General features: G+C 48.4%; 6 protein-coding genes, 2 long non-coding RNA genes and 1 other non-coding gene across 16 annotated transcripts; 4 read left to right on the top strand and 5 right to left on the bottom strand.

Moving 5' to 3' along the window:
* Positions 1-8,302: 8,302 nt before the first annotated feature.
* SIGLEC11 (sialic acid binding Ig like lectin 11) lies at positions 8,303-14,098 on the bottom strand. 2 transcript variants are annotated; one of them, XM_045531097.1, is made up of 11 exons: positions 13,996-14,098; positions 13,544-13,924; positions 13,185-13,454; positions 12,844-12,891; positions 12,431-12,694; positions 12,117-12,164; positions 11,730-11,987; positions 11,373-11,657; positions 11,063-11,159; positions 10,684-10,735; positions 8,303-9,173 (listed from the first exon to the last, which is right to left on the bottom strand). In XM_045531097.1, exons 1-11 carry the CDS (start codon positions 14,033-14,035, stop codon positions 9,015-9,017), a joined length of 1,902 nt encoding a protein of 633 aa, XP_045387053.1. In that variant the 5' UTR covers positions 14,036-14,098; the 3' UTR covers positions 8,303-9,014. The 2 variants fall into 2 exon arrangements, with proteins under 2 accessions (XP_045387053.1, XP_045387054.1); XM_045531098.1 differs by lacking the exon at positions 11,373-11,657.
* LOC123624927 lies at positions 8,625-8,833 on the bottom strand. The gene has a single exon (XR_006730285.1). It is a non-coding gene; the product is annotated as a small nucleolar RNA U3 (small nucleolar RNA).
* A 3,838-nt stretch (positions 14,099-17,936) lies between the features above and the next one.
* LOC123624206 (sialic acid-binding Ig-like lectin 13) lies at positions 17,937-20,693 on the top strand (the record flags this gene model as incomplete). Its single annotated transcript, XM_045531842.1, has 5 exons — positions 17,937-18,600; positions 18,804-19,313; positions 19,834-20,091; positions 20,164-20,448; positions 20,662-20,693. Coding segments are annotated over exons 1-5 (1,518 nt in total), but the record flags the coding sequence as incomplete, so codon positions are not given.
* A 4-nt stretch (positions 20,694-20,697) lies between these two features.
* On the top strand, positions 20,698-23,674 carry LOC123623793. The gene is made up of 3 exons (XR_006730027.1): positions 20,698-20,758; positions 21,085-21,136; positions 22,905-23,674. It is a non-coding gene; the product is annotated as an uncharacterized LOC123623793 (long non-coding RNA).
* Positions 23,675-25,090: 1,416 nt separating this feature from the next.
* On the top strand, positions 25,091-26,438 carry LOC123623792. The gene is made up of 3 exons (XR_006730026.1): positions 25,091-25,205; positions 25,625-25,707; positions 26,350-26,438. It is a non-coding gene; the product is annotated as an uncharacterized LOC123623792 (long non-coding RNA).
* Positions 26,169-64,263, bottom strand: VRK3 (VRK serine/threonine kinase 3). 4 transcript variants are annotated; one of them, XM_045531094.1, is made up of 15 exons: positions 64,093-64,263; positions 61,278-61,340; positions 58,489-58,628; positions 55,777-55,926; positions 54,238-54,432; positions 48,472-48,536; positions 46,128-46,194; positions 45,078-45,162; positions 44,704-44,809; positions 43,083-43,175; positions 40,413-40,545; positions 39,160-39,280; positions 33,092-33,150; positions 29,152-29,311; positions 26,169-26,522 (listed from the first exon to the last, which is right to left on the bottom strand). In XM_045531094.1, exons 3-14 carry the CDS (start codon positions 58,625-58,627, stop codon positions 29,163-29,165), a joined length of 1,362 nt encoding a protein of 453 aa, XP_045387050.1. In that variant the 5' UTR covers position 58,628; positions 61,278-61,340; positions 64,093-64,263; the 3' UTR covers positions 26,169-26,522; positions 29,152-29,162. The 4 variants fall into 4 exon arrangements, with proteins under 4 accessions (XP_045387050.1, XP_045387048.1, XP_045387051.1 ...); XM_045531092.1 differs by lacking the exons at positions 26,169-26,522; positions 29,152-29,311; positions 33,092-33,150 and adding an exon at positions 37,268-37,670; XM_045531095.1 differs by lacking the exons at positions 26,169-26,522; positions 29,152-29,311; positions 33,092-33,150 and adding an exon at positions 37,268-37,670 and having other exon boundaries at positions 55,777-55,830; positions 64,093-64,196.
* Positions 64,264-64,807: 544 nt separating this feature from the next.
* On the top strand, positions 64,808-81,086 carry ZNF473 (zinc finger protein 473). Of its 4 annotated transcripts, none has more exons than XM_045531090.1 (6): positions 64,808-64,909; positions 67,216-67,294; positions 68,240-68,316; positions 74,928-75,054; positions 75,582-75,671; positions 78,170-81,086. In XM_045531090.1, the coding sequence occupies exons 3-6, from the start codon at positions 68,257-68,259 to the stop codon at positions 80,554-80,556; spliced, it is 2,664 nt and encodes an 887-aa protein (XP_045387046.1). In that variant the 5' UTR covers positions 64,808-64,909; positions 67,216-67,294; positions 68,240-68,256; the 3' UTR covers positions 80,557-81,086. The 4 variants fall into 4 exon arrangements, with proteins under 4 accessions (XP_045387046.1, XP_045387045.1, XP_045387044.1 ...); XM_045531089.1 differs by having other exon boundaries at positions 68,163-68,316; XM_045531088.1 differs by having other exon boundaries at positions 68,117-68,316.
* Positions 81,087-91,463: 10,377 nt separating this feature from the next.
* On the bottom strand, positions 91,464-104,862 carry LOC123623788 (zinc finger protein 260-like). The gene is made up of 5 exons (XM_045531085.1): positions 104,808-104,862; positions 101,422-101,510; positions 100,485-100,611; positions 98,447-98,548; positions 91,464-93,841 (listed from the first exon to the last, which is right to left on the bottom strand). Exons 2-5 carry the CDS (start codon positions 101,452-101,454, stop codon positions 91,965-91,967), a joined length of 2,139 nt encoding a protein of 712 aa, XP_045387041.1. The 5' UTR covers positions 101,455-101,510; positions 104,808-104,862; the 3' UTR covers positions 91,464-91,964.
* A 3,210-nt stretch (positions 104,863-108,072) lies between these two features.
* On the bottom strand, positions 108,073-121,420 carry IZUMO2 (IZUMO family member 2). The gene is made up of 7 exons (XM_045531087.1): positions 121,189-121,420; positions 120,960-121,034; positions 113,936-114,022; positions 113,689-113,709; positions 112,610-112,690; positions 109,729-109,855; positions 108,073-108,115 (listed from the first exon to the last, which is right to left on the bottom strand). Exons 1-7 carry the CDS (start codon positions 121,418-121,420, stop codon positions 108,073-108,075), a joined length of 666 nt encoding a protein of 221 aa, XP_045387043.1.
* Positions 121,421-122,235: the final 815 nt, after the last annotated feature.

Raw genomic sequence — 122,235 nt, 5'->3', positions numbered from 1 at the left:
AGTCACCATCACAACCACTTTGTTACGGGCAGCAGTTTTCCAGAGATTATGTGACCCAAGATGACATTATTGCTCTATGATGCCATCATCATTCTGACGACTGATCTGTGCTTGTGTATTGTGATTTCAAATGTTGCCATTTTAATTTCTAAAACAGTATCAAAACCCAAATTGAGTCTTAAAGATCTAATTGGCTTTTATTAGCGCTTCATGAACTGGCAGCACCCAGTCTACCAGACAGGAGCTCTGCAGGGCCGGGCAGACAGTCTGTTTTTGTAAGGCAGCTTGAAGTGGAACAAGGTAACAGCATAGTGCAAAAAGCGAATTAGTTAACATCAGGTTACTCCAGGCTAGTTTCGTTGTATGAGTTAAAGCAGAGCAGACATCCCTATCATCCTGGCTCAGGCTGAGTGGGCCTTTTGACTGGTTGCTGCGAATCTCCTGGGTTTTTTTTTTGGAAAACTGGCCTGTTTGGGGAATTGGCTGTCATCTCTCTCCTGATCTTTTGAAAGGTCAGCTCTTACAAGTAAACAGCTTAGATTTTGGTTTCGTGGCGTGGAAGCAGAACACGAGTGACTCCATTTGGGGTTGCCGTTGGGGTCTAGTGCAGGAGCTCAGTGGCTCCTGCATACATTCTATTTAACAACAGTAAATATTAGTAGATACAACCCATGAAATCAAAAGTTCTTTCGGGTCCCTGATAATGTGTTTAATAGTGTAAAGGGATCCTGAGACCAAAAAAAAAAAAAAAAGTCTGAGAACTGCTGTGTGAGTGTTTATTTCCATTTAATCTCAAGGCTTGAGATTTTGGGCCACCCAGGAGTTGTGAGTTTGGGCTGAAACTGTCCTGACAGCTTCTCAGGGGCAGATTTTCTCCTCCACCCAGCAGCAAAGCATCTTTACTTGGGAGCTTTGTGCACCTGGGCAACAATGACCACGAAGAAACCCTCCCACGCTTTTGAATCCTGGAGTTGGCTGACTGTAAAGACCACCCTCTCCAGTGACTTAGACAAGACCGGAGAGGATGAACCCTTTGTTTACCTAAGGCGAGGCCAGACGTAGACTCTCAAATTCCCTCATAAATGATTAGCCAAACTGCTTTGTGTCCATTGATCAACTGGAACAAAATGCTTGTTTAATCAAATTCAGGTTAAGTTGCTCTCCTCCCCCAACCAGGCCCATGAATTTTAGCCCATCCTCAGCTTCTGGCAGAATACAGCCCCTCCTTAAACACCTCACCTGACAGGGATAAAATATTCCCAGCTGGGTGTGGTGGCTCATGCCTGTAATCCCAGCATTTTGGGAGGCTGAAGAGAAAGGATCGCTTGAGGCCACGAGTTCGACACCAGTCTCTACAAAAAAGAGAAAAATTCCTGAGTCTACTAACCTATCAATTCTTTCCTCTCACTTCCGCCCATCTGGTTCCTTCTAGCTTTGTTTACTCCTTTCTATAAAGAAAAACTCCTTTTGCCTAACTCTGGTCTCATTCACAAATCTTCCGCTTCTCCCTGTTGCCAAAGTCACCCCTTCATTGCCACAGTCCTTGTAATAATCCTTTCGAGTAAAGTCTCTCTTACCAAGCTTGAATTTTTTTTATTGAGGTGAAATTCACATAATAGAAGACGAACCATTTTGCAGTGAACAACTTAGTGGCCTTTAGCACATTCACAATGTTGAGCAACCACTGCCTCTATCTGGTTCCGAATCACTTCCCTCACTCCAGAATAACACCCTATGCTCTCAGTGCTTAATGCAGTCACCTCCCATTCCTCCCTTCTCTGTTTATTTGTGTTTATTTGCCACTTGCAATTCCTCAGAAGTGGGGAAGAGGGTTTAATTCTTGTTCGCCCTTGATGGTGTAGACTTTGGGGTCTGCAGTGGGTTGAATGGTGCCCCTCCAAAAGATCTGCCCATGTTCTAACCCCCAGAACCTGTGCACATGACCTTATTTGGAAAAAGGCACACGTGGGCTCTAAATACAATGACAGATTTTCTTATAAGAGAGACACAGAGCAAAGACACAGGGAAGAAGGCCATATGGATGTCACCAGCGTAAACGTTCTTGCTAATGTCACAGAAAAGAATTTCAGGGTGCTCATACAACCGAGCAACTGTGTGGGGACCCCAAGCGGTTGCTGTTTTTGTTTGTTGATGTCATAGAAGGCTGGGCGGTCAGTGTTCATTCTGTTCTTAGTCATAGTTCCCCTGTTTTTCCCACAAGGGGGCGGAGCGAAACCACAATGTTATTATGATTGTCATACAATGGGCGAAAGGTCACTTTGCACCTGTGCAACGCTGGGAAATCAATAGCTCTTTTCTTCTCCTTGGGTCTGTTCGTTCCAGGGCTGTCTGTTCGAGCCAGGTGACTCACTCTCCCATTCCTCCTCTAACTGACCACCTGCTCTTATGTGGACACGCAGACACACCGGAGTGAGGCAGCCACACACCAAGGAATGCCTGAAGCCACCAGGGGCTGGAAGAAGAAAGGCGGGAGGGCATCACACAGGGTTGGAATGTGTGGGCCAGCTGCACTGAATCTCCTGCTCCATGGCCTCACGATGAACCTCTAAGCATGACCACGTGTTGGGTTTCCCAGGGCCAACTGAGCATACTGGGGAGGATAGTGTCCCCTCCAAATTATGTCCTTTCCAGAACCTTGGAATGTGACTTTATCTGGAAATGTGATTGCTGCAGATGTAATTGGTTAATTAGGATGAGGTCAGACTGCAGTAGGGTGGGCCTTTAATCCCATAAGACTGGTGATCTTATAAGAAGAGAAGAGACACAAGTACAGACGACACTCAAGAAGACCATCATGTGATGGCAGAGGCAGGGGTTGAGGTGGTGCATCTACAGCCGAGGACTTCCGGCAACCACCGGAAGCTGGAAGAGGCCAGGAAGGATCCGCCCCCAGAGCCTTTGGAGAGAGCAGGGTCCTGAGGACACCTTGATTTCAGACTTCCGGCCTCCAGAACTGGGAGAGAATAAAACTCTGTTGTTTTAAGTGAGGAGATCTGTGGTAATTTGTTGTGGCAGCCCTAGGGAACAAATACAGCATCCCAGTTTATAGTGAAGAGGGTCTTTTCTGGCTTTTACTTTATCTTTTTATTTATTTAATTTAATTTATTTTTTTTTTTTTGAGACAGTCTCACTCTATTGCCCGGGCTAGAGTGCCGTGGTGTCAGCCTAGCTCGCAGCAACCTCAAACTCCTGGGCTTAAGCGATCCTACTGCCTCAGCCTCCTGAGTAGCTGGGACTACAGGCATGCGCCACCATGCCCGGCTAATTTTTTCTATATATATTTTTAACTGTCCATACAAAAGGGAAGGGAGGAGCCTCATCGTGCAAAATGAGTCGGAGGCTGGGGTCAGTCACTCCTGGGTCTTTTACAACAGGTGACCACATAATATATTCATAATTATGAGCACAATTCTCCTGCTCGTAAATACTTTATTGTGTTTACAGAAATAATGACACAAATCCTTAATGTGGTGCCCAAGATGTGTATGGTCGCTCTCAGTGTTAGCCCATGAGGCTAGTTTCAAATGCCTAGCATGTGCGTGGGTGTGCACGCACACGCACACACACACACAAATGGATAGCTTCACCCCACATCAACACACAGGTACAAAACATGCCCTCAGAGCCACAGACATGCACACCCACTGGCAGATACACATACAAAGACACATAGACATGCAAGCAGATGGACACTTTCAGACACACATAGATCGATACATGCACACACGTGCATGCACACAGATACACAAACTTACGCATACAAATTTGGGTGTTTCCATTTTGAGCACTGTGATAGACTCTTCACCCTCCTACTTCTCCTGGGAAGGCTGAGCCTCTGTGTCTGTGCAACTAGACCTGGTTTCAGCCACTATCGGTCAATGCCGTGTGGTCCTGGGACCTTGGGATCCTACCAGTGGTTGACCTCCCACCCCCATTGTTTCTTGCCATCTTTTGGAAAAATAATGAACACCTTACTTGACTTTAAAGGAGGGCACTTTGGGGGGCCTGCTTTGCATTTTGCAGAAATAAAAACCTGACTCAGACCAAGACTAGGAAGAGTGACCGAGTCAGAGACAGAGGCCCGAGAGTCCCCTCCCTGTAGACGCTGCCCTGAGGCTCCTTCCTGGGCTGCTCTCCGTGGAGTCCTGGCTGGGCCATGGGTGATTGTGTCCTTGTGGTACAACCTGGAACCATTTACTGAAAAGTGACAAATCACCTCATGTTTGAGAACCAAGTGTTTGGGAAGTAGAGTGAGGACTTGGTGAAAGATGAGGAGGAACTGATGCTTTCTCTCTGTGGTTTTGGGGTACATCATCCCATTTCCCTTTTTTTATGATAAACTCAGCAGTTTTCTTGGTCAGCAACTTTCCATCTTAGACAAGATCAAGGCCTGTTGGGCGGGACACTGTGTAGCCACCAGGGCGCACGCCCCACTGAGACCGCTGGGCTCCCGTGGAGAGAATCAACAGACCCAGGCAGCTGGGCAATGTCTTCCTCACTTAGAGAAACAGTGGCATCCTGTACCGTAGACTGAGGAGGAGAACGGGCTGTTTTGGGGATCCCCAGACCATCCTGAGATTTGATGATTCATTAGAAGGACTCACAGAGCTCAGAAAAGCTATAGATTCATGGTATTGGGTTATTATGGCAGAAGATTACAGACTAAACCAACAAAGGACTGTTGCTGCTGCCACTGACAGCGACCCCACGGCCCCTGGGCCAGGAGCAGGGCTGCAGCGCACTTGCACATGCCCCAAGGACAGGCTCTCTCTGCCAACAGCTGTTGCTGCCACCACCTAAGGCATGCTGCCCCAGGGTGGGGGGGAACGCTGCATCCTGCCCACCATAGCCTGCACCTGTGTACACCACCACAGGGCCTGAGGACAGGGCTGCCCAGCCTTGTACCACCCCCCTCCAACGCCCAGGCATGCTGTCCAGGTGCCTGGGGATTGCCACATTCACCAGTACTGGCCTCTGTATATTCCTCCTGGGGGCCCCAGGATGGGCCAACCCACCCTGCCATCACCACCATGACTGGCACATGCCCACATTCATTACCTGGGGACCTGGGGACTGGCCCACCAAGGCTGTCTCAGCCACTGCTAACACCAGTGTGTGCTGCTTGGGAAGGTGAGGGTTGTCTTGCCACTGCTACTGCCATCACCCATGCCATGCATGCTGCCTAGGGAATCGAGGACCTGCCCACCAATCCAGCCAACTATTGCCACTGCTGGCACCCAACCAAGCCACCTGGAGGCCCAAGAATCAGCCCTCCTGGACCTGCTAACACCAGTGCCTGCTTACACCACATGGACCCAAGGACAGGTATGCTTGGCCTGCTTCTGCCACCACTGGGGCCCAAGGATTGACACACATGGCAACCCTATCCCTAGCAAAGCCTCACCATAGTCTCTACTAACAACTGCAGCCTAAGCCACTGAGGAAATAACAGACACCACTGATGTTGTTTAAAACTGAAGAAATCGTATGGGGACTACACTACTGCATGCACCCAGAACCAAAGCTAAAGAGCCATACCCAACTAACGCCATAGATACATCTTCAGGAAAAAGTCTTCCTCTATGAAAGCCAATCCAAAAAATTAGAAGTGACTATAATACCAGATGCACAGATATCAACAGAAGGACACAAGAAACTTGAAAAAGCAAGGAAATATGACATCCAAAGGAACACAATAATTCCTAAATAACAGATTCCAATGAAAAAGAAATTTATGACATACCAGAAAAAGAATTCAAAATGTTGGTATTAAAGATGCTCAGAGGGATACACGAGAACCCAGAAAAAATACAAACAAATCAAAAAGTAACTCAGGATATGAGTGAAAAATTCACCAAAAAGGTAGATAGCATAACAATGAACCAAACAGAAATCCTGTAACTGAACAATTCAATGAAATAAAAAATACCTTCAAGAGCTTCAACAATAGACTAGATCAAGTAGAAGAAAGAATTTCAGACTCTGAAAGCAGGTCTTTTGAAATGACCTAGTCAGACCAAAATTAATTAATTAATTAATTAATTAATAAAATAAAAAACAAATAAAATTAAAAATTTTAAAAAATTAAAAAGTGAGCAGAGCAGAGCATGGGGCATATGCTTATAGCCCCTGCTACTTGGGAGGCTGAGGTGGGAGGATCACCTGAGCCCAGGAGTTTGAGGTCAGCCTTGGTAACATAACGAGACCCATCTGTAAACAAACAAACAAACAGAATGAACAAAGCCTATGTGACATATGGGACACCATAAAGTGACCAAATAGTTGCATTTTGGGCGTTCCAGAAGGTGAAGAGAAGGAGAAAAGCATAGGAAACCTATTTAATGAAATAATAGTTGAAAAATTCCCAAGTCTAGCAAGAGATTTAGACATTCTGTAAGCTCAGAATTCCAAAATAGGTATAACCCCAAAAGGTCTTCTCTATGGAACATTATAGTCAAACTGTCAAAAGTCAAAAACAAAGAGAATTCTAAAAAAACAGTAAAAAAAAAAAAAAAAAAGCATCTAGTCACATATAAAGGAGCCCTTATCTGACTAAGGGTGAATTTCTCAGCTGAAACCTTACAGATCAGGAAAGAATGACATGATATATTCAAAGCACTGAAAGGAAAAAACCCCTGCTACCAGCAAAGTTATATTTGCTTACTGAAGGACAAATAGAGTTTTTCCCAGACAAGCAAGACCTGAGGGAATTCATTACCACTATACCAACCCTGTAAGAAATGTGGAAGGGAGTCCTACACCTAGAAGAAAAAGGATGATATCTACCAACTCGAAAACACATGAAAGTATAAAACTCATTGGTAGAGCAAACACACAAATGAGGAAGAGAAACGACACAAATATTACCACTACAGAAAACCACCAAGTACAATGATGAACAGAAGATAAAGAAGAAAGGAGTATAAGATATATAAAATAACCAGAAAACAATTAAGGAAGTGACAGGAATAAGTCCTCACATATCAATAATAATCTTGAATGTAAATGGATAAAATTTTCCACTTAAACGATATAGACTGGCTGAATGGATAAAAAACCATGACCCAACTATATGCTGCCTAACAGAAATTCACTTCACCTATAAGGACACATGTAGACTGAAAGTAAAAGGATAGAAAAAGACATTTCATGTAAACAGAAACCAAAAGCAACCAGTAGCTATACTTGTATCAGGTAAAACAAACTTTAAGTCAAAAACAGTAAAATGAGACAAAGAAGGTCATTATAGAATGACAAAAGGATCGATTCAGCAAGAGAAGACACCAATCTAAATGCTCATATGTTGTGCACCCAACACTAGAGCACTCAGATATATAAAGCAAATATTATTAGCTCTAAATGGAGAGATAGGTTCCAACAACAATAGTTGGGGACTTCAACACTCTAGTCTTAGCATTCAACAGATCATCTAGACAGAAAATTAACAAAGAAACATGAGATTTAAACTGCACGTTAGACCAAGTGAACCTAACCGGTGTTTATAGAACATTTTATCCTACAGCTGCAGAATATACATTCTTATCACCAATCCATACAACATACTCCAGGATAGACCGTAGATTAGGCTACAAAACAAGTCTCAACAAATTTTTGAAAATCAAAATCATGTCAAGTATCTTCTCAGACCACAGTCGAATGAGGAAGAGGAGGAGGAGGAAGAGGAAGGATTCGTCTTGCTGTCTCAGGGGTTGCACAGGCAGAAGAAAATCTGTGTATAAGTGGATCCACCCAGGTCAAACCTGTGCTGGTTAAGTACCAACTGTATACACCCACACCCCCACGCAAACATACATACATACATACATACAATGGAATATTATCCAGCCAGAGAAAGAAAGAACTGTCATTTGCAACAACGTGAATGAACCTTGAGGACATTATGCTAAGTTAAATATGTCACACAGAGAAAGACAAACACTGTATGATCTCACTTATATGTGAACTGTAAGAAAGTCAAACTCATAGAAACAGAGGGCAGAATAAGAACGATGGTTGCCAAAGGCTAGGGGAAGAGGAATATGGGGAGGTGTTAGTCGAAGGGTAGAAACTTCCGGTTATATGATCAGTAAGTTCTGGGGGTCTGCTGTCCAGCACAATGACGAGAGTTAGCAGTATCGTACTGCACGCTGGAAATCTGTCAAGAGAGTCGATGGTTAGTGATCTCGCACACACACAAGTGATCACTATGGAGATGGTGGAATGGGATGGCCGGCTAGTTCGTGGTCATCATTTAACAACGTATACATATAGCAACACATCGTAAGGGTCACAGTAACGATATTCAATTTTTATTTGCCAATTATACCTCCAAAAGTCTGGAAAAAATACCTGTAGAGTGGAGGGGAAGGAAGCATGCAGAGCAGAGGCGGGCTGTTCTGGGAAGAGGTGTAGGGTGAGGCGCTCTCTGCAGACGCCTGTGCGGATGCCTTATGTTACTCATCTCCTTTCTGCCCCACCAGAGCCCTGTGGATTAGGCTCATTGTGTCCAATTGCAGAGGAGAACACTGAGAGGTAAAATAACTTGCTCAAACTCAGAAACTCAGGCTCTTTTTTTTTTTTTTTTTTCAAATGTGAAGATGGGAATCACTCAGGCTGCGTCCTCTCCCTGTTTCTCTCGCGAAGGGGAAGGATCATCCCTGCTACACAGCAGTGGCTACAAGGTCACATCAAGAGCCAGCTTCTCACTCCAGAGCACACTGTGCCTCCTCCTCCTGGTGTCTGGTGCTCTACGCATTTAGAGAAGCTTCTCCAGTAACAAACTAGAGAGGGGGGTCCCTGACAGTATAGTCTTCAAACTCAGGCTTTCAACTGGGCCTGGGGCTGAACTATGAGCCCAGTTCTGCCCTCAGCACACCAGTGAGACTCCCCTAGGCTACTAGGTCTCCTGTTTGCACGGAGAACTGTGATTCAGGATCTGTCCCTGACATCTCCCTCCCCCGAGAAGCCCTTGCTTTATTGGAGGTCGCAGGTTGTCACTTGTGGATCTTGATCTCTGAGTACTCAGTGAAGCTAGTGGCCTCCTGGTCCTGAGCCTCCCGGGGCCGCAGCCGACAGAAGCTGAGGGAGGCGTAATGGAGCTCCTCCTCTTCCTCTGAGGTGGGAATGGCCGCAGGAGGCTCCTGCCTGTCACCCTAAATGGAGGGGAGAAAAGGGGGTTCAAATTAGGATGATGGTGCCTGGGGGACAGCAAGGAAGAGCCACAGGTGGACCCAGAAACCAAGCATTGAGAATCTCATCTATGCATTCCATAAATGCTGGCTGGGCCCTCATTCGTTCGTTCATTCATTCATACATTCATTCAGCAAATACTTGGCAGTAACAACATCTGGCCCTTGGCAAATGATTGCCGGTCTCATAAAATCCTCACAGCAATCCACTGGGGAGACACTATTATCCCATTTACCAGGTGGAGAAACTGAGGCACAGTAAATGCCCCCAACCACACATCTAATTAGTGGTCAGGCCAATACTCGTGGCCAGGTCTGACTCCAGTGCCTGCCGCCGTATGGAGCAGCTCCCCTGTGCCAGCCCCTGAACATTCAGGAAAACTGAGCAGACACCAACCTGCCCTCATGCAGCTTGCAGAGTGGAGGGAGAAGTAGACAGTAAGGAATAGTCAATGAAGTTACTATCTAATTGCAAATTGTGATAGGATGCACAGGAGTGGGGTAGTGTGAGAAGGACAGGAGTTTGCTCAGACCTGGGCTGCCTTCAGGGACCGCAGGGGGTCAGTTATTCAAATACAGTTTTGAAATTGAGCTGTGCGCCCAAGAAAGAAAGCATAACTGTGCAGTAAAGGAGTTACTTTGCCCAAACAAAGGTTACTTAGAGAATCTCTAACTAAAGAAAGCCCTTGGAATATCAGCCTGACGGAAATATCTTTGTTCACCTGGGAACAACAGCCAGGCCAGATAGTCTATGGCCAGGTGGCCTCAGTTTGACTCTCGAGGGTCTGGAGACTGAGCAATTGTCAGCCACACAGTGCCCCACGCCTACGTGACCAACCCTCAGTAAATACCCGGACACCAAGGCGCAGGTGAGCTCCCCAGTTAGCTACGCTTTATGAGTGCTGCCACACATCGTGGCTGGCAGAATTCAGTGCTGTCCGTGTGACCCCACTGGGAGAGGACGACCAGAAGCTACAGGTGTGCTCTCTCTAGACCCTGCCCCATGGACCTCTTCCCGTCACTGATTGTCATCTCTGTCGGTCCGTGGTATAAACTATACGCTATCCCCATGACTATGACAGCTTCCGCTGAGTGCTGTCGTCCTCCTGAATCATCAAATCTGAGGGTGGGTCTTGGAGAGCCTGAGCTTTGTGGTGGACAATAATTATTTTGGGAGGACCTCTCTGCTGTCCTGCGTTGAGGAGGGACAGCAAGGAGGGGCAAGGGGGTCAGGGGTCTGAAGAGAAGAGAGGGACGGGGTAGGAAGGGTCCACTGGAGCTTAGCACGGTGGCAGACATGGGGAACAGTGGGGAAGGGTGGCCTCTAGGTCACAGGACTGGGGGCTGCATTGATGGGGACCCACGGGACACAGCCTATTTGGGGCATGATGATCCTCTAAGTCACCAACTGGAATGTGGCCTCCCTGGGATGTAGACAGATGGGACCCTGGTGGACAGAGGGCTCCTCACTCACCTGGGAGACGGGACCCGGGGCGGAGGGTGCTTCCTTCCTGCAGGTCTTCACCCTGAGGGAGGGGGACAGGACATTTCAGTACTCGCTGGCTCAGAGGCTGCGGGGACTGCTGTCCTCCTGCTCAAAAGCGCTAGAAGGCTGCCAAGGCCGTGGAAGTGAAGACACATCTAACCAGGTGACTTCCACGATGGGAACAGGTGACCGTCCCGGGTGGTGGGATCAGAGGTGGGAACAGACCCCTGCTCTGATCCTCTGGCCCAAGCCCCAGTTCTCCCGACCCCTGCCCTGGCCAGGTTCCTGCAGCCAGGACTGTGTGGGACTTGAGGACCCGCAGCCCTCCCCCTCCCTGCACTGCCCGCCCTCCAGCGACCACACTCACCTGAGGAAGGCCAGGCAGCAGCAGAGAGAGAGCAGGGCAGCGACACCAGCCCCCACCACGGCCCCCAGCGCGAATCCTCCCCGGGGCTCTGGCTTCCCTGCAGACCAGGGGTGCAGGGTGATGCCCCTCCGAGCCCCGGGACCCTCGTGTCCCCTCCCCCCACTGAGCTCTGGGGTTCTCCCTCCCCCAGCAGCCCCAGAGCAGGGCCTCTGCCCCACTGTGTCCCACCAGGCCGCCCACCCCACCCCGAGCTCCAGCAGCCCGGGCCACGCTCCTCCCTCCTGGGGCCTCAGCCCCAAGGGGCCCTGACCTGGCAGCAGCAGGACGGTGCCGCTCCGGGTCCCGTGGACATTGTGGGCCTCGCAGCTGAGCCTGAGGCCAGAGCTGAGCTCCCCTCGGAGGCTCAGGGAGCTGTTGGCCCAGGGCCCCGCTGAGCTGGGGGTGGCAGTGAAGGAGCCATGGCTGCCATTCCCCTCCTGCAGCCCCTCCCCGAGCCGCCAGCGCAGGGAGGGGGCCGGCTGGGCTCGGGAGCAGCAGCTGCAGCGCAGCCCCTCGGCCTCCCAGGAGCAGAAGGGGCCCAGCAGCTGCGGGGGGTCTGTGGGGACAGAGGAGAGGACTCACCAGGGGCCCCATTCCCGGGACCCAGGCGTCCCCCTTCCCCACTCACAGTGCACAGAGAGGCTGAGAGAGACGTGCTGGGAGCCCAGGGGGTGCTGGGCCTGGCAGGTGAATTCTCCTTCATGCTCCATTTGGACCCGTGGCAGCTCTAGGACCCCAGGGTCTGAGGGCTGGGACGGGCTCAGGGTCTGGCTCCCCCGGGCCCAGCTCAGAGTAGCTGGGGGGTTGCTGAGGGTGACACAGACCAGGCGCAGGCTTTGGCCCTCCAGGACCAGGAGGGATGTGTCATTCCCAAGTGTTTCCAGGACTTGAAAAGGGAAGAGGCAGAATGGATGCCCTGCTGAGCGCACAGGGACCCTCCTGCGTGGGGACTCCCAGACACCGGGCCGCCCATTTGGCTCTGAGAGGCCCTGGTCCCTCTGTCCCCCTTTCCTACCTGTCCTGTTTGCTTGGGAAACCACCACTGTCAGGTTCTCTGGAGGATCTGCATGGACACAGGGTACCACTCTAGACAGGCCAGGGGCTTCCCTTGGGGCAAAGGGAAGGTCCCTGGGGACAGAGGTGGGGGATGGGGTAGGATTGGGGGGGCTGAGTCACCCGTGGAGTCTCAGACACCAAGTGCCCAAGGGTGAGAAGGCCTGGTCCCCTAGGCCTGGGTTCCCAGCCCCCTCAGAGCTCTGGGGTCCTGACTGGACCCTGCCCCCTCCCCCTCTCCGTCCAGGACACCAGGCCCCTGCTGGTCACACTCACACTGCACAGAGAGCTCCAGGCTGCGGTTCTGGGAGCCAAGCCTGTTCTCCGCCAGGCAGGTGTAGCGCCCTGAGTCCCCAGCCCTCACCCCGGGCAGCTCCAGGCCCAGGGGTCTGGGGTCCCATGGATGGGACCAAGACAGGACTCTGTCCCCCAGGACCCAGCTCAGCATGGCAGGGGGCTGGCTGTCAGCAGCACAGAGGAGCCGCAGGAACTGGCCTTTCTGGATTTGCACATGTGGGACGGTGCCCTGGGGCTGCAGGGCTGGAGACAGAGAAAGAGACAGACAGAGACAGAGAGATAGAGAGGACACGAGGGCTGCAGGGTGCAGCACGTCCCCTCAACCTCACCCCCAAAGCCTTTTCACCCCGGAAGAGGACTGGCCCAGCCCCAGCCCGGAGGGACCTCAGTACCTGGCCCATTGTCCTGGGAAATGCTGACAGCCAGGTCTCTGGGGGCGTCTGCAACAAGGTTGTGAGGGGGCTTCAGGGAGGGATGTTTTGTTCCCCAAAAGTGCTAATAACTCCCTCAGGGCAAAGAAAGTGTGACTATCCTGGTGAAGAGAAGTGACAAGCCAACGCCAGAGCACACGCCACTCCCATCCCCGTCCCGGGGCTGAGGCCGCATCCTGGGCCCCGCGGCTTCCTCTCCGTGGACCCTCCCGAGCTCGGAGCCGCTCGCTGCCCCGCGGGGCTCCTCCGCCTCCCCATCCACCGGGCCTGTTCCCCCCCGCACAGTCCCGCGCCACACTCACGGGCCACGCTGAGTCGGACGGTCTTCCGTGGACCCACGTCCCTTCCAGAGAAGGTCACTCTGCAGGTGAGGTTGGTGTTGTGGTCCTTGAGTCTGGGCGTGAGGCGGAAGTGGGAGGTGGTGGGTCTTTGGGAGGACAGGGCAGGCCCCGTCCAGGAGAAAGAAGGGGCTGGACACTCCTCGAAGGTCCAGTTAAACACACAGATGACTGTCACCGGCTGCCTGGGCTCCAGGGTCTCCGGGATGTAAACATCTGGCTTCTGAGTCAGGGCTGGGGCAGAGAGGGGGTCCTAGTGCCCTGAGAGCCCTCCGTGCTCAACCCCTTACCTGTCCCTGGGGGGTTCCCACCCCTTTCCATACCTGTCACTTTCAGAGAGAACGCGTTCCTGAAATTATATTTTACTTGGCTTCCTCTCTCCACCCGAAAGAAGTATTTTCCTGCGTCTCCCCGCTGGGCATCTCTGATCACCAGGGAGCAGCTCTGGTTCTGGGGGTTCCCGAGGAGCTGGAAGCGGCCCTGAGTCGACGTTTGCACATCTCGGTTCGGGTTGTTTGTGGCCACTGGAGCAGCAGTCTTTGAGTCGGCCTTTTCTTTGAACCAGTAGCCATAAGCTGGGGTAGAGTCTGTCCAACCATCCCGGGGGTAGGAGAGGGTGCAGGGCACGAAGACACACAGGCCGTTCTGCACAGAAACTGACTCCTGCACTTGAAGGTCGTAACCTGGATCCTTCTTCACAGAGCCTGGGGGGAGACAGAGGCTGAGCTGCTGTCCCAGACCCCCACCTGGGACCCCCGGCCCCTGACCCACTCACCCGCCCCCAGCACAGGCAGCAGCAGGGACAGAAGCAGCATCTCCAATTCCGAGGGGCTGGGCCTGCCCGGGGACCTCTGGCTTCTGGTTGTGCCTGTCTGGGAAGGAAGCTCCTACAGGGGGTCTGGGGGAGGGGCAGTGGCCACTCACAGAAGAGGAACCTCAGGAGCCGCCAATGTGCTCAAAGGTCCCTTCTGCCAACTTCTCCTTTCAGAGAGAAAAGCAGCAGGACAGGGACCGTGAGGACCTGCCCCAAACCAGGGAGGCCACCCTGGCTCAGTGTTATGGGCAGGAGCCCGAGCAGGGTACCCTCGGGGGACAGTGGGGAGCCATGGCCCAGGTGAGGTGATGCAGGCTCCGATTCATTCATTCATTCGTTTGTTCTCCAGGCCAACATCTACTCCATGCAGGGGTGAGGGCATGGAGAACATGAGCAGCCAACTGCTGCCCCCAGGGGCATCACCCTCGAGTGCCTCCAAACCCAGGGACCCCCCAGGCTCCCCAAAGGCAGTGAGTTGCCCTGCTTGCCTTGGGGCATCTCCAAGGCCCACAGGAGCTTTCCAGCTCCATGGTGAGAAGCGGGGCTGTTGTACGAGACCTGGCGCTCAGAAGGGTTTTGGGTTTAATGCTCTGAGGCTGCCATCTTGAAATTCTCAAGGATTTTGTCTTTGAATTGGGTTTTGTAAGTGAGGTCTACGGGGATCATGGAACCCACACTGGGGGGGGTGTGGACCTTGGATCAAACAATCTCGCCTTGTCACCTGCCTGTCTCTTCTATCCCCCAGACAGGTTCTTGGCCCCAGCCCACCCCCATTCCCCCTCCTGGGCACTGAGAGGGTCTGGGTTGGTCTGAGTCAAAGGGAAGGGGCCCTGGGCACCTTGAGTGTCTGCACTACCTAACTGCCAGTGTCCCGAAGGCTCAGGGACTGGATATTAACTAGCAAATAAAAAACACCATGGACAAAATGGAGTCTGTCCATACAATAGGATCATATTCTGCCATGGAAAGCAATGAAGCACTGAGACCTGCTACCACATAGGTGGGCCTGGAAACGTTACACTAAGTGACAAAAGCCAGACAATATTGCAGGATGCTTTCACACGAAATGTCTAGAGGAGGCAAATTTATAGAGACAGGAAGTAGATCAGTGGTTGCTCGGGCAGGAAGATCTGCGGGGAGGGGAGAATGGGAAGTGACTGTTTAATGGGTGTACGGTTTCCAGAAAAGTTCTGGAGCTGGAGGGAGGTGATGGTTGCACAACAATGTGAATGTACTCAGTGCCAACGAATTGTATGCTTTAAAATGGTTAAAACGATAAATTTTATTTTATGTATCTTTTACTGCAATTTTTTCATTTTCTTTTTAATTGACAAAAATCGTATATAACTATGGAGTACATTTTGATGTTTTGATATAGGTATACATTGTAGAATGATTAAGTCAAGCTAATTAACATATCTACCACTTCACATACTTATCATATTTTTGTGGTGAGAATATTTAAAATCTATTCTTTTAGGAATTTTGAAATATATAATACATTATTATTAACTGTCATGACCATGCTGTGTATTAGAGGTCAAAAACTAGCTGGGCATGGTGCCACAGGCCTGTAATCCCAGGGAATAGGGAGGTTGAGGCAGGAGGGTCACTTGAGACCAGAAGCTGGAGACCAGCCTGGGCAACCTAGCCACACCCTGTCTCTTAAAAATAATTAGCTGGGCATGGTGCTGCATGCTATTTTTAGTAGAGACGGGGTCTCGCTCTTGCTCAGGCTGGCCTCGAGCTCCTGAGCTCAAGTGAGCCTCCTGGTTTGGTCTCCGAGAGTGCTGGGATTACAGGCTTGAGCCACCAAGCCTGGCCAACATGAACTTTTTTAGATTCCACATATAAGTGAGAATCTGCAATGTTTGTCTTTCTGTGCATGGCTTGTTTCACTTAATATAATGACCTCCAGTTCTGTCCATGTTGCTGCAAATGACAGTATTTCATTCTCTTTTATGGCCAAATAGTATTCCATTGTGTATATATACCACATTTTCTTTAGCCATTCATCCATTGATGAACACTTATGCTGATTCCGTATCTTGGCTATCATGAATCGTGCTGTACCAAACATGGGGGTGCAGGTATCCTTTTGATACACTGATTTCCTTTCTTTTGGATAAATACCCAGTAGTGGGATTGCAGGATATCAACATGAAACCAATTTGTTGAACCATATTTATTGCAGGATATGAACATGAAATCAATTTATTAATAACAAATATTAATGCAAGACCTGTATTTGAAAAATATAAAACATGGCTGAGACAAATGAAGACCTAAATAATATATATGTGTGTGTGTGTGTGTGTGTATATATGTCTATTTCGGACATATTGTACATATGTATATACAGTGTTCATGGAGGGGAAGACAATATTCTTAAGATACCAGTTTTCTCCAAATTGATCCATAAATTCAGTGCAATTCCAAACAAATTTTCAGGCAGAGCTTTTGTAGAAATTTGCAAGTTGATTCTAAAATGTATATGGAAAATTAAAGAACTAGAATGTCCTAACAATTGTGAAAATTGCCACTCAATCCATTTAGGGAGACTCCCTGAATTCCGTGTCCGGTCTCCTAGGATCCCCACCACTTCCTCCACAGTCCTGACACAGCAGGGACATGTTCTCCACATCCGGGGGCAGGAGCGGTTTCCCAACAGAGCCCGATGGCTCCCAGTGGTGGGTCACTCCCCGCTGGAAGTCCTCATTCCATGTCCCTGAGCAAAAACTCCCAGCAGAGGTGTCTGTGTGAGCAAAATCCCAGAGCCAGGGCAGAGTGATAGGTACTGGGACAGGGAGGAGAAGAAGGGCCAGGCACGGGGCAGGTGTCTAGAGATCAGTCTCAGAGGCTGGGGGCAGCTGTGGCCAATGGGACACTGGTCCCTTCTCTCACCTCCCGCAGCCCCAGTGCTCAGAAGGTCCCAGCACCTCTGCTGAGTGCCCACCTGTTCCAGGCGCTGCACTGGGTGGTCTGCGCCATCCCCCCTACTCCTCTCCCCCCCACCCTGGGGGTCCTGGCCACAGCCCTCTCCCATGGCTTCCCCAGGACTCGAATTCAGCCTGGGGGGAGCAGCCCCAGCCCCTGCCTGTGCAGCCCCCATCACAGGTTCCTCCCGGGGACCCGGCCAGCTCCCTGCAGGACAGTGAAGGCAGCAGCCGGGTCTGTCACATTCACCTCCTTCTCTCTTCCCCCCAGAGAGAGGACCCCTCCCTATGTGTCTGGAGGAAGGAATGACACAGTAAGTGAACGAAAGGTGGCCTCCCGCTACTTACAAGAAACAGAGCTAACACGTAAGGTTTCAGAAAGGTTAAATTAAAGATGACAAATGATACACTATGCAACAGTCAACAAAAGACAGTTGGTGCCCCTTACTGAATATCAGACGAATGAGTCTCAAGGCAAAGTGCTTTACCGCCGGTGAAGAAAGGGAACTTCATATAGGTCAAAGGTTTAACCATCAGAATAAGATAAAAGTTCTGAATATGTGTGCATCTACTCATGGAGCTTTAAAACACACAAAACACCACTATTCACAGAGTTACAGCTCGTGTCGTGAGAGGCTCCAGGTGCCGGGAGACCTAATGTTTCCCCAGATGGACGGTGGCTCCGTGAGGACGGCACCCGGGTCTGCTGTGCTGACCTCGATGTGCAGAGAGGGGACGGCGACACGTGGTTGCTGAGGGGGGAGGAGAGGCTGCTGCTCACCCCTCCTGGGCCACCACCGTCGCCATGTCCCTGAGCCCCAGCCCTGACCCCCACGAACATCTACAGTCAGAGACTCAGGGGTCTGGCCAGATGGGACTCGTGATCTTTTCAGAAAATGTCCCCTGACGAGAAGGGCGTTTACATGGAGGCAGGAGATGTGTTCGGCCCCACATGCAGTGGGAACTTGGGTGACTCTTGCCCTCTTTGGACACAGGGTCCCCAGGAGTAGATGTGGGTGGTGACAGTTGATCTCCAAGGACTGCCTGGGTGTGAAGTTCCTCCTCTGAGGAGGTCACGGTTCTGACCTCGCCCCCGTCTTCCTGTGGGGCCTCCTCCAAGTCCTGAGCTCTCAGTTCCCCAGAGAAGAACCCCGAGGAGCAGCCTTTCCCCGGCGGGCCCTGGCACCCGCACCCGACATGCTGCTGCTGCTGCTGGCCCTGCTCTGGGGGAGGGCGGGGGTGGAGGGACGGGGAGGGCACGGGGAAGGTTACACGCTGCAAATGCCGAGTGTGGTGACGGTGCAGGAGGGCCTGTGTGTCCATGTGCCCTGCTCCTTCTCCTACCCCCGGGACGGCTGGACCGACTCTGACCCAGTTCATGGCTACTGGTTCCGGGAAGGGGCCCAATCACACCAGGAGGCTCTAGTGGCCACAAATGACCCAGCTAGGAAAGTGCGGGAGGAGACCCAGGGCCGATTCCTCCTCCTCGGGGATCCCAGGAGGAGCAACTGCTCCCTGAGCATCAGAGACGCCAGGAGGAGGGACAATGGGTCCTACAGTTTTTGGGTGGGCAGAGGAAGACAGGAGAAATGGAGTCGCACATCTCCCCGCCTCTCTGTACACGTGACAGGTAAGGCTCGGGCTCCAGGGTTGCCCACAGGGGGCGGTGGTGGGGGCCGCAGGGCAGGGCTGGACTGGGACCCCCGTCCTGGGAAGGGCTGGGGGTGAAGCCCGTGGGGCTCAGGGGAGGAGCTGGACCAGAGCCTGAGCTCCTCTCAGGACCACACCTCGGACCCTCCCTCCTGACCCTGCGTGTCCCCCTCTTCTCCCCAGCCCTGACCCACATGCCTGACATCTTCCTCCCGGGTTCCCTGGAGTGTGGCCACCCCACGAACCTGACCTGCTCTGTGCCCTGGGCCTGTGAGCAGGGGACGCCCCCAATTTTCTCCTGGATGTCATCTGCCCCCACCTCCCTGGGCACCAGGACCACCCGCTCCTCGGTGCTCACTCTCACCCCACAGCCCCAGGACCACGGCACCAGCCTCACCTGCCGGGTGACCCTGCCTGGGGCCAGTGTGACCACGTCGACGACTGTCCATCTCAACGTGTCCTGTGAGAGCCGGGCGGGGACACCCGGGGCCCTGAGGGTGCAGGTCGTGGCGGGGAACAGGGCAGGGCCAGGCCAGGGGTCAAAGGTGGGACCTGGTAGCCAAGCAGGAAAGGCCCCTGTCGCGTCTCCATGGCTCCTGGGGGGAAGGCCAGGGATGTCCGGGCTGCCACATCTTTCTGTCCCAGATGCTCCACAGAACGTGACCGTCACCATCTTCCAAGGAAACTGCACAGGTAGGAATGAGCCTGTCCTGTCCCTCCCAGGGCTGGGGTGGAAGCGGGGTCTCTGCTGGGACAGGCCCGAGCTGGGTCTCAGCGCTCCGGCTGACCGGCCAGAGTGGGGTGCATGCGGGAAGCGGGTCTGAGGTCAGACTGGGGACAGCTGAGGGAAGGGCCCCGCCAACTTCCTCACCCTGAACTTCATCTTTTACTCCCCCGCGGCTTCTGTGGCCAAACCCAAGGGCAGCTGCCACAGCCCTCTCCTCACCTGCTCTCTGACATCCACCTTTGTCCGCTGTCGCTGGAGCTTCCTCAGTCCACGAAGGGCATTTGTTTGCCACATCGCTGTCCCCAGCCCTCTGTCCTCCGTCTGCGGGCAGCCCGGGCAGCGCTAGGGAAGTGGTCTGGGCTCCGCAAGGCCTGACGCCCCGACTCTGCTAGGCTCCTCCTCAGAGCCAGTGTGGCACCCCCGGAGGAGAGGGACAGCAGCCCCTGGCCCCCAACCCCATCTCTGTCTCTGTACCCCTCCCCAAAGCCCTCCAGATCCTGCAAAACACCTCGTCCCTCCCCGTCCTGGAGGGCCAGGCTCTGCGACTGCTCTGTGCTGCTGACAGCAACCCCCCTGCTCACCTGAGCTGGTTCCAGGGGACCCCAGCCCTGAACGCCACCCCCGTCTCCAATACTGGGATCCTGGAGCTGCCCCGAGGGGTGCCTGCAGGAGGAGTAGAATTCACCTGCCAGGCCCAGCACCCCCTGGGCTCCCGGCACGTCTCTCTCAGCCTCTCTGTGCACTGTGAGTGGGGAAGGGGGACGCCTGGATCCCGGGAATGGGGCCCCTGGTGAGTCCTCTCCTCTGTCCCCACAGACCCCCCGCAGCTGCTGGGCCCCTTCTGCTCCTGGGAGGCCGAGGGGCTGCGCTGCAGCTGCTGCTCCCGAGCCCAGCCGGCCCCCTCCCTGCGCTGGCGGCTCGGGGAGGGGCTGCAGGAGGGGAATGGCAGCCATGGCTCCTTCAGGGCCACCCTCAGCTCAGCGGGGCCCTGGGCCAACAGCTCCCTGAGCCTCCGAGGGGGGCTCAGCTCCAGCCTCAGGCTCAGCTGCGAGGCCCACAATGTCCACGGGACCCGGAGCGGCACCGTCCTGCTGCTGCCAGGTCAGGGCCCCTTGGGGCTGAGGCCCCAGGAGGGAGGAGCGTGGCCCGGGCTGCTGGAGCTCGGGGTGGGGTGGGCGGCCTGGTGGGACACAGTGGGGCAGAGGCCCTGCACTGGGGCTGCTGGGGGAGGGAGAACCCCAGAGCTCAGTGGGGGGAGGGGGCACGAGGGTCCCGGGGCTCGGAGGGGCATCACCCTGCGCCCCTGGTCTGCAGGGAAGCCAGAGCCCCGAGGAAGATTCGCGCTGGGGACCGTGGTGGGGGCTGGTGTCGCTGCCCTGCTCTCTCTCTGCTGCTGCCTGGCCTTCCTCAGGTGAGTGTGGTCGCTGGAGGGCGGGCAGTGCAGGGAGGGGGAGGGCTGCGGGTCCTCAAGTCCCACACAGTCCTGGCTGCAGGAACCTGGCCAGGGCAGGGTCGGGAGAACTGGGGCTTGGGCCAGAGGATCAGAGCAGGGGTCTGTTCCCACCTCTGATCCCACCACCCAGGACGGTCACCTGTTCCCATCGTGGAAGTCACCTGGTTAGATGTGTCCTCACTTCCACGGCCTTGGCAGCCTTCTAGCGCTTTTGAGCAGGAGGACAGCAGTCCCCGCAGCCTCTGAGCCAGCGAGTACTGAAATGTCCTGTCCCCCTCCCTCAGGGTGAAGACCTGCAGGAAGGAAGCACCTTCCGCCCCGGGTCCCGTCTCCCAGGTGAGTGAGGAGCCCTTGGTCCACCAGGGCCCCATCCGGTTCCCTCCCCAAGATGGTCAAGGCCACGTTCTTCTGGGTGACTGAGAGAATCATTGTGCTCCAAAGAATCTGTCTCTCCTGGGTCCCCATCAATGCAGCCCCTAGTCCCATGACCTGGGGGCTCCCCTCCCCACTGGTCCCCATCTCCACCACCATGCTCAGCTCCAGTGGCCCCTTCCTAGCCCCTCCCTCATTTCTCTGCGGATCCCTGACCTCCCCCTTCCCTCTCCTTCCTGCCTGTCTTCCTCCACACGGGATACCAGAGAGATCTCCCCAAAATAATTATTGTCTACTAGAAAGCTCGCGGGTCCCCAAGACCACTCTCACTTATTATACCAACTACAAGTTGGGCGGTCCGCATGAGCACTCTCGGGTTGGATAATTCTCTAGAAGGACTCAGAGAACTCACTGAAAGCTGTTACAGTCATGGTGACAGTTTATTTTAAGCAATAGGGTCTTGCCTTGTTGGCCAGGCTGAGGTGCAGTGGTACAATCACTGCAGCTCACTGCAGCCTTGAACTGGTGGGCTCAAGCGGTCCTCCTGCCTCAGCGAATAGCTGGGACCACAAACGTGGCCCCCACGCCTGGCCCTGATAGTTTATACAGCGAATGGATTCAGATGAAAATCAGTGACAGGAAGAGGCTCATGGGGCAGAGTCTAGGACAGACCAAGCCCGGAGCTTCCCGTTGTCCTCTCCTAGTGGAGTAACTCAGACGGTGCTTACTTCTCTCAGCAACTTTGTGTGACAACACGCATGAAGTATTGCCAGAGAAGCTCACCTGAGCCTCAGTGTTCAGGGTTTGTTAGGTCAGACACACAGGCAGGGAGCACCTGTGTGACTGACCTCAGCTCCTCAGTCTCCAGCCACCCAGAGTCAAAGTGATGCCACATGGTCCACAGCTCCCGCTGTAAGTCACACTGCTGGCATAGACTGTGTGGCATGGCCTGTGGCTCCCAGGTGAACGAAGATACTTCTACCAGGCTGAAGGATATTGCAAGGGCTCAAGTTAGAGAGTCCCTCCCAGGAGCTGGGCACAAAGGGTCAGACCTTGCTTTGGGCAAGCTAAATCCCTCACTGCACTGTGTCCTCTGTGTGATGGGCTCATAGTTCAATTTGTCAATTGTGTTTGAATAACAGATCCTCTGCAGTCCCTGAGGACAGCCCAGGTCTGAGCAAACTCCTGTCCTTCTCACACCAGCCCACTCCTGTGCATCCTATCACAATTTGCAATTAGATAGTAACTTCATTGACTATTCCTGTCTACTTCTCCCTCCACTCTGCAAGCTGCATGAGGGCAGGTTTGGTGTCTGCTCAGTTTTCCTGAATGTTCAGGGGCTGGCACAGGGGAGCTGCTCCATACGGCGGCAGGCACTGGAGTCAGACCTGGCCACGAGTCTTGGCCTGACCACTAATTAGATGTGCGGTTGGGGGTATTTACTTTGCTTCAGTTTCTCCACCTGGTAAATGGGATAATAGTGTCTCCCCAGTGGATTGCTGTGAGGATTTTATGAGACCGGCAATCAATTGCCAAGGGCCAGGCGTTGTTACTGCCAAGTATTTGCTGAATCAATGTATGAATGAATGAACGAATGAGGGCCCAGCCAGCGTTTATGGAATGCATAGATGAGATTCTCAATGCTTGGTTTCTGGGTTCACCTGTGGCTCTTCCTTGCTGTCCCCCAGGCACCATCATCCTAATCTGACTCCTTTTTCTCCCCTCCATTTAGGGTGACAGGCAGGAGCCACCCGGAGCCATCCCCACCTCGGGGGAGGAGCGGGAGCTCCATTACGCCTCCCTCAGCTTCCGTGGGCTGAGGCCCCGGGAGGCTCAGGACCAGGAGGCCACCAGTTTCATCGAGTACTCAGAGATCAAGATCCACAAGTGACAACCTGCGACCTCCAATAAAGCAAGGGCTTCTCTGGGGAGGGAGATGTCAGGGGCAGTTCCTGAGTCACAGTTCTCCATGCAAACAGGAGACCTAGTAGCCTAGGGGAGTCTCACTGGTGTGCTGAGGGCAGAACTGGGCTCATAGTTCAGCCCCACCCCCGATCAAGAGCCTGAGTGTGAGCAAGTGGCTGTATGCCTCAGTTTCCCGCTCTGCAATGGGACACAATAAGCCTAATTCACCGGGCTCTGGTGGGGCAGGAAGGAGATGAGTAACAGAAAGCTTCCAACACAGGCGCGACTGCAGAGAGCGCCTCACCTGGTCACACCCCCTCCCAGAACAGCCCACTAGGTATAAAAGTCTGACCATGAGGCCCAAATGGGGACCCTCTGCAGGGCAGTCCTGGCTTCAGAGCTCCCCCACGCTCCACTCTGCCTCTGCCCCAGCCCACAGGGGCTGGTCCCTGGGCGTGACCCCAGGGTCATGTTGGTCCCTCACAAACACCCTGCTGCTAGTGTGTCTCCCCGGGAACCCAACCTGTGTCTTTTACCACACACACGCACACAAATCATTCACTGCTTACCTGAAATAAATTATAAATATCTAAATTACACAGGTCTTTGTTTAATTATATTTTCCTGAGGATTTGCTTCCCCTTAACAGTTTCTTCTTTTTGCAGGATTCCTAGTAGGAAGAGATTACAAGATTCCTTGCAGTGGCAGTCTGTGTTCCGTTCACACTCTACTGTGGTTTTTGCGCTGGTCCCATCTGACGTATTTCGTCTGTTTTTCCACGGGACATTCCTTAGTGAGAAAACGCAAGCGACGTGAGCATTCACAGTGGGGAGACTGCACAGGAACCGCACAGAGTGGAGGATGTTGGTCACGTGCTCTGCACGTCTCACTTGCTCTGAGACACAGAAGTCCAGCTGTCATGGCAGAACTGGCTTTTCCAGCCCTCAGGATTAGGTTCCATCTCTTGATCAACGACTTTTGAAAATGGTGTCCACTGACTGGCACTGTTGTCAACCGTTGTCCCTCTTTTCAACACTGCCCGGCTCCTGCTGCTACAGTGTCTACTAACGTCTACATAAAAGAATCCAATTTGCCAAGGGATAAAATATTTTCAAAAGACAGTCATGGCAAATGCTGCAATAATTATGCCCTTTGAGAAATCAAGAATTTCTTTTCCTGTTCTAAGTAATGTCCCTTGCCTTGACACTTGGAGATACATTTTTCATTAATTCTTTAACACATTTAACAAGTTCTTGTAAGCAAAGGTGCTCTTAACACTGTTTTTTGTTCTTGAAATTTGCATAATCCTGCTAAACATATTGGAAACTATGAAAAAGAAATAGAATGGGTTTCTCTCTATGGATAACTTTTTTAATATCTCACTGGTAGACAAACTATGGATTATTTTAAAAGTCAAGAATTTTGAGGCCGGGCGCGGTGGCTCACGCCTGTAATCCTAGCTCTGGGAGGCTGAGGCGGGTGGATCGCTCGAGGTCAAGAGTTCGAGACCAGCCTGAGCGAGACCCCATCTCTACTAAAAATAGAAATAAACTATCTGGACAACTAAAAGTATATATAGAAAAAATTAGCCGGGCATGGTGGCGCATGCCTGTAGTCCCAGTTACTTGGGAGGCTGAAGCAGTAGGATCGCTTAAGCCCAGGAGTTTGAGGTTGCTGTGAGCTAGGCTGACGCCACGGCACTCACTCTAGCCCGGGCAACAAAGTGAGACTCTGTCTCAAAAAAAAATAAAAAAAGAATTTTGAGGGCCTTTTCTTCAGAATTAAAGTATAATTTCGGTGATTCACATAAATAAACTGAGGATTCTCTCATTTTCATTTGTCAAAGAGAGTCAGTGGGGTCTTGAAGGCGAGGGAATTAAGAATACTGAAGGGCAACAGAGCCTAAAAACCCTTTAATCGCTCAGTTCAAACAGGCACATGCTACAACACCCGACTCATTTTCCTATTTTTAGTAGAGACAGGGTCTCGCTCTTACTCAGGCTGGTCTCGAACTCCTGACCTCAAGTGATCCTCCTGCCTCAGCCTCCCAGAGTGCTTGGATTACTGGCGTGAGCCACCACGCCCAGCCGGTTTCTGCTTTTGTTCTCTTGGAGCTCTGAGCCTCCATGTAAGTCTAAATACCCTGCTGGGGAGAGAAGTCCAACCAACCTCCCCCTTCAAGGCATTCTAGGGGGTGTGCCAGGTGGGGAAGAGGTCATCTGGACATTCCACCCCCATCTCCTAGCCGAATGCAGCCTAATGACTCCCAACACCTCGTAGAGCAGATCTACCCAGTCAAACCCAGGCCACTCACAGGATCATGAGAAATAATAAATCGTTGGTTTAAGCCACCACGTTTTAGGATTTGTTATGCAGCAAATTCAAACAACCCTAGAGTAGCAATTGCTGCCCCGTCTCTGTGCCCAGGCTCTCCCCAAAGGAGCCCCCCATCCCTGTGCCCCTCCCTCTCCAGCACAGCCCCGTGTCTGTTCCTCAGAAAGTTGTCTCATTTAAATACCGTCTCCTTTTACTGGCTGTACACATTAGCAGCACAAGGACCCGGGGATGTCTTGTCCACTGGGAGCCTCCATGCAGCACCTGTCATGGAGGACCTGCACAAGACACACCTGGTGAGTGCTTGCAGAATGAAAGGAAAGATAAATGTATGGAAGAGAGGAAGGGGAAGGAAGAAGGAGCAGTAAATGAACGGACGGATGAAAGAATGGATGAATAGAGGGAGGGACGCATGGAGGAAAGGGCGGGTGGGAGAATGCGAGGATGGAGAGATCAATGGAAGGCTGGAGGAATGGGTGTGTGCACGCAGGTCTGGATAGATAAAAGAGGGGGTGGATGGATAGATGAGAGGTTGAAGGGATGGATGGGGGGACGGATGGGTGGATAGATGGGGGGATAAAAGGGTGGGTGGGCAGATACGTGGAAGAATGGTGGATGAGTGTGTGCATGAGAGTTTCAATAGATGAATGAAAGAGTGGATGCTTGGATGAAAGTCTGAAGGGACATATGAATGGGGAAAAAAGGGGCTAAACTTCCCCCTAAATAACGACTTTTGCATACACTGGACTCCCCAAGCTCCACAGAAACCATTTATTACGAAAGCACAGTGGTGCCAGTGGGAGGAGGGGTCCCCCCGTGGGGCCGGGGCAGCCTCATCTGGGAGTTGGAGTCCTCTCCGTCCATGCCCCAGGGGCTGGCTGGGGACGACAGCTGAGAGGCAGGGCCGGTTGAAAGAAGGAACTTCACATTGGCTGCAGGTAGCTGCCGGGTTCCCTGACACTCCTCAGGACTGATGAGCATCGCCTGAACAAGTGGCAGGAATGCACATTCCAGGGATTGTTCTAGAAGCTTCTCTGTGATTAAACAGCAAGCCTTGAGTCACATTGCTTCATTTTTTTTTTTTTCTATTGCAAACTGCAAACTGAAAGTTCTGGAAAATAATAAAACGGCTGTTAGTGTCTCATTCATTCAAGAAACACCCTCTATATCCTCACTATGCGCCAGGTATGGGGACGACACGGTGAACAAGAGGGACGAGGAGCCCCTGCAGGGCTTACAACGTAGAGAAGGGGGAGGAGACAGCACCAATTAAACACATGCTTCCCTCCAGACAGGAACAAGGGCTGTGCAGGGAACAGGCGACACCACAAGCAAGTGGGCGGGCAGGCGGCGAGGCGGCACCTCCCGGGATGACCTGGGAAGGAGCCAACTGCATGAACTCAGGGGCCGGGAGGAGGCGTCCACAGCCCGGATCTCCAGGTGCAAAGGTGCCAGGGTGGGGTCCAGCTCGGCCTGGTCTAGAGCTGGAGGGAGGACGGTGTGGCCGGCATGGCGTGGACGGGGGTGAGGGGAGGAAGGGAGCCCAGCCCTGCAGGCCGAGGCAAGGAGCTGCCCCAAAGCAGAGGCAAGATGACCTTCAGGTCACTCAAGAATCACTGGGCTCCTGAAATGGCATCTCGGCATTAAGTTCCTAACCAAGGGACGGATGTGCTGTGGAGTGAGCGGTCTCCGGGGAGTAAGCAGATCTGAAATGGTGGTGATCCTGGAAGGGGCTGCTAAGTTTTGAGGTTGTCCACCGTACTGGGTGGACTGGAAGGCACCTAAGACAAGGTGGCACCGGCGGGACCCCTGGACTCGCTCCATCCATAAATAGGGAGGCAGCCTCTGCCCTTTGCCACGCCAGAAACACAGAAACGACAGACACAGACGCGCCCTCACCCTCGCGGAGGTCACTGCCAGGGGGTGACTATGACAAGTGACTGCAGTTGGCCTCATCTGGAACAGGAGACCTGGAGGAGGCCACCGAAGGGAACACAAGGTGTCTGGCCTGGACAACTGGGTGGGGGGGACGAGCCATCTACTGAGCTGGAGAGGCGGGGAAGGAGGGGTGGGCGGGGAAGGCCGTGACTTCACCTTTGGAGAGTATCTGCTTAAGGCAGATACCTACTACTACCCCACTACAGAGAAAAACGCTCTAAACCTGGTTTTTTTTGGCATGCTCTGTGTGCAGGCACCGTGCCAAGTGCTTTGCATATTGTGTTATCTCATATTTTCAGCCTTGGATGTAAGGACAGGTGGTGAGAATGAAGAAGCACTTGCAATCCAAGTGCCAACAGAGGGAGACGGGCCGCCACCCAAGGAGATGCTATTCTCAACAGCGGCACTGGCCGGGCACAGTGGCTCACGCCTGTAATCCTAGCACTCTGGGAGGCCGAGGTGGGAGGATCGCTTGAGGTCAGGAGTTTGAGACCAGCCTGAGCAACAGAGAGACCCCCATCTATACTAAAAATAGAAATTATTTGGACAACTAAAAATAGATACAGAAAAAATTAGGCAGGCATGGTGGCACAGGCCTGTAGTCCATGCTACTCGGGAGGCTGAGGCAGGAGGATTGCTTAAGCCCAGGAGTTTGAGGTTGCTGTGAGCTAGGCTGACACCACGGCACTCTAGTCTGGGCAACAGAGCGAGACTCTGTCTCAAAAACAATCTTTGTTGGGGGCAGAGACGGGGGCCATGCTGGGTGTTGTAGGATGTCGAGCAGCATCTTCGGCCCTTACCATCAGATGCCAGCAGGACCCTCCCCCCAGCCATGACAACCAAAAATATCTCTAGACACTGCCAAATGTCCCTGTAGTGTGGCGACTGAGTTAGACAAAGCATTGAGCTTTGATGCCAGCCAACCCCCACAGGAGGAATGACAACTCCAGGGAGACAGGAGGGGCTTGGGGAAGCTGCTCCTTCAGGACACATCCTTGTGCCCTTGCCAAAATTTTTTTCATCCTTCCAAAAATTCCTGCCCTCTCACTCGGGGATCAAGGGGGCACAGACAGGTCCAGCCCTGACAGACAGCAATCTAGTTATCACTGCCGAGATGGGAACTCCATCCACGGACACGCACGCGCCGGCAGCCAGGCTGTGCACACGCGTGTTCACGGCAGCAGTGTTGGTAAAACAAAAACCTGGGAGACCAAGCAAACGTCCAGGCGCTGGCATGAGAAGTGTCCCCCATGCATACCATGGGGGACTGTGCAGCTGTGAACAAGACTGGGGACGTTCTGTGCCAACAAGGGAAGAGCTGCAGGAAGTTCTATGACGTGAAAGGAGCAAGGCGCGGCACAGGGCACACGGCAGCTGACTTTTGTGTGTGTGTGTGTGTGTGTGGGGACGAGGACAAGGAGAGCAGCTCAAAGGAAAGCAGAGACTACAGGTGCGTGGGTGGAAGGCCGGAGGGAGAGAGGGGTGGATGGACACAAAATGGGACAGTGGAAGGAGGTGATAGACAGACAACAACATCTTGATGCTAATTTTGAGGCCCTGAATCCAGTCGTGCCCGAAGCTTGCCCCCTTAGAATTTTCTAGCTACAACAATCAATCAACCCCCCTTTTCTTAAAGCCAAATTGAGGCGGGTTTGTGCTATCCGCCATTCCTGCGGGTTGGAAAGTTCAAGAACCTTGTGGAGAAATCCAGCGTCTAACTAGGAAGCTGGGCATATCCATTGGCGCCTAGGGCAGGCTGGGGCAAGGCAGGGGAGGGGTTAAGACTCCCGAACTCTTCCCACCTGGATTCCACCTATGGCACCATCTGGAGGTCAATGGGGTCGTAGGGTGACACTCGCAGATCCTGCAGCAGGACTTCTAGATTGTTCCTTAGCATGGCATAGGGCGGCTTCTCGTCGTACTTGAGGGCCATCACCACCTTCAGGTACTCCTGCAGGGTCTCTGTGGAGCAAAGGAAAGGCCTGAGAGGTGCCCCCCAACCCCGAGCCTGGGGGGCTAGACCGGGGGGGAGGGGGCCGCGCCTGGCAGGGGCTCCAAGGGGCATGAGTGTCTCAGCAACAGTGCCCATTTGCTCAGTGCTCTGCCCTGCACTGCCAGAGGACTTAAACTTTTTTCTTTCAATTTTTGCAAACAGCAAACATAGGCACCAGTATGACATGAACACCCAAGGACCCATCACTCAGTTTCAACAATGATCACCTCACAGCCAGTCTCGTTTCATTGAAACCTCTGCTGCTTCTCCGTCCTGCAGTTTTAAAGGAAATCCCAACTAGCAATGTCATTTACCTGTGTGTAAATGGGGCCTGAGAAACTTCTACAGTAAGGCGCCAGACAGGAAATTTTTTTGGCTTTGTGGGCCGCGTGGTCATCTCAGCTGATGTTGCACACAAGCAGCACAGACAACACCTGAGTGCGTGGGTGTGGCTGGGCGCCAGCACGCTTTACTTATGGACACTGCAGGTGGAATTTCAAGTAAGTTCCAGGCTATGAAATGTTCTTATTTTGAAAATGTCGACAGTTTAAAAATGTAAAACAATTCTTAGTTAGTTAGGGGCTGCGGCAGTTGTGAGCGCTTGCCTGGGCCCAGCAATGTGCACAGTGTTCTGCCCTGAATCCCTGGGACAACCCTGGAGGTGGGGCTGGTATTGGCCTCCTTTTATACACGGGAGCCGAGGCTCAGAGGGGGCGCATTTACCCACTGAAGGTCCCTGGGCTGGTACGTGCAACCTCCTCACCCAGGAGGGCCGCTCCAGCCCCAACACGTCCCGCCCCACCTCCAACACCCTTTGATTGGCTTAAAACGAGTGAGGTTCATCTGACCTGGAAGGGAGTGTGACTTGAGCAGCTGATCCATGATTTCAACCCTGAGGATTTAAAATAGCTCAAAAATGAGCCCTTACAGAGCCAGCGGGGACAAACGATCTGTTTCTATCTGTCCATTTCTGCCTGCAGTTTAGAGAGCAACGCAGAAGCTCTTCAGAAGGGGTACTGCAAACGACAGCAGCAATAACACCTCCCAAACAAAAACAATCTGAATATCCAGTAGCAGGGATTGGCTTTACGAATTATGCTGTAGCCAAATCGTGGATATTGCACAGCTGTCAAAAAAACCAACTGCAGTGGATTTATGTACAAGGAAGGACTCGGAAGAATAGCCTCAGGGCTAAGTGAAAAAAGCAAGAAGAGGTCGAACAAGAGTATGTAGGGTGAGCCCATTTTTGTTCTTAAAAACAAAAATAGTTTTATAAAAAACAAAATATGTGTGCATATTGATGTTTGCTCTATGTGTAGAAAAAGTACTGGCAGCAGATTGTGGAGACTGTTTGCGGAGTTGGTGGTGATAACTCCTCTCATACCTGTATGAACAACACTTTGTAATGTGACTTTGTATTACCGAAACCACCCCTCACGAAGCATTTCCCCATCCTGAGGTGGAGTCCATTTCCCCACCTCTTGAGTCTGGGCTAGGCTTGTCACTTGTTTTGACCATGTGAAGCACCCCCATCTACCCTACTGGAGGATGCATGACCCGGTGGAGCAGAGATGAGCTATCCCCGCTGAGGCCTCCTAGACCTGCCAGTGGCAAGCCACCACCCATCCCACATGGGAGAGTGAGGGGCCACTTGAACCCTCCAGCTCTAGCAGAGCCACCAGATGGCTGCATTGGCATGACTGTCCCTTGATAAGATCAGCAGAAGAACTGCCTGGCTGAACCCAGCCCAAATTGCTATCCCAAAGAATTATAAATGAATAAAATGGGGGTTGTTTTAAGCCATTATGTTTTTTAATTGACATATAATAATTGCACATATTTATGGGGTACATAGTGATGTTTCAATATAGGCAATGTATAGTGATCAGATCAGGGTAATTAGCATATCCACCATCTCAAAATACTTAACGTTTCTTTGTGTTAGGAACATTGAATACCCTCCTTCTAGCTATTTGAAAATATATATTATTGTTAACTATAGTCATCCTACAGTGCTATAGAACACTAGAACTTACTCTTCCTATCTAGCTGTAATTTTATATCCTTTAAGAAATCCCTCCGTATCCTTCCCTTCCTCCTACCCTTCCTAGCCTGTAGTAACCTCTGTTCTATTTTTCACTTCTACATGATCAACTTTTTTTTAGCTTCTGCATATGAGTGAGAACACGTGGTTTTAAATTTCCGTTCCTGGTTTATTTCACTTAACATAATGTCCTCCAGTTCCATCCATGTTGCCACTAATGACAGAATTTCACTCTTTTCTTTGGCTGAATAGTATTCCATTGTGCACATACACACCACATTTCTTTATCCATTCATCTGTTGCTGGACACTTGGGTCAATTCCATATCTTAGCTATTGTGAATAGTAGTGCAATAAACATGGGGTGTCGATATCTCGTCCATATAGTAATTTTCTTTTCTTTGGCTAAAAGCCCAGTAGTGGGATTGCTAGATCCTATGGTAGTTCTATTTGTGGTTTTCTGATGAACCGCCATACTGTTTTCCATAGTGGCTGTACTAGTTTACCTTCCCATCAGCAGCACATAAGAGTTCCCTTTTGCTATTTCTTGTCTTTCTAGTGATAGGCTTCCTACCTGGAGTGAGATGATCCCTCACTGTGGTTTTGATTTGCATTTCTCTGATGATTAGTGATGTTGAACATTTTTTCGTATATTTGTTTGGCCATTTGTATGTCTCCTTTTAAGAAATGTCTGCTCAGATCATTTTAGGCCACTATGATTTTGGGTGGTTTGCTGTGAAGCAGTAGGTAACTGACATACGTACTCACCATACTATTAACATTAACAGAGATTACTTTTGAAAGTATGATGGGGAGGGGGCTGGGAATAGACAGGAACTTTCACTTTTTATGCTTCCCATTTCAGTTTGGTTTTAATTATTTTATAAGCAAATATTATGGTGGCATTTAAACCAAAACCCAATAAAGGAAAAAAGGAGGAAAACGTTTATAACACCAAAAAGTTGGAGACAATCTAAATGTTTTTCAATGAGGAACTGGTTAAATGAATTGCGGTATATTCATACAATGGCTTGTTGTACTCACAAACAGATACACCAGTGTTTTTCAGACATTTTCAAACTGAGACCCATGTTAGAAACACATTTTACATTATGACCTGGTACCTACATGCATACATAGAAATATAAATATGTGTCATTGAAACCACCACTCACAAACATTTCCTTAGCTCCTACAAGGCACTAATTTTTTTTGTCCTTTTTAATTTTTAAAAATCTTATTCTTGACCAATTAAATTGATTTCATGACTAATGAGCTATAATCACAGTTTAAAAAATACTGACATTTGTATTTTATGTATTTTATGTATATGTATTTTATGACAGTTTAAAAAAACTGACAAAATTCTACATGTACAAACACAGGAAATTTCCAAGGTTATGTCTTTTTTATTTATTTTTTTAAGCACAAATCAAGATTACTTCTTAAATTAAAACAAAGTTGGATACTAAGTTGCATATCCACATTATGGACATGCATAATATGATTCCATTAAAATATTATGTATCTGTGGGTTTTTTGTTATTGTTTAGAGACAGGAGGTTTTTTTTTGAAGATTTATGTTTTTTGGCAATGGGTACTTATTACAAATGCAATTTGGAAAATTCAAGGAATGAAAACAAAGGAACGTAAAGAGAGGCAACCCTAAGCCACCTTGTCCCCCCCAGGGCCCTTCCTGGACATACCTGAGGGCCTGATGCAGCGACTGCACAGTCCCACCAGGGCCTCCGGGTTGTCAAGAAACCTGAAGGGACAGAAAGACACGTGAAAGGTCTTTTAGGGAAAGGAGAACAACCTTTTAAAAGAGAATGCCTAATATATATACAGTCGATTCTTGTTATTCATGGTCATTACGTTCTGCAGAGTCGCTGTGAATGCGGAATTAGCTAATCCAGAACCAGTGCTCACATTTCATCAGCTGATCAATATATAACCTTGTTTTAGGTGTGTTTCTGGTGAAAGATGTCTTATTTAATAAATACTGTTAATTTGTTAGCATTGAACTCTGTTTTAATTTAGGATCTTTAAGATGGAGAGGGCCATCTTCAATGATTAGGAGAGACAGGAGATGGAAATAAAGATTTTATTACTTACAGGTCCTGGAGGGTAGACAGCACACCCGGAACCTCCCCCCCCACACGCGCACACACACACACACGCACGCACACGTGCACACACATAGGGGTCAGAGAGTATGTTGGGGGACACCCATGGGCCAACGCCTTTACTGGAGTCCGGGATATTATCCAAACAGGTTTCCCGTGGGGAGTTTTAGTTGGTGGGTTTAAAGCACGCTGGCTTACACGCTTGAGTTCTAGGTCATGCCATGCCCGAGAGGTGGTCACTGAGGCCTATCTGCACAGTCCACGTGGGGCGTGGGGACCAGCAGGGCTGTCAAGTAGGCTGCATCAAGCTGTCCCATAGGGAGGGGGTCACCAGGAGGCAATGGTGGAAGGCAGATATCTGGATCAACCACATTGAGGAAGTGGAGATGTGGAACTGGAAACTGTGTCAGTGGTGACTAAGCCCTTCTGGTGTGAGAAAGTCCTACTTACATTCAAATGGATGCTGAGGCAGTGTGAAATGATAAGAGTTCACGGCCGACAGCGCTGTAACTCATGCCCGAACAAAGTCGATCTAACACACGTGTTATCAGTCTCCTTGTGCCCAGGAACATCAGACAGCACCTAGCACTGTGCTAGGCAGCCATTTTACACACCACAGCAACCACAAAAAGCATAAAAATAGGAAAAGTGTAGCATTAAGTAGACAGTGAAAAGGACACTTGCTTATAGAATGACAGCTGAAACCAGGAGGCAGGACGCTGCCTGGTTCCACCTTCAGCTGGGAACTTGTGTCGGGTGACTCAAATTTGTCTCTACTCTGTGTGTGTCTGCAAATGACCACAAAAGCACCGCAAGAACTGATTTTGGGATTGCAAATGCTTTTAGGGAGTAGGAGAATTCACAAATATGGAATCTGTGAATGATGAGGATCAACTGTATACACATACACACATAATACAAACACGCACACACGTCCCTCTTGGACCGCTCAGGAAAATGGGATTTTGTCCACTGCCTCTGCTCCATCCTGAGCCCCAGCCACATCATTTCTTCTCTGGCCCGGCCCACCAGGCTGGCTCTCACCACTCATCCAGTCACTGGGTGCCGTCCTTGCCCTCGTTGTCCCCCGGTCTTCCCCAGCCCCACCCTCCTGCTCCCCAACTCTCTCTACCCCATCTCCCCTGTCCCATGGCTCTGGGCCCAGCTTGGACCTCATTCTCTCTCCCTAGACCCCACCTTCCTCCCTGGCCTCCTGTGTATCCTCCATGTGGCCCCAGAGGGTCTTTCTATGTCCAGAGCTGCCCCTGCCCCTCCTGGCTCCCAGTGCCTTGAGGATAAAGATATACATGGCCACCTGGCCACCCTCTGGCTTCGTCTCCCCCACACCCTCCTCCCATCTCATGCTCTAGCCACACCAAACTACTCCTAGTCCCCAGCAGGCCAGGCATCTACTAACATCCTCCCACCTCTGCACATACTGCTCCCACTGCCTGGGGCGCCCTTGCTCACCCTGACCTCTAAGCCGTGGCACGTGGATGTCCTCCCTTCAAGACGCAGCTCAAGGGCTTGGTCTGCTAGGAAGCCTTCCCCAACCCCTCCAGCCAGGGGAAATCAATTCCTCCTGGGTCCCTGTGTACCTGTGCCTAGGTCTGCTGACGCCCTATGGCAACTGTGTGTATGAGAAGGGACAGTTCAGACCCTCTCACCTCCCAGCGACCTTCAGGTTGTGTGTGGCGAGTAAATGAGTGAGCAAGTGATGATACAAGAGTTGTGCCATCAAGAGATCGCATAAGCAATTCTGCCACCATCGCTGTCTGTCCATGGATCTCCCTGACCAGCCAGTCACAAATCTGACTCATATTTGCGCTTTGCCCAGCAAGGAGCTTTGCATGCCAGAAAGCCTTGGGGATGCAAACTGCCTCTCCTCTTCCGTTCCTTCCTTCCTTTATGAACTGGAATGTACAAAAAATGATTGAATACCTGTTGACTGAATGGAAAAAGGCCAAGCACAACAGTAAAATGTCCTGGCTGAGGACGCGTCATGGTGGCAGAAAACATGTACGTAGTAACATCGTCCCCTCAAGATCCTTTTGGTTACGGCCTCCAGTCGCCAACAGAGGCTGGGTTGGGGGCGGGGCAGGGCATCTAGGGGTACAGCCTCTAGATGTAGCCCACTCTCCCTGGAGCATTTCCGTGTGCCTGGACCTCCACAGTGTGGTCAGGAGCTGGGGGTCTGGAATTACTGTTATCCCTGCTGGTATCATTGGTCTTAAAATTATCATCATGACTTATTTACCCTGCACCACCCACACGGGCAGTGCAGACCCTTTTTGTGAAGCACATCACATTCATCCAAAGCCCCTTTAGGTGGGAGACGTGAAAAGGGTGATACAACTGTTCACAGGAGCGAGGGGAGCTGGAAGGGGAAGATTCAACCTAGAGGAGCCCCAGGGGCTGGTCTCCCTGACAGGAGTGGAGAGCAGAGGTGCCAGCTGACTCTTATCTTGGTCTCCAGCACGGGGACTGACACACGGACACCCTCAGGAAACAGGTGAATGAATGAATGGATGAATGGAGAGTGTAATTATGTGCTGTCCTGTTTGCCTAGAAATCCTGCCTCTCCCGTGCCTGCCTGGGGAGGCTCTTGTGCTCTCTACAGCCTGGGGTCAGCCATCCCAGCTGCGGGGTCACGTGCCTCCCCTCAGCTCCCCCCATGCCCCAGGCGACCTCCGCCCTCACAGGCAGCACCTGCTTCCTGTGTGTCTCCTCCCAGCCTGGGAACCCCCCCACTGGGGCCGCATCTGCCTCACCTCCGTGTCCACACAGAAGCCTAGGCTGGCTCAGGCATTCACCTCCTGGTCATTCTTTCATTCTACAGTTATTTCTTGAGCACTCACCTCCGTGTCCACACAGAGGCCTAGGCTGGCTCAGGCATTCACCTCCTGGTCATTCTTTCATTCTAGTTATTTCTTGCGCACCCACGATGCGTGCTCTCTGGTGCACAGAAGGATGGACCTTGGAAGGAGGTGTGTGTGCTGCCCTTGCTGTCCTGCCTTGGGACCGTTAGTGGGAGAGGAGTGAGCCTCTCCTTCATTTAAGCTGCAGTGGTTTGGGGTCTCCTTGTGAAAGCAGCCCGGACTGTCCCTAACTAGCCCAACAGAACAGGTAAAGGGGCACTTCACAAACTGCTGTCGCCTCAGGCTGTGTGTCCACCCTGTGCTACTCACACTGTGACTGTTTCCACCGGGCTTCATTTTGACAGGAACTCTCACTGCCATAAGCAGAAAACCAGCACCATCTGTCATGACTTGAAAACAAGTGTAAAAAAAGTTCCAGGAAAATACGGCAGGCAGTGGACTTGTGTTCTAGTGGGTTCTGCGAGGCTGGCTTCCAACGCAGAGGTTGCCTGTGGAGGCCTGAGAGCTGAAGGCCTCTCTCTGTCTCTATGAAGAGATGTGAGGAGCATGTCCGGGCTATACTGAGACATCCTCCTTGCCACTATTTAAAGCCTCATTGCCCCATGGGGGCAATTCACCTGTCATTGTGGCCAGAGACTTTCCCTGGACATCAAACCTAAAAGCGTGGTGCACACTCACACTGTGACAGTCTCCCTGGTGGACACCCAGGGGTCTGGCTCCATGGCCCCCATGGGTCTGATCTCTGGCATGCTGCGTGTTTCAGCCTTTAGCTCCTTACTGTCCGTCTCCCCCACTAGGGTGTGAGCTCCCCGAGGACAGGGATTTTTGCCTTGTCTACTCCTGTGCCCCCAGGGACTAGAACAGAGCCTGGCACATAGTAGGTGCTCAGTAAGCATTTATTGAGTGAAGGCAGGCTGTATCCAGGCACCACCAATCTGCCCGTGATAAGGCTCCCGCACTAGGGAAAACGCATCAAGGTGACAGGGGCTGTCTTTGGAGTTGAACGTCCTGGGTTTGAGCCCAAGCGCCTCCACTCAGCAGCTGTGTGACCTGGGCTGACGACCTAAGCCCTCTGTGCCTCAGATCGTAAGTGCAATGAGCTCAGGTGTTCTGAGGAGGACACAAGGAAGGACTGGGTGCAGTGCCCAATGCAGACAGAGTCACTATAAGCAGGCCAACATGGTGGGGACACATCCCTTCCTCTGAGCAGGTACAAGCAGGAGATCTGACATAGTGGGATGACGAAGGGCTCCCTGGGAGAGTGACAATTAAGCTGAAACCTGGAGGAGGATGGAATCCAGGTCACGGTACCATTTGGGCCAATCGAACACATACCCAACATCACGCAGTTTTCACGGACATTGATACATCTAAACAAATTTAGGAGAAGGACTCAGAGACAGTGAAACAGCAAGGTAGCTAAAGTTTAAAAACACAGCACTGAATGAAAGCAAGAAACAGAATGGGATTTAGAGCATAGTACCATTTATGCAAATTAAACACACACAGTACCACCAGGTATTGTCCCAAGACACCCATGTCTATACAAAACAGATTCAGAAGCAAGAGTCAGAAATAGTGAACTAAACACACGTGTAAAGTTGTGGTTAAAGTTGAAAAGAGTCAGAAACAGGTAAGATACAGAGCAGAGCATCATTTATGCAGATTGCACATAGCACCACCATGCAATTTTAAGGATACAAATACATCTAAGTGAACATATCAGTAGAACATACATTAAGTGTGTCTGAGTGGCTGTCCGTGACTGACAGAAGGAAGGCGGGGGATATAAAGGGGTAGAATAAAATAAGAAAGGCTCATGAACAAGTGACACGGCATGCTAAAAACTGGGAATTATGACGGACTCAATGCTGTTCACTGGGAAGTTCCCTCTTCCCACCCCATACACTTTCCCAGATAATCTCACCCTCTCCTGGGGCTTTAGCTGACAACTCCTGAGATATCCCTGAGGTCTGTGGTCCCCTTAGACTTCAATCCTCCAGTCCAGACGTGGATAGCCAACTGCCTCGTGGGCAGCCTATTCTGGATAACTCTTTGGCAGATCCTCCAAGCCCACACTAGATGCTGAATCCCAACCTCTGGACCTGCGGGCATTCCCTGGATCCAGCTGCCTGCTGTCCTTGGTGCTGAACCCATACCCCACGTACTTCCCTTTGTGGTCAACTGCCCACTGTCCTTGGTGCTGAATACCACCCCAGAACTTCCCCATATGTCCCCTGCCCCCTGTCCTTGGTGCTGAGTGGTAACCACAAGTGGCAAGACCTGGTGGTTTCACATGCAGAGGTAAGGGCACTGATGCTGGTGGCATGGACACTGGGTGGCTGGTGGTGCCAGACGCTGAGGCAGGGCCTGGGCCTAACCTGCTCAGGTCGCTTACGTGTTTGTGAATAAATGAATGTGTCATGATGACCTGCACACAATGAGCACTTTCTATGGGCCAGGCCCTGTGCTGAGTACTGTGAGTACTTGACTCCCCCAAAGCCCTCCAGAGCCCTGGGAGGGGGGTGCTAGTGGGACACCATCTCACAGAGGAGGATACTGCTCCCCCAACACCCATGGCGGTGGCTCCAGAGCCCACGCTCTTGCCTGCTGGAATGGACAGCGGAGCATATGCCTGAGAATCCAGAGGCCTCTGGCTCTCTCAAATGCCACCTCCCCTTCCTTCCTGCTCCCTGCTGGGTCCTGGGCTCCTGCCCTGCCTGCAGGGGTGCTGGGCCAGTGCTGGGTTCTGCTGACCCCCAGACTCACTTCTGCTTCTGCTTCATGATATCCTCAGTGTTGGGAAGGCAGTTTGTCCACGGCAGAAACCCACAGAGCCACTTCAGCATACAGTATCCCAGGGTCTGGAGGTCACTGCGGCGGGAGGGCGCTGGGGAGGGAGAGGAAGAGGTGGCAGCTCAGTCGAGATGCTCTACTCACTGACAGGCCCCTCCCTTTCCTTTTTTCTCTTACTGACTCAACCATGCACGCGTGCCCTCAGCCATCCAGCCATGTGGGCTGTCTCACCTGTTCATTCAATTTCCATTCGCTTACTCTCACTCTCTCACTCTTCACTCAACCCTCCCTTCACCTGCTCTTTCACTAGCTCACTCTCCCATCACCTTTCATTCACGCACTCAGTCAACGAGTCCTCAGCGCCCGTGTGCCAGACCCTATCTCATGTTCTGAAAACCCAGACAAGAGTTTGGTTGGGTCCCAGCCCTTGACAATCTAGGGGAGCGATGGTTACAGTGCAGGATTACCTGAGCTACAAAGGAGACAGAACAGGACATGGGGAGCCCAGAAGGATGGGTACCAAACCCAGCCTCAGTGGGGGAGGGTAAAGGAGACTATGAGGCTTTATTTTCCTCACATCTCCTAAATCACACAATTTAGACAGCTCTGTGTAAGCATTCAATACACCCCGAGTTGTTGACTGTGCTGAACTTCTGTCGCTGGATGCTGGGGGCAGAGGTGCCATCCCTGGCCTAGGGGAGCTCAGCCTGCTGGGAGGGTGTAGGCAGGCACATGGATGGCTATGATACAAAGGGATCTGAGAAAGAGGGGCTCGAGACATCTGCCCTGGGACCTCTCCCCGCTTTGTACACCTTCCATAGATAATCTCATCCTTTCCTAGGGCTTAGGCTGGTAACTCCTGAGATCCTGCACCCCCAGTGTTCATGCCACCGTGCTCCGGATGTTGAGACAACCACCTTCTCAGCAGCCCCTTCTGGATCATGCTTAGGCAACTCTCATCTCCCAAGTTTACACCAGATCCTGAACCCCAACCTCTGGAACTCAGGGTTCCCGGTGCCCAGCTTCCCTGCTGTCCTTGGTGCTGAACTGCTGCCCCATAGCTCCCTCAGTGGCCAGGATGCTGTTCCCATTCCCAATTTCTTATCATGGCACCCTTAGCACCTCTTGTGTGTCTGGCGCCTGCTGTTTGTGGTTGTGAACCCCTAGAGCTGCCCTGTATGAGAAGCTTGTCCCCATGGTACTGAACCCCTCCTCCAGCTGCATACCGCATCCCTTATGCAGGTCCATGCTAATGAACTCGAGATCCCCCTCGTGTGGGCTCCTGCTGCCTTCCATATAGGCCATGTGTTTGCCACTCGGGCAATAGCGGAAGGTGAAGCCATAGCCTGCCAGGGTCACCTGTGGACAAGGAAAAAGCCGTACAGATTGCAGGTTAGAGGTGCAGACTCTGGAGTCTGAGATTTCAATCATGCGTGCAATCTGAAACAACCCATCCATTACAGACGATATTTTTAACTTATAAAACTAAGTCATGCTCACAGTGGAAATACCAAACACTATGGAATGGTACGAAAAGAACCCAAACCAGTCATCTACGTTTCTTCCCAGTCTCCCAAACCCAGAAGTAACTGCCTAGAAATAGCCACTAGTAAAGTTTCTTACTCATCATTCCAAATCGTTTTCTTTAAATACTCAGGTAAACATATGTGGATGGGGAAAGGGCTCTTGTTTTCCACAGAGACATCACACTGTAGCTCCTGTTGGGCACCCAGCTTTTTGCACTTTAATAGTGGCTCAGGGCATTAACTCTGGAGCCAGATGGCATGGGTTCAAATGCCAGCTCAGCCTTTGGGTGGCCACCCAACCTTGGGCAAGTCATGGAAGGTCTCTGTACTCTGTACTTTGACTTCTCCATTTGTAAAATGATGAAAATAATAGTCCCCACCTCAAAGGGTTGCCATGAAGTTTAACTGAGTGCTTTGGTTTGGATGTTTCACTCCTTCACACCTCATGATGAAATCTGGTTCTCACTGTTGGAGGTGGGGCCTAATGAGAGGTGTCTGGATCGTGGGGCGAATGCCTCACCAATAGATGCATGCCCTTCGTCAAGGGTGAGTGAGTTCTCGCTCTATTAGTTCCCAGAAGAGCTGACTGTTGCAAAGATCCTGCCCCCCCCCGCCCCCTTCCTCCTCACCATGCAATTTCCGCACATGCCAGCTCCCATTCACATGGAAGCAGCCCAAGGCCCTTGCCAGATGCCCAATCTTGAACCTTCTAGCCATCACAATCATGAGCCAAAGAAATCTTTTTTTCTTTATAAATTACCCAGCCTTAGGTGTTCATTATAGTAACACAAAACAGACTGAGACCCTGAATTTAAAACAAAAAGTAAAGTTGCTCGTGCCAGATGCACAAAAGTCAACCACTTCTTTTTAATGGCTACATCTTATCCTACCATGTGGCTAGGGGACAACTCTTGGTTTTGTCTGTGTAAGACCTATATCCCCCCTTCTTCTAGTCACAGTTTGTGATGGCTGATTTTATGTGGCAACTTGACTGGGCCAGGGGGTGCCCAGACATTTGGTCAACTTCTTTTCTGGGTGTATTTATAAAGGTGTTCTGGATGAGATTAACAATTGAATTGGTAGACTGAGTAAGGCAGGCTGCTCCTCTTACTGTGGGTGGGCGTCATCCAACCAATCGAAGATATGAAGTGGGCGTCATCCAACCAATCGAAGATATGAATAGAAGGAAAAGCTGAGGAGGAGGGAACTCCTCCTGCCCGACTGCTTACCGAGCTAGGACTTTGGTCTTTTCCTGCCTTTGGACCTGAATTGAAACATCAGGTCCTCTTGGGTCTCGAGCCTGCTGGCCACACATATACACCCCCATTGGTTTCGTTTCTCTGAAGAATCCCAACTAATACACAGTTCTACCATTTTCCTCTGAGATTGTCCCTCCCCAACTCTCAGTCCATGCAGTTCAGGTAGGGTTCACCTGATCTGTTTCTAATGGGGTTGCTGAGCTTTGGGGATTTAAGCCTGATTTTCTGGTGGCAATTTTGTCACCATGAGGGAAGAGTCTGCCTGACAATGAGTAACGCAGAAGCAAGAGGAGTCCAGGGATGGAAGAGCCGGCTTCCCAGTGACTGGGATTGAGTTCCTAGATCCAGCCATGTCTGAAGACAATGAAGTCCTGAATTTTTCCATTCCATGGACTAATAAATTGCACACCCCTCTTTTTGTATGTTTGCTTAAGCCATGTTAAGTTGGGTTTCTGTAATTTGCAACTGAAACAGTAATTAAAAATTACTTTAATTAAAATACTATTTAATCAGCATCCTACTGGGACTATACATTTAAGGCGTTTCCCACTTAACTATTATAATCAATGTTGTCAGGAATATCCTGTACATATATCTTTGAACAGTCCCATGAATATATGGGTAGGATGCATTCCTAAAAGAGGAACTGATGATTCAAAAAACAGATGGATTTAAAATTGTGATTGTTATCTCCAAATTATCCTCCAAAAAAGGCTGCCCAATTCACACTTCCAACAGTGTGTGAAGAATTCCTACTTCCTTGCACCCTTACCAGCAACAGATATTATAATTTTTCCTAATTCTGCCCATTCAAAGGGTAAAAAATAGTACCTTATTTTTAACTGCAATTTTATAATTATTAGGGAGGTTGAGTATCTTTTCATATATTTAACTAACCTGTGGATTTCTTTTTCTATGAACTGCTTTTCTTATCCTTTGCCCATTTTTCTATTAAGTTCCTTATCTTTTCTTATTTATTCAAAGGAACTCTTTATATATGATGAACGACAATCCTTTGTCTGCAATAAACACTGTGAAATAAGTAGAGGTTTAGAGTCAGATGGAACCTGAGCTCAGAGAGCTTCCAGAGTGGGTAGGACCCGGCTCTTACCTGACTCAGATCCTGTGGATTCACAAAGATATTCTCGGCTGTCACATTTCCATGAACGTACTCATTCTCATGGAGGAACTCCAGGGCATCCAGCTAGGGGAAGAAGCAAGCAAGCATCTCTAACAGCAGCATGACTAACATGAAGAGGCTGTGATGCAAAGCTGGGTGAGGGAACCCCGGCTGTTAGGCCTGGGGTTGTCTGACACTGTCTGTGACTGGGGCATTAAGCCTGACGAATTCTGGGTGTAGCATTAGGAAGCCCTCCCTGATAGCACACCTTAGCACACCTCTAATCAGGCTCTCAGAGGATGCGGCAGTCAAGCTAACGTGGCTTTCCATCTACCTCTTCTATCTATCTTTTAGCTGACTGCAAACTCAGGAGAGGAAGGGTGCCCCTCTGCAAAAATGACCTAGCACCCATGTACATCAAAGAGTTCTTCTCATTTCTCCTAGAAAGCAGAAATAAATTTAGTTAAGCAATTTATATCTTTATTTCCAGCTCCAATTTTTCCACTGAGTGCTAGCCTCCTGCACTAAGCTGTCTGGTGTGAGCTACATCCTGGTTATAGCCCCAGGCCCCTCCCTGACCCCAGGGCTGAACTGTCCACCAAGTTCTGCTTGTTCTACTTCCACAAACTCTCCATCATCATGGCCTGGGACCCTCCTCAGGCCTCATCCTCTCCCATGAGGACACTCACTCAGCCTACAGTCTCTCCCCTCCAGTCCATCCCCACATGGCCCCTGAGGGTCTTTCTGCCCCAGAGCTGACCTGTCCCTTCTCTTCTCTCAATCTTCCCATGGCTCCCCAGCACTCTCAGGACAGGGTCCCAGCCCCTCAGCCTGGTGTATGAGGCCCTGTGTGACCTGGGCAATGCTGAGCTCCCCACCCCCACACCATACAGTAGACACTCTGAACATGACGACTCCAAGACTCCCCTAACATGTCACTCCCACGGTATATCTATTCCTCCAGCAATTTACACTGGGTCCTCTTATTCTCCATCACAGCAGGGGGACGTTTCTATTGAGAGTACTTGTCACAATCTGTGCAACTGTTTTATTTAACAGTGCCCTCTCCCACTAGACTGTGAGTTCCAAGACACAAAACCACATCTATGCTGCTCCCTGCTTACCCCCAACCCCTGGGACAGTGTGGCACTCAGCAGGTACCTGATAAATACTTCATGAGGATGAATGACTAAATGAATGAATGAACAAATGCCTTAAGCGCTCTCCCCCTTACAAGCCTTTGTCTCAGCTACATCCTTGGCCTGGAATATTCTTTCCTCATGTATTCCCACTCTTACTCCAACCAGCACCTTGCTGTTTCCCACTTGTCTTGGGAGTGCTGGCTTGGAAACAGCCTCTACCAGGAAGCACAACCTAAGTCTTCAGTTGGAGGCTGGGGCCCCTTCCTCCATGCCCACAGCCCCCCAAGAGCCCCCCATGGCAGTGCTCATCACCCTGGTTCTAACCTTCCGCCTGTGGCAGTTAGCGTCCAGCCCCCCCAGTGTTCAGTGAAGGGAAGTGGGGACTGGATGTCCACGAATAAACAGCCTGATAAACTAGGATCTGATGCGACCTCCTGCATGTTGGGGCTGAGCAACTTCTGGGTACATACCAGCCGGCAGGCCACCTGGAACACAGACCTCTCCGACATCACGTGCTTCGGGTTGTCATCCAGGGCTGACTGAAGGCTCCTCCCCAGGCTGGGGAACACCAAGAACCTGAAGACACGAGCATCGCAGGAGGTAGGAGATGAACAGGGGACAGGAATAGTCCACCAAGGATGGACGGTGGCAGAGGGGTTGCAAGGTCCTGGTCCCAGATGAAATTAAGGGCTCTGACTGGTTTGGTACCAGCTTGGCTCAAATATGGGGGAAGGAAGGAAGCAACTAACTGGCCAATGGCTCCAGGCTCCCAGCCATGCCCGGGAACACGAAAGGGACAAAAGGAAAGGGGCCAGTGAGCAGGGCAGCGAGTGAGGCGGCTCACCTGTATTTATCCTGGTGAACACCAAAGCCGATGCAGGTGGGGATGGCCAGTAGGGGAGTCGAGTACAGCCTCTTCCACTTGTTCACTGTAGGAGGCAGGGGCTCGAGATTAGAGCCCACCTGGCCCCAGGCCCGTGGCAACAACAGCTCACTCTCAGACCACAAGCAAAGGGTGCTCAGACCAGACCCTGGGTCTCCTTGTAGGAGATGACATCTTTGTGGGTGGGTGACAGTGGGACAGGGGTTCTGAGAGGGTGGGTGTGGGTGACCCATGAACATCAGTGATCCATGTCTGCAGGTGACTTCTGAGGAAGCATATACAAATGTAGAGTAAGTGGGAAGGCTAAGAATGACAGAGTAACTTCTAAATTCACACACAGAGCTGATGAGATCAATGACTGTCTGAACTGGCCATGATGGGGCCAGAATGTGCCCCTGTCTACGTTCCAGTGGGGTGGCAAAGAACCAACGTGTGCTGAGGCAAGTTTAACGCTGGCTGTCCGGGGAACAAGTCTTCACTGGCAGCATTTGCAATCTCTGCGGTGTAAACACCTCCCACCACGGCCAACTTCAAGCTACCAATGTGACGTGACTGAATGTGAGCCGGGAGAGACGTACAGCAGATGCCACTATGCAGTATTGTCACCACACAGGGCAATACATGTAAATAACCTCTAGAGTACAGATAATAATGTAGAAAAATAATTAGGACGTGATGAGATTTTGAATATTATTACCTTTGTTTTGAATGTAATTTATTTGATTGTAAGTTTGTGTAATTTAATTTTCAATGACAGCTGTATGTAACAACCGGCTTACAGTATTCCTGAAAATTTAATACTTGACTCTCAAGAGCTGGGAAGACTCAGGCCCAGCACATGCTGTCTTTCCTCTGATGCTCGAGGCCGGAAAGGTGACAGGCATGAGGCTGTGGGCACAGATGCGGTGCAAACCTGGGCCTTTATTCCCTACTGTTTCCACACCTACAGGGAGTCGTGATCACGCTGGCACTCCTAACTCTCTCCCCCTTGCCCACGTCCCTGTGGAATACCTTGCAGAGGCTTGGCGGCCCGCTGGAAGAAGTTCTGCTCGTTGAACAAACGCCCATCCTTGGCATCCTGGTGGGGGACAGGAAGACTGGAAGGCTGTCACACCGAACTCTCTTAGACAAGGGCCCCCAATCCCCACTGGCCGTTTGTAACCCCAGGGTAATGCCAGTGACAACCAAGTCCCTGAACTCCCCCACATCAGAACCAAATTCCTAGGGTGCTGCACGTGAACACATACCAGAGACTGCGAGCTACCTCCCAGTACCCAGGATCCTTTTCTTTCTTTTATGATAGACTCTGGAAGTTTCCCCTGGAAAGTGGCCTTCAGCTAAAAACTACATTTCCTAGCTTCCTTTGCAGTAAGGAATGGCCACATGACCAAGTCTTGGCCAACAGGGTGCGAGCAGAAGAAATGTGGGCAACTTCTAGGTTATGCCCTTAAAAGGCTGGGACAGGCTCTTCCTTTTTTCTCCTGTTCCAGTTGGCCAGAATGCAGAGGTGACAGTGGGAGTTGAAGCAGCATCTCAGGAGATGGAGGTTATGAGTTGAAGATGTTGGAGCAACAGGAGAGAAGGAAACTGGGCCCCTTGTTTACAAAACCATCACAGCAGCCCAGGACCACTGCCCCACACTTTTAAGGGAAAAAGCAACAAAATACTATCTTGCTTAAGCCATTATTAATATTGGGTCTTTTTAAAAAAATCACAGTCAAACCAAATATTTTAATTAAACACAACTAGTGCAGCTGGGTTCTTACGAGGGCAGGTCAAACAGAGCTAGGTTCAAATCTCAGCTCTGTCATTAATTCATTCTTTCTACAGAGCCTCCATTAGGGCTGAGTATCATCTGGGCATTGAGGATACAGCGGTGAACAGAGCAATGCGCACATTGGGTGCCCCTGAGCAAGTGAGTCTCCATTTCCTCATCTGTTAAACGGGAACATAGCAGCCATCCTGTATGCTTCACAGTGCTTGTCAAACTCTCAGCCCAGCGTTTGTCACACAGGCTCTCCGTCAGCAGGTGCTACTGGTCATTAGTGAGCCTGGCTCCCAGCCCCTGCCCATCCTTCTGTTGCCCTGGAGTCCTCTCTGTGACACAGGTGAAGCCACAGTGAGCTCTGGGTAACTGCGAGTTGCCGTGAGCACAGCCTCTCGGGCCCTGATCAATCCACGGGGTACATGCATGCCTGTGCCCCACTCCCCCACGGGGGCAGCTCCCTAAGGGCAGCAATCAGGTCTGACCATCTCTGCAAATGTCCCCAGCACTCAGTTCACAGGAAGCTCCAGGAAAGGTTTGGTGAACAAATGAATAAATGAATGGATGAGCACACCGGGCAATAAGCACTTGCCCTTTCAAAAACCCCATGATGGGGAGGCTCTCAATGTCCTCTGGTCGGCCCTGTGCCCCATGCTCCCTCCCTGGCAGCACGTCCCTCTACTTGATGGGACTGTGACATGGTGTCTCCCCCACCAGACTGGGAGCTCTTCCAGGGCTGGGCCTGGGGCCGGCTGACAGCCCAGCATCACCCAGCTCTGAACCCCAGGAGATGCTGACTAGGTCACACGGATGAGCAGAGAGCAAGACTTCACTTCTGCTTCCCTGGTGAGGATGGTGGTAAAAATAACAATAACAGGAACAGTGCAGACTGGTGGGGTGTTTACTGCGCCAGGCCCCCCGTGAACCCTTCTGAAAAGAGTGAGATGGGGTGTGGTAGCTACCCCGTTGAGAGGATTCAACAAAGCGGTGCTTGTGAATGGCTTGGCCTGGGCTGGGCATGTGATAGGCTCTCAACAGCAGGTGCGAGCTGTCGTCAGTGGGCCTGGCCCCAGAGCCCACACTCTGACCCACTCACGTGGCCTCTGTCCCAGAACTGAGAAAGGGCAACAGACCCGGCTGTCCTGAGTTTTCTGGGGTATGAGACAATTTGGATAAATGAAAAGAAGAAAATAAAAGTCACCCATAATCCCAGCACCCAGGGATGACGATGAGGCTGCGAACCACATGCAGAGGCAGGTAGTAGTGGGCAGGTGGCCACCCGATGTGGGTGTTAGTGGCTCCATTCCACAGATGAGGAAACCGAGCTCTTAGAGGGGAGGAGCTTGCCCACATCACATAGCCAGGAAGCACCAGAGCCAGATTCATGCAACTGAAGGTTTGAAACAGCCCTGCGTGATGAAGAACCGGGAGCCTGCCCGGGGTCTTGCTGCTCCTTGCTGGCTGGGTGGACCCTGGCCCCCAGGCTGAACTCTCCCGCTTAGGAGGGGCTCAGAAGTCAAGGATGCATTTGCCAAAGCCCCAGGCCCTTCTCTTGGCGCTGCCCCCCACCCCTCAGGGCCGGCCACTCACCAATTTGAGCGAGAACTTTTGTTTCTGGGGATCTGACCCACAGGCGAGGATGGAGGTGGGCTCAGCTGTGGAGGAACAGAACAAGCAGGCAAGGTTACAACCCGCAGGGAAGGTCAGAGTCATCGTCCTCAAACTTCCCAGCAACGAGGTTCTTCTCCCTCTTTTTTGTGCTGTCAGTACCCAGCTGTGCAGGAAGGGCTACCACAGCAGGCCTGGACCGCCCTCCGGGCGAGGTCTGGGAACTGGGTTTCAGGAGGGCTCCCAGCATTCCCTGGCTGATGAGAGGAGCTCACGGGGCCTGAACCGTTTGTGCAAAGGATGTGGTTTATGCTGAACACCTGCTTTCCTGTGGGAGCCTGGGATTTGGATACCTGGTAGGCAGAGGGGGCACTGAGCCTCTGATGAGCTTCCCTGGTGGACGATTCCCACAAATTGTCACAACTTGTGGCGGGGGAATTAAGTGCATCGTGTGCAGAGTGGCCTCATCCAACAGTGACCCATATCCAATGATGGATCAAAGGGGACACAAAGGCCCAGCCATCCTGGTCCGACGCAGAGCCATGTTGCAGGGCCACTCTTGCTCCAGACCCCTGCAGGGTCAGCTGAGGCTATCGCTGGGCTGCATCGCGGCTCCACCTCTCCCTCTGCCCCACGTGCTTCCTTTCTCCCCCCTCCACTGGCTCCTTATAAACACCCCGTGTGCTTGTCCCGCCACAGAGCCTACTTCCGGGAACCCACCGCATCTCCAGCGCTGTGCTAAGTGTGGGCTTTCCATGCATCCTCCTCATTTGACAGGTGAGAAAATGAGAGAGCTAAAGCTTAGAGAGGCCAAGAAATATCACGCCGACCTGGGTTCAAATCCCAGTTCCTCTGGCTCTCAGTTCCTCTGTGTGACTTTGGGTGAGGTGCTAAACATCTCTGGGCCTCTATTTCCAGGTCTATAAAATAGGAGTAATGAAGCCCACTCTGAGACTGGCTGCAAGCATTCAGCAGGCTGGCAGGAATAATAATAGTACCGGCTAAGTGTGCAGCCAGAGCTTGCATCACCCTTTATGCGCACGGCTTAATCAACCCACTCACAGCCCCACAGCCCAACGTAGAGCCTGGTGCATCCAGATTGCTCAACATGTGGCAGCTTTTTAAAATATCCCCATTAACACCAGAGTCCCACAGCTGGTAAGTGGCAGAGCAGACTTGGCCCAAGTCTCGCTCATTTGAAGCCCATGAACTGAACCATCATGGCCTGTCCACCCTGACTCACTCCTGTGTCCCTCCTTCCTTCCCTCTCGTTGTTCCCACCCTCCCTTAATCATCAAGGTTGGTGTCACCTAAGATGCTGAGCTAAGGGATAAGGAGGTGAGCAAGTCACCTAGAAGCCATCCTTGCCCCTTAAGAAGCTCCAGCTGGAACCAGGCTGAGACCTGGTTCTACACGTTCAAGGCCAAGGATACTCTGAGCCCAGCAGAAGAGGGAAGAGTGTGCAGGGCACGGATATCAGAGATAGAGGATCCTTTCTGGCTGTGGGAGGGAACTTGGGGGATCAACAAGAGGTGTCCTGGAGCCAGCTGGGACATCATGGCCAAGAGCCTGCTCCTCACAGGAACCCGCGTGTAACAACAGTACCTGTCTCACAGGGTTAGCATGAGGTCAGAAGACAATTTGTACATGCCTGGCGCTCGGAAGCAGGCAGGAAAAGCTGGTGATTTAAATACAGTTTTCCTGCACTGCTTTGCAGATTATAAAGAATTTTTCTCTTCCACTTTTCTAACTGACCCTCCCACTAACAGCCTGGAGAGCTAATTGGGCCATTTTCATTGCAGAAGGAACCAAGGGAAGCCAGACTGGGGCAAGGGCCCTAGCAGAGACCAGCCACAAGCCCAGGGCTCCAGACTCTGTGATCTAGGGTGACCCCTGTTCGACACAACAACCCCTTCCACACAACATGCAACATCTTGATATGCCAAATGGAGACCAGAGCATGGCAGGCAGGCAGGCAGGTGGGAGCCTCTGCTCGCGAAAGGAAGGGCAATATTGAACTTGGAGCAAGAATGCTCTTCTGGACCCATCACAACCATAACAACAGAAAGTGCTTATACAGCAGTTGCTATTTTCCCAGGCACCATTCCGCTGATTTAACTCTCCCAACAACAGCTGTGTGAGGTTGGTAGTGCTACGATCTCTCCTCTGAAGATGAGGAGACTGAGGCATAAGGTCATAATGTCATTTGAACAAGGTCAGACAACCAGCTGCCAGCAGAGGTAGGAGACCTGCCCACACAATTGGGCTCCAAGGTCCCCCCACGTTTTCCTGCCTCCCCAATCCTCGCTGGGGACTCCAAGTGACTTCTCCCTTAGAGCCTCCAAAGGAACCACTGCTTCCAGCACCTAGACCGTATACCCAGTGATCTTGGACTTCTGACCTCTGGGACTGTAAGAGAATATATATGTGTTGTGTTAAACCACGAAGTTTGTGGTAATTTGTCACAGCTGCCCCAGGAAACTAACACAAGGCCCAAACCTCCATCCACAAGGGCCTGGACCTGAACCTGAGCTTTTTTACGGGGCGACTTTCCCAGGCATGCCACGGTGAGCAGCTGCAGGGATTTATGCAACCGGCAATGGATGATGGTTCTCCCATACTGCTCCAGGGAGGCCAGGAGTATGACATTATAATCCAGTATTTGACAGACAGATAAGAGTTAACAGACGTAAAGTGCTTAGAACTTGGCGGGGCACAGAGTGGGATAAAAGTGTCCACTGCCATGGTAACAATAAAGATTCGGCTTGCTGTTGCTATTTTACTGTTACTGTTTAAACTACAGGACACTATCTCCTCTCGACTGGTGCAAACTGGCAGAAGATAAGGGCGATCTGCCCTGGGGTAATGCCGCCCGACTGCGCAGCCTCCCCAAGTGCAAGCAGGGTTGGCAGGGCCTTTGCCAGCCCCACTGTGTCTGTCCCGGCACCAGGGCCTGGCACACGGTAGTTGCTGCTTAAGGATCTGCTGAAGGAATGAGTGACTCGGGCAGGCGGGGTGCCAGGACAGGGTTTGTTATCTTTACCAAACAACCTAAGTCACAAAAGGTGAAGCCACATGGCCCAGACTTCCCTTCCTGTACTTCCCACTGCGGTTTCCGGTGAGGACAGTGTGGTTTCTTCCTTTCATGTGCTTCTGGCCCTGCGTGTCTTCCTTCCCTGCCCTCTTCCTCTCTCCCCTCCATCTCTTTCTTGCTGTTGGTTTTCATCCCTCTCCCTCTATCCTTCTCTGCCTATCATTCCTTCTCACTCTCATTCCTTCTCTCTCTCCCTTTCTTAGGAAAAGCCAGACTGCCTAGGTTCAAATCCCAGCTCTGCCATTTGCAGGCTATGTGCCCTTCGGCAAGCGGCTTCCCCTCTCTGTGCCCCAGTAGTAAGATGGTAATAAGGGTGCCTCTCTCACAACACAGCTGGGGGCATCATGTGGGTTATGACACAGAGCTCCGAATGGTGCCTGCATGGAGTGAATGCTCCCTAAGTGTTAGCTCACACCCCTCTCTTTCACGCTCCTCCTCACTCTCTCCTCTCTCCTCGACCTTTCCCTGCCTCGCCCTGCTGTCCCTCCGTGATTAACACTGCCTATCTTGGCCTGGGAAGGTCCCTTTACAGTTTTCCAAATGCTTTGCCTCCATCCTGTCATCATTTGGAGCCAACAGCCTCAGGAAACAGGCATACGGGGCATCATTTCTTACTTTTCCAGTGGGGGACATCGAGGCACACAGTGCTCGAGCTGCTTGCCTGGGCTCACTCAGCATGTCGGAGCCAAGCCAGGATTCAGCGCAGGGGCTGTCCCAACATGCTGCCTTGCCCCTCCCCAGACTCGAAGGCAGAGCTAGCCAGCGGGAGGCTCAAAATGGCCTCATGGGCCGGGCGCGGTGGCTCACGCCTGTAATCCTAGCACTCTGGGAGGCCGAGGTGGGTGGATCGCTCGAGGTCAGGAGTTTGAGACCAACCTGAGCAAGAGCGAGACCCCCATCTCTACTAAAAAATAGAAAGAAATTAACCGGACAACTAAAAATATATAGAAAAAATTAGCCGGGCATGGTGGCACATGCCTGTAGTCCCAGCTACTTGGGAGGCTGAGGCAGTAGGATTGCTTGAGCCCAGGAGTTTGAGGTTCCTGTGAGCTAGGCTGATGCCACGGCACTCATTCTAGCCTGGGCAACAGAGTGAGACTCTGTCTCAAAAAAAAAAAAAAAAAGAAACAAACAAACAAAAAAATGGCCTTATGCCTGTCCGGCCAGCCAGCACATCCAAATCAAAGGTTTCCTATCAAAACCTAGGTTTCTGGTTTTCCCTGACAACTTGAAAGATCCCTGGAGCCCAAAGCCTGGCTAGTTATTAATATCTCTGGAATCCATTTTCCTCATCTATAAAATTGGGATAATGGAAGTACTGATGTCCTAAGACTGTTAAGAGAATTCTGAGAGTTAAGAGGAAGAAAGCAAACATATGCCCATCTAAAAACAGGTACACAAATATTCACAGCAGCATTATCATAATACCCCAAACATTCAAATGCCTGTTAACTGATGAATGGAGAAGCCACATGGGGTCTACCCATACAATGGAATATTGTTCAGCTATCAGGAGTGAAGCACTGACACATGCTGCAACATGGATGGACCCTGGACACATGACGCTGAGTGAGAGAAGGTAGACACAAAAGACCACATACTATATGATTCTGTTATATGAAGTGTCCAAAATCAGCAAATCCATAGAGACAGAAAGATTAGTGATTGCTGGTGGATGGGAGGAGAGGGAAGTGCAAGTGGCTGCTTAAAGGTATTGGGTTTCTTTCTGGAGTGAAGGAAATGTTCAGGAATTAGTAGTGGTGATAGTTGCACAACACTGAATATACCAAGTGCCACTCAATTTTACTCTTTAAAAGAGTGAATTTTATGCTTATGAATTTTATCTCAATTTAAAAAGTGCAAAAAAACCCCATATAAAGTGCTTAGAACAGGGCCTGGCCTTGCATAAACACTCAACAAACATTTGGTATTATTAATACTAATACGAACACCAGAGTTGTTATTTCCCTCATTGTAATAAAGAATCTGACTCCACTGTTTGAGGTTTCACTATTCACAGCTTTTAAGCCTCACCCCTCCCCTTCCCCAGCCATCCCACCTGGGCAAAAGGTGTCGGTACAGGAAACCTCACCCCAGCCCCACCCCAGCCACGTGAACCACCCAGGCCAGCCTCCCCGCCTCGCTCTCTCCAGGCGTTTCCGACCCACGTGGCAGGCCTGCTCTGCTCTCTGCAGACTCCCCAGTTATGTAAGGAATAAACCTCTCATATCCTCTTGGTGTGGAACATCATAAGTCTCAACATCTGAACCAAATTTTGGGTGAGGGTCCATCTTATCTCTGTAGGCTGATCAACTGTCCTGATCACTCGGCCACCGGGCCTACACCCCCACGTGACAGCAGGTGGCGGCGAGGAGGAGCACACTCTGCACAGGGCACACACTTTCCCACTGGCTGCAGTCCCACCACTCCCAACTGCCGTCCTCCAGCCTCCTGCACTCATTTCCACTACTTGCCAGGCCCGGGTAGGCAGGCAGGTTTAGAGTCCTGGGTCTGAGGGAAAGCTGCGTAGAGGCAGGTCTGCAGCTGGGGACATGGCTTCCACTACCATTCTCAGGAACGGGTCCCCCTCCCCGTCCTGGTGCTGCAATGGCCCAGCCTAGCCCAGCACCTGCCCGTTCGTGGGCAGGGTGTACCTTCATAGAGAATGCCCTGGTCGTCCCTGGTCTGGAGGGATCCCAGCTTCCACTGCCGCCCACTCTTGTCTGTCAGCACCATTCCTGTGGGCAAAGCCTCAAGTGAGGTGGTCACCCGGCTCCGCTTGAGTGTCTGAGGGCTTCGCCTGGTCGGCTGTGGGCTGCATTTGGGCGTTGGGGGCCTGCTCCAGGACCCTGTAGGGAGATGGTCAGAATAAAGAAAAAGTGGCATCCAGGGAAGAAAAGCTGGACGGAGAATGAAATAACACTCATAATACTGTTCCTTTATTTGTTCATTCAACAAACACTTCCTGGGCCCTTTCATGGGTCAGGTCCTCTGTGTGATGAAGCTGGAGAGCCAGACATGAGTCAGTCCTGGTCCCTTCCCTTGGAAGCCACTAATTTGGTGGGGAAGTCTGACCTAAACACCATCAGTCAGAACTGAGTCTGAGACAGGGCAGTACTCCGGGATAAAAGGACCAGAAGAAAAAAACATTGACTGTGCCTGGAGAAGTCAGGGAGGCTTCCTGGAGGAGGGCACATTAGTGTTGGGTCTTGTTGGATGAGTAGAAGTTTGCCAGGGGAAAAGGTATATTCCAGACATTTACCCCAAAATAGGACTTGGCCCTGTGCTGAGATTGAAGAAGGAACAGAAATTTTTTAGACTGAAGCCTTGCCCTCGAATGGCTCCCAGACTGGCAAGAGAGTGGGCGGTGTGGTAGGAGACAGACTTGGACACAGGAAAAGATAACATCCCTTACCTCGTTCCTCCCACCCACCATCCCCACAAGACACATAATGACAACAGGACTCTGGGGCTGGAGAAAGGGAGGCCCCACACGCTGTGACTTCAGATCTAGGGGCCCAGTAGGCAGGAGATAAGCACACAGTCCTCAAGCCTCCAACGTCCTGGGCACTGGTTAGGACCCTGTCCCCAAAGGACTCTCAGTCCAGAAAGTGAGGCGAAAAGGGACGTGGAGCCTAGCGACACACGTGCTCAAATGAAAGCAGCAGCCCTGGGCGTGCTGGATAAAGAGGTTGGAGGGAGGTCCTGGCAATGAGGAGGCCTTGACGCAAGCCTATGATGTGCAGCAAAGGCTTCTCAGAGATCAGACCCTCTGAGTGTCGGGAAAGGGGCAGCACGCCAGGCCAAGGAGGGAGGTGGGAGTGCCCTAGGCCAAGGGAACAGATTTAGCAAAGACCAGAGCCTAAAAATCTCCAAAGATGAGTTTTCTGTGCACAGGGTTGAGGTGAGAGCTAAAGCAGGAACCAGACCATACAGATACTAGGCTGAAGAGCTTGGACTGTGGGTGACAGAAGCAACATGGGGCTGTGAGCAGGGAGGGGCCAGGGCAGCTCTAGGTACAGAAAGCCCTCTCTGGGGCCATTTAGAGATGGGCTGGAGGGAGAGACTGGAAGAGGGTCCAGGCAGGGGTGGATGAGGTTTGAGCTGGGGCTGCGGCGCCTCTGTCCCAAACTTCGTCAGATGACCTGCCTTTGCTCCATCTACAGTCAGGCCAGAATGACCCTAATTCTTACCTTTGGATCTCTCAGAAGGACTCGAGGTATCTTCAGACCCAGAACTGTTACCATCTGAGAAGAGGGATAATTGGGGAGAGGTGACAGTGCTAGACCATTTCACTCTCTTGGGAGAAATTTCAGAACTGGAGTTCAGCTCTCTCCTGGAGCCTGGAGAAAGGCAGATCAAATGCAGACTGGAGTTACAATGGCCCTTACCAGGCACCATTAAACCAGAAACCCTGAGGTCATATTCAGCTACACTCTTCCCTTTGGCCTTCATGGCCAATTCTTGCTTTTTCAGTCACCTAAATATCTAAGCAAACTGTTCCTTTCTTTTAGTTATTCTTTCTTCCATAGCTCTTAGCCCTTCCTTTAAATCTTCCATTACTTTGTGCTCTCTTCTGGGTAATTTCTTCAAATCTATCTTCCAGTTCACTAATTCTCCCCTCAGCTATGTCTAGTCTGCCATTTAAACCATCCCTTCCTTTTTTTTTTTTTTTTTCCCTAGAGACAAGCGCTTAATCTGTTGCCCAGGCTGGAGTTCAGTGGCCTGATCATAGTTCACTGCAGCCTTGAACTCCTGTGCTCAAGCAATCCTCCCATCTCAGCCTACTGAGTAGCTGGGACTACAGGTATGCACCACCCTGCCTGGCTAATTTTTCTTATTTTTTGTAGATACAGGGTCTCACTCTATTGCCCAGGCTGGTCTCAAACTCCTATTCTCAAGCGATCCTCCTTCCTCAGCCTCCCAGAGTGCTGGGATCACAGGAATGAGCCACTGTGCCCAGCCCATCCGTTGAGTTTCCAATTACAAAGATGATATATATATTCTTATCATTAGAGATTTTATTTGGTTCCTTCTCAAATCTGCCTGGTCAATTCTAACTCTTGTTCCTCCCTCCACTATACTTTCAATTTATTCTTTTATTTCTTTAAACATCAAATTTACATTGTAAATATTCTCATCTGTTAATTCTAAGGTCTGCGGTCTTTGCAGTTCTGATTCTGTAATTTGTTGTTTCTGTTGACTCTCATGATGGCTTATTTCCTGGTGTCTTTTTAAGTCAACAAAGACTGGGACTCATGTTCCTTGGATGTGGGAATTCTCTGAGATCTGTCTTTAAAGGGTATTTTCCAAGAGAAAATTTATTTATGTGGGATGGGGGGTGGTACCCATATCTCACCACTTAAATTAAATTAAATGTTCAGCTTGCATTTTTGGGAGGCCACACAGATCAGTATGAATTCTGGCCCCAGATTGGTGAGAATGCGAGTGCTTGGTTAGGAATACTCAGAGAAGACATTCTTCCTTTTTTCACCCACCACCAAGGCTGAGACCGACAAATGTCTCCACCAATTTTCTCTGTAGAGCAATTGTTTGATTCTAGTTTACCCACTGAGGCATCCCAGATTTAAGAGGTGGGTTTCCAACCTCATTTCCTGCACTGCTCAGGCCCTAAGCTTTGCCTCCTGTACCCCAGTGAAACCCAGGTTCGAGGCCACCATCAAACAGCCCCAGGACAAATAACACCTACAATACTTGCTTAGCCCTGTGGATCTGTGTTTTTTTTACTGTTTCTCACTTCCATGGAATTCCCTTACTTTCCTACGACCCAGCCCTATATTTAAAAAAGACATCTTTTATATTTTATGCAACATATTTGGGGGAGCCAAACCAAGTGCAAAGGCTCAGAGACCCACGTGTGCCTGAGGTATTGGGGAAGAGCAGGGAGGCCAGTGCAGCTGGAACAGCGTAAGCAACAGCTGAGGGGTTAGGAGGTGAGGTCTGAGAGGAAATGGGGACCCAGTCACAAGGGGCTTCACATGGGCAGGTGTGAGCAGAGGAATGACAGGTTCTGACTCTATATTAATAGGATCCCCTCTGCTGCCATAGGAAGAAGACTGCAACGATACAGGCCAGAGGTGATGGCGGGATGGACCAGGGAGGTGGGATGGGAGCTGGATGGAAGTGAGCTGATACTGCACTGATTTTATAGGGACAGCCAACAAGATTTGCTGAAGGGCTAGAGGTATATGAGGTGGGAGAGAAAGGGGACTCAAGGATGACCCTGAGGTTCTGGCCTAAGAAACTGGATGAATGGAGTTGCTGTTTACTTCGATAGGGAAGTCTATGGAAGGAGGCAGATGGGGGCAGCAGTAATACCAATAGCTCAGTTCTGGGCATGTTCAGATTGAGATGCATGTGGGACATCTACAAGGTTGAACATCCCAAATCTGAAACTCCAAAATCTAAAACGTTTTGAGTGGCAACATGACACTCACAGGAAATGCTCATTGGAGCATTCCAGATGTTGAATTTTCAGATTTGGGATGCTCAACCAGTAAGAATAATGCAAATATTCCAAAATCCAAAACAATCTGGACTCTGAAACACTTGTGGTCCCAAGCATTTCGGATAAGGAATACTCAGCCTGCAGAAGTCAAGGAGGCAGCTTGCTATACATAAATCTCCTCCAAGCAGGGGGGAGTCCAGGCTGGAAATAGGAATACATGAGTTGTCAACATATACGCAGTGTTTAAAGCCATGAGACCAATAAGATGCCAAGGGACTGAATGTAGATAGAGCAGTCCAGGCCTGAGCCCTGGGCTTCTCCAGTAAAGGCAAGGGTCTGACAGGTGACAAAGGCGTCCTCCCCACCCTCCAACCCCCCCCACATATATGTGTACTTCACCCCTACTGCAGGGATAACTTCAAAACCCTGTTCTTACCTCGGAAGGATGACACACGTGGCTTGACAAAGGTCTGGGACCCCGCACACTCCTCTGTAGGTAAAAGTTTTCCACAGTATGGGCAGAATTTGAATGTTGCTTCAATACTTTTGCCACAGTCTGGACAGAAGGAGATCATGCTACAAAACAGAATTGGGGGTGGGGAGGACAGGAAGCAGAAAGAAAAACTTAATCTACTACCCATGAATAGTCATCCAAGTTCTCTACAGTGATGAGGTTACAAAGGGAAGAAACATGATCACACCCTGAATATACTCCCTAAAGTATATTTCACTTCTTTTTTTTTTTTCTTTTGAGACGGAGTCTCATTGTGTTGCCCAGCCTAGAGTGCCGTGGTGTCAGCCTTGCTCACAGCAACCTCAAACTCCTGGGCTCAAGTGATCCTTCTGCCTCAGCCTCCCAAGTAGCTGGGACTACAGGCATGTGCCACCATGCCCCGCTAATTTTTTATATATATTTTTAGTTGTCTAGCTAATTTCTTTCTATTTTTAGTAGAGACAGGGTCTCGCTTTTGCTCAGGCTGTGCTCGAACTCCTGAGCTCAAACGATCCACCCGCTTCAGTCTCCCAGAGTGCTAGGATTACAGGCGTGAGCCACCATGCCTGGCCGTATATTCCACTTCTAATGGGTATTAAAGAGGTCCTGCCCAGTGCATTGAGCCTCTTGCCACCTGTCCCATCCTAACAGCCCAGGGTAGACTCAAAGCAGAACAAACACAAAGTGAAACTCCATGCCTTGAGGTCAGAGAAAGCACCATCAGAGAACTGCTCCAATCACAGGACAAGTGTCAAAGAGGCACAGTGTCACCACTTGTTTGTGAGGCTCACTTCTTAAAACATATGATGGGAATGGGAGAGAGAGTCAATATTCCCTGAATATCCATACACTCCCCTACACTTCCCAGCCTCCCTTGCAGCTAGGTTGGGGCACGTGACTAGATCTGGTTGATGGGGTGTGAGAAGAAGTCATCTCCTGGCTGAGGCAGTTAAAGGTCAGAGCACCTCCTCTGTCTACCCCTTCATCTGCAGGGATGCCCTGGAGGCCACGTCTCCCAGGTGACCTAGCAACAAGATCAAAGAGGGCTGCCTGGTCCACACGGGAACCTCATGATTGACAAATACATTTCTGTTGTATTAGGCCACCAAGATTTCAGGGTTTGTCACTGCAGCACAGATTATCCTATCCTGACTAATTTAGTAGGACAGTGGGTGTTCACAACATTATTCTCTACACTTTGTGTATCTCTGAAATATTTCCTAATACTTTAAAAAATCCAAAGCACACACAGAGCCTGCGACAAATGATATGGCAGCATTAGGCCAGTTAAGTGAAGAAGAGAAAATCAACAAGGATGACAGTGCAATAAACACCCCAGATGAGTATCTTATAAATAGCAGCAACAAAAAAAAGGACATTTTGTTTGTTCTTATATTCTAAGACTTAGTGTACAGTAGCTTAAAAAGATAGAATATCAAAATAGAATTGAAATAAATAGGTGCTCATGAATTTATTTTACCTTGCAAAAGAAAGTTCTGATCAAACCCTTTTCCTTTATTCACTGTGAAGGTTGGCCGCTGTTGCAATTGCAAACAGTGGAGTCCTTAACATCACAGGTTTGGTCCTAGGCTGCTAGATTTGAATTCCAGATCTGCTATGTGTTAGGCAAGTTGCTTAACTTCTCTGTGCCTCAGTCTGACCAGTGGGAAAACGAAGTTTCTCCCAGTACCTATCTGATGGAATGGCTGTTGAAGCCTAAATGAATACATTTCTGTCAAGCGCTAAGAAAAGGGCCTGGCCCACAGAAAGCCTTTTCTCTTAGTGGTTGCTATAGCTACATTGTGGCCTGTATCCCAGTTACTATAAAATTCCAGTTATTAGTATATTTGTTCTTCCCTTTCCTCTTTCCATGTTGTAACTACTGACTTAAGGAATTCCAGCACTTGCCCTTGAAAATCACAGGCCATCCAAGCAGCTAGTGAAAGCCATCTCAGCCAGAGGAAGAGAAAAGGGTTCTTCTTTCCCTGGGGCTGAAGAAGAGTGAAACCACCATGGCACAAAGCTGCCCCTTCTCTTCTTTCTCACAAACGAGCTGGGCAGGACACCTGGACTGCAAAGGCTGTTGTCCAGTAGCCTTCACCCCCTAGGAAGTCTGTAACTCTGGTTGTCTTAGTGATCTGTTGTCTTGGTAACAACACATAAATGGACACCTCTGCCTTCTCGAAGGTATAAATACTGGTGAGCATTTTTGTTAAGCCAGAGGACTCACTGTCACCTCTCCCTTCTCTTTTCAGGCAGTTGACAAACCTGAAGCCCAGGTGTTGCACAGAAGCCACAGATCAAAACTGCCTAGAGGCTGGCTGCCCTGGAGAGTTGTCTAGACTTTGCATTAGTGAGAAAGGACTCATGTTTGTGTTAAGCCACTGGGATTTGGGGGCTGTTTGTTACTGTGACATAGCCTAGCCTAGCCTCACTAATATACCTAGATTCTGCTGGGTTTCTTAAGTAAACAAAAGGTTTGCTTGGAAGTCTGTGGTGGTTTTAAGTGGCTTCATGTTAAGCAGAATGTCCCCAGGTGCCAAGTGTCCTTAGTTAAAAAGGGTCTCCAGGATGGAATAAGTGCCTAACCAGGTGAGCCCTGCCATGCCCACAACAAAATTCCTCCTGAGAGTGAAGTCTGCTAGCAGCAACACAGAGGAGATGAGCAGGAGCCAGCTGCTGGGGGGCAGGGGGGACAGGCCTTACAGAGCATGTGCCCAAGGGGATGGTACCTTTATGGGGTCACAGTCTGGCCCTTGGATTCACTGGGCTGGAAACTCCATCTTGACAGTGACCTGCAAGTGAACAAAGGTAGAGAAGCTAACTCATGGCTCTTTCACATATAAATGAAAGATAATAGCTAGTGTTTACTGAGCATTGGCCATGTGGCCAGCATGTGCTAAATCCATTCATTCACTCATTCATTCAGTAATTATTTACTGAGTTTGTAGTTTGTGCCAGCCACTGGGAAGACAGCAGCAAAGGAAACAAACACAGCCCCTGACCCCAGGAAGATTACGTTCTGGTGGGGAAAGACAACCTAATAAGTAACTGTTGAACAGGTCAAATGGAGATGGTGCTATGGAGAACAATAAAGTACCATAGGAGAAAATCGGATGCCAAGGTGGTTGGTGGGTCACTATTTACACAGGATGGCCAAGGAGGGCCTCACCCAGGGGGAGACATTTGAGCAGGGACCCAAAGGAAACAAGCGAGTCATGATATCTGGGGTGGGGGGGAGTCCTCCAGGAAGAGAGCTTTCTATGTATTACCTTATTAGTCTACACAATAGCCCAAGAGTAGGTTCCTGAATTATCATCATTTCTTAGGACAGAGTGGCATCTGCATTTTCCAAAGAGGGCCACAGCAATATTTCCAGTCCTGTGTGCTCATGGAAACCTTGTAACCTGTCCCATCAAGAGGCAGGGTCTCTGGTCCCTCCCCTGTGGACCTGGGTGAAACTTATGCTGCTCCAGCCAATAGAGGACTAGCAGAAGATGCCACGAGACTTCCAAGACCAGAATTACTTAGCTGGATGACCTTTAAAAAAGGTCTGCCACTTAGAAGCAGAGCAGTGTAGGGGTTAAGAGCATGGATTTGGAATCTACTCTGACTAGGTTTGGATTCTGCTTCTGCCACTTACTGTTTGATGATGCTGAGTAAAATTCTTTTAACACTTCTGTACCTGTTCCTCCATTTTTAAACTGAGAACAACAGAACCTACCTCTTGAATTTTGAAGTCTAAGGTTCCTGATACATATGGTATATTTGATACATAAGCTCTTCTAATGATTCTGCTCCACTAAATTTCTAGCCACATGGCCTCAAGCCAGTTAATTCCTACTCCAGAACCCTTGCACAGGCAGTTCCCTTTGCCAGCAATGCTCTTCCCACCACTTCCTCTGTGGCTGGTTCCTTTTTTGTTCTTCAGGTCTCAGCCTATGTGTTCTTCCCTGACCTCTTTTATAAATTACATCCCCTAACCCTCCCCCTCCTCCTTTGTTTTTCTCCTTAGCACTTAATGCCATCTAAAATAGATTCACAATTCCTTATCCTAATCACCTGGTGCCAGGTGTGTTTTGAAGTCCAGTATTTTGAAATTTTTTAGATTTTAGGATAGTACATATTACACCACCAGCAGGATCTAGAGATAACCTCCTATAATCAAGTATATGATTTTGTGCAGCAAAATCTTTAAAGATTGTAAATAGCCACATATCAGGCCCTATAGCTCAGGGGTTAGAGCACTGGTCTTGTACATCGCCACAAAGGAGTTCAAAGCCAAGTCAGGTTGGGCGACCAAATAAGTTGCAAAACAGAAAAACACCTTTCAGTTTTCACAAGTTTTTGGACTTTCGAGTTGTAGATAAGGGATTGTGAACCTGTAAATATTTACTTTACTTTGTTACTGGGTGGCATCTCCAGCAACCATTAGAATGTAAACTTGTTGGGCAGGATTTTTGTTTTAGATAGCATTAAATTTAGAATTTTGCCTATCAGAGTAGGCACGCCAACGTAGAATAAACAGCAATGTCTCTTGCACATAAGCTCTACATATAGTAAACGCTCAATAAATATGGAAGAAAGAAGGGCATTACAGAATGCTTAAGTCGCCTATCCAAGGTCACGTGGCCAGTTCCGGACTTGAAACCGAAGGCATCAACCGTCAGGCCAATCTTTTGGTTTTTTTTTTTGGAGACAGAGTCTCGCTCTGTTGCCCGGGCTAGAGTGCCATGGCAGCAGCCTAGCTCACAGCAACCTCAAACTCCTGGGCTTAAGCGATCCTACTGCCTCAGCCTCCCAAGTAGCTGGGACTACAGGCATGCGCTACCATGCCTGGCTAACTTTTTCTATTTTTAGTTGTTTGGCTAATTTTTTTACATTTTTAGTAGAGACGAGGGGGGGGGCGGTCTCGCTCTTGCTCAGGCTGATCTCGAACTCCTGACCTCGAGCGATCCTCCCGCCTCGGCCTCCCAGAGTGCTAGGATTACAGGCGTGAGCCACTGCGCCCGGCCTCAGGCCAGTCTTTATCGTTCATTCATCCATTTATTTTACTTATTTGATATTTACTTAACATCTGCTACGTGTCAAACACTGTATCGTGTTCCTCCTAAAAGGGTCCGGAGACAACGCAGCAGAAGGGCTAGATCCCACCCCAGCTCAGGAAGGGCGGTTGCCTTGGTGACAATCTCCTTGGCCTCGCCCTCTACAGAAACCAAGGATGACGTAGCTGCCAAGGCGGGGCGTCTTTCAAACTCTCCGTAAGCTCTAGTCTAGGCCAGCACCTAGAGCCAAAAGTGCCTTTACGACACGCAAGGGTTGGCGGTAATCCCATCAACCAGGAGCCGCTCTCGTCCGGATCCCCGCCCGCCTCCCACAAAGGGTCGAACTGACGTCACAGGCCCCACGGCCGACCTGTGGCTAGGAACTGGGAGACTCCCCACTGCTTCGCCTTGTCTTCCCCTCACCCCTGTACTTGAATAGAGGAGTGGACTGCGGAGTTTCTGAGGCCAGAACCTTGAATCCTCCGCAGTTACCAAGACTCACCTTCCCAGTTACCCCACGGAAACTTCCGCTGGGCGGAACGCGCTGCGCGCGCATCCTGACCCTAAGGCCGGACTCGCCCGCGCAGGCGTAGCTGACTTCCCGACCACCCCTTCGGCTACACCTATCCAGGAACTCCATTTCCCAGAGGCCTTCGCGGCACGCCGCTCCTCTGCGTCGGTGCCGCTCCTCCGCGTCGGGACAGAGGGAGGGATTATTGCCTCATCACCGTCCCCATTCCACCCTCTTCGGAACGTTTCTTGGTTCTACTGCGCATGCGTTAACGTGGAACCAATCGGAATGAAGTGCAAGGCATCTCTCCACCAATCAGAGGTCAAATTATTACTTCAACTCCGCCTCTTGCTTTCGCGCGTCTTGTCAAGAATCCCGTCTTTCTTCATGCGTTTCTAATGGCAATCTACTGTTGTCTTCTTCAGAAATGGAAAAGCCTCCCAGTATTCTAGGAAAGGCAGGAGAAGGTTGACTAGATGGTCCTTTAACAGGCTAAAAGGTGGACTACAAAAGCCTGAAGTCACCTGGTCCTGATTACGTGTCTACTCTATTTCCCCCACCCCATAGCGCTCCAGCGAGGTCTCTAAAGATGAAGCGAGTGGATATGGGAAGGCAAGTGAAGTCACCCGCACAGCCCTCTGGGAAATATAGTCCTGGCGTTGGCGCGAAGGATCCTGGGTCGGGTAGCTCTCTGGAGAGTCGCACGGCACCGGAAGTTGCTGTGAGTAGGCGCGTGAAAGGGGAGTTGGGTCTGCAGCTTCTTCGCGGGTAGGTCGCGTCTGTTAACTCGGCCGACGACAATCTCGAGGTAGGAAGAGGCTGGAGCTGGGGGTCGCTGAGGACCCTGAGGCTTTCGGGCTCGGTTCTTCCTGGTAGGGGTGACACAATACTGATGCGGCGACTTTGGCAAAGGGCGCGTAGCCTTGCGCGGTGGTTGTGTTAGTGGAGGTTTGAACCCTTGTTGACGCTGGTATGAAAACCAGTAAAATGGTTTCCAGTCCTCACTGGCAGCCCTGACAGTAGAGATTCTGCTTTATTTTATTATTGGTTGGGGAAACTGATGCTAAAAGAGGGGAGATGAGTTGCCTGAAGTAGGCAGATCTGGGATGATGAATGGGAGTTCTTCAGGAGACCGAAGATTTTAATATTTACGGCATTTGAACGCTTTCTGGGTGCCAGGCATCGTGCTGTACGGGCTTTCTCTCTTCTAACCTCCACAACGGCACTGAGACATGAGTGCACATCCTCGGTCTTATCGGATACCCTTGGCAGCAGGATCATTTCGGGAATCAGAATTTTTCAGATTTTAGAACGTTAATGGGGTGCATATTTCATAATTAGGCAGCACCTTAGAGGAATCTCGGCCGATTGTTTTATTTTTTATCTATCTATTTATTTATGTATTTTTAGAGACAGGGTCTCACTCTTGCTCAGGTTGGTCTCGAATTCCTGAGCTCAAGCTATCCTCCCGCCTCTGCCTCCCAGAATGCTAGGATTACAGAAGTGAGCCACCGTATCCCGCCTGTGGGCCAAATTCTTGATCATCAAATGTTTCTGTGGGGCAAGGTGTGAATATTCACACTGACAGCAATAAAAACTACACATGGCCTATGACAATGCAGGTTAAGTGTTGTTGGCAATTTATGAATAAAGTTTACGTTTTCTTAGCCTTTTGGTTTTTGGAATTGTAGCTAACGGACTGTGGACCTGTTGCATCTGCCCCATTTTGTATGTGTGGAAACTGAGGCTCAGAGAAGGTAAATGATCTGGCTATGGTCCCACACTAAGAAGCAGCAAGACTCCCAGACTCCAGGACCCAGGGTTTTCAGCCCCATAATTATTTGGCTTAAGTCACCGTGACAGGCTGGATGACTTTGGGCTTTCTCTTAGGGCCCCTGTTTCTTCCCTCCCAAGTCTTGGGAGTATGTGAGATGTGAACAGAATGTGGGCTGGAAACTGTAGACAGAGGTCTGACACTCAGGTGTGAGGATCAGGCAGGTACAGTAAAGGAGAGAACCTGCCTGGGTGAGGCTGTGGGGAGTTGGGGAGCACTTGCCTCACCTAAGGGGGGGAGCTTTCAAAGGGCTCCAGTGAGCTAGCTTTGTGGAAATGCTGACCCAATGCTGCCAAATCCTGGGATTTTTCAGAAGTTGGAAATCTAATTTTTAGGTGATATTTCTCAATTTTTAAGTTTGGGACTACTTAAAGAATTTTCTTTCAAAACATTCTGTCAACATTGTGGGCCAAATCAAACATCTGTCAACTGGGTTAATCTCACAAGTCAAGGCTTCACTAACTCAGTTGTGTGGAGAAACTCATTGTTAGCAGTCATAGGTTTACCATATTCTCTTATCTGCAGTCACAAAATCTAGAAAGCTCTGAAGAGCAAAATTTTTTTCATAAATTTGGTATCCATACCTGACCGGAACTGCTACAGGGCATTTATAACCTTTAATGGCCTACCTAGCATGAATATTTATTTATCTGAGACAAGGTCTGAGTCTGTTGCCTGGGCTAGAGTGCAGTGGCATCATTATCGATCACAGCAAGCTCAAACTCCTGGGCTCAAGTGATCCTCCTGCCTCAGTCTTCTGAGTAGCTGGAACAACAGGCACGTGCCACTGTGCCCAGCTAACTTTTTGGTTTTTTGTAGAGACAGAGTCTCGCTGTGTTGCCCAGGCTGGTCTCAAACTAAGGCCTCCCAAAACGTTGGGATTACAGGCATGAGTCTAGAATGAATATTTATACCTTTCTCTGTAGAATGTTAAAGTGTTCAAGTAGGAAATGCTGCCTGTTCCACACCACACTGGGATTTTAATGAAATATGCTGTATATATTCTGCATCACCTTTTTAAAATCTGAAAATTTCTAAATTTTAAAGCATATCTAGCCTCAGAGTTTTAAGAACTTGTGGACCTGTGTCACTGTTAAGTCATCGTGCTGCTGTGTGACATGGAGTGAAAGCACTCCATGGACGTATGGTATTTGGAAAATACACAGTGGATACAAATGTGTAAAAAACCCTATGGTGTGACATTTTGCAAATTATTGGTCATGAAAATAACTTAGTAGGCAGTGACCATAATTTTTTTTTTTTTTACTTTTTCTTCCCAGCTCTTCCATGGAACATAATTTTTTTTAAATGAAGTATAATAAAAGAGACTAGAAGACATCCAAGTACTATGTTGCAAGAGTAAGTATTGCTCATGAAGCTTTTGTTTAGTGATCATGTGTGTGCATAGTCATGATACGTATTGTCTTCCTTACTGTGGGTCAAGGTTAAAAAATTAAGAAACATTGTTGTTACAGAAGTAGCCAGTTGGCCAGGTGCAGTGGCTCATGCCTGTAATCCTAGCACTCTGGGAAGCCGAGGCGGGAGGATCGCTCGAGGTCAGGAGTTCGAGACCAGCCTGAGCAAGAGTGAGACCCCCGTCTCTACTAAAAATAAAAACAAATTATATGGACAGCTAAAAATATATATAGAAAAAAATTAGCCAGGCATGGTGGCGCATGCCTGTAGTCCCAGCTACTCGGGAGGCTGAGGCAGGAGGATCGCTTGAGCTCAGGAGTTTGAGGTTGCTGTGAGCTAGGCTGATGCCACGGCACTCACTCTAGCCCAGGCAACAGAGCCAGGCAAAAAAAAAAAAAAAGAAGTAGCCAGTTTTGGAGGCAGAATCACCTGGATTTAAATCCTAGAGATGATAATGAGAAATCCCAGAAGCACTGTCCCGTTTATTCAGTTAGAGAGACACAGTTGTTCTGTCAACAAATACTTAAAAAGCACCTATCGTACACCAGCCACAGTGCTGGTGCTAAGACACAGCAGTGAGCAAGATGGAATGTCCCACTGAGCAAGATTTGGTGACTTGCATCACCAAATCTCCCAAACATGTATTTACTGATTGTGTTAAGTGGTAAGAATGGTTGCAGAGTTACTTTGTAGGATCTGAAACACAATGGAAATGTGGGACTGGGGTCGTTTTAGTAAATACAGTTGTCATTGTGATTCCTGCAGGGAGACTCACTTTGGGAGTTGTCTTGCTGCTTCTGGATATTTTCAGGGCTCATCCAGCATGAACAGGGAGTCAGCCATAGGAGGAAGAGAGACTTTCTCACAGCTCCCTTGTCTTTCCTGAAGCCTTACCAGCCAGAAACATGGAAGGGGAGGACGAGGAGCTTAAAGAGGCCATGGGGACCCAGTCGGCTATGACTGAGGTGAGTTGAGGGTCTCTCCATCTTAATTGATTGCCCCTAAAGGCAGGAAAACTGGCCTGTCTTTGTTCTGGGTTTTCTGTCCCATGGTGGCTCCCAAGCAGTCTTTTTAATATAAAACTCTAATGCTGTTGTTCTTTTGCTTGGTGTACCCTTCCAGGAATCCCTATTGTTTACAGGATAAATTCTAGGTTTCTCAGCCCGTTCATACGTGATCTGGGTTTTGCCCACCTCCTTGGCATCTTCTACCATTTACCCAGACAGCCAATAGTTCCTTTTGGCTTGGTGGTAAAATATTACACTGTATATTCCAGCTTCCTGGCCTTTGCTCGGGCTGTACCCTCTGCTAGAATACCCTGCCCTCCTTTTCTGTCTGGTAATGCCTTCAAGACTCAGCTTAGTATCTCCCCACCCCACTTTCCTAGGCAGAGTCAACTCTTTCCTGCTGTGGCCTCCCATAGCACCGCTGCTGCCTCCATTGTAGCACAAACCCACCTAGATTTGGTTATCTCTGTGCATATCAGTCAGCCCCACCAGAGGAGATGCTCCTCAAGGACAGGAACTGATTTGGATTCATCTCCGGGTACCCAAGGCCCAGCACAGTCCTGGCACACAGGAAGCCTTGTGAGGTGTTTGTTGAGTGAATGAATGCATGAAACCATTTCTCTATCTAATAAATATCTGCTGTCCTTAATGACCCAACTTGAAAGTCCTCCTCCAGTAGGCTTTCCCTGTTCCCAGGGCAACATCCTCCCTCCCTCCCCCACCCACACAACCCCTGATACCTCGCTCTGTCACAGCCCCACTGCCTCATGCTCAGTGTCAGCATCCCTTATGTCTCCATCAGACCAGGAGCTCCTTGAGGTTGGGGACCAAGTCTGATACATGTCTGTGTCCCCGGCACCCACACTGTGGTCTGGCATATAGGAGAATGATTGTCGAATGCATGCTCTGACCTTGTCACTCTCCTATATAAAACTCTTCTGTGGCTCCACAGTACCTCAGGGATCAAGTTTGTGCTCCTTTCTCCCCGTCACACCCCAATCACTGTGACCAGAGGCCACGTGCAGCACAGTCTGGGAGTCTGAGGAAAGGAAGCCCTCAAGGCCCTCTGTGATCTGGCTGCTGCTGAAGAAAACTTCTTTGGCTCATCCTTCTCAACATGGATGACAGCAACAATTTCAGCTATAAGTACCAAGATAAATAGTCAGGAAACTATATAGATCACGTAACCAAAAGTCCATAGGCGGGGCTGGCCTATCTGCTAGTATGGTCGGGACTCAGTTTATTGTCCCCATCTCTCAGCCCCAACTAGTATTGGCTCCATCCTTGATGAGCTCCTTCCTTATCCCAAAACAGCTGCTAGGACTACGTGATTCCTTGCCTTACTCAACAAATATTTATTATGTGCCTACTGTATATGGGTTTTGTTCTGGGGGCTGGAGTAGGGAACCAAGTCATGTGGTCCCTGCCCTTATGAAACTCACATGTTATTGGGAGTGACAGTGTATTCGTTTGCCAGGGCGGTTGCAGCAATGCACTATAATCTGGGCGGCTTGAACAACAACAATTTATCATTCACAGTACTGGAGGCCAGAAGTCTGAGATCAAGCTGTCAGCAGGGTTGATTCCTTCTGAGGGGCCCTGAAGGAGAATCTGTTCCCTGCCTCCTCCTGGCTTCTGGTGGTTTACTGTTGGTACCTGGTGTTCCTTGACTTGTAGAAGCATCGCCCTGATCTCTGTCTTTGCCTTAACATGGTGTTCTCCCTGTATCTTCATCCTCAGCATATGTCTGTCTCTGTGTCCCAGTTTCCCCTTTTCATAAGAGCATTAATCATGGATTAGGGCCCACACTAATGGCCTCAACTTGATCACCTCTGTAAAGACTCTATTTCTAAATAAGGGTGCATGCTGGGGTAGTGGGGGTTAGGACTTCATCATATCTTTTCGTAGGGTTACAATTCAACCCATACTAGACAGTAATATACATAAGTAAATCTCATAGAATGCAGGCGGTATTAAGAACTATGGAGAAAATAAAGGAGGGAAGGGGATAGGAGGGCCAGGGTAGGTTTATTGTTTTATACAGAGGGGTCAGAGAAGGCCTCATTGGAGAAGAGGCATTTGAGCAGAGAACCAGGGAGATGCTCTTAAGCTCTGAGTGGGGAGCAGGCAGGTGTGTTCTGGGAATAGCAAGGAAGCCGGCTTGGCTGAAACAGAGTGGACAAGCTGGGAGGGGAGGAGGGAAGCCTAGGGGGTAGCTAGGGCCAGATCCTTAGGGCCCTGTAGACCATTGCATGGCCTCTGTCTTTAAATCTGGGTGAGTAGGGGGGCCATTGGAGGATTTGGAGCAGAAGAGGGACAGGATCTGCTATAGATAGAAAGAGGATCCCCTGTCTTGTCTACCTAACTCCTGCCTAACATCACCATTTGGATGACTGTGTTAGTATCTTATTGCTGCTGTAACAAATTACCACAAACTTGGTGGCTTAAAAACAACACAGATTTATTCTCTTACAGTTTTTGAGGTTGGAAGCCTGAAATTAGTTTTGATGAACCTCAAAACAAGGTGTCAGGGCTGGGCGCGGTGGCTCAGGCCTGTAATCCTAGCACTCTGGGAGGCCGAGGCGGGTGGATTGCTTAAGGTCAGGAGTTCAAGACCAGCCTCAGCAAGAGTGAGACCCCGTCTCTACTAAAAATAAAAAGAAATTATATGGCCAACTAAAAATCTATATAGAAAAAATTAGCCGGGCATGGTGGCGCATGCCTGTAGTCTCAGCTACTCGGGAGGCTGAGGCAGTAGGATCGCTTAAGCCGAGGAGTCTGAGGTTGCTGTGAGCTAGGCTGACACCACAGCACTCATTCTAGCCTGGGCAACAAAGCGAGACTCTGTCTTAAAAAAAAAAAAACAAAAAAAACAAGGTGTCAGGAGGGCTGAGTCCTCCCAGAAGCTCTAGGGGAGAATCTGTTCCTAGTCTCTCCCAGCTTCTGGAGGCCGCTTGTATCCATTGGCTCCTGGCTCCATCATTCCAAACTCTGTTTCTGTCATAGCATTGCCTTCTCCAACCGGTGACTCCCTTTCTCCCTCTTATAAGGACCCTTGACATTTAGGGCCAATCTAGATAATCCACGATAATTTCCCCATCTCAAGATCCTTAATCACACCTGCAAAGTCCCTTTTGCCATATAAGGTAACGTTCGTGGGGATTAGGACGTGGACATCTTTGTGGGGGCTGGGGAATTACTCAGCCTACTGAAATCTAAAGGCTATCTCAAACTTTACATATCCCAAACCAGACTCAGACGTTCTGCCCCAAAAGCTGCTTCTCCCACATTTCAGTGAGTGGCAACTCTGTTCTTCCCGCTGCTGAGGCTAAAAACTTAGAGACATCCTGTGCTGCTCTCCATCTTTCACACCCTGCATGTTACCTGTCAGGGAGTCTCGTCAGCACCAGCATCAGACCATCCAAACTCTTACCGCTTCTCACTCCCTCCACCCTTGCCATCGTTTCTCACCCAGATCGTTGAATTGGTCTTCTTCCTTGACTGCCTGCTTCTGTCCTTCCCACCTTCTGTCTTTTTCCACAAAGCAGCCAGAGGAGGATCCTGGTTAGTGTATGCTTAATTTTTTAGAAAATCTTTTTATTGTAAAATAAAGCACAGAAGCAGAAACCAGCATGCATCAAATATATGACCTAATGAAGACAAATAACCACTTCGTTCTAGAATGAGAACTTTTTTTGCCACTCACTCCAGAAGTCCTTCGTGGACCCCATCAGAGCCTTCTCCTATCCCTCATATGGGATGATTTTTATGTTTATTACTTCCCTATGGGTTTTTTAAATAATAGTTTTATTACCCAAACGCATGTCCGCATTGCCTCCTCTTTTTTAAAAAATGTTTTTTATGACTCTAGATTCCTCCTCCATCCCCTTCTGTTCTTAATTGCTTGTTCTTTGAAGAACCAGGGTGGTTTGACCTGTAGAATTTCTCTCAGTCTGTTTTTGTCAGTTCCATCCTCCTGGTACAGTTCAGTTTGTTCCCCGTTGGCAGCTGGATCCAGAAGCTTGATCAGACTTAGGGCCAATCCTTTTGCCAAGACTTGAAGGAGTCCCAGAATGTCTGGTTCTCCATGTTTGTTATCCTGGCAGGTGCTGATGTTTGCTGCCTTGTCATCTGTGCATTCACTGGGGGTTGCAAAATAGCACGGTTCTAGTGCTATCATTTATTTTCATTTATTAGTTGGAACACTTTTTAAAAGAGACGTCTCCCCTCGTCTACTACTTGGCTGTGCAGTGGTATACGTCACGTGGGACAGGTGGGATAAATGCTTGACTCTTTCCTTTTGTGTTTCAGTTTCCAATATAAGGAATTGGTTCCTGACTGTCATCCTTCGAAGACGACCAATTGTTTTATACATGCCTGTGTGTGTGTGTGTGTGTGTGTGTGTGTGTGTGTGTGTGTGTATGCGTGCGCGCACGCACGTTGGTTGTTATCCTTAGAGTTTACAAAGCATTTTCACAGATGTCAATGTGACATACCCAGACAAATCCCATAAGGACAGGAACTGGCTGCCTCCTCTCCTGCGTCCTGTGCCTGTTCAGGGGCCAGCTCATAGTAGCTGCTCAGTCATCGTTGGACAAATGGTAGACAACAGATGCCACTTGGTCAGCAGCTTCCTAATGGGTTGGGTCCTTGCTGAGCACTGTACGGGTATCAGCTCATTCCATCCTCACAGCAGCCTTAGTTTAGAGATGAGGAATAACAAGGCCTCACAGCTAATAGATGCAGAATATGAACCGGGGTCCCTTTGACTCCAAAGCCAACCCCTAACTGGTCGGTTTGCTGGGGTCACATAGCAGATGCTGGGTTGCGTTCCTCTACCACCTACTTACTGTGCTGTGGTTTGAACATTTATCGCCTCAGAAACCCATGTCAAAACTCAATTCCTAATGTAACAGTCTTAAGAGGTGGAATCTTTAAGAGGTAATGGATTATCACAGAAGTTGGGTACTTAGCATGAGAATGAATCTGTTGTAACAGCCGGTTTGGCATGCTCTAGCCCCCTCATGTGATGCCCTGTGCTACCTTAGGTCTCTGCAGAGTCCCCACCACCAAGAAGGCCCTCACCAGATGCAGCACTTTGGCCTTGGACTTTCCGGCTTCCAGAACTGTAGGGAATAAATTTCTTTTCTTTATAAATTACCCGGTCTCAGGTATTCCATTATAGCAGCAGCAGACAGACTAATACACAGTGTGACTTTGGGCGAGTGACTCTGAGTCTCTGGGTCTCAGTCTTATCTTCTGTAAATCAGGGATAATCTTGCCTCAGAGAGAAGTCAGGCAGTTCCGTGACTCACTGCAGTAGGTGACTGCAGCTCATTCGCAGCATAAAGGAAGCTCTTGGTCAAAGGAGGGCCTTTGTAGTCGGACACCTGGAGGGTGGGGACGAACAGTGTAAGCTGGAATGAAATTGCCTGACGGGATAGGGCTTATGGGGGGCATGCAACTTATTTAACGACAGTCACCCACAGGGGAAGGTGGAGGGGCCAGGCCTCAAATCCAGACTAGAGAGTTGGTTTCCATTCTTCCCTAAAATGTGCCTGTGTGTGTGCACGTGAATATGTACCTATGTATATGTTTTGGGGGGGGGGGGTCCGGATGGGACACACCAAAAAGTCACAGTTTCACCTGAAGATAGAGTGTATGGGAGCAGGCTGCCATTACTTCTTGAATATTTGAATTTTTATTCTAAACACCTATTAACTAGGAAGTTTTAGGATGAAGAAAGATGGCATCACTAAAAGCTGGACACCTGAACATGAGCCTTAGGTAGTCACGTGGCCTGAAGTGGACCTGGCACCACCTGTGAGAGGGGGTCTTGCCCCCAAAAGCTGTTCTGACTCCAGTCAGGCCTCTGCTCTACTAACCAGCTTATGGAAAATGCAGGGGCCAGAGGAGCAGCCAGGTGACACCATGAGGAAGCAGTCTGCCACATCCAGAATGTGGGACCTTAAATCAGGCGCGTGTTAGTGTAAAGAGAGCACAAGAGTACAGCTATAGGTTGAAAACCTTCAGAGCTGTATCAGCCAAATGCAAGGTGTGGGTCTCCTTGGATTCTGAATCAAATAAGCTAGCTATAAAAACACAGCATTGGGATGTCAGACAAATCTGTGTACAGACTTTGAATGTGGTCTAGGTATTCAGTGGTATTAAGGAGTTACTGTTCATACTGAAGTAGTCACAGGCGAAATCAGATTGGGTGATGGGTCCATGGGAGTTAATTACATGCATCTCTCTACTTGTACATATGTTTGAAAATTTCCATGATGAATAAAACTTAAAATCTTGAATGAACACTAAAAACAAAAAAAGCAAAAGCAAGAAATACATGGATTTTAGGATCAGGCTGACCTGGATTTAATTGCTGCCTGTGTGACTGTGAGTTGATTTGTTTCCTTACCTACAATATGGAGGTTTCCAATTTCTTCCGTCTCAAGGTTCTTCTTGTGAGGCTGAGAACAGGATGATTTTTGCCAAAAGCCTAGAAAATTGAGGGCTGGGATTACTTTGAGTGAGCTCCCCCAAGTGACCAGCATTGTGTTGTATTTTAGGAATTTGTGACCCTCAAGGACGTGGCCATGGACTTCACCTTGGAAGATTGGGAGGAGCTGGGGCTGGACCAGGGGGACCTGTTCTGGGACACAGCACTGGACAACTCCCAGGATCTCTTCCTGCTAAGTGAGTGTTGCCCGTCCCAGGGCCCCAGTCACTGCCCTGCTTGGTGATCACTTACGCTTCCCATCACCCGTAGGATGAAATCTCAGCTCCTAAGCTTCTTAGAATCAGCATGACCTACCCCACTGGTTCTCAGCTGGGTAAGGGGACATTGGCAATGTCTAGAGACATTGTTGATCGTCACTGCCTGGGAAGAAGGTACATGGAATGAAGTCCAGAGAAGCCAGACACAAGCTTCCAGAATTCTCTATGTAGAGTCACGTGGAATGAACTTAATTTCCCTGGCAATGAGGTGTGACAATGTGTGAAATGCTGTCCACCAGGGAAGCTGGTCACATGGCCCCTCTTGCCTGGCATGTACCAAAATTTCAGACTCCCAGAAGGGAAGCAGATGCTCAGTGTAAACCAGTGTTTGTACAGTTTAGGCCCAGTGAGCCCCTCTCATCAGTTCTGGTGATGCTGGGAACCCTTCTGCAATCCAGCCTTGCCAGCAGGCCTGATTGGATGACAGTGCTCTTCTCTCCCTGCAGACCCCCTAAGCCCCAACTTGACCTCCCACCCGGAAGGCACGGGAGAGCTGGAGGCCCTGGGGAGAGGAAGCCCAGAAGCAACGGGCCCTGGTGAGTGAATGGAGTAGGGGGATGCTTGCGTTTACCCTTTGTCCTCAGGACCTCCATCCAAAGGCTGTGGCCAGTCCCCCGGAAGATCTACCCAGATGTTTCCATGCCTGGCTTCTGAGCTTCACTGCCATTTGCTGGCTTCCATCCTTTTGTCCCAGGGGCTTGGTGTGGATCAGGACATTTGGATGGACCCTCACTCTGGCATGGTCACCATGTCTTCATCTACCTGGGCGTTCAGCACAGGGCTGCCTTGTGTCTCCTCTTTCCTTCTAGACTCAGCAATGGGAGGCCTCCCTGAGTCGCTCTTTCTACCTTCCAGCCTTGTGCTCCCTGAGCATGTGGACCGACCCCCTGGTCTACCCCTTTTACCTCCCTTTGTATAGGCCAGGGCACAGTATATGGCTACGTCTGGTAGTAACTCAAGTCCAGGCCTGAATGCCACCAAGAGCATCCACTCTGCCATCTCCTAGGCCAGGGTTCCTCTGGGTGGATGAAGTTAGGCAATGAGTATTTCCAGAATATTCCCCAAGTGGGAGAAAGCAGCGGCAGGTGCCTTACCTGGGCATGGGAAGCTTCTCTCATTGTTGTTTTATCTACATGAGAAGGAGGGCCCTGAATCAGAGACCACGGGAGTCATAGGCTCCACCCCAGTCAGTGAGTCTGCAGCTCCCTTCTTGGCTCACCGCCCACGAGCTCATGAACGTGGGCCCTCTGCAGCCTCCCCTTCAGCACACCAGTGTTCCATGTAGGTGACTAACCCAGGCACAGGCTCTTGCAACCTCTGTTTTCTGTTTTTGCCACCTCAACATATTGGCTATTTCCAAACAGGCAGCCATGCCTTTACTAACCTCCAGTAATAACACTTGTAGTGCTTTGTTTTCATTTTTGTCTTTCCTCCTTTAACAGTGCACCTGTCTAGGAAGTAGAGCTTAGCTGATTCATCTTTTATTCCCCAGTACTAACACCATGTTGTGCACATAAGAGGTGCCTGTTACGTCTGTCAGTGCATTCTAGGCAGGGGGAACAGCAAAGGTATGGTCAGGAGAATGAGCCAGATATTGTGGGACACAAGAGCAGAGGCAAGAGTGACGTGGTTTGGGAAGGCAAGTTTCAATTGCGGTCTGAGAGAAATTAAGTAGTCCCACAGGTACTCAGTAGATGATGAGCCAGTAAATCTCAGGAAAAGGAACAGGCTTGAAAAGATGTGATGATGGTGCAACATGGAGGAGAGGAGGTGGGGAAACTGGAGGCATGGAGAAGAGCAGTGAAATTCATGCTTTATGAGGGGTCCCAGAGAGCACACAGCTTGGTTATTGAGAGTATGGGGTCAGACGGGTTCAGATCCTTGCCTCACTTCTCACTTAGCCGTAAGGAAGAAGAAGCGTACTCACCTTACAGGGGGCTGTCGGGAGTAACTGAGGCACTTCTGCCTGAGAGCAAGTGTGCCATAAGTGGGAATTACTCTGTCCTGTGAGCCTTTCCTGTGTGGCAGGCCTGGCCCACTGGCACTGAGGACAGATAAGCAATGATGGGTCCTCATCAAAGAGCTTGCTTTCTGATTAGGGGTCAGACCCACACATAACCAGTTACAGTAAAGAAAAGTAAGTGCTTGGCTGTTGTTCAGAGAATACAGGGCAGGGCATTTAAAGCAGAACAGGGTGTGGAGTTGTCAGAGAAGGCTTTCCAAGGAGGGTGATACTCAAGCTCAGTATTAAATGACATAGAGGAGTTAGCTTGGGAAGTGCAGTCCAGCATGAGGGACCAATAAAGGTACAGGCGAGAAAGTCTGGTAGATTCAGGAAATCACAGGAGTTCTGTGTGGCTGGTACAAAGAGTGCTGGGCTAATACACTTGCATTTCTCTTCCTCAAGTAAGAAGCCATGGGAAGGTTAAATCAGGGGAGTGATGTAGTCCGATCTGTTTATTATAAAGCCCTTCAGGATTAGTGTGGAAGACTGGCAAGAGAAAGGAGAGGCCAACAAGGAGCCTGGGGTCAGATGGAGTCGGTAGAGAGAAGAGGAAGGTAGGTGAGGCATTTTGAAGGAGACCAGACAGGAAGTAATGCCTGAGTTGAGGAAGCGGGGGAGGTTTACTACTAGGATTCTGGCTTGGAGGACTGGATGGGTGGTGGTGGGGTTTTCCAAGATGGAGGATGCAGAATATGAGGAGCGAGATTTTGGTGACAGTGCAGGATAGAGTGGAGGGGAGAAGCAGGTGAGTCCAGGAGACTTTTTAGGGTACTTTGTCAGGTAGCTATGAGGGTGATGGTAGAGGTTTTAGTGCCCTGCTGAACTCCTGTGGTTTCCCAGTTCCCCTCCTGGGAGTGAGTTCTCTGTTTTCTGTGATACCAGTTCCAGACAGGTCACTACTTTGAGGCCCTTGACAGATAGGCTGGACTCAAGAACCATCACTCCCATTTCCTCTTGTCTGTGTTCTCATCCCACAGCTCCTGTCCTTCCTCTTTTGGGAACAGGAGACATTTGTACTTTCTCTTTCAGACATGGTTGAGACCCCGAACTCTCCTCTGATGGAGGATTTCTTGGAAGAAGGACTGTACCAGGAGATTATGGAGACGTTTTCCAAGGATGGCCTTTGGAACTCCGATTTTGGAGAAGATTGTATAGGCGAGAGCTGGTTAGATAGTTTTCTGGGAGATCCAGAAAGTCTTCTGAGGTCTGACGTTATCACCAAGGGAAGTGCCACAGAATGCAAGAGTAACGAATTCGAGAGAGCCCTCAGTCCTGTGTCCCTCCTTTCCACAGGAGAGGACTCTGTGGTGCATGATCTTCCTGAAAAGAGCCTCACACCAGCTAAGTCTAAGGAATATATGAGTAACGTTGGCTGCTACTCAGACCAGAGCCAGCAAGATTCTGTCCAGGGAGAGGAGAAACCATGTAAGTGTAATGAATGTGGGGAAAGTTTCAGCCAGAGTTACCATCTTATCCAGCACTGGCTTATTCATACGGCGGAGAAACTTAATGTGCACCAAGAGTGTGAGAGAGGTTTCAACCAGAGTTCTTGCCTTTTTTTGCATCCAATGCCTCACACGGGCTACAAATCATACGTGTGTAATGAATGTGGGAAAACTTTTAGTCAGAATACTCACCTTCGACGGCATCAGAAAACTCACACTGTAGAAAAACCACGTAAGAGTCGAGATGGTGACCAGACCAGGCATGGCAGGCGGCCTGCTAAGCGTCACAAAACTTACACAGGTGGTAAGTTCTTTAAATGTGATGAATGTGACAAGGCTTTCAACCGGACCTTTCTTCTCACTGAGCACAAGAAGATCCACACTGGGAAACGCTATGAATGTGCCAAATGCCAGGCGACCTTCAACTTGAGCAAACATTTCATCCAACATGAGAAAACCCATGCTGTTAAAGCTACCTCCGAGTGTCAGGAGTGTGGGAAGGCCTTCAGGCGGAGTTCCCTGCTCATTGAGCACCAGGCTGTTCATACTGGAGAGAAACCTTATAAGTGTAATGAGTGTGGCAAACCCTTCAGCCATACCTCTACCCTAAAGATCCATCAGAGGGTTCACAGTGGAGAGAAGCCTTACAAATGCAGTGAGTGTGGGAAAACCTTCTGTCGAAACACTCACCTTAATGAACATCAGCGGATTCATACAGGCCACAGACCCCACAAATGTCAGCAATGTGTCAAGAGTTTTAACCGGCCATCACGCCTGATTCGACATCAGTCCATTCACGCCACTGAAAACCCCAAAAGCTGTGCTGAATGCAAGAAGACCTTTAGCTGTAATGAACACCTTATGCAACACCAGAAAACCCACACCATCCAAACCCCGTATGAATGTCAGGAGTGTGGAGAACGCTTCACTTGCAGCTCAACCCTGAATTGCCACCAGAGCGTTCACACTAGAGAAAAACAAGGATTTGATGTGAGCAGGAAGATCTTGGATGAGAACCCAGAACAGAGAGAGCATCTAAGGCTTGGTGAGAAGTGCTTTAAGTGTAACAAATGTGAGAAAACCTTTAGCCACAGCAAATACCTAACTCAGCACAAGAGAATTCACACCATCGTGAAGCCCTTTGAGTGCGACCAATGTGGACAAGCCTTTGGCCAAAGTACTGAGCTCATTCACCATCAAAGAATCCACTCTGGGGTGGGGCCACATGAATGTGGTGAGCATGGGAAAGCCTTCAACAGCAGCACCTCCCTTACTGATCTTCAGTCCTTCCACACAAGCGAGCACCCCTTGAAATGTAACAAGTGCGGAAAGACCTTCAGCCAAAGTGCATGCCTCTCAGAACATCAGTTAGTTCATGCTGGAGAGAAACCCTTTAAATGTAACAAGTGTGACAAAGTCTTCACCCACAGTCATTACCTTATTCAGCATCAGAGAACTCATGCGAGAAAGAAGCCCCTTGAGTGTAAAGAATGTGGGAAAACATTCCGTCAGAGCTCATGCCTATCTAAGCATCAGAGAGTTCACACAGGGGAAAAGCCCTATGAATGTGGTGACTGTGGGAAAGCCTTTCGCCTAGGTGCTGAACTCATCCGCCACCGGAGAGTTCACACTGGAGAAAAGCCTTATGTTTGTCAGGAATGTGGGAAAGGCTTCAGCCAGAGCTCATGCCTTGTTACTCACCAGAGAGTTCATACTGGGGAGAAGCCCTATGTGTGTAGCAAATGTGGGAAAGCCTTTGCCCAGAAAGCAAATCTAACACAGCATGAGAGAACTCACACTGGGGAGAAGCCTTACGCCTGCAGTGTGTGTGGCAAAGCCTTTGGCCTCAGCGCCCATCTCAGTCAGCACCAGAGAATTCACACCCAGGAGAAACCTTATCAATGTCCACATTGTCAGAAAGCCTTTGGGTGCTGCTCAAGTCTCAACCGCCATCAGCGAGTACACAGGTAACAAGCAGCTACACTGGTCCTGCCACTGGGTGGCAGCAGAGTCCCAGACATGTGAGACCATAGTCATCTGATGTCAAAAGTTGAAACCATCACATTGCAAGCTTCCTCCAAATAAATAAATCTCTTTATTAATAAAGATTGATTAGAAAGTTTGCACACATGAGTTTCATTAAAATAATAAAAACAAAAATTGAGAAGCTGTACAACAGTGGGATTTAGAGGTGGACTCTGGAGCCAGTCTGCCTGAGTTAAATCCCACCTCTCCTGTCTACTACCAAAGTGACCTTGGGAAAGTTGTAAAATCTCTCAGGACCTCAGTGTCCTCATCTGTAAACGGGCATGATGAAATTTACCTACCTCAGAGGGCTGTTGTGAGGATTAAACAAATGTGAAGCACTTAGAACTGATAACCAGCATATTAAGTACTCATCTAGTGTGAGCTACAAATATATGTCAGCTCTAATACAAACATGCTCTTTTACATTAAAAGAATTAGTAACCTGTCTCTGTTTACTGCAGTTAATGTTCTTATAGTGTTACTACTTTTAATTAAAATTTTACTTTTTAGTTTCCAACATCTTACTCTTTTAAAATGTCTGGTCTTTTCTGGCCTTCCATTTCTCTCTCTGTCATAGTTTTTTCTTAACTGACCTCCAGAAAGCCAAGAAGAGCATGTAAACTCCTAATCTGAGCTAAAACTTTCCACTCCCAATCTCCCAAGCCTGTCACTCAAAGGACTCTCCTTCTCACATGCTGCCTCATCCCATAATCTTCCTCCATTAAAAGCAGTTAGTTATGCCATGTGAGACCAAATTTGCCATGGAAGTTAATGATAACTGAAAACACAGCTGGATTCGGTCAGTAAAGCTGCATTGATGTTGCCACACACAAAACACATGCAAGACATGCTGGGGGGAGGGGAGTGAAAATTGTGGTGTGCAGAAGTGGTTGCTGGAATGTTTATCGTGCACCATTTATGCTACTCACCAGGCAATTTGCTAGGCTCTGGTGAGTAAAACCAATACAATAAGACCTGCCCCTGCTCTGAAGCTTCTGGAATCAGAAAGGGAAACGAATGGCCCTGTTTTCATGGAAGATAGCTATTAATTGACAAGTGACGTCTTAAAAATGCCACATTCCCTCATGTCAGGAAATTTTGGGACCACCAAGAGTTGCTGGAGAGCCCAAAGAGATGGAAACACGACAACCTCCCTCTTGACAGTGCCTTGTTAGCTCTGGATTTTGTGCCCTACCCACTAAGTGACCTAGTCACATGTTTGCCAAAGCATGACAGAATCTTATGAAAACATTGGACCCTCATACTTTCAATACCTTTCATATTTTCAGTGCTTAAAATAGTTGGAGTTTGGGGGTAGTTGCTCTGTACCCTCGGACTATTTAAATCTTGCACGTTGAGTTCTGCTGGTTGGTTTTGTAGTTGAAACTGGGAACCTTATTTTGGCTGACCATTGGGGCCCACACCACAGTGGGGGCACATACTGTTTTTCTTTTTTCTATTCTTTTTTTTTTTTTTTTCAGCACCAGAACCTCCTAGACATACTGTTTTTCAAATGGCCAAAACATTTAACTCCGTGCACATAGACCCTGGAATTCGTCTTGTCTAGGATATGAGCATGTTATATACAAAAGGGGTGTACAAAGTATTGCAGGGCAGGGAAACAATTGGTAAGTGTGTTCAATGAGAGTTTTTACACCAATGATAGAGATTGGAGGCTCCCTGGAAAATTGGTAGCCATTGGTACTGCGGGGGCAATCTCTGTAATCTGTTGCTATGGGTCAGGGTAGAAATGTCTTTCACGCGTGCGTGTTGGTTGGTTCTCTGATTAAAATTTTGAATCTGAAAGTGTTTCTTCTCTCAGCCTGGTGCCACACACCCAGCCAGATGCCAGGCAGGCACTTATGTGCTTGTGGGGGAGGGCTTATGATGGCCAGTGTTGCCCAGTAAGAGGGAGCAGCTGAGTATGTTTTCCCACAGACTAGGCAGGGTACAGACCTCTGGGGAAGCACACAATTTCAGCTGGTCCTCAAGTACGTCATCAGACAATGCTTTTCAATTCTGTATAAGCTTAAGTAACCAAGGAGAGAGCACAGGCAGCATGTGGTTCACTCTTTTAATTACAAACAACAGGGGCCTCAGGCTCAGGTAATATTTTTAATTAGCATTCAATAATATGTATATTTTGCTCTCTTGGTATTTAATTCCCTTCACCCCCTTTTCCCTTTAGTGACAAGAATACTAGTTTCCTGCTCATAGTAGTGAGAACAAGTTCTCTTTGTATTGACTTAAATTGTTTTTTTTTTTTTTTTTTTGTAAAAAGGTAAGCTGATTTAAAGGAAAATACTGTTGGTACACATCTATGGCAAAAAGTTGACAGTGAATATGGCTGAATGAAGTTGAGGGAGACAGTTAACTAAGGCCTTGCACCCCTCTCAATGGTGTATCCTATCAGGATGAATGAGATGATGCCATGGCAACAAGTTTTGGTATCAAATCTCAGTGGCTGAACAGATGTTTATTTCTCTTACTCATACGACATGTCCACTGTGGTTTGGCAGGGATTGTGGGGAGTCTGCTCTATCAAGAGACCAGAGTGGTAAATGCTCCTCCATTTGGAACATGTGCAAGTGCTGCATGTCACTTCCATTCATGTTCCCTTGGTCAGAACTAGTCACACTGGCCCAATTGCTAAAGGGCTAGAAAGTGTCATCTCTGGGCCCAAGAGAGAGGAACTGAGTGTCGGTAGGCCCAGTAATGTCTAGCACCATACCCGCTCTTGAAGACTTTCTGATTATATTGGGAAGGGCTCATAATATAATACTAAGCGATAAAGCAGGATATCAGCCATTATGTTTAGAAGATTTCCAAATAAAAATAGTTCTATGATTACAGAAAAAAAAGTTGAAGGAAATTCACCAAAATCACATTTCTGAGTTAAGGATTTTTAGTTTCTTCCTCATATTTTCAAGTATTTTCCAGACTTCCCACAATGAATAGGTACCATTTTCTATTACAGAAGTAATGCATTCTTTAAAAAGATTTCAGTAATACAAAAGTGTACAGAGCAAAATGGAGAGAAGTCCTCTGCCCCATCCCATTTGCTCCCTGTAGAGAACCCCTTGAATCTAGTACATATTAGCTTCCTTTGCTTTCTGATGTGTGTAGATTCTAGCATTTTAAGTGTGGGGGTGGAGTAGAAGAGGTGTCTCTTAGGAATAAAAGTTTTTTGGAAAATCCCAGTCCTAGGGATTCCTGTGACCTAGAGTAATGGTTTTCAAGCTTTCTGTTCTTTAGCAGCAGAACTCCTTTTAACAGCATTTCCTAAAGTGTGGCAGACATGCTGCTATATTGGAAGATGACGCTATATTAAGTATCACTGAAATACACTGAGAAAGTCCCTTTTCTATTCTGTTGCCCCTTCTGGACACCTCAATGAGAAGGTATGGTTTTACCACCTTATGTCTCCCTGTCTCCTCTTTGACAAATGCAGACCAGGACTCAAGCTCAGCACTTTCAGTGGACAATGCTGTCCATCAGCCACTTGCAAACAGTACTTTTTGTTGCATTTCCTCTTAGGACAAACTGCCCTTCGTGGCAAGTGATGCTGGTTGTACATTCACAATTGTGGTCAAAAGTTTTAAAGGGCGTTGATTGAAATAAACGTTAGGAGAATCTTAGTACAGGTAGTTGGTGTCTCAGAAGGATGGAAGGTGGCCACAGGAACAACAAAAGTGATGGCATATGGATGCCTAACATTTAGAAAATACTGTTCTAAGAAAACTGTATTAGGAGGCCAATCTATAAAACAGATAAAGGTGGAATCTCTGATTGAAGGAGTATAGGGGCCGCCCCCTCTCTCTGTCCCAGCCTAGCTGCAGCCCTAGAGCTCTGCAGAACAGCTTGTAAATCCCTGCACTGGAGAACTGTCTGAAGCTCTGTCTTGATGAAACACGAATCCATTTGACAATATCTCAGACAACATATATCAATATCAGTATCCACTGAGAAGATTTGAGCAATCAGGGCAGAGATCTTGTGCTACCATGACCCAAATGACCAATGTCCCGCACACCTCTCAGGCATTGGGGTGTTGCAGGTTACAGTGAATGTCTACCACTCTTCTAAGATCCACTGTTCATCTCCCCAGCAGCCCTGGTTTCTCTCGGGGATACATGTCTTCAAAATTCCCCAGTTCTAGGCAAACAATATATAACCTAGTTAAGCCAATCAGCATTCCCTTCTCTGGCTGATGTGATTGGTTCACAATTGGGCATGTGACCCAAACTGGGCCAATCAGAGGAAATTTCAGGGCCTCTGCTGAGAATGCTGGGGCAAAGATGCTTTTCTCACTCCTGCTGGGCATGGATTATAAAAAACAGTAGAGCAGATGCTGCTGCAGCCATCCTAGAGTTGCTAGGGATCTGCAGTGGGTTGAATAAATGCCCTCCTCTCCCATTCCAAGTGGACACTTGGAATCTCAGAATGTGATCTTATTTGGAGATAGGGTCTTTGGAGATGTAATTAGTTAAGGTTTGAGATGAGATTGTACTGGGTTAGGGTCCTAAATCCAGTGGGGTCAGTATAAGAAGAGGAGAGGACACAGGGAGATATACAGAGAAAGCCATGTGAAAACAGAGGTAGAAACTGGACTGATGTGACCATGAGCCAAAGAATACCATGAACCACCAGACGCTGGAAGAGGCAAGGAAAGATCCTTCCTTGAGCCTTTGAAGGGAGCATGGCTCTGTTGACACCTTGATTTTAGACTTCTGGCCCCTAGAACTGTTATTTAAGCCACAAAATTTGTAGTAATTTGTTACAGCATCCCTAAGAATCTAATACAGGGACTCAGCCTTAGATGAGCCAACGCTTCAGGAGGCCAAGTGAGCAGACAGGACAAAACTAGGTCCTCACAGACATGGGTGAGCTCCTAGGTCAGACCTTATCTGAGCACATTTAACTTCTGGACTTTGTAGTTACATGAACCAGTAACTTCCCTGTGTTGTTTAAGACAGGTGGAGACAGGGTTTCTATTAATAATAGCCAGAGAATTCCCAGATGCTGGTTTAACTCACCGCTTTATTCCTCAACCAGAAAAGCATATATAAGAAACCAAGTGAGGGAGACATCAGTGAATCTATTCTCACTGATGTTTACAAAGCAATGCCTTGCAAGCTTTGCACCATTATCAGAACTACCCAGAGGACACTTGGTAACTGGGCAGGAGGCCTCAAAGGCATCACATCTGAGATCACTGGTCTTGGTGTAGACCTTAGGGGTTACCTGAGTGGTGCCGCCTCACAGAGTGGAGTCCCTAAGGGAAAACCATCTGAGTGTGGTGATGGCCACACTGATGGCATTTGGCAGCTGATCAAGCATTTTCCTTTTCATGTCTGAAGGAGATCTTGTGACCCCAACTTGAAGAAATGGATGACAGCAGAGGCTTGGGAATCAGAGTCTCAGAGAGGTAAAGGGACTTATCTACAAACCCCAATAAAGGGCCAGGCTTCAAGACCCTGATCCCACACTCCATCCCACCATGCCACTACTCCCAGCCAGTGGCTGGGTGACCCAGCTGATGTCAGAGCTCTCTAGAGGACAGAAGGCACAGATTTCAGCTTCTGCCTTTTACCATAGGGAGATAAACCATTAAGATGAGTCACCTCTCATGCAGTAGGGTGGGAGGAAATTCATTTCACCATGTAGGTTTTCCGAAATTCTTACCTGGTGGTTCAGTGCAGCCATATTATCAGCCTTTCTTCATGGGGCCAGTAGTCAGGAACTCAACATTCAGCCTCAGGACACAGGTCATACTCAGAGTCATCTTGACATCTGCCGTTCCAATTTGCCATTGTCATCTAAAGGCAGAGGAATAAATGCAAAAGAAATGAAGTACTGAAACAGTCTGGCAGTTCTTCAAATGGTTACATGTAGAGTTCACCTATGAACCAAGAGAAATGAAAACATACACCCATATAGAAACTTGTATGTGAATGTTCATAGCAGCACTATGGTGGCCAAAAAGTGGAAACAGCCCAAATGTCCATCAATGGAAGAATGAATAAACAAAATATGTTGTGTCCATATGATATTATTCAGTCTTAAAAAGGAAGAAAATTCTGACACATGCTGCACCATGGATGAACCTTGAAGATATCATGCTAAGTGAAATAAGCCAGTTGGAAAAAGACAAATTCTGTATGATTCCACTTATTTGAGGTATATAGAGGAGTCAAATCCATAGAGACAGAAGGGAGAATGGTGGTTGCTTAAGGCTAAGTGGAAGGATGGGGTTGCTTGCTAAAGGCTATGGGGCTTTTTTCTGAGGTGATGAAAAGGTTCTAAAACATCCTAAATTGACTGTAGTCATGGTTGCACACTCTCAGTGAATATACTAGAAAAATTGAATTATACAGTTGGAATGGGTAAATTGTATGGTGCAAGAACATATTCTGATAAATGAAGAAGAAGAAATGTAATAGAAAACAGTAATCTATAGGAGCCTAAACCAAGGAAGGATAAGATGGCAAAACCCAACACCTATGAGGCTGACATGAGGACAAGCTCACATGAGGAGGGCAAGGTATAAGGTAGCAGGGAAGCCTTCCAGGGCCAAAGTCTCCCCTGGTGTTTCAGAGGCGGGGACCCCTTTTCAGAAATGGAACACAGCTAAGAGCCCATCATGAAAGGCTGGAAATCAGCTTGACCTCTGGAGGGGCTGGAGACTAAAGTCAGCCACACGGTGGGCAGCCATGTCTATGTCACCAGCCTCCAATAAAAGCCTTGGGTACCAAAGCTCCTTGGGTACCAAAGCTTGAGTGAACTTCCTTGATCGGCAACACTCTGTATGTTGTTACACACCATTGCTGGGAGCATTAAGTGCTGTCCATGTGACTCTACTAGCAGAGGACAACTGGAAGCTCATGGGATGGTCTCTCCTGGACGGCAGCCTATGCACTTTTTCCCATTGCTGATTTTACTCTGTATCCTTTAGCTGAAATAAACGCAACCATGAGTATAACAGCTTTGCTAGTTCTATGAGCCCTTCTAATGAATTAGTGAATGAGAGGGTCCCCTGCTTTCTCTGGGCCTCAGTTTCCCCAAAGGACTCAAGAATGATACTGGGTTTAAGGATTCTCAGACAAGCATCAGCGGGTTCCGCCCACTCCGGCCTCATTGGCTCAACACCACCACCGCGCCTACTCCAGCCAATCCTTGCCCTAGCCTGGCTCCTAGCCCCGCCCCCCATAGCGTCCCGCCTCTAACCCCGCCCACTCCGTGCTTCAGGCCGGCGCGCCAGCCACGCCCCGGCACCTCGTTGGCCTCCGCCAGATTCAGGCGTCCTTCTGTTCCGCTCTGTGACCTAAACCCCAGAGGCGGCTCTTTGGGCCAAAGATGGGGAAGGTAAGTGGTGAGTGTCGTTAGACAGTCGGCCTATGGGCGTAAGGTCGGCCTCTGTTGAGCCTAAGAATACTGAGTTATAGAAATGCCCCCTGCATTTCTGGAGACAAGATTTGATTTCATAAGTCAACATGAGCTGTGCTTTGTGTTAACTACTTTAACCGCATGGCTCCTTCTGGGCCCGGCTTGGGCGTTAGCATATCTCTCTGATCAGCTCTCATCCCCGGGGGTCCTTGTCAGCTCCCGCAACCCATGGCTCTAGGAAGAGGCCTGCCTTGTCTTTCAAAACAGGTGAGAACCATAGGCCCAGTTTACAGTTGTCTCTTTGAAGTGCAGCTTTTACTGACCAAGGAGACGCCCTCCTGAGACGAGGCAGCTTTTGAACTAACACATTTCTTTTTTCTTTAAGGCAAAGCCTTATGTGACTTCTGAAATCAAATCTTGTCTCCAGAAATACAGGGGGCATTTCTATAACTCAGTATTCTTAGGCTCAACAGGCCTCCCACACAAAGCTGGCTCCCCATGGCGATCCCCACGTGGGCAGCGCCGCCGCCCCTTCCTGATGAATTAGGCTTTCAGGAATCCCGCGGGATTCGGGCCCCTCAGGGCGACTGTCCTCTGTTAGCAGAGTCAGAAGAAACCCTGGCGCCCAAGTGGCCTTCGCGTGGGTTACACGATGTCTGGGCTTACTGGGGCTTCCATATTTGCAGTGGAGACGACAGCTACAAAGGATACGTTCGCTTCCCATTATGAATAATAACAGGCTACGGGCTGCAAGGCGCCCCCCGCCCCGACCAGCGTTTGTCTCCAGGGCAACCATCAACTCAGGAAACAAACGCCCGAGTTTTACTCCGTGGCAACTGTCTATGCCCTGGCTCTAGGCGAGGGCCTCCCATTACAGGTTGCCAGAAAACATACCTGATCAAAAAGGAAGCAGAGCTGAGAGGAGAGAACAGATTGCCGACAGGTCCTTTAAGCACCTGGATCCATTTCTTCCAGAAGGTGAAACTTTTCAATTACATGGGCCAAGAAATTCTCTTTCTTCCGCAAGCAAGCAAGATACTCTTGGCTGATAATAATTCTCTGTTTCATACCATAAACCATAAAAAATTCAGATGGAATAAAATTTTAATTGTTAGAAAATTATAAAAGTACTAGAATAAAATACAAGAGAACTTTTTTTTTTAAAATAATCTTGGGGGTAAGGAAGTCCTCTCTATATTATAAAGGAAATACAAATAGATTTGAATACCTAAAAATTTTAAAATTCCGTATAGCAAAATATACCACAAACAAAATTGAAAGAGAAATAAAAATTGAGAAAAAAATGTTAGTAACATATATACCAAAGTGTTAATGTGCATAATATGTAAAGACCTGCTGTTATAAATCAATACAAAAGGCTGCCCAATTAAAAATGGGCAAAATACATAAATAAGCAATTCACAGAATACATCAATAAACACATAAAAAGATCATTAATGTCACTAACTATAGAACATTTTTACCTATCACATTAAAACTGTTTAAAAAAGGACTAATACCAAGTATTTGAGAAGGAAGTAGAGGAACAGAAAATCAGGCACTCATATACACTTCCAGGAGTCATTTAAATTGGTTCATTCTTTCTTGGAGGACTATTTAGCAATAGCTATGAAAATTTCAAATGTGGGAAAGACATTCTATAATCTCACAGCTATACTTGTAGGAATTCATCTTATGGACATACTTACACATAATGTCAAATAATAAATATTCAGTGATGGAAAAGAAAATGGAAACAACTTAAATGTCCATTAATAGGGATTGGTTAAATAAAGAAACCCTAACATGAAATATTATGCAGCTGTTAAAAATGAAGGTACATATATATGTACATACATATATATTTTTGTATAATATGTACAATATGTATATATTTTGTATTAATATTATTGTGGGAAATTATCCACATTATATCAAGTGAGAAAAGTAACTTCTAAAATCATGTTTGTATATGGTTATGCTATATAAATACACTATATGTGAATATATATATATAATCAGTTTCATAAAAACAAAAAGTGGAATTCACATTTACAGAACAGTCTAGGATCTTTGGAATGAAATTTACAGGGCACTATAGCTTTCTTCATTTTTGTTTTATCTGAATTATTCACAATGAATGAGTATCACTTCAATGGTGAAAAAAAGTTCCAGAAGATTAGAGGAAATATCTGGACAAAGACAAAATAATAGCACAGATGAGGGCTGGTGAGACAGAGCCTGACACACTGCCAGAGTTCCAACTGATACAGAGCTGCTGGCAGGCCACTGGCAATATGCATAGGGTCATATAAATGTCCTCCCCTTCCATAGAAGGGATGTTCTATACTACATTTATAAAAGTCAACAAAAAATAACTGAAATTCCCACAAGGGACCAGATAATGTATTGGTTGAATACATGTAACTATGTGAAACTCTAAAACATCAGGTTGTTAAAGATTATTTAATGACATATTAAATAATTGACACTTGCTGCTGTAAAAATGTAGTGCAACTATGGTCCCTACACCCAGCTTGTGGCAGCTGGGTGAAGTTCAGCCTCTTTGGAAAGCAATTTGGCAACATGTTTGAGGAATCAGAAAACTGGTGGGAGATGTAGCCATTCTGAGAATTTTACTTCAAGAAATAATCCCCCCAAAAGAAGGGAGGAAGGAAGCATGGAAATGCTCATAACCTTATTCATAATTGGCAAAATTGGTCAATAAAGTGTGTTAGTTAGGAGTTTAGAACAAAAACCTAAATGGGGAATTGATTTGTAAATTATTCTTCACCTGCTCAATGACATATCATTAGCCCTAATAATGATAAATATGGTGTGTATGTGACAAGGACAATGCTTATGGCATAATGAGGGCAAAATTGTCTCTACACTGTCATTGCAATGAAATAAAGTTACATTTGTTTAAAAGATTTGAAAGGAAATACAGAAAACAAAAACAATATGACTTCTAAAGGTGGCCAAATTATGAGTATATGGCTTTTACTTTTTAATCCAAAATTCCTGACAACTAAACAGACCGTATAGAATATAGACTAAAAAAAAAATAAAGAAACACACCTAAGAATGACTAATGATTCTCTATAGCTGTGGGATTACAGGAACTTGGTATTTTATTGCATGCCTCTCTATACTTTCCAAATTATCCTTATGATGAGCATATGTTATCTTACCCCCAATTTTTCCTGTTATAAAAGTATAAATATTATTTTTAAAATAAAAATAATATTATGTTTAAAAATATGATGAAAAAGCTCCCTTTGGGCATGAATAAAAATGATGCTTAAGAGCATGATGCTTAATAGGGTAATAGCTTTGTAAAGCATAAATTCCTGGAAATGTAATAAACAAATAATAGGACATTAAAGTGGCTATAAATATGTGAAATATATTTATTGTTTAAGCCAACTACAGATTGTGAAATTTGTAGCTTAAAGTTTTAAAGGAAAGTAAAATCATTACTTTAAAGGGTTAATTTTTATAGCTGTTTTTCCCTCGGAATATTCAGGCTCCAATTTAAGTAAAGATCAATCAGTTTAAAAAGCTCAGAAAGAGCTGTTTTTATTAAAGATCTCAGATGAGGTGGCATCTCTTTTAGACCATCTCCTAATTATACCACCATCTGGGGACATTGTAGGGTTGATAAAATATGTGAAGTAAACCCCCCAAACAATCATAAGCTATCCCAGCTGGTGATAAACTGTGCCATCCTCCCTCTAGGGAACAAAGTAACAAACTATCTCAACATGTGGTGCTAACATTCCTCCCTGGGTTGGGGGGGGGTTCCTGGTGTTGATGAAGAACACATTGCTTAAAAGTTATTTAAGCACCTGGATCCGTCTTTTCCTGAAGATGAATTTTTTCCAAGGGTTCCTAGTATTGATGAAGGCTGAACCTAACGAACCTAACAGCAGAACTGTCAGTTTGTTACATGCTCAGGTTATCTAGTCAGCATGAGTTCTCTGATGATCAGCAAGCTGTGTGCCCCAAGCAAAGGCTTTCTCAAAATCATCACATATGTAGGCATTCTGCCCAGTGTGAAGTCTCTGGTGTTCAGTAAGGTGTGAACTCCAGCTGAAACCCTCTCCACATTCTTTACAGGCATAGCGTTTGCCACCAATGTGGACTTTCTGATGTTGGAGAAGGTGTGAGATCTGGGTATAGGTTTTCCCACAGTCATTACATTTGTAGGGCTTCTCTCCAGTATGAATCCTTTGATGCTGAATCAAGTGGATGCTCTGATTGAAGGCCTTTCCACATTCCTTACAGGCATAGGGTTTCTCACCAGTGTGAATTCTCTGATGTTGAGTGAGGGATGAGTTGTGACTGAAGGTTTTCCCACACTCCTTACACTTATATGGTTTCTCGCCAGTGTGGATCTTCTGGTGCTCGATGAGATGGGTGCTCCGGCTAAAGGCTTTCCCACACTCACTGCACTCATAGGGTTTCTCTCCAGTGTGAATCCTCTGGTGTTGAATGAGGTGGGATATCTGGGTATAGGCTTTCCCACAAACTTTGCACTCATAAGGTTTCTCTCCCGTGTGAATCCTCTGGTGGCGTGTGAGTGAGGAGTTCTGGCTGAAGGTTTTCCCACACTCAGTGCATTTGTAGGGCTTCTCACCAGTGTGAATTGTCTGGTGTTGTGTAAAGGATGAGGTGTGGCTGAAAGCCTTTCCACACTCATTGCATATATAGGGCTTTTCTCCCATGTGAATGCTCTGGTGCCTCATGAGGTGGGAAATCTGTGTGTAAGCCTTCCCACACTCATGACACTCGTAGGGTTTCTCACCAGTGTGAATTCTCTGGTGCTGAGTCAGAGACGAGCTGTGACTGAAGGCTTTGCCACACTCCGTGCACTCATAGGGTTTTTCTCCAGTATGGACTCGCTGATGCTGAGTGAGGGATGAGCTGTGGCTGAAGGTTTTCCCACACTCGTTGCATTTGTATGGTTTCTCCCCAGTGTGGATGGTCTGGTGTTGGGTCAGGGAGGAAGTGTGACAGAAGGCCTTGCCACACTCGCCACATTTGTAGGGCTTCTCCCCTGTGTGGATTTTCTGATGGCGGGTGAGGTGGGAGACCTGAGAGTAGAACTTTCCACACTGGTCACATTTATAGGGTTTCTCCCCAGTGTGGCATCGCTGGTGTTTAATGAGGGATGAGCTCTGGGTGAAGGCCTTCCCACAGTCCTTGCATTTGTAGGGTTTCTCTCCAGTGTGGATCCTCTGATGCTCAGTAAGTGATGAGCTCTGAGTAAAGGTCTTGCCACATTCATGGCAGACATAGGGCTTCTCTCCTGTGTGAATGATATGGTGCTGAATGAAATATGAGCTGTTGCTGAATGCCTTCCCGCAGTCATTGCACTTGTAGGGTTTCTCTCCAGTGTGAATTCGCTGATGCAGAATATAGTCTGAATGGTAAATGAAGGCTTTCCCACATTCTGTGCAGTTAAATGGTTTCTTCTCTATGAAGGTCCTTTGGTGTTTCAAGCTCTTCCGTGGCCCACTCCACTTCCAGGGCCTCTCTCCACCAGGCACTCTTTGCTTCCTGATGAGGGCAGAGGTCCACCTGATGCTTCTCCCAAGCTCATTACCCCTGAGGCCCCTATCTGCCAAGGTGTCTCCCTTGGGAGTAGCAAATAAGCACCTCAAATGCCTCTCCTGCTTTCCCAGGTCCTCCAATGGATGGCAACGTGCCTGGAGTTCCCCCAACTTGGCATCACCAAGTACAGCCCTTAAAATTCCCTCCACTGGAGAAGCTGACTCTTTAGAAATGCTCTTTTCTGGAGGTATCTCCTGAGTAGCCACAGAGCTTTTCTCCAAGTCTGAAAGAAATGGAAAATAACAATATTATCTATCCCAGGACAAAGAAAACTGATTATTTGGCCGTGGCAGCATAAACTTAAAAAGAAAGGTTTTAAAATTTATGTTGCTAGGCCGGGCACAGTGGCTCACGCCTGTAATCCTAGCACTCTGGGAGGTCGAGGTGGGTGGATGGTTTGAGCTCAGGAGTTTGAAACCAGTGTGAGCAAGAGCAAGACCCCGTCTCTACTAAAAATGGAAAGAAATTATATGGACCACTAAAGATATATGCAGAAAAAATTAGCCAGGCATGGTGGCGCATGCCTGTAGTCCCAGCTACTCAGGAGGCTGAGGCAGGAGGATTGCTTGAGCCCAGGAGTTTGAGGTTGCTGTGAGCTAGGCTGATGCCACAGCACTCTAGCCTGGGCAACAGAGTGAGACTCTGTCTCAAAAAAAAAATTTATGTTGCTATTTTGAAAGGTATGATGTATTAATAGATAGATTCATGTTCTGACATGGAAAGATGGCCTCAATATACTCAAAAAATGAAAAGAACCAAGTTGCAAAACAGTTTTTGTGCATGGAGGTTGATTGATTTTTTTATAAATCAATGAGGAAAAAAATGAAAAAACCTAGTAACATAGTAAGGTAAGAATATGAATTCTTATTCACAGAAGAAAAATAAGTGGCTGATAAATACACATAAAGATGCTCAACATCAGTAATAGTGAAAAAATCAAATTACTAAAATGCCATTTTACCCTTTTTAGATCGGAAAATATTAAAAATATCCAATATTGGCAAGTGAGCATGGCACAGATATTCTCACAGTGTATTTGTGGGACTGTGCAAGGGAAGAGTTAAGGGCTGAAGAGTTAAGGAAGAGTTAAGAGTGAAGGGCTATTTCACTCAGTTTTTGTTTGTCTCTGCAGCCACAGCAATGCCCCTTGGCCAAGCTCTGAGAACTAAACTTCTGGGATGTTTACATAGTTACTGGTTAATGATGTTTTTCTGTATGCTCAAGGCCATGGGTCAAGTGTACTACGTTGTTAGCATTGTTGACTATAAATATGAAAATTAATGATGTGTAAGTGGTACCTGGTTTGGGGTCCTCAGATGGCTGGTCATGTAGCAGGGATGTGCATGTGTGATAAGCCCTCTTCAACAACTCTGGACTGTAAGACTCAAGTGGTATTCCTTGGGTGAGGACACCTCATGTGTGTCTCTGTGGTTTTGCATTGGCAGTAAAAAGCATGTCTTTGTGACCCTCACAGAGAAAGGGCTGTTTGGAAGCCTGTGTATGACCTCTCTAGCCTGTGTTTGTTCCTGCTGTTCTTGCACTATACTTTGCTGTAAGCTGTGAGTACAACTTGTTGAGTCAAGTGAATCCTTCTAGAAAATCACCAAACTAGTGGGTAGTTGTGGGACCCCCAAAACAGAGACATAACAACTAAATGTTATGTGGGATTCTTGAAATAATCCTGATGTCATTGGATCAGGCAATGGTCTTTTAGATATGAAATCAAAAGCATAAGCAACAAAGGAAAAAATAGATAAATTGGAGATTGTCAGAATTAAAACCTTTTGTGCTTCAAAGACACTATCAAGAAAGTGAAAAGACAAGCAGTAGAATGGGAGAAAATTTTTTCAAATCATATACCTGATAAGGGACTTGTATCTAAAATATATAAAGAATGCTCACAGCTCAATAATAAAAGGAGAAACAACCCAATTAAAAAGTGGGCAAAGATCTCAATAGTCATTTCTCCAGGGATACACAAATGGACAATGAACACATGAAAGATGCTCAACATTATTAGCCATTGAGGAAAAACAAATCAAAATTGTGAGATTCCACTTCACGCCCAGTAGGAATATAATCAGAAAGACAGAAAATAACAAATGATGATGAGGATGTAAAGAAATTAGAACTCATGTACCACTGGTGGAACTGTAAAATGGTGCAGCCACTTTGGAAAACAGTCTGGCAGTTCCTCAAAAGGTTAAACATAGACCAGCCTGAGCAAGAGCAAGACCCTATCTCTACAAAAAATAGAAAAATTAGCCAGGTGTGGTGGCACATGCCATAGTCCCAGACACTTGGGAGGCTGAGGCAGAAGGATCGTTTGAGCCAGGAGTTTGAGGTTGCTGTGAGCTATGATGATATCACTGTACTCTAGCCCAGGTGACAGAGCAAGACTCTGTCTCAAAAAAAAAAAAAAAAAAAAGGTTAAACATACAATTACCCTATGACCCAACAATTCCACTCCTAGGTATTTACCCATAAAAATGAAAACATATATTCATACAAAAACTTGTACATGAATGTTCACAGCAGTATGATTCACACTAGCCAAAAAAAAAAAAAAAAGGAAATGACTCAATGTTCATCAAATGATTATTAAATAAACTATGGTACATCCATACAATGGGGATGACCCTTAAATGTATTATGCTAATTTTAAAACACTAAAGATACTGGGTTGAACATATTTGAAGGAACTACATTAAAATGTCAAAGGTGAATTTTTTGGAGAGATAAGCAGGATTATGAGAGATTTTCATTTCCTGCTTTATCTTATTTAGATTTTCAAAGTTTCTGTGATTAAACACACATAGCTTTTATTTGATCTGAAAACATCAATAAATGTTAAATATATTTGAGGCTTTTATAGCATGAGCTTGCAATTTGTAGAAAGGAAGATCTAGAGAAGAAACAATGAGCAGAAGGCAAAACCACTTGGAATTTGTTGGAGGGGATTGATTTTTTGAAACTAGTAGGTTGTTCATGGAACATTACATATGTGCTAACCACAGTTCTGGGGGCGGGGGTGACCTTGTGTTGAACAAGATGTCTTGTCCTTGCCCTCACAGAGGGAAAGGAAGGCTTGTACTTGGATATTTTGGACACATCCTACGTACTGCTTTAGCATCCCTACCTTTGAATAACCACTGCTCCCCTTTCCCTATAGTGTTGGTGGGGCTGGTAATCATAGTCTCCCTCATCCCCCACCTCAGGAGTGGGCATGAGACTCAGGCTGGCCAATCACAATACTCCATCCCCCAGGCCATAATAATTGGTTCAAGATCCAAAGGGAGCTAATCAGAGTCTTCCTTGAGATTGATATATGGGGTTGCTAGGCAGAATATAAGTTTGAAATTGTGGGCAGCCATGTTGACTGCCACTTGAAAAGGCCTGCAGACTGAATGAAGCAAGAAACAGAGAGAATCAACATGTACTGGGAGGGAAGGAAGGAGAGAGAGAGAAAACAAGCGAGTCCTGACAATACCACTCAAGGCCTTAGATCCATCTATGCCCAAAGTCTTGCACTCCAAAACTTCCCAGTTATATGGGTCTAAAAAATCTAATATTTCTTAACCTATTTTGATTCTTCACATTTAAAAGAGTCCTGATAAATACATCAGATAATTACAATAATAATTATTATAATTGTAATAGGAAACATTTATTAAATGCTTACTATTTGCCAAGCATTGTTCTAAGCTTATAGAGACAGCAATAGATTAAATCATTTGCCCATGGTCCCACAGCCTGTCAGTGGCAGAGAGGGGATTTGAACTCAGAACGTACGCTCTTAACCACGACATGTACAAGTACAGTAATAGCAGCTTGAGCAAGAAGCTGTGAAAACACTGAGAAGCGGAAGGCTTCCTGGAGGAGGTGACCTATAAGCTTTATCTTGAGGAACAGGAAGGTGTTTGTCAGGTATACAAAGCAGGGAAGGGTGTTCCAGGCAGAGAGAACAGCATGTGTGAAGGCCCAAAGGTGAGAACACCCAGTCAGGTTCAGGTAGGGATAGGTGCTTCAGTGAGGTCAGGGCATGGGGTGGATGGTTAAGATGAGGGCAGAGACAGCGTGGGACAGACCACACAGGGTGCCAGGCTGAGGGGCTGGGGCTCCATCCTGGGAGTGCTGGGAGCCATGGGAAGCCATGAGCAGAGGAGGGATGGGGTCAACTCTTAGTACGGAAAGGCCCCTCTGCGCTGTGTGGGAGACAGACTGGAGTGGGGAGGCCTGGAGGCCAGGAGGCCAAGGAGGAGGCTGAGATAAGAGTCCAGGGAGAGGAGCTGAGGGCTGGCCAGGGGCAGGAGGGACAAGGCTGAGGACTGATAGGCTGTGGGGGGGACGGGAGGGGAGGGTCTGGATGGTGTGGGAAACATGGATGCTTCAGTCCCCTCCTCCAGTGGAGACCAGGGTCCCTAGGGAGGCTTTTTCTGGCTTCTTCCTGTTCCCTCAACATGGTAGGCCAGGTCCTACTTCTGGGTCTTTCCAAAGGCTATTCCCAATAAACAATTACAAGGATGACAACCATCAAAGCCGCTACTGACTGGGGGGTGGGGTTTTGCTCCGTAGCTGTTAACTCATTGATTCCTCTCAACCCTTGGTACTGGTATCATCCCCTTTTTACAGACGAGAAAATCAAGGGACAGAGAGGCTAAGGCCACACAGCCAGGAAGTGGGCAGCTGGAATTTGAACCCAGGCAGCCCGACTCCAGAGCCCACGATTACCGCTTGTGTGTTCTGCTGCCTCATTCCCGAGTGAACCTCACTGACCATGATAGATCGGGTAGAAGAGGGTGCGCACCTGTTGGGCATCCTCACCCACCTGGACAGGTAACTCGCTGGGCTTCTCTCTCCTCCATCTTTGGCGCTTCCCCTCGCTCCAGACGGGAGATTACATCAGGTTTGGACCCAAGAAACCCTGCCCCTGGGGAAAGATAGAACAGTTGGCCGTGGGTGCCAGAATCACAGGGAGGCCTGGGTGCTGGCCCTGGGTCTTCAGGGGAGATGCATACAGTGGGTGCCTAATGATTGGCACCAATGGCCAATGGATGGCCAATGCATGGCTCATTCGTTGAGTGCCTAGTAAATCGCAGTGAGAGACTGAGCTGTGATGAGACTGTTTAAGGCCCTGGGCCTGTGCTGTCCAAGGCAAGTGCTATGTTAAAAAGTGTAAAAAACAAAGTGTTCTGTGTTTTGAAGACTTACTATGGAAAAATCCATAAAATCTCTCAATAATTTGTATATTATGATTTCCATGTGTCGAAATAATAATACCTTGGATAGCTTGAGGTAAATGAAACTCATGATTAATATTAATTTCACTTGTTTCTTTTTATGTTTTTAACCTGACCACCAGACAATTTAAAATGACCTGAGTGGGTCATGTCCTATTTCTGATGGCCAACGCGGCTCTAGATTCATCTATGCTTGAAGACTTCCATTCCAAGAGTTCTAGAAACAGAGTCAAAACTTTCTCATTTTGATGAAACTGTCTTGAATCCCTGTATGCAAACATTTGATCCCTGATTAAAATATGAGATAATTACAACAATAGTTAGAGTAATATGAAAAAATTAACATCTATTAAGCACACACTACGTGCCAGGCATGTTTCTAAGCTAGTTAAATGTATTAGCTCATTTTTACCATCCAAACAGGAAAGCGAGGCACAGTCTAGTATGGTATAAGCTGGATGGAAGAAATACTTGGTGTTGCAGGGAGTCATAGCAAGTGGAGAAATCAAAGGAGGCTTCCTGGAGGAGGCAGCCAAAAGGTGACTAGGACAGGGGTGAGGGTGAGAAGAAGTTTGGTTCAACAGACAAGCCCGGGGCCTCCCACGCCAGCGCGGGGCTGTGCTGGGGATACAGAAATGATCTGGACACGCCTATGCCCTTGAGGGGGTCCCAAGCTGAAGGAGGAGGCAGACCTGGACACAGTGACTCCTGCAGTCCTCTCCTGCAAGGATCCCATACCCCTCCACCTCAGGCACCCGCTCCCACGGTCACATCCTAGACCCCTTCACCACTGGTTAGGACTTCATCTCCCACATCTTGGCGTCAAACCTCCCCTCCCTCCTTCCGGCCTCCTGGCCACTTTCCCTACTTCTTGGCTCCAACTAACCTTCCATGGACCGGCAGCCGCCCTGGAGTCTGGCTCGGTGGCTGGGGCAACCAGGAGGAAGAGGAGCAGAGACCCAGGACGGCGAATTCTCTGAGCCTACACACCCCTCGCCATCCGTGGCCTCCCCCACGATTTTCCTTCTCTCTTTGCAGCCTGGCATTTATGCCTCACCCTGAAACCCCTCCCCTGCCGCACCCCCACCTGCACTGTCCTTCTTGGCCCGCACCGAACTCGCCGGGTAAAGGCCCCTCGGTGCTTAGGCCCAAATATCCTCCCCCTTAGGTGCCGGCGCCCAAGAGGCTCAAGGGCGTTTCCGCCAAGGTCTTACCTGCAACTCGGAAGCTGCGCCGGACAATTGTATGTTTTCTCCCCATTCTCCAAAATGATCGTTTTGTCATTTCTTCCCCTCCTTGTGCTACACCTCAGCCCCTCTCTGCAGCTGTGACCTCCCCTCATCACTCGAAGACGCCATCGGGTGACGGCCTCCGCCCTTTCCCGCCGTGAGTCCCGCAACCAACCTGCATCTCCACCCACGCTTCGCCATCGCGCCGGTTATCCTGGCAACGGCCCCTGCTCGCGGCCAAGGTCAACCCCAGCCAGCAAGAGAAGGAAAGGAAGAGAGAGGCAGGCACGAGGCACCAGTAAGAATACAGAGGGCCCCAGTGACAGCCTGCACGAATGAGAAGAGGGCGAAAAGGGGCACAGGCCCCTCCCTGGGGAAGGCTGGGGATGGGTCTCACCCAGTGAGAGAAGGTTCTGGTAGTTCTCCAGCATCACGTCCCGGTACAGCTCCCTCTGGCCAGGCTCCAGCCGCCCCCACTCCTCCAGGGTGAAGTCCACAGCCACGTCCTTGAAGGTCACTGATTCCTGCAACGGCCAATTTTACACGGTGGAGGGGCATTTGCTTCCGGAATTCTGGGGCAGGAGACGTCATGGGTCAAGGGCCCACTACTGGCTCCTGGGCTGGAACATTCTGATTCTGCAGATTTGGGATGACTGAATCAAACTGGCCCATGGGGACAGAAACCATCTAGGGCAGCCAGCCGCTAGCCCACAGGCGCCTTGGTATAAGGCAGAACAAGGAGCCCTTCCACGCGACTCTTTAGTGCCATCTGTTGGAGAGTCATTGTAATAGACCCATTATTTTAGTATATGATAGTTTACTGCCATCTGCCTGAAAATTGCCACAATAAATATACCAATGTATGAGGTGTAAGATGTGAATCCTGCCCCTGAGATGAGGTGCCCTTGTGCAGTGCATAACCTGCACACCTGTACATGACAGCCCTAAGAAACACTTTTTAAAAAAACTATCAAGCCATTTTGTGCAAGACATATTCCTATGTCCCACTCTATCCCGGACCCCATCCCTGATCCCGACCCCTATTCCTGACTCCATGGAAAAGGCTCAGGGGTGAAGCAAAACCATCCACTGCCCATTTCATCTGGTAACCAGAAGGCTGCCGAGTGTTCAATGACTGTGTCATGAGGTCCCAGCTCACAGCATTCTGCACCTGCCCCTGCCTTCCCTGCACACCCCAGCGCCAGAGCTCCCTGCTCCTCATAGGCTTTCTTCCGGTGCTGGGGAGGGGCAGAAGCCCTTCGGATCATGCACAGAGATGAAGAGGACCCTTTGAAGTCCCCAAAGCCATCTTGGAAGAGAAGGCCCAGACTCACCTGGTTCCCAGCCATCAGGGTCCCAGTGGCCATTGCTGGGTCCTGGGCAGGTACCTCTGGGAGGAAGATCCAGGCCAGAGTCTGAAGAGCTGGAGGAGGGGACCAGAGCAGAGAAAGGGTTGTGGCCCAGACAGACAGATGCCTTCCCCAAAGACACCTGGTGAGACTGGGGTCTCTGGTGTCCTAAGGGCCAAAGCAAAAGCTCAGAACAGGCCACTTGAGGCCCCCATTTCATACCAGAAATAACAGTCATCCACCATGAGGTTCAGCTCACCTCGCCCACACGACAGCTCTCAGACATGGGAACTATAGTTATCCCCAGATGAAGAAATTGAGGTCACAAGAGGTTAAGCCCCTTGCTCGAGGTCATAGAGATAACAAGTGTCAGAGCAGGATCTGAACCCAGAAGTCTGGCTGCAGAGTCACCTGCCCCCCCCCTTTTTGGGACAGAATCTCTGTCACCCAGGCTGGAGTGCAATGGCTCTATCATAGCTCACTGCAGCCTCCAGTTCAAATGATCCTCCTGCCTCAGCCTCCTGAGTAGCTGGGACTATCAGTGCATGCCACCACGGCTGGCTAAGTTTTAAAATTTTTTATAGAGATGGGGTCTCATTACGTTGCCCAGGCTGGTCTTCAGCTCCTGGGCTCAAGTGATCCACCCACCTCTGCCTCCAAAAGTGCTGGTATTATAGGCATGAGCCACTGCACACAACCTCCTCATTTTTTCTTATAATTTTTTTTATTGTGGTAAAATATACATAAACATAAAATTTACCATCTTAATCATTTAAAGTCTACAATTCAGTGGCATTTAGTACATTCACATGTTGTGTAACCACCACCTCTATTTAGTTCCAGAACATCTGCATCACCCCAAACGGCAATCCTGTACCCATTAAGAAGTCACCCTCCAACCTCCCCATCCCACCCCTCCCTATCCCCTGGCAACCACTCATCTGCTTCCTGTCTCTGAATTTGCCTGTGAATATTGTGGATGTTCCACATGAGGGTCAGCAGGAATCATACAATGTTTGGCCTTTGTGTCCGGCTTCTTTGACTTAGCACAGTGTGCTCAAGGTTCACCCATGTTGCAGCCTGTATCAGTGCCTCATTCCTTCATGGCTGAGTAATATCCCACTGGACGGACAGACCACATTTTGCAGAGGCCTTTCTGTCTGTCTTAAAAATGCTACTTAAGGATCCTGGACTCCTGCTTAAGATGTTGTTTGAAGAACAGCTCCAATTGCTAAAATAAAGTTTAAGAATCCCTGCCAGAGAGAGGTTGGTGCTCAGACTGTCGGGCTACCCTCATTCATTCATCAAATGGGCTCTGAGCCCCATGTGAGCCAGGGTCTGAGGATGAGAGAGATGAGTGAGACTTGGCCCTGTCCTCAAGGCCTGACCCAGACCAGGTGGTGGACTGAATAATGGCCCCCAAAGATATCCCTGGAACCTGTGAATCTTATCTTATATGGAAAAGGGACTTTGCAGGTGTGATTAAGTTAATAATCTGGAGATGGGGTGATTATCTTGGGTTATATCGTGGGCCCTAAATGTCATCACAAGTGTCCTTATAGGAGGGAGGTGGAAGGGGAGCTGACACAGAGGAGAAGGCAGCCATGGGACAGAAGTGGGGAGAAGCAGAGGCTGAGAGATAAGACGCTATGTCCCTGGCTCTGAAGATAGAGGAAAAGGCCACAACCTAAGGAACACAGGTGCCATTAGAAACTGGAAAAGGCAAGGAGATAGATTCCCCTCTGGAGTCTCTGGAAGGAGCGTGGCTCTGCTGACACCTTGATCTCTGCCCAGTAAAAAACCCATTTCAGACTTCTGGCCTCCAGAATGGTAACAGAATAAATTTGTGCCATTTTAAGCCACTGAGTATACAGGAATTTGTTACAGCAGCAATGGAAACTGACACAGTCCACAAAATGAAAAGATTCAGCGCCTCACACGTGTTCCCAGGCAAACAGCCACACACGTGCCCAGCCACACAGGAACACACACACCTGGATGCTGAAACCAGCAGGTGAAACTCTGATGAGGAAATGAGGAACAGAGTCTTAACCATCTCCCTCCAAATCTCTTATTAATTACAAGAAGAAGACGGTAACTTTAGAGAGGAGAACCTTGGCAGGCACCGTCTTAACTGAGTGAGCAAGGTTGACGTGGCGTGTGATGGGACAAACCCACCTCAGGGGCCCCGATCTGACGAGAGGGACACAGCATCACTCCCAGAGCATTCCTGCCAAAAGCATGTGACCTAAATCTAATCAGGAAGAAACACTGGACTAGCCCAAACCTGAAAAACCTTCTGAAAGTACATGGTCTGTGATCTTCAGAACTGCCAAGGTCATCAGGAAGGTCAAGAAAAGACTGAAAAACTGTTCCAGATTCAACGAGACCAGAAAGACCGATAACTAATGCCATGTGTGATCTCAGATTTTCTTTTGCCATTAAAGACACTGTTGGGAGCATCAGCGAAAATTTGAATAAGGCGTGTAGATATTGTATCAATGTTATAATTTCCTCGTGGTGATCATGGTGCTATGGTTATGTAAGAAAATGACCTCGTTTTCAGAAAACACAGACAGATTCACTGGGTGGGCTGGGGGCTGGGAAGAGGGTGCACAGACTCCGGGGGAGGGCAGAGACCGTGAGAGAGGGGGACAGAGATCCAGAAAGAGAGGGGGACAGAGACTCAGAGGGGGGAGACAGAGACTCAGAGAGAAAGGGACAGAGACCCAGAAGGAGGGGACAGAGACCCAGAAACAGGGGGACGGAGACACAAAGAGAGGAACAGCGACTTGGGAAGGTGGACAGAGACCCACAGAGGAGGGGAGAGAGACACCTAGAGAGCGAGGGATGCACCAGGGGAGGTGGGGGGCGGACGAGACCGGGGTGTGTGTGTGGGGGGGGACAGAATCCGGGGCGGTGGGGCTGAGGGGTACGGACACCAACGGTGTGCCTGCAGTGTTGTTCTCAGGCTTTGGGGTCAGAATCTCTGGGTTCCAGGTCTCCCACTTAGTAGCTCCGTGACCTGAGAGAAGTCGCGGAGTCTCCCCGAGGCTCAGTTTCTTCACCTGCAAGGTGAGGAACGGTAGGTTCCCCTTCCTAGGAGATCGCAGCTGTCCCGCGCTCGGCCGGGCTCCTGGCAAACAGCAGGCGCCCAATGTTTGCGCGCTGAGTAGTCTGGGCCGCGCAGATGCTCGGGGTGAGGGGGTCTGGGGCTGGCTCGCGAATGACAGGAGGGGGCGGGGCGTCACCCGCAGCCCTTCCTCCTCCCACCCAGGCCCGACTCGGGCCCGCCCCCTGAGCGCCCGCCAGCCAACCTAGCCCGGCTCGCACCCATCTGCTCCGGTTGGGTCCGCTGGGTCCGGACTCACCTGTGCGCCTGGGCGGGTTCCGCTGGGCAGTCAGGCCTTCCCTCCCTCCCGCAGGCCGCGGAATGCGCCTGCGCGGAACTCTCGTCCCGGTACTTTAAACTCGGCATCGCGGCTGGACTACATTTCCCAGAAACCATTGAGGCTCACGCTCCTCCTGGTCTAAGGTCTCTGAGTGCGGGGGATGCTGGGAAATGGAGTCTAGGAGTACAGTGTGGGGCGGGAGAAAGACTATTTGGCTAGACAGCTATTTTGCAGCTGGAGGAAACCTGGTATTTGAGACATGTCTGGCTGTACTGGCTCCGCGAATATCCTCATTTTAGGCAGAGTCTTTTCACCGTCCTTCACAGGAGGCGATGCCATAGTCCATTTAATCCAAATTTCTCCTACCATAGCTAAAGTCTTCAGGACAGATAAAAGTTACCCCTATCTAAACCAATGGTGAATGAATCGAGCTTCTGTCATTTAATTAGTCAATTTCCCTGGGAATCTGCCTTTCTGTTTGCCTCAGTTTCACCCATCACCTCTTAAAGGGCAGTGTGGTAAAGTTGAAATAGAGTCCTATGCTGGGAGCTAGGAAATGTATGTTCAGGAATGCAAGGACGGTTTAATATTAGGATATAAAACTTACCTATTGATGTATCAAAATAATGCAATCATATCCATAGATACTGAAAAGGCTTTTAATAACATTCAGTAACCAGTCATTTCTAGATAAGCTTAATAAATTAAGAATAGGCCAATACTGAACAATAATAACAATGCTGAAGAGTTACTGGCCTCTTCTTGTGTTTAATTATATACATATAATCAAAACTTAATATCAGCCTTAATGGTAAAACACTAAAGGAATTCCCGTTAAAGTAAAAAACAAAGTGTCTACTCTCACTACTTTTGGAGGAACTAAAAATGTAATTAGACAAGAGAGAGAAACAAAAGACATCACTGAAATAGAGAAGTCTGGATTCTCACTCTTCTTTTCACATGGTATGATTAAGATCATGAAAATGAGAATTGACTGAAACACTAAAACAACAAGGTAATTCTGTAAATGGGTACAAAATTAATTAAAATTAATAGGTTTCCTCCCTTTAAACAAGAACCATAGGAATGTAATAAAAAAACTTTCTCTGATTCCCACCAAACCCAGCTGGAGTTGACAACTCCTTCCCTGGGTTCCCACAGGATCATCCCAGTATCCTAGCCCTGATATTATAATCATCGCTGTGTTGTAATTCTTCAGACTGCGCTCTCCAGGAGCTCTCATCACACCATAGTTTATGCACAATTTAATTATCTGTTTATTGTGCACTTCCCCACGAGAGTCCCATGAAGTTAAAGGAACGTCTGGACCTGCGGCGTGAAGAAATTTTTTTAAAAATCCATAACAAAAGCATCTTTGGGCCACTAATTTGCGACCCCTCAAGCCTGAGTATTTTCCAGGTGGGCTGCGGTCTGGCTACCCGCGTAGAAGGTGCGCGTTAAGTCAAGCATTTTGACTCGTCTGCAGTAAGTAGCGAGCCAGCACCCAGGTGACTGTGACGTCATACGCGCCTGGAGGGTCGTCGCCATGGCGACCAGCGCCCGTTGCCTAGACACGCCCCCTGCAGGCTGGAGTCTGCTCCTAGTGGGGGCTTGGAGTCGAGAGAAAGAGGAGGGGGCAGAACCTGCTCAGAAATGGAGAGGACGAGACACTGGTGCCTACTTGGTTCCCGCCGACTTTTCGAACACCACTCAAGGGGCAGCGCCGGATGAAGGGAGTGCGCCTGCGCAGCTGAGGCCGGAAACTACCATTCCCAGAATCCTTTCGGTTGGAGCCAGCTCTGTTTGATTTTCATGGTACAGGGAAAAGAGACGGGGCGAACTTGGAAGCAGTAGAATATAGTGGTTGCACAGGTGGGCTCCACCTTGTAGAAAAACACCCCCATTCAAAGTGCACTCTACTGCGCATGTACTAAAACTGGTATCTTGGCAACGAGTGGGGCTGGAACAAAGAAATCGAGGTTTCGGCCAATCAGAAGTTGCGGTTTACATACACACCCGCGTACTTTTAAAGACAGTGGGATGACAGTATCTATGGCAACAGATACCTACGCAGGCAGTGGATTCTGGGAAATGTAGTCAATTAGGGAGGCCAGCGGAATTTATCAACACTTAAAAGTTTCTTTGCTAATCTCTCGCTAATGTAAAATCTACAAAAACACCCAGCCCCAGAAGTTTTCCTGTCATCTCACAGAGGTAGCAAGACGTATTTTGGTTGGTTTTGGTCCTTGAAATAAATTAGTTGCCAACAATACTTACGGAGAAATTTGACATAAAAATACGAATTTCTGGGTTCTCTTGAAAAATCTGAAGATCTGAAAACACTGACGCTGTTATTTCGCCACGACGACAATAGCGTGAAGCTGAGTATTTTCCATCCCTATGAATGGGGCCTTGTAGTTTGGATTCATAATATATTTGTTTCAATATCAGATCCTAGAAAAAAAACACCGAGCGACTTTCCCTAATAGTTAAAGCCCTTCAGTGTATAGATCAAAACGTCTTTGTAGGCTTTTCCCCGCAACACTACCACCCTCATTTATTCAACAAATATTTATTGAGTGCCTACTCCGAGCCATGCTTTGTGCTAGCCACTGAATCTTCAGCTAAATTCAGCTTTTCTCGTCAACCCATGCCCATCCCTTCATACATCCCTCATTACCCGAATCCTAGACACTGATAGTTCTGCTGGCAGGTTCAGAAATAGGATCCCATGTTTTCCAAATCTATTTGGATCCTTCTTTGTGTTAGCGAGTAGTGATAGTTCCGATAGCAAAAGATTTGCATGAAAATATATCCGAATCTAGTAGTTAGGTACACAGAGAGTGAAAAATCAGAGTTCAGATAGGAAGGAAAACCTGTACCCTCCACACTGACCACTGCTCTTCCTGTGCTCAGCCATCCTTCGGGGCCTCACTACATCATCTCTTTTTGGATGCATTTCCTCCCCGGAGGAGGGATGGCTGTCCCTTCAAACACTCACAGTAGGTTGTCCATTCCTTTTGAAGGTCCAAGTCACTTCTATCTTGAATTAGGATAATTGGTGGCCACAGATGAGTGACACCTGGTCCCAGCCCTTGAGGAGCACCCAGCTGGGTAGAGAAACAGAGCTGGACACCAACTGCGGGGAGGAGGGCCCAGGAAAGTGATAGCACATTGAAAAATTTGTCACAGATTTTATTAAACTTCTTTTCTTTTCCCCCTTACAGACCTCCAAACCATCGCCCTATTGCAGCAGGAGTTTTCGGTTTTGCCTGTACGTACAAGCCCTAGTAAGAGAGAAAAAGACTGGAGGTTAGAAAAAAATTTCAGGCTCCTCCGGCTCAACTGACCCTTACCCCGCCCCCCAACTTCCTTCCAATCATTGGCTTGATTTGGTTCAGCCAGTGACGTCATGGGTCTCTGGGCAGATTTCCAAAGTTCTCAGCCAATCGAAGTTGGTACCTGAGGAGGGTGAAAAGTTGGGACTAAGTGAGAGTAAAATGTGGGACCACGAAGAGTCAAAAAAGACAGGCGGAGACACAGAGAGAGAGAAAGACAGAGAGAGAGAGAAAAAGAGAGAGAAACTAAAAGAGCAAGGACAGACAGAAACGGAGAGATAAACGGAAGAGATAGGGGATAGTGGAAACAGAGTATAGTGGGTTACACTGTGTCTCCCCGCCGCCCCCAAGATACGTCCAAGTCCTAACTTCCGGTAACTGTGACCGTGACTTTAATTGGAAACAGGATCTTTGCAGACGTAATTAAGTTAAGGTGAGATGAGATCATCCGGGTTTAGGCTGGGACCTACATGCAAGGACAGATGTCCTTGCAAGAGGAAGGAGAGGGAGAGTTGAGACGTAGCCACAGAGGAAGAAGCCATGAGAAGACGGAGGCAGAGCCTGAGGGAAGCCGCCAGGGCTGCCGGCAGCCGGCAGGAGCTGGGAGGCAGGCATGGAGTCGATTCACCCTCACAGGCTCCAGAGGGAACCAACCCTGCCAACCCCTGGATTTCGGACTTCTGGCCACCAGAACACAGAGAATACATTTCTGTTTCTTTAAGGCAACCAGTTGGTGGTGACGTATCACAGCAGCAATACGAAACTGATAACACAGGGAGACAGACAGGAGAGTTAGAGGTGGAAGAGAGGCTGACACTCCCGGAGCGCTCCTATGTGCTAAGCGACTCAGTGCCCACCACCACCCCTGAGGAGGAGGCACGGGGATCACCCTCATTGTGAATATGAAGAAACAGAGGTGTCAGGGAAAGGAGGCTAGTGGGCCACTTGGAGGAGGCAGAGAGAGAGACTGACAGAAACCGAGGCAGAGAGAAGAGGAGAGGGGCTGGAGAAGCGGTTGAGGGGCGCACGGGCAGGTGGAGGCAGGGAGAAGCCCTCAGAGGTGGAGAGAGGAGGGTGAGGGTCACCTCTCCCTGGGGACGGGGCCTGGCGCCCATGGAAATGTTTTCATTGTAATATCTTTGAAAGCCAGAAGATAACACATGAATATAACAATAATGATGATGATGATGATGATGATGAATATATAATAATGAAGCTGACTTGGATGATCTTTGTCTTTATACTGATGCATTTGCAAAATATAACTTGTAGTATTTTTACATGGAGGAAGGAGTCCGCAATGACAAAAGTGCTGAAGACCCAGAAAAGTCATAATGTGGCTTAGAAGTGGAGGAAAGAAGAGATGAGAGAGACAGATACCAATGAACAAGAGGGAGCGGAGAGGGAGAGGGAGGAGGAGGAGACAGAGAAAAAGACAGAGACACATCAAATGCATGGGGAGGAGACTCCCAAAGCACACAGTGGCCCATCCAGGGAGGTGCCAGTTTTGAGGCACCCAGAGGGACATCTAGGGGACTGAGGAGGGGGCAAGGATGACTCACGAGACCACAATGACCATGAAGGCAAAGACAGCCAGAAACACGGAAATGAGGATGCCCGTCAGAGCCAGGTTCCATGGGTACTCTCTGTCCGTGTGGTACTGCAGGGCCACGCGGGGCTGCCTGTTAACTGGGATGGGTGGGGGAGACAGCCCAGACCTCCAAGTCACCACCCTTCCTTAGCCTTGTACTCACCCCTGCCTATCCCCTCAGCAACCTGGGGCAGGGACGAGCTTCTCCTTCCCTTCTTCCTACTTGGTCCCTGCCCTCTCCTGGAGTCTGACTCCCCATTTGTCCACTCCCCAAATGCTGTGTCTCAGGCACCATTGAAGGCACTCAGGATACAGCTGGGAGCCAAACTGGCAAACTGCCCTCACGGAGCTGACAGTCTACCCAGCATATCAGTTACAGCGAGGAGCCAGTGCTAAATCCACCTCATTTGATGGGGTGGGGGGGTGAGGAAGACTTGGGAATTTTGACTCAAAACCAAGAAAAGGGACAGAGACACCATGCACATGAGAAGGAGCTGAAAACTGCTGACAATCTCACAAGATTAAAGTCTGCCTGCATCTTAGCTGGCGACACTGAAGGTGGCCTTGGGAGTCCCACTCTCCATCTTTCACTCCCCTCCTGCCCCCAACTCTTTCCTTCCCTCAGCAAAGTCTCTTGATTCGACCTTCAAACTGTATCGAGAATCGAATCCACTTCCATAGTTACCAACTTGGTCCAGCCCCCTCATTGCGTCTCTAGGGGGAGTGCTCCCTGAGGCTCCTCCTCCTGTACTCCCCCACTTGGCCTCCAGAAGGCGCTGTTAACACACACCTCAGCTCCCTCCTCTGCTCGATGGATCCCATCTCACTCAGGGTAAAAGCCCAAGTCCTCCCCTTGCTCCAGCAGGACCTGAACGATCTGGTCTCCACGTGACCTGGCCCTCGTTCTAGCTGCCCTACTAATGTCCTTCACCCACTCAGCCCTGGCCACACCACTCCTCTTCCTTGTTGCTTAGTCATGTTGGATCTCTGCATGTACTGTTCCCTTGTACCATTCACACTGTTCCCGTTACTCCCTTGCTTCCTTCAGTTCTCAAAGGTCACCTCTTCATAGAGGCCGCCCCTGCACCTGTACTCTCCAAAGTAGCACCAGCCAGATACACTCTATCAAATTGTTTTGTTCTCATTAGAGGACTTAATGCCTTCTGGAATCAGTCCATTTATATGTTCATGTAATTACCTTCTAACCCAGTGGTTCTCAACCAGGGGCAATTTTTATACCTGAGGGGACATTTGGAAGTGTCCGGAGACATTTTGATTGTATGACTTGCAGAGGTCTGGTGGATCGAGGCCAGGGATGCTGCTAAGCATCCTATGAATTAGGGGAGAGTCCTCATAGCAAATACCCAGCTCCAAATGTCCACGGTGCTGAGGTCGAGAAACCCTAGTCTAACACCTTGCCCCACTAAAATGTGGGCTCCATGAGGGCAGGAACTACATCTATTTCCCAGTCTGCTGACCACTAGTTTGGGGCATTAAATACCATCCAAAGGAAGCAAACAAACAAATCTGAAAGTAGAACATCCTATAAAACACACACCCTTTTTTTTCCAACTAGCCAATGCCATGGAGGAAAAAAAAAACTGATAAGAGAAACTCTCTAGATTAAAAAAAAGAAGTGAAAAACCTAACAATTGAATGATATGAAAAGTCCTTTCATTGAATCCTGCTTTGAACAAATCAGCTGTGAAAGATATTCTGGGGACAATTAGGGGAATGGATAGAAGGACTTGGAATTATCTGCTGTTGAGGAATCATTGTTAAGTTTGTTGGGTGTGGGGATAGCATTGTTGTTATGTAGGAAAATGTCCTTATTTTTAGAGGTACATGATATGTATAGGTGAAACTGCATAATGTCTGTGGTTTATTTTAAAATACTATGACAAAGAATAAAATAGGTAAAGTAAATTTGGAAGAATGTTCATTGGTAACATAATTTGATAGTGCTATATTAGAGAGTGTGTTCAGAGAGGTCTCTCTGAGGAGGTGAACTTTGAGACCCAAATGAAGTGTGAGAGTGAGGGGAACAGCATGACAGAGAGAGGGAACAGCATGTGAAATGGTCTAGCATGACTATTCAATCTGGATAGTATATATGTGGATATATATACTATATATAGTGGATCTGTTGTACTATTCTTTCTGCTATAAGGATATGTATTTTTTTAGACTTCTGAATGAATGAATGAGTGAATCCAGCACATCCTTCCAGACTCCCCAGGTATGGCAATGGCTAAGAATAAAATGTTTCTCTAGCACCTGCCATTCTGCTGTTAGGGGCATTTTAAAGTTCCAGGGGAGTCTTCCCATTTACCAGAAGGGGGAAAGTGAATTTTATTTTATTTTATTATTATTTTTTTTTGAGACAGAGTCTCACTCTGTTGCCCGGGCTAGAGTGCCATGGCATCAGCCTAGCTCACAGCAACTTCAGACTCCTGGGCTCGAGCAATCCTCCTGCCTCAGCCTCCTGAGTAGCTGGGACTACAGGCACGTACCACCATGCCCGGCTAATTTTTTGTATATATACATATGTTTTTAGCTGTCTGTATAATTTCTTTTCTATTTTTAGTAGAGACGGGGTCTCGCTCTTGCTCAGGCTGGTCTTGAACTCCTGAGCTCAAACAATCCGCCCGCCTTGGCCTCCCAGAGTGCTAGGATTACAGGCGTGAGCCACCGCGCCTGGCCGGGAAAGTGAATTTTAAAACGTGGAAGCAACTTCTGGGCCACACTGTGAGCAAACGGTGAAGGCAGAATTCAAGGCTGCATGTAGGAAGCCTCATAACCCATATCCAGTGAGTCATAAATGTCTTCATCTCTCCCCCTTAGGAGCTTACCAAAGCAGTACTTTCTTGGGATACATTTGGGTCTGATCTTCTGGCAAAGCAAACAGTCCAAGACCTCTTCTTTCAGTTGACCTAGACAAGGGGAAAGGGAGAAGTAGGAGGAGGGCAGAAATCACAGGATTGGCAAGGGGTGGTTAGGAAGAAGGGGAAAGAGGAGATAGAGTCCCTTGGCCCTCTTGATTTTTGGAGATTCCACTCACAGCCAAGCAAGTTGAGCAAAATGCACTGACAATTCACATGAAAAATAATTTTCATATAATCATTGAAGAGTTGAGTTGCAGTTGTCTAGTTTTTTTTTTTTTTTTTGGCTAGTCAAGTGAAGCAGTGGGAGTGGAAAAGGAGCAAAGGAATCTAGAACTGGTTGTGATCAATTAGTTGTAAACACCACTGCACTCGGACCAGCCCCTGTAATCCAGTAGACCCAACATTCTGTTTGTAAACATTTGATTAAGCACTTGCTAATTTTGAGTTGACACTTTTCTTTTTCTTATTTGGAGCCCCCTGTAGCAGAAACTGGTGAGATCCACCTCCTCTTCCTGCACACACAGGAAGACTACATCTCCCAGGCTCCCTTGCACCAGGCTGCCACCATGTGTCTAGCTCCGGCCAATGGAAAGTGAGCAGAGTGATGGGCGTCACTTTTAGGCCTGGCCATAAAACTCCCAGTGTGGTTCCCTATTCTCTTTCCCTTCAGAAGCAAGCTAAAACCCTGCGATATGTGCGCAGCCTGGATCCCAGAGTCACTACTCCGAAGAGCTGCTCAACTCTCAGTGGAATTTGGTGAGAGAGAAATAAGCCTTTGTTGTGTTAAACCACTGAGATGTGGGGGCTTATTTGTTAATACAACACAGCTGACCTTATCCTGACTGACTTTTACGCCAAAAATATTTTTTTGCGGGTAGCAATTATTTTCATAAGCCCTCAAAAAGCAGATCTCCCTAGGTGCTGTGGCTGTGGGGTGAGGGAACCGCCAAATGGAGGTGTGGTAGCGGGGCTTGCTTTGGGGAGACAGGGTAAAAGGATGTACGAGGGTATAGAATGGAGGGGTAGACAATAAATCCAGGACTCACGGCAAAGTCTGGGATTGCAGGCTGCAAGAGAAAAGAGCTGAGGTGAGTCAAATTGGGATGGCAACTTAAGAATTTAATTGGGAAGGGAGAGGGAGGGAAGGGAGTGAGTGAGTGTGGGAAAGGAGAGATGAAGAAGGCTGAGTTATAGGGGAGGTGAAGAAGGAGTTTGGGAGAAAAAGTGGACGAAGTGGATCAAAAGATCACCGGGCAAGGGGAGAAGGGGGCTTGGTGGAGAGTTATGCTGCACCTTTTAATTCATATGATCTTAAAACTTTCTTGAGTTTCTTGACCACATTTGCCCTAAGAGTCACCAGCTCTTCCAGCAGAGGCTCATCTGAGGAGAGAAAGAGATTCTTGTGGATGGGAGACACCCAGCAAGCCCACCCCCATCTATAGCTTCCAGGAGAAGTGTTGAGGAAGCTCCTCTTCATTTACCAGAAATAATGAAGACCAGGTATTACTTAGGGTCCCCTGGGCAAATCTATGGCTTAGGAGATCCTGCTTCTAGCTTCTGATTCACTGTGGGGCCCCAGGCTAAACAACCCTCCCTTGGCCTCAGTTTCCTCATGTGGCAAGTGGATTTGGACATGATAGCCTCCATCTCTTCTTTTTTCTGTCTACACTTACTCCTTCATGATTCCAGTCCAACCTCATGGATTTATATACGACCTAGACTTGGGCTGTCTGATATGGTAGCCACTAGCCATACATGGAACACTTGAAATGGGCTAGTCTGAATTGAGATGTGCTGTAGGTATAAAATGTACACAGGATTTCAAGGACATAGTACAAAAAATATATAAATTGTCTTAATTTTTATGTCAGTTGCACACTGAAATGGTAATATTGTAGATATTGGGTTAAGAAGATATATTATTAATTTCACCTGCTTCTGTTTACCTCTTTTTTAAAAAATGTGGCTACTAGAAAATTTTAAATTAGGTGGTTCCTACCTGTGGTTCACATCCTATTTCTATTGGATAGTGCTGGTCGATACCCTGATGCCTCCCACATTTATATCACTAGCTTAGACCATTCACTGATGTCCAGATTCATATATCCAACTATCAAGTCGAGATTGCCACTTCGATGTCTTGCGGGCATCTCAAACTCACTAAGCCCAAAACTAAACCCTTGGTATTCTCCTCAAAACCAACTCCCAATCCCCCAGTCTACTCCATCTTAGTAAATGCCATGATTCTAGTTGCTTGGGTCAGAATCCTTGGTGCTATCTTTGACCTCTTTCTTTTTCTCACATCCCACTTGCAATCTGTCAGCATGCTTGGCACCAAATCTTGTTCACTCAGTATTCAAAATATCCATCCCTTCCCTCTTAATTCTAGGACTTCATCTTTCACAGAAATGGTCCCTCCCTCTCATTCCACTCTAGCTTTCCTGGTCTTGATGTTCTGTGAATGTGTCAAACACCATCCCATCTCGGGAACCGTGCTAGCTATTCTTTCTGCCTTCAACCTTCCACTCCCAGGTGCCCTCATGGCTCCCTCCCTCTTCCCTTCATGTTGCTGCCTTTTCAGTGACGTCTTTTTTGGATACCCTATTTTAAACTGTAACCCACACTCCTACTCCCAGTATTCCCTAGCCCCTGGTCCCTGCTTAATTTTTCTCCGTAGCATTTTCCCCCATTTGACATATTAAATTGTGTAGATTAACTGAGCAGATCTGGGTTGTCCAAACCCTGCACATTCCAAAAAATTTGGCTCTTGCCTTGATCCTAGAAGGTAATCTCTATGTCCTTGGAATATCCTGCCTCTTAAGAGTGTCTTGGTTTACCTGGGAGCCTTGGGCCACACCAGATAGTCTATGCTAACAGTATGATTTATGGTGGGAGCCTTGGGCCATGCAGTAGCAGCTTGACCTCTGGAGGGGCTGGAGACTGAGTAATTAAAGTCAGCCATGCTTATGTGACTGACCCCCAGTAAGAACCCTGGACACTAAGGCTCAGGTGAGCTTCCCTGGTTGGCAATACTCTGTGCAAATTGTCACATCTCATTGCTGGGAGAATTAAGCACTGTCCACATGACTCCACTGGGAGAGGACAACTGGAAGCTCACTCCTGGTCTCTCCTGGACTTCTCACTAGGCCCCTTTTTCCTTTGCTGATTTAAATTTGTGTCCTTTCATTGTAATAAACTGTAACTGAGTATAACAAGTTTGCTGAGTTCTGTGATTTTCTAGCAAATCTTTGAACCTAAAAGTGGTCTTGGGGGTCCCCAAACACACATGTATATGATATTGCTTTATCATATTTCTCGTCTGTCTCTCTCTCTCTCTAGCATATACACTCCACAGAGGTGGGCATTTTAGTCTGTTTTATTCACTGCAGTATCCCCAGCTACTAGGACAGTGCCTAGCATAGAATGACTAGCATATAGTAAGTGCTCAATAAGTATTTATTTGTAGAATAAATGGATTGAATAAATTTTTAAGTGCTATGCCAGCCAAACGTCTATAGCCATCTAAGTGCCATTGTAACAGCACAGGTCATGACTGTATTCTGGGTGACTTTTGAGGTCACTGAACCAAAGGATTTCAACTTGGGGGCCTGAGTCTCCCCTACTTGCTCCATTAAGTCATTTCCCCTCAGAGAACCTCATTTTCCCTCCCACAAAAATAGGAGTGATACTTTCAGCTTCAATAAGTGTAAGGCCTGCATCCTTACATTTTCTGTGTAAAAAGTGAGCCACTACAAACGAGGCATTTGTTTGGGACCTTGTTGCCATCAAATTAGTGTGGGCTTTGAGGGTTCTTATACGGGAGAGGTAAGAAGAGGCCACAGAGGAGTCCTAACACTCTTGGCCAGAAAGGGGAAGAATGGGGAGGAGGCAGGCATTTTATACCTAGATGCAAAATTCACAACTCAGCCACGTTAGAATTACCTGGATAAACTGAGGCAGGGGCCATTAATGGAGACTAAAACCTTGGGAGGAAAGACTTGGGAACGTGGCACCCACACCGTCTCACAGCCTCACAGCTGATGAAAAACAGGGAAAGGTATCTTTACAGGGGTTAAACCTGGCAGACTCCACCTTAACCAGACAAGCAAACTTTGCTGGGATCAGATGCCCCAAGAGGCGCACAAGGTCCTATCTGTGACAGTTCTGGAAAATGGGCATAACCTGAATCTAATACCAAGGAAACACTCAGAACAATCTGAATTAGGGATTGTTGGTAGACTGGTTGGCCTGGGCTCTTCAAAAACGCCAATGTCATAAAAGACAACGAAGTGCAATGCATGATTGCCAGAACAGATCAAGGATTGAAGGAACACTCCTGCTGAAAGGCATTATTGAGACAATTGGGGAAATTCAAATGAGGACTGATAGTATGCAATCGATGTTGAATTTCCTAGTTACTCTCGTTGTGCAAGAGAATGTCCCCGCTTGTTCTTAAGAGATGCCTGCTGCAGAGTTTAGGGTTGAAGTGTTGTGATGTCTGCCACTCACTCTCAAGTGGTTCACACTCACACGTGCCGGGGGAGGAGGAGAGAGAGACAGAAAGCAAATGTGGTAATATGTTAAAGTGGTGAAATGTTAACAAATGGTGTACAGGTGTTCGTTGTATTCTTCTTGCAACTTTTCTAGCCATTTGAATTTTTTCACAATAAAAACCACCTGGAGAGCTTTAAAAATTACTGATGTCTGGGTCTAATCCCTGACATTCTTATTTCATTGGCCTGAGTTGCTGCTTCTAGATTGTTTCAGAAGCTCCCCAGTGAGTTCCAATGTGCAGCCTGAGTTGAGACATGCTGCTCTATTGGTATTGGGTTTGTTTGTTTGTTTGTTTGTTTTGCTTTTTTAGGAGGCAGAGTCTCACTCTGTTGCCCAGGCTACAGTGCAGTGGCATCATCATAGCTCACTGCAACCTCAAACTCCTGGGCTCAAGTGATCCTCTTGCCTCAAATTCCCAAGTAGCTGGGGCTACAGGTGCACACCAACATGCCCTGCTAATTTTTCTATTTTTTGTAAAGATGGGGGGGTCTTGCTCTTGCTCAGGCTGGTCTCAAACTGCTGACATCAAGTGATCCTCCTACCCCGGCCTCCTAGGGTGCTAGGATTACAGGCGTGAGCCACTCCACCTGGCCGAGACTTGATGCTCTAGATCAGGTTCAACAACAAACTTTTTCTAGTAAGGTCCCGATAGTAAATATTTTCAGCTGTGAGGGCCAGACCTCACCATTACAACTACTCAGCTCTGCCTTGGAGAGCAAAAGTCAGCCACACTATGTCAGTGAATGGCTGTGGCTATGTTCCAATAAAACTTTATTTACAAAAACAGGGGCCTGGTAGATTTGGTTTGCCAGCTGTAGTTTGCCAACCCCTGCTCTAGACAGGCGACATTCAGCATGATAATCTCAAGAGCTAACACTTATTGAGCACTTACTGTGTTGCTGACTTTGTTCTAAACACACATGCACAAACTCATTTATTCTTCTCAGTGACTATGAGGTGGTATTATTTTCCCATTTTACAGATAAGAAAACTGAGGCACAAAGAAGTTCAACAGCTTGCTTAAGGTTAGCCAGGCTTTGAACCCAGAGCAGTCTGCCCTCAGGGCCTCCACTCTCTACCATCTCTCTCAAAGGTCTGGAGTGGGAACACACCCTCCCTGCCTGCTCCCCAGCTGAGGAGGGTATTCCAGTGTTCGATTCCCCAGGAAGGGGCCTGAGTCTGGTCAAACAGGACTACATATGTCTGCATTTTAAAAAATAGCTCTATTGAGATATAATTCATATACTATAAAACTCCCTCATTTAAAGTGTACAATTCAATGGTTTTTAGTACATTCACATATTTTCCAATCATCACAATTAATTTTAGAATATGTTACCCCAGAAAGAAACCCTGTGCCCATTAGCATGTATTTCTTTAAAATATCATATTCACTAAATAGTAGGGTTATTCTAAAAAGGAGATAAAATTATTACATAATTAGCATGATTATTATTTTTTCCTGATTCTATGACTATTTCTCATTCATTATTTAAAAAGGTAGGAAGAAACAAGAAATTGAAAACTACAATTTGACAAGCACAGGGAAGAAAGCAAGCATCACCTTCTGTCCCTTTAACCTAGTACACCTAGAATCAGTATTTTGGTTACTCACGGCAGATTAAGGTTTAAGTATGAAATGTCCAATTTCCTTAAGTGCTAAGTTTGACAGTTGATATCTCTGACATTTCACTTTGACACTTCTTGCTTTCTTTTTATTGTGGAGGTACATCCTCAGTCTTTCAAATGTATGTTTTGGCTTGTGATTATCTTATTTTTTAGAGCAATTTTTGTGAATCTATGGATAAATCAAACATTTGTATTATTTTCAAATATGAGTTCCGTCGTGGAACCAATGCTGTGCAGACAGCTTGAAATATCAACAAAGTGTTCGGAAAGCACGTAGCTAATGAACGCACAGTCCGTCGATGGTTTGAGAAGTTCCTTTCTGGTGATTTTAATCTTGAAAATGAGCCATGTGGGCGACCTGAGACCAAGGTGGATAATGATGAGCTGAAAGCTGTAGTGGAAGCAAATCCATCTCAACCTACGCGTGAATTAGCAGCATGGTTTGACGTTACTATTCCAACAATATTGGACCACTTGCAACAAATCGGCAAGGTAAGAAGGTGGATAGATGGTACCACATGAATTAAACAAATGTCAGAAGAGAAAGCCTCTGGAAGCTTGCGTTTCTTTGCTGTCACAACCTAAAGGTGAACGATTTCTACACCGTACGGTTACCTGTGATGAAAAATGGATTCTTTTTGACAACTGCAAGAGTTCAGCACAATGGTTGGATAAAGATGAAGTGCTGAAACACAGTCCAAAACAGAATATTCATTAAAAAAAAAACCAAAACTAATGGTGACTGCTTGGTGGTCCAGCGCTGGTATTATCCACTACAGCTTCATGAAATCTGGTCAATCGATTACAGCGGATGTCTACTGCAACCAATTGGAGGAAATGATGAAGATGCTGCGATTAAGCAGCTGAGATTGGTCAATAGAGACAGGACAATCCTCTTGCAAGGCCACATGTCACACAAACAATGCTGCTTAAACTACAGCAGCCGAACTTGGAAACTTTGCCATCCACCGTATTCATCAGACCTTGCATCATCTGACCACCACTTCTTCCAGGCTTTGGACCACTTCTTCCTTTTTTTTTTTTGAGACAGAGTCTCGCTCTATTGCCCAGGCTAGAGTGCCATGGTGTCAGCCTCGCTCACAGCAACCTCAAACTCCTGGGCTCAAGTGATCCTCCTGCCTCAGCCTCCCAAGTAGCTGGGACTACAGGCATGCGCCACCATGCTCAGCTAATTTTTTCTATATATTTTTAGTTGTCCAGCTCATTTCTTTCTATTTTTAGTAGAGATGGGGGGATCTCACTGTTGCTCAGGCTGGTCTCGAACTCCTGACCTCAAGCGATCCTCCCGCCTCGGCCTCCCCGAGTGCTAGGATTACAGGCGTGAGCCACCGCACCCGGCCTTTGGACCACTTCTTGCGAGGAAAAATACTCCATTCTCAACAAGCTGTGGAAAAAGCCTTTCCTGATTTCATCCAGGCTTCTTTGCTGTTGTCATAAACAAGCTGCCGTCAAGATGGCAAAACTGTAGATAGTTTAGGCACATACTTTGATTCATTGTACTTCTTGTTTGAGATATAATAAACTACACTTTGGATTGGAAATCAGACATTTCATATTTAATGACCAAATACAAACTTAACACACAAACACACTTTTACATAAAAAAAAAAAAAAATAGCGGGCTCCTCACGGCGCCATCCACGCCTCAAGGCGGGGCGGGGCTCCGGGCTCGGACCACGCCCCCCGAGTCCACAGACCCTCTACTGCCCTCTGCTGGGAAACGTCATAACAACCACACAAATCTGCGACAACTAATGCTGCGCCTGGCGCCCTAGGTGTCGCCGAATACAAAACCAGAAGCAGCATCTGAGGGCTGGTGGTTAGGAACAGTGTCTCAGCCAGAGGTCCCAGGCTCAGATCTTCAGCTCTGTTACCTCCTAGCTGTGTGTGACATAGGGCGGGTCCCCTAACCTCCTGAGCCTCAGTTTCCCCTTCGGTGAAGGGCGCATCACAGTGATGGCCGGCTCCATGAATTGCCGTAGACTTTTCTAAGTGAAGCACTTAGGACGCGGCCAGCCGCAGCGTGAAGGCTGTGTGCGCGTTTGCCTTTATGTTTACACCCAGGGGAGACGGGGGAAGGGTGCTGGGGAAAAACGTCCCTCTCAGCTCCTACCTTTCAGAGAAGTGACAGCTAAGTGCTGCGTTTGGGCCTTGATAAAGGATGCCACCAGGTCCAGCTGATCTGTCCCTGGGGGCGGGAAGGGAGGAAATTCCAGTGGGTCCCCTAGAGCGCCAAGTGACTCCCCCCTCCTCCAAGCCCGGCCCCGCCCTCCCCTCTCGGAGGCTCCTCTCGGGGGCGCGGTCCCCGGAGCATCTCCCCCACCCCGGTCGCCAGCGCGCACCCACTTTCCCCACAAACGCGTTCAGCGCATAGTCCCGGAAGAAAGGCCCCTGCATGCCCTGCAGCAGGGCCTGGGCGCGGGCCTGCAGCTGCCCCGGGTGGAAGCGACTGGGGATGAGGGCTGAGCGCAGTTTATTTAGGGCCTCCTTCACCGAGTGGTCACACTGCAGGCAGCCCCGGCCTCCGGGGGCGCTCAGGCCCAAGAGCAGCAGAAGGGTCAAGGCCAGAGGCATGGCTGGGTCTTTGTGACGTCACAGAGCCCGCAGGCCCCGCCCCCCAAGTAGGGGCGGGTCGGGGAGGGCCAGGGAGCATCTCAGGTGTGTTCAAGCACGCGTTTGCTGAGCACCTACTATGTGCCAGGCATGGTTCTAGAACCTAGGGAGAGAGTAAAAAAAAAAAAACAAAAAAACCCCCAGAAAGTCTGCCCTCATGGAACTTCCTAATTCCTATTGAATTTATTCATTCAACACATATTTATTGAACACCTACTATGTTCCAGGTGCTGTTCAAGGCCCCCAGAGCTAGAAGTGAGAAAAACAGGAGGTCCCTGCCCTCCTGTTTTAGCGAACCAATGGATCCACAGGGGAGGGGACTGCCCAGGGAAGTGTACTTCGTTTTTTCCCTGAAATTTTTACCCTGAAAATGTTCAAATCTAGAGAAAAGTTGCAAGAATGGCACAATAAATACTCAGATATGCCTTCACACTTTGCATTCGCTGCATCTCTCTACATATATGTAGATTAATAAAATATTAATTTAATGATACAGATTAAATGAAAAGACATTAAATACTAGTACATGGATACAGCAGATGTAAATCAATTTATATTATATTAATACATAGATTGTTAATTTAATAGATATTTAAATCAATAAGGACTAAATAAATATTAGTGAGTACAAAGAGAGTGACATAGAGACAGAGAGAGGGAGGCAGGGAGGGAGAGGGAGGAGGAGAGGGGAGGGGAGTTGTCTCAGTCCAGGCCCCTGTAACAAAGTGCTGTAGATTGAGTAGCTTATGAACAACAAAATTTATTTCTCACAGTTC

This window comes from Lemur catta, chromosome 19, assembly GCF_020740605.2.
Source record: "Lemur catta isolate mLemCat1 chromosome 19, mLemCat1.pri, whole genome shotgun sequence".
Lineage (NCBI taxonomy): Eukaryota > Metazoa > Chordata > Mammalia > Primates > Lemuridae > Lemur > Lemur catta.
This window is presented reverse-complemented; position numbering and strand designations above follow the sequence as displayed.

What these genes read in the sequence shown, in the direction of transcription:
- SIGLEC11 (XM_045531097.1), bottom strand. Translation starts at nt 14,035, where the DNA reads ATGCTGCTTCTGTCCCTGCTGCTGCCTGTGCTGGGGGCGG. An exon ending in TCTCAGCCTCTCTGTGCACT is followed by an intron (nt 11,658 to 11,729) that starts GTGAGTGGGGAA and finishes CTGTCCCCACAG; the next exon opens with ACCCCCCGCAGCTGCTGGGC. An exon ending in TGCTGCCTGGCCTTCCTCAG is followed by an intron (nt 10,736 to 11,062) that starts GTGAGTGTGGTC and finishes CCCCTCCCTCAG; the next exon opens with GGTGAAGACCTGCAGGAAGG.
- VRK3 (XM_045531092.1), bottom strand. Translation starts at nt 58,627, where the DNA reads ATGATCTCCTTCTGTCCAGACTGTGGCAAAAGTATTGAAGCAACATTC. An exon ending in CCAGGGCATTCTCTATGAAG is followed by an intron (nt 48,537 to 54,237) that starts GTACACCCTGCC and finishes GTTCCTCCACAG; the next exon opens with CTGAGCCCACCTCCATCCTC. An exon ending in GGACCTGCATAAGGGATGCG is followed by an intron (nt 39,281 to 40,412) that starts GTATGCAGCTGG and finishes CTCCCTCCCCAG; the next exon opens with CGCCCTCCCGCCGCAGTGAC.
- ZNF473 (XM_045531091.1), top strand. Translation starts at nt 68,257, where the DNA reads ATGGAAGGGGAGGACGAGGAGCTTAAAGAGGCCATGGGGACCCAGTCG. An exon ending in CCCAGTCGGCTATGACTGAG is followed by an intron (nt 68,317 to 74,927) that starts GTGAGTTGAGGG and finishes GTTGTATTTTAG; the next exon opens with GAATTTGTGACCCTCAAGGA. An exon ending in CCCAGAAGCAACGGGCCCTG is followed by an intron (nt 75,672 to 78,169) that starts GTGAGTGAATGG and finishes TTTCTCTTTCAG; the next exon opens with ACATGGTTGAGACCCCGAAC.
- LOC123623788 (XM_045531085.1), bottom strand. Translation starts at nt 101,454, where the DNA reads ATGGCCACTGGGACCCTGATGGCTGGGAACCAG. An exon ending in CCCTGATGGCTGGGAACCAG is followed by an intron (nt 100,612 to 101,421) that starts GTGAGTCTGGGC and finishes TGGCCGTTGCAG; the next exon opens with GAATCAGTGACCTTCAAGGA. An exon ending in CCAGCGAGTTACCTGTCCAG is followed by an intron (nt 93,842 to 98,446) that starts GTGGGTGAGGAT and finishes CATTTCTTTCAG; the next exon opens with ACTTGGAGAAAAGCTCTGTG.
- IZUMO2 (XM_045531087.1), bottom strand. Translation starts at nt 121,420, where the DNA reads ATGCCTCTGGCCTTGACCCTTCTGCTGCTCTTGGGCCTGAGCGCCCCC. An exon ending in AGCTGTCACTTCTCTGAAAG is followed by an intron (nt 114,023 to 120,959) that starts GTAGGAGCTGAG and finishes TTCTCTCCTCAG; the next exon opens with ATGAGCCTCTGCTGGAAGAG. An exon ending in TTCATGGTCATTGTGGTCTC is followed by an intron (nt 108,116 to 109,728) that starts GTGAGTCATCCT and finishes CTCTCTTACTAG; the next exon opens with GGCTTGTACGTACAGGCAAA.